Here is a 140,624-nt window from a genome sequence, read left to right on the forward strand (position 1 = left end):
ATGGATTTAACTAAGCACAGCATTGACATTTGGCTTTAGCAGGACTTTGCCAGTATGTCCAGTGTGTCTCTGTTCCCACAGTGAAAAGTATTTTCTGTATTTTAGAGCTGAAAAAGAGATATTTTGAAAAAGGACTCCTGCATTTAATTTTTCTTTCACATATCTCCAGTTTTGGCCCATTGGCAAGATTTCTTAAAAGATGAAAATTGCTGCAGAAATTATCAGAGTGGGAATACCTAGTCACACTGACAACTTATAACCATCTGTTACTGGTTACTCATGAGTGGCTGGAGTCCCCTTTGTGCTAAGCACTGCATGTATGGATAGAAAATGAGAAAGTGCCTGCCCCAAATAGCTCAGAACAGACAGAGCTAAGATTTGCCCAAGACTGCAAGATGTACACAGTAGAATTGGGAAATGAGCCCAGGTTCTCTCATTTCAAATTCAGTTCCAATTCATCTTTCTATCTGAAATAGATTAGAAACTGTCCTATGTCTATAAGGAAAAAACATCTGTATCACTGACAAATATGCACAGGGTATTCTATGGCTAAACACAGGAGGATGTACAGATGCCGTGAACAAAAAGACTGAATTATTATTTAAGCTGAATGAAGGTGGAGGCTCTGATACTGCCTGCACTGTTCCAAGTGACAGCAGCAGAAGTAATCACTTTGTTTCAAACAGACTTGTCTCCCTGTGAAGCCTCTTGTCCTAGAAGAAATAAGTGTGGATTTTACCATCCTATTTTTCCCTTCCCTAGTATACACCCCAACTTTCTATCATTCTAGCAAATTTCTGTCTTTGAGATGCCTGAACCAGATTTCTACAAATCTGATATTTACAGAAGAAAAATACCTTTGGAACCCTTTTTAGTTGTCTCGTTTGGGTTTTGGTGGGTTTTTTTGTCTAATATCTCAGGATCTGGTTAGGCAGTGGGACAATCTGAGTAGGGTGGAAGAAAGGCAGAAAAGATCCCTGCTCAAACAAACAGCCTGTTCTTGCCCCTCACTGGTCTCTTGCCCAAAAGACCTGCTAATATCACAGAGTCTATGTTGTAGACATAGATTCAGGACATCTTGAACAATTAACAGACAGCGACTGGAGTTACTACCCTCCTAATTCAGACATTCAGTTAGATGGAACAAAATCCAGCCCAGGTATATGCCTGGATTACTGTTATATATGCCCCATCCCTGGAAGTGTTCAAGGCCAGGTTGGATGGAGCTCTGAGAACCTGGTCTAGTGGAAGGTGTCCCTGCCCATGGTAGGGGGGTTGGAACTGGACGATCTGTCTTTAGGGTCTCTTCCAACCCAAACCATTCTATGATTCTATTGGAGCCTCAGAGACATGGAGGTGCAGGAAGTTCAGAGAAGCAACATGCAGGAATTGCATGTATTGGTGCAGTGATTCCTTCTGTAGCAGGCAAACAGCAAGAGCTGTTGTGTGCCTGTATTTGTCCTACTGATTTGCAATCAGGTCTGTTCCTCAAAATCCTTCCATACAGGAACATAGAGGAGGTCATAGCTACGACTGCAGGACAGGAGCCATGGCAGTGACCATGCAACTGCTCTGTGCTATGTCTGCCTTCATGTTGTACCACCACTAATTCCAGAGCACAGGAAGTACTCACACAGACCTCTTTTACCCTAACTTTGCAAGGAATTAGTTTTTGGAGTGAAATAGCACTTAATTGTAATGTAAATGAAAAACTGTGGAAGGTAGTGCCTGGGTTTTCGACAGCAGGATTGACAGTGGTTACTTTTGTCCTTTCAATGAAAGTGATGTAATTAGGGAAAGCACGGTCAGATTGAGTTTGCTTTACTGAAGGAGGCAGAACTACAGTGATGAGCACATAATAGAGCAAGGGAAAATCAGCTCCCCTCCACAGGTCATGCAGCACTCACGGTGTCGTCTTTGAACTATTTTACAAGGTATTTTGAATAACGCCTTACACATATGACTGGAATAAAACATAGGAATCTTAACACTACACTGAGTGGATTTTGTAAGTGGTTAACTCATAAATCCTCTTAGTCAAACAAATGTATCCAGGCTGAAGATTGAGATTGTTTTTAGGAATTTTTTTTAAAGTCACCACTGCCGAATTTCAACCGTAAGGGAAAGTGTTATATGTGCAGTTTCTAATGTTACTGCTTAGCCTGCAATGAGATTATGGCATTGTTAAAATGAAGGAATTCCTGTTCCGTGGTGTTGTTTTTGGCTGATCCTGTATTGTGAGTTAACTTCATGTGATGTATTTTCTTTAGAACAAATTTCCTTCAATTCAGCAGCAGAGGTTCAAGCTGCTCTGCTAAGAGTTTGTGACATTTTTTTGGAAGTAATTATGAACTCGCCAATGCAAAGTTAACAGATTGTTGAGAACACTCCCTTGGGAATGACGTTTCTAATTTTTCTTTATCCTTTATCTTTTGTTTATACTCTTTTCCCTTTCAAGACTCTATCTTTCCAGCCCAGAAAAACTGTTGTGTGGAGCTTTTGACATAATCCTAGAGAGCTGCAGAAGAACCCAGAGCAGGGAAGAAAAATCTAATTATCTGCTGAAACAGAGGCCTTGAGCAACAGAGATTCAAGAGCAAACCTGGAGTTACTGGTTACTGTAGACTCTGTTCCTGGCTCATTTGCAAACTCATTGGATAATCATAGTCAGTTGGTTACAATGGGGTATTTCAGACCCAGCCATAAAGATAATCAACAAATTGTCAGTGGTGCAATTGGTGCAGAACAACCTGCAGGTCACCTGTGGAATTATCTCTAAACAAAAATAGGTTTGTGTTCCTATGCTTCACAAAGGGCAGAAACAGCCAACACAGTGTAAAACTGGAATGAACAGAGTCATCTGGATCATGACAAGAGTATGCCATTAAGTATTTAGCCAGTGGGAAGAGATATGTTATTGTAGATAACATAGCTAAATCACCAGTCTTGGTAATTACAGGTAAGAAATCAGTATAGTCAGCCAAGCAGTGGAGAAAAATGGATTAAAATAATGCAGCATCAGTAAGAACAAGTAGTGACAAATTCTTTTGCTTTCAAGCTGTTTATTTTTCTTTGAAGTTCTTTATATTTTATAGGAATGGACCATTTTAAAAAATTCTGATTGGCTTACTTAATACAAATGCCTGTCCAAGCCTCTTCAAATTCATTGAGAAAGGCAAAGAGGATTAGTTAAATTAAAAACACCAATGGAAACAGCCAATGAATGACCTTGTCTTATAGTCCTGTTCAAACATACACCTTCCTTAACAAGTGCAGTAAACTGCAGCTTTGAATTAGATACAGAAAGAAATATCCCTCCAGAAAAGTAGGATTTAGCTCAGCTGTGAAAGCTGCTCTCTTTAATGTGGCAACAACAGGAATACAAGGGCTTCACATTCCCCTTTTATATGTTTAACCTTTGACAAAAAGGTTAAACACTTTCCTCACAACTGACTCACATCAGGAAACGCAAGAACTCTACTCTCCAGATGAAGCCTGGCTGGCTGAAAATGCAATGTCAGCGTCTAAGTGCATTAAAACAAGGATTCCTTGTGCAGTTCCTGGTACTGCTACAGGGGCAGGAAGTGGGTCAGCAAGAAGGTCTTTTACAGAGAGGAGAGAGATGAAACGGTGACAGGAACAATAAGGAAGTTCAGGGTGGAGGACGAATTGGCTCCAATTACAAACATCTCACTGAGATCTATTTTAAATACGTTGATGTATTAAAATCCCCCTAGCAACATAGCAGGAAAGTTTACAAAACATTAAATAGAATATCTATGAAAGCTTTCCGTGTTTTCCATTCTTTGTCTTACAGATATTTTAGGGCCGGATTCTCATCTGGTGTCAATATGACTAATTCCCTTCGCTTGGCTGATGAATGTAAGTTCAGGTCTGGGTAGCTGTGTTGGTTTATTCTTTGGAAGACTGGTGGCCAAACTCCTGAACCGTAGCAGCTCCAAAGTCAGCCAAATCTGCAAGTACTTAGTACATCAAAAATTTAGGGCTGGGGACCAGGTAGGGTCATTGATTCTTACTTAGTGCCCTAACTGGTGTGTTCTTCAGGATAAATACAGGCTCTGTGAGGTGGGACAGAGTTGCTTGTGGAGTGCTGAAGAACAAAGGCTGCAGGAAAAGAGGAAGTGCTGAGCACTGACATCTACTCAGGATAAAGCATAAAGAAATTATTGGAGGTGAATCCAAGGGTGACTCCTTACCTTTTCTTAATATTTGGAGAGATCACCTACACAGGTAAGAGTGCACCTCCAGGACCCAGCATAGAAAGACCCAGAAGTGCAGTTCCTCTACTTGGAGTATGTTGAAGAATGAGAAGAGTAATTGTTAAGAACATGGTAATCAGCATCTGGAAGTAAGGTCTGCCTGCATCCATGGACAGACCATGCCTGGTATGACAGCCAGGCAATAGAGATCCTGAAAAGGTGTTGGTGGAGGTAGGTGGTGCTACTCCCCTTCTGCATACTCTGTGAGGAAAAGGAGAATGGAGGATGTGAAGAATCAAGCACTGTTTTCAGGAGCAGATCCTGGAAATCCTCTCTGAGGATTGCCATCTGCCCCAACTTAATCTCTCCACTCTAGCACCCACTGCTTTGTTCAGCCTTCCTCATTCTATACCTTGATTTAACTCATTCTTCTCTGGCAGGAGAAAACCCACTATAAAAACTCATAGGGCTCCAGCACTTTTTGCTCCTCCAGGCTTCCTAGCTGCTCCACCTTTCCCTGCCATTAGCAACCAGCTCACCCCATTGCCCTGCTATCCCCCTCATGACATCATATGGCCTAACACTGCCCATGCTTTTGGTGGTGACAGCACACAGGGGAACATTTCTCCTGCCTGAAGCGTGCATTTTAGGGTAGAAGGGTGAGCTGGCACCTCCGCTTGGCCTAGGACACAAAAGCTCTTGAAAACCACAGCACAGCGTAAGGAACTTAGGAAATGGTTGTGGCCAAGTTCCCGGTTCCCTTCTGCACAGTGAGGCAATTGTGAAACTCTGCAGCTCAGCACAGCATGGGATGGTGTCCGAGTGTTGTCCAAAAGTATTCCCTTCAAGACAATGTGCAGAAAGGATGTGAGAAAGAGGCCATTCCAGGACTCTCTTGACTCAGAAGGAACAGAACTGCTTGTCACAGCAGCACAGACCCCTTCAGCCAAGCTGGTGTGGATGCAGGCTTCACAAGATATTAGGGCATGGAAATGGAGTTTTCTCTGGATTGAACCTACAAGGAGGTGATCCTAAGCCATGAAATAAAATTATAAAGTAAAATCAGACTGTAGTTGTTATCTGTCCAGCATATCTAGAGAGTGACAATGCTCTACTACCAGCTGTCCTGAAGGCCTATCTCCTGCTTCCTTCATTATGTGTGCAGTATAGCAAAGGTAAATCCCAGCTCTGGAACCCTGTGGGACTTCCCCCATGATCAAGAACAAACCCACTTTAAGGGAAGCAGAAACTGGCTCTTGATTCAATGTCCCTCCCACACCAAAGCCATATAAATGAAAAGGAGTTCTTCTGCATTAGAAGAGTGTTCAAAAAGAGTTTTCCTGGACACTGGGATGAAGAGGGTGAAAAGGTATTGTCAATACATTGATCTGCAGCTGACAGGGGACGCAGCCACCACCTCAGTGTTCCCCAGCAGACCCACCACTGCACTAAACTACAGGGTTATACTGGCTTGACTAATGCCAGTGAGGACTGTGGCAACCAGCACATTCCGGAATCATCAGGCACCCAGGCATTTTGGTATCAGCTGTGCCCATCCTGCCCTTCTCACAAGAAGCCTTTTAAGCCACGTATTTTACATCAAGCCCACAGCATCTGCTGCAGAAATTGCCATAGAAACGCAGCCTTTCCTGCAGCTTGGTATATGATGCAGCAGGCACCAGGTGGCGATGTCATTACAAGATTAGCAGCGACACTGCAAAATCACGTTGTAGTAGAAGTGTTAAAATTGTTACCTAGGCACTTTCATATATCGTTATTGATCCAAAATTAAAATTTTATCGCTCTCTAGCAACTGTCTGGTTTGTCATGTGCTGACTTTCAGATCCTCTGCAACAGGATAGATTTGACCTTTAAAAGACCAAAAAGAAGCTTACCTCAGTGTGGGATAACTGACAGCTTTCAGCAGGTGTTTCTGAGACAGATTCTGAGTGGGTTTACTCGTGTTTTCATGTGCACATGCACATGTGTGTTGCAAAGAGTCAGAATAACTTGTTATGAACTCCTGCCCTGCTCGTGGAAATGGCAGACACTGCATCCCTGTACTTTGCAACAATTTTCCACTGGGTGAGAAAGGGGGAAAAAGGAGTGGGTAGAACAGTCATGTAAGGGCTGAGTCAGTGGATAAATGCTCACTTAGTGGAACAAGCAGAAGAAAGTAATAAGACAGTAACGAACATCCCAGCCTGCTGACTGGAATAGCTGGCACCAAGTGCTCAGACCTGTACCACTAACAGGCTCTCCAATTCAGGATCAGGAGCAAACAGACCTCAGGCCTGTTTCTCCTCTCATCAGGAGTAGCAGATTAAAGTCAGAAGAGCTATTCTGACATCCATTCCCATATCTGGATGCCAGATGGGAAATAAGTAACACATTTTTAAGAGTGACAGTGACTAACCATTGGAACAGACTAGCAGGGAAAGCAGCAGATTCTCTGTTTCTGAGCCCAGAGTGGATGCCTGCTTTGTGCAGGCTGTGTTTTAGTGAGACACACAAAGCTCATTGCAAGGACACCAATCTGAAGTCTATGATTAGAGAACGTACTATTCATTCTGGCTCTTAATTTTATTAATCTGTAGCAGTCCAGAGTAAATAAAAGGAGAACTGGGCCCTGCAGTATTGTTTAGCAAGTGGTGCACAAACCAAGCTTCTGGTTTAAACACCTGCAATGCAGGATTCAAAGGGGATTTTTTGTAACTCATCTACTGGTATAACTACATCATTTGAAATTCACATTACCTCATCTAAACTGGTTATAACACAAGTGAATTATCTTCCTTTTTTTTTTTGGAATGAGTACCTTTGCTCTGCATCGTGATTTTGGATAACCGAGATCAAGACTAATATCCAGGCAAAATCCATGACCACAACACTTTGGTTTTACTATTGCACTTCTGCTGTTTACGATTCCAGCCAACTTTCAGGAGATGGACAAAAGCCATTCAGGTAGAATTTGCTTCTTTTTGCAACTTTGAAAGTTCAAAATAAATAATAGTAATAACAAAGATTAATTGGCACATCATCTCTTCCAGATGGCAAAGCCTGTGAGCTAGTTTAAAATATTTTCTTATAAAAAAAGACATATATTTCTCTCCAAGCAACTAATATAGTTTGTAAATGTTTGTCTATATGTTTTCAGACGCATACATTTACCTCTAGTGAACTGCAGCACAAAAATATCCAATGAAGATGGGCCCGTGCTCCTGTAACTGGCAGTTGACAAAACTGATTTGGAGAACTTCATTAGCTGAGTTTTGTAACAAGTGTAGATGAACGAGCTTTTGATAAATGGGCTAGATTTAACAACAATGAACATGCCACTGGCCATAAGGTTTTCTACTGGTTCAGTTAATTCTGATGGTCTGGAAGAGGTAAGATATAATATTTCTAAACTGTGACATTTTATTCTTGGTGTGTCATTATTATTCATTCAGTATTCATTGCATTGCATCTCATCTTGATTAATGCAGTGGATATTCATGTGGATTTCCCCTTACTTGAATTAAAACTGTGCTATAATTCACAATTGGCATAACTAATGCTTCCTTTTTCAACCACATAATCTATTCATTACAAAAGTATATAACAGCCTTATTGTCTGCTCATTAGGAAGTTGCATGAGAAGAATAGACCAGAACTCTGTTTCTTGAAATAAAAGAAAAGCTTACTTTCTTCTGCCATTTAAATCTGTAGAGAGCTATGAATATTTGTGAGTTTCCCATACATATATGTGCTCATCTCCATCTCCAAGCATCACTGCACATAAAAAAAAGAACTATCCTGTTCAGAAAGGAGTAGTCCAGAATAGTCCCAAGACACCTTACTGGACTGTATGCAAGAGAACACAGTGAACAAGCCCTTTGTCCATCCAAAAGCTCAATTTCCAGTCACTGTGCCATTCTGCCCCCTGTGTAAAACAACTAAAGCTATTTGGGATCTCTGCTGCCTTCCTCCTTCAGAGGTCAGCAGAAAAGAATAGTTCTTTACTGTTCCCAGGCAGAGAAGTCTGAATCCCCAAAGGACTGACTGTAGCAGAGCAGGCTAGAACACTTCCCCCTGCCATCACAGGACCCAGCCTATCAGTGCTGGTGTTCAGGTAAAGCTGACTCCTTCCAAAACCTCAGCTTTGGGTCCCAAATTATTAGTGGTTTTTTTCAAATTTTGAGATCAGACATAGATATACACAATCAATGTCATTCAGGAATGAAGTCATGTGCCATGGTCAATATGGTGAATGAGCCCACTTTTGTTCCCTATTTTACATAGTGCTGCAGAAAGTGGACTCTTCTGCTTTCATAAAGTCTAATCCTGCCTGATAACTTGCATTCTTTAGGGTCATTGCCCCTTTTCTTGAACAGTGTGTTTTGTTCTGCTTCAAACAACAAACCAAACTAAGCATTTCCTCACAGTACTCTTCTAGTTTTACCACCTCTTTTACATTGAACAGGATTTTAAAACATTGTTCCAAACCCATTTTTGACACGTTCTTGCACTGCACCAAAGTTAAATGTTATGTTCCCTGGGGTAGGCAGATACTCATTCTCTTTTCAATTAGTGGTGCACTTTGTGAAGCACAAACAACAGCCAGCTATTTCAGCAGAGCCGAGCCTAAGCTGTGTTTTCCTGGAAAAATGTATTACCAAGCAGTAACAAACACAGCTGTCTCTTTTTTGTTTTGGGTCAGGTGGTAGGAGATCTGAAATTAATTCAATCTCCAAGATTGAAATCATGAATGAACATAAATAATATGAAAATCTACCACTTGGGGAATTATAGTATATGTTCATTTTTCACTGCCTCTCTCTTAGGAACAAATTCTACTTTCTATTACACCAACATAAATTCACAGCAACAGCACTGATGGTGATCTTGCACTCAAGTATACCCTTGTATATCAGATTAGGGGATGGCCCTCCATCCAAAGGTAAAAGGCGTGGTGAGAAAAATGCTGATTACTTATTAACAGTGTAGTGTCTGCAGTGTCATTACCAGCTGAACTAATATGTATTTTCCAAGGCTTGAGGATCATTTACTAACAAAGCTTTTTAATATATTTTAAGTTTAAAAAATAGGATCCTGAAGAAAGCACACATTGTTTTTTAGTATTTCTCCTTAGTATTTCTGCTCACTAGTCTATTTCCTGAAAATCCAAGAGAAAACACTGTCCTGCTCATAGTATCCTCCCTAGCTGGATGACTATGGACTAGCCAGCTCCGTGATCTCATGGACTAACCTCTAGCCCCAGGATCCCAGCAGCCAGAGCCTACTGCCCCTCTGCCATGGCCTGCCCCTCTCCTAACCTCAGTCTCTGATCTCTCCATCCTGCTTCCTGTGCTAAACTTCAAGCTGGGAAAGTACCACTCTTTGGGGCAGTCTTGAAAATAAGTCTCATGAAGGATTGAACAAAGCCTGTGTCAAAACGCTTTACTGGGACTGATGAGTGTTTGGCCAGGGCTTGCCTCCAGGAGCAATGCCCAAGCTCTAGCTCTGCTGGCAGAGCCCCTTGCAGATACTTGTTGTGCAAAGACTAAAGGAGCTTCTCTGAAAGTATTGTTACATCAGTATTGTTACATCCCCACGCCTCCAGACAGCAACTACTCGAGCCAAACACTGTAGGGTAAACCTGTCCTCAAACCATCTGCATCTTCCCGTGAACACAACAGCACTCAGCTACAGCTTTTCCCTCCTGATGTATCAGAGATTAGCTGTGCTCAGAGCCCTAAGTAGGGGTCTGACTTCAGGAATCAGTAGACCCCCAGTACCACCAAGCAAAGGTATGTGTGGTGGGACAGGAGCACAGATAATGCACAGCTGCCCTCTCCACTGCAGCTGCTCCACTTGGGACTGAAATCTGAAATATCTGGGTGTTGCTCTTTAATTAACAACTCAATCCCTCATCTAGATTGAGTTGTTAATTAAAGAGGTTACTTTATGCTCCAAAAAATTCACCTTAACAAGCAAATCCTCCTCCTTGTTCTCTGTTACCCTCCCCACCTTGCCCTATCTTCACACCTTTGGCTCCTTATCTGAAATTGGCACCTAAGTCATTGTCTCTGAGGGTGTAAGGGGGTAATTTTCCTTCTGTACTATTTCTCTTTTCCTTTGTGGAACTGCCCTTGCCATTTTGCAGACAAGTTCCCAGCTCCAAAAGAACAGTGCATGCCTGCTGAGGGTGTTATGTGAACGGAAATGATGTGGTTTGGATTTTTACATGAGAATTACAGGAGAAGGCAAAAATGTTGCAAATAACCTTCATAAATCCTTTTAAACAAAGCTCAGGAAGTGCCATGATGATTTAGCTCTCAATATCTAAGACGAAGTTCACACTGTTCTCTGACTCCTGGTAAGTATGTTTGCTTAAGATGTAATTGAAAAAGTACTGTGTTACTGTTTACATGTTCCGTTTTGTATCTCCTGTCCAGGCACAGCTCACTGCTGGCAGCTCTTAATTTGTACTCTGCAGTATTTCATCATCCAAACAACAGTCCCTCTGGGGCTACAAAATGAATGGCTGGAGGGAGATAGGTACGAAGCAAAACGTCTGGGTAAGGCTAGAGCGAAAAGCTAGTGACATCTATGGAGCTGCAGAGTAACTGCACTTTCCTTTGCCCTTCCCTTTCCTCACTCATTCAGGGTGAGAAACCCTTTACTCGGCGTGGGATTCCACACTTAAAACACCAGTCTGCTTATTTGTTGTCCTGTACTGTCTCAAACATTTATGCCATTGCAAAATCCTGCCTAAGAAGATTATTGTTTTCTAAGGAACGCTCTTTACAGATGGACAGACAGAAAGTGAAGAACCTGGCTTGTTTCGTCCGCACTGGCGATGAGTATTGGTTGGGAAAGAGATATATTCTCTACTGTAAAACACCAGTTTTAGTAACCAAGTTTAAGGAAACAAAGTTAATATTACCAACCAGAGATGTAGTTTCAGGACAGCAGCAGATGTTGCATACAACCTTTGACACCCAAAGACATGCTGAAATGAGATTTGGAAACAAAAAGAACAACATTTGCAGAACAAGAGTAAAATTTAGGGGTTTATGACAATTCCCCTTACCAATTTACCACTGGGCTTAAAGACAGGAAAATGGATGAGCTGTTTTGAGTTGTTTTGTTAGCATTTGCAGTTATAAAATTCTCTCTTGTGTCATTAGTTTTATATGAAGAAATTAGTTTTCTACAGTCAAGTCTATTTACTTCTGTTTCTCCCAGGTAAGTTTTATACTGTTAAATAAAAGCTCACCTGTCTTCATAAATAGAGAAATTCCTCTTATTTAATATATAAAAGCCATACCAGCACATCCTACATTAATTTCAAGGTGTTAGAAATAATTTATTTTCCCTACTTACAACTATTTTTACTTCTACTTTTATTGCTTAGCTACCCCAGGAAGGCTGGGGTTCCAAGACATCTATTTAGTGAGAAATAGCCTCAGTCTGATGCTCTGATACAAGATAGAGAATAAAAAATATTATCATCCTTTTTTCTTAACAGAAGCAACTGAGGGAGATGGTAATTTTCTCATATACTCCAAAGGTCTGTGTCAGAGATGGAATTTTAATTTAGAGCTCTTGAGTCTCTGCAGTGCCATTTCTAATGTCTCAGTGAAAGCAGACTTGAATTTCTGTCACATTTCTGAAGGTAGCAGGCCTCACACAGGCCTCCATCAGCTTCCATACATGACTGCAATGCCTCAGAGAGTTGCTCTGAGTGACGGGAGGCACTTTTCTTTCCCTGCTGGCAAGATAAGTGTGTTTATTATTTTCTCAACTTGCATTTTGGAAGGTTACTTATGCAGGCTTAGAAGTTCACATGTGACTCTTCTGTGCCAGTACTGAAGAGCCATGGTCCCTGCTGCTGAATATTTGCAATGTGCTTTTGATCCACAGCTTTGAAGAGAGATCTATCGGAGAAGAGGGGTAACTGCCACAGCTGTCTTTTCTATAAGTATTTATTTATGCTTATAAAACCAGATGGGAAAGGTGCCCATCCTGTGCCCTAGGCAGTGCTGATGATTATTTAAAAGCACAGCATAACAGAAAGACAAAACCAGTAGACACACAGCAGTAACTTTTGCTTAGAACCCACATCAAAACTGAGAGAGTAATATAAAAGAGAAATATCCAGACCTCCAGGGTGAAAAAAAGCCCATGCACTAAGAAGCAGCCATGTTTCCAAAAGCCCTAGAATTTTATCAGCTCCTCTAATCACAACAGATTGGGGAATTCTGCAAAAATACAGGGTAGAAGTTCCCAGGTCAAGCAGTCTGACCAAAACTGAGCAAGTCTCGAGAACATCCCGAATGTGGTTTATCTATGCAAATTAAAATAATTAACAGTAATTTTTCTTGATGACTGAAGAGCTTCTCAAAACTTCTGACCTGGAAAGATCCAGTAATTTGCTCATCATTGGTCACACATATAGACAACTCTATATGAAAATTCTTCACCTGCTCTTCTCTCTTGCTCATGCTCCTAAAGGCACCAGGGATAAAAACACAGCAGCTTCACAGTCTCTGCTTTAGTAAAATAACATTCAAACACAGGATGCAACCATACACATTAATGTCACGGGGAAAAAACAAAACCAAAACCAAAAAACATTGACAAATGCCTTTCCACCCTTCCTCTCCTTCTGAGGCTTTTTTAATCACTCAGTGCCGTTCATGGAGGCTGTTGTTTTCACTCAGGAGGTGACAGCTGCCTTGAGAGAGTATTCCTGAATTACCTTAACTGGCTTTCAGAGGAAGATGTGATATTTAGATGCAGGCAGAACAAACCAGGAGGTTTAGAACACCCCACTGGTGGGGTCGCTTAGAGCTCAGAGTGCCTCAGTATAGAGAATTACAGCCCTACTCAGAGAGGAGGTAGGAATTGAGAACCCATTTTCAAATATATCCCAGTGAAATCCCAGGCACTCCAGTTGCAATTCTTTTCTTTCCTGAGGTTGAGTTTGCAGCTAAAAACTAAACCTTTTACTGCAAGAAAATATGCCATTATTTTCTTCAAAAATCATGTCCTAGTTCATAGTCTCCTTAGATGTTAATTTTCTAGAAGGTCTAGATTGGTTTCTGTAGGTTCTGTGTATTCTAAGCAAGCTTTTTGAAATGTCTCTGCATTTGGCATGTTGGTAAATATTTGGATAGCGTGAAGGTTCACTGAATTTACTCCCATTAGACCTATATATAAACGTCTCAACTCATGACCAAATCCACCTCAGAAGGATGGGGAGAGTTTGCTTAAGTCATTGATTTAGGTTTGGAAAGGCATTTTCCAGGTAAAAATATAGACTAGCTTCAAGTATCATGAACCACTTATGCCTGTGACAGAAATACAGGCTTCTGGAATTTTATGTTAACTATTCTTTTCCTCACAAGGTGCAACCATTTCACCCTATCCAGATTTCGAAACTCATGTTAGCACTGTTCTTGAATATCTTGCATTCTCACATTTGTCCTGTCGCATATTCTATTGGATTTCACCCTAACATCACTTGCATGAATATGGTAGATTAAGGGATTGCTTCAGTTTCCTGATGCCAAGAGCCCTGGACTTTGCTTCTTCTCACCAATAAACTTCAGGTTTTTGAGCCAAACTGGAATGGTTCCAAGTCACATCAATGTTAATTTGCGCATACGATCTTCAGTACAGCTGCCTTGTGCTTTTTTTCCCTTCAGTCCCAGCTATCTGAGTTCTCCAGTTCATACTGAAAGGGCACAAGGTAGGGCAATTACCAGTATGCCCTGGGACTCACCTGACCCTAGACAGCTTATAGAAATCCACTGGGTTTGCATGACAATCATGAATAATTCTCATGACACGCAGATAAGTCAAACACAGAGACAAATAAACTGAATTCAAATAAAAAATCAAAAGTTCAGGAAACATAATACAGCCAATTCACTTTGGGACTACAGAAATATCTGAGGCCTCCATTTCCTAATCAGGACTTATTGTAATTTTTCAGCCCACAGAAAGGAAAGCATATCAATATTATCATGTTTGGCCCCATTCCTGATAAACACAAATTTTCAAATACCAGACTTTTGTGTGGAATAAAATGCTTACATTTATTTGCTCTTTTACTGCAGAGAGTGGGAAAGAATCCTAGACATAAGTAAATGAACCTCAAGATTACTTCTGCTTTTAGATGGAAAGTTGGAGGCATAAAGAGACTGAGCTCTGACTGATTGAAGGACAAAAAAAACAGTAAATCACCCAAATCACTCTCAGGAGCCAGGAATTCTGACTTTTTGTCCACTGCTGTAATGATTAAATGATGATGCCAGCCATGAAAAACCATATAACAGGAGAAAGTGGGTGTTAGAACACCTGCAATTAACAACAACTAGACTAATCATATATAGTCTGTGTAATCTGAATACTTAAAAAAATACTTTCTCCAGCCCACAGAGGAAAATTGTATCACTCCATACTCCTACGATGCATTGTACTACATTTCTTGTTAAAACAGTTTGTGTAACACTCTTACTAAGGCATTCTTGAGTTAGAAATGGGAAGTGAGTAGTAACACAAGCAAGAGCATCTCCTGTGTTACTTCTGTGTGTGTATACAATATATTAGCGATATGTGTTACTACTCTGAATCAACAAGAGAGATACTAGATAGCTTGATTCCTGGGTGGCATTAAATTCAAATGGTCACCCTTTTGTTTCTCTCCTGCTCTCGGGGACATTGCATCAATAAATACAGACAGGACTTCCATGTTGTAAAACAGTTAATGTCCAGAGAACTGAAATTTAAATGAACGGTTTAAAATAGTGTAAATTTAACAAACAAAATGGATCTCAGATAGAATGGACTTTGAAATACGGATCTACTCATGTCTCAGTACTGCTTTAGGCAAGTGTCTCACCCTCACATTGCAATGAAAACTGGAAAGGGAGCTTTCAGTTGATACTTTAGCAAATAAACAGGAACTTATTCTTAACTCTTCTGTTTCTCAACTGTTGAACCGTTCCAGTAGCTATTTGCATTCAAACAGCTGTAGGCAGTCACGTGAAGAACATGGAAAGATTAAAATCAAACTTTAGGCCTTTTAAGACTCAGTCTACTCTGGATACAAGCGGACATAACTTGCATCAGCTTCAAAAATAATTACCCTGGCTTCTGCCATCAAGTGTGACTTTTGAGCATATTTGTTTTATATACTAAGTCAAATATATGTAGGTATGAGTTCAGAATAGCCCCTTTGAAGTTAGGCCTGGGGGCAAGAGGTTAAGGAGGCAGTAAGGCAGCTTTGTGCACAGCCATACCATTTAAATAAATTACAAAAGTTCAAAGTAAAGTAAGCTCTGAAGAATTCAAGAAACTCCAGTACTTGATAGTCTTGACCTATCATTTAGGTTTAGAAAGAATTTTCCTATTACTTCAGCTAGAGTTGCTGATGTATTTGAATCTTCAGTGACTCTAATACACAAAACAGTACTGCAGTCCCTCAGACAATGTCCTATCACAACCCTCCAGACCAGGAACAAGACAGAGTCCTCAGGCTGTGAGGCCTTTTTCTTCCCTCATATCCCATCCACCCCACTCTCAGTAAAGTCGCAGTGCGTGGGCCATCTCTGGTGAAGCCTGGGAGCACACTGAGTCATTAAGCACTCTTTGCCATTTATCTGTCTTCATAGGAATTGGGTGGCACTACAGGACAGTCAGGCTACATCTCCAGAGACAGAGTCTGCAGCTTGTCCCTTTGACAACTCCAGCCAGAGGGAGACTTTTTTCAGAAAGTAATAGTTGAGAGGTACAGTACAAAAATGAATCCTTCCCTTTTCTCCTACAGTACCAAGCTACCAGGTGGGTATGAAAAAGCCAGGTAAAATCAAAACTGTTTTCAACAGCACACTTTCAATTAACCAGACTCCATCTCCCTGACAAAGTAGCACTTGGCAATAGGCACTAATGACCAGTAGTAACAGAAACAAGCTTGTTTATTGCTTTGTTCTAATGATGTTGTTTTATATGGAAAATAGATGAAGAGATGAAGTGTAACTATTGGCATTCAAAAACAGAGCAATAGTCCAGTTTGCTCTGAATACTACCTCTGTATATGTTTTACACAGAATGTTTATAAAGACAACATGAAAGAAAGGAAAAGAAAAGAAAATCCACATTCTTACCCTCTTCAGTGCCACAGTCTTAACCACTTTCGTTTGAAAACTCTTTACCTGACCCCATGTGGTCATGTCATCACAATATCATGAAATGTGAACATCAGTATTGTGGTTCAGCTCCAGCCCTCAACTAGACACTAGTGAGCTGCTCCCTCACTGCTCCACCAGGAGGATGGCTAAAAGTAAGAAAACCCTTGGGTTGAAATAAAGACCGTTTTATAGGTAAGGCAAAAGCTGTGTGTGCAAGCAAAGCAAAGCAAGGAATTGATTCACCCCTTCCCATGGACAAGCACGTGTTCAGCCATCCCCAGGACAGCAGGGCTCCATCACATGTAATGGTCACCAGTGAAGGCAAACACTATCACTCCAGACATCCCCTCCTTCCTTCTTTTTCCCCAGCTTTGTATACTGAGCCTGATGCCATACTGTAAGGAATATCCCTCTGGTCAGGTGGGGTCAGCTGTCTTGACTATGTCCCCTCCCAGGTTCTTCTGCACTCCCAATCTCCTCACTGGTGCAGTGGGGTGAGAGGCAGAAAAGGCCTTGTCTCTGTACAAGCACTGCTGAGCAATAAAGAAAACATCCCTGTATTTTCAACACTGTTTGCAGCACAAATCCAAAACACAGCCCCAGACCAATTACTGTGAAGAAAATTAACTCCCTCCCCGCCCAAACCAGCACAACCAGCAACTGTCAGAGCTGTATAGCTTGGAGTAAGTACATTTGCTTTCTTTAATAATACCCATTTACTTCTTACTTGCTCCTCCTCCTCAGGCCTGTGACAGTCCACTCCTGCTTTATTTTAGGAAGATAAAAAAACAGAGTAGAAATATAGATAGAGGGTAGGGATATAGATGTTATATCACTCTATATAGTGATATAACAGTTGGCCACAGGTAAGTATTTTTTTTCCTTAAGATGAAGCTCGCACTGCAGTTTAAGTTTGGATGACCTTTCAATTTCTCTTGCTGAATTCTATGCTGAAATGCCATATGGATCCTATGTCATTACTCCTACTGTGAGTATCACACACACCAACTGGTGTGCTTTCCCAAGCACTAAATAATGGAAATTGCTTAGTTATTGCTCAAATGGTTATTACAGAAAATTAAAATTCTGTTTCTTGAAGTATATAAACTTTAACAGCGTTCATGTTTTGTATGTAGAGAGGTAATAAATTGCATGGTAGACAGTACTGTTAAGCAATAGCAATAAGGCTTTGCAAAGACAGCTACTCCCAATTGTTAGTTTAAGTAAAGCAGGCTCAAATCAAGTATTTCTGAAAGTGTATATTTATACTCTCCATATTATTTTTTTCAACTATAAGTAAGTTAGGCTATATTATGGTTATTTGTGCAGAAAATTTGTGTAATGGCACAAACAGGCTAAGAATTAAAGATATATGTATCTATTGAGAAGACACGACATTAACAATGGGTTCCTGCACACATTCTGTAAATAGCATTCTAGAAAAATGATTATTTTCATCTACTGAAAATGGAGTAGAAAAATGCCAGCTGAACTAGAAAACTTTTACCTGACATAGGCTATTGCTATTTAGTTGGAGTTTTTTAATTGTCATTCTTCATTATTTCAAACAGGGAAAATTTAACTCACAAGCCCCTACATGTCACAGTTTGGAGTAACTTTTGAGCACTGCCTGGTGAGCTAAGCTTTGACACAACAGGCAGAAAGAAAGGGTGCTGCTGCTGGCAGTTTGGTAATGCTAAGTGACAACGAGACTGGGAACGAATACCAACTAGAAAAATTCAAAGAAAAAGCTTGACAACAACTTCAGGTGCCAGACAAAGCAGTCTTGCAGAGCATATGTCAGCTTCTGATGACTACATACAATATGAAGGTCCTTGGTTTCTTGATCAAGTTATTTTCAGCAAAGGGATATATATCTTGTCTTTACGTTACCTGCCGTGACATACCAATTAAAATTCTTAGCTGATTATATGCCCTGAAACCTAATTAAGCCAGAGACAAATCTTGTCTTTTACCTATATATACACTAAAAAGCATTTTTAAGACATCAAGATACTATCAAAACCAAAAAAGTTAGTTTCTATTGCGGTGATCTCCTAGAAATATGATACCAATTTATCTCTGCTCAAGGCATTGATCATAAGGCCCTAATCAGTTTGATTTCCTCAGTTTAGTATTTTGGCCTGCCGTCCCTCAAGGTCACCATTATTCATATACATCATATACATATTCATATACATGTCTCTGTGCAGCCATAACTGCTGCTATATACTGGCAATGAATGAACTTCAATAGCAGAGGATATTTATTTATCACAGACACATGGAAAGCTTGAGAAGTACCACTGAAGTTACTATTTTCTCAATGAATTGTCTGAAATCCTATGTTTTCAAGTGTTTCTGACTTCAGTAGGACTATTTCAAGTCAGAAGATACTTTCTATGAAACGTTTTTCTATGGTTCTCTTGGACCAGATGTACTTGCTTGTACTTCTGCTTCCAAGGATGATTTTTTACATTAATTTTCTTCATTCTGGAGCAAGAGGACTATTAAATCAGACAGACAAACAGGTAAAAATCTTTAGCCATACTCAGCTATATAGATTTCAGCTGTCTCAAGTGTCTATCAGTGCTGCTTAGCAGCAACGCATGCTGTGAAAGGCTTGTTTACTAATATTTGCGAGACTACAACAGATGTACAAAACGAGCCAGGCTACAGTGAACATTAAGAAAGGGCAGCTGATTGTTTAATCTAGAGAGAGGGAATTTGCTAGAAACACCGCTAGCTGTTTGCTGGCATGGAAATTTTTATAGTCAAGAGGAATATTCTCTACAGCAGCAGCCTTTCCTTTTGGACTTGTGCTTTTACCCCCTCCCCCCACCCATTCCCTCTGGAATCACAGCAGCTGAAGCTAGACTATGGATTTTTATTGGTGATTTTTATATGGTGATTGCTGTTATTTTTGCCAAAACATTTGTGATTTGACTATTTGTATGCAAAATATGCAACAGCACGAAAGAAAAATGCGTGCAGAGCCAATGTTTTGAATGCTAGAAGTGGACAGAAGGGATCCTGCAAAGGTCAAATGAATCTAGGGATAAGTGGGGTACTTTAATGCTTTGGGAAGCTCGACATGCATTAAAGGTCAACATTTTAGAGTTGACTGTACACATCTCATTGATTTCTTCACAGTTAGGTTTTCATGGCAGCCACTGGTCCTTTTTCTTATTGGATAATAAAGAATATTTCATGGGCCGTGAGTAGATATACATAAATACACATATGTGACATACTGTACTTTTCAATGGATTGCATTTCTGTTTTATCATCTAAAATCCACCTCATGTAGTTTCATGCTTTAGTAAGAGTCTCACATGCTTTGTTATGAGTTGGTGTAGAAAACTACAATCCTGGCTTCAGAAATTTACTATCCAATTTAGAAAAAGATGCTTTAATCAGTGACAACAAGTATTAGGGGAAAATGGAGGAAGAACAATACAAGTGATAATATCAGGCAATTACAAAAGCTAACAAAATTGTTTTGATTTTGAAATTTCCCCATCAATTCTTAATACCTAATATTTCATTATTTTTTTTCCTACCTGATTTCAAAATCAGCCTTGCACCAACTGAGCAATCCTGAACTCACAAGAGTTCCAAAAAATGAATTTGAAATTTTAAATGCATTGTATTTGTGGATTCTGTCTGGAACTACCTGCCAGGACCTGATACTGACAATGTGCGGAATACCCAGAGATTTCCTTAAGCAGTCTCAAGTTGAACAGTTACTAATACCAAAGGTCCCACAAACACCACCTGCTTTTGAAAATATATGCATAGTCTGTTTATTTCTGTCCCTTCTCAGATTCACACATACAATGGCCTAAAGCCCTTCCACATCTCATTATCGGACCATTTTCAAAATTGTACATTCTCACAGTACCAGAGCACTTGTTCTCTCCTTTTGCAAAGGTATCTTTCATGCTGTACCTGTAGAGGTCTGGAGGCATGATCCCTTGAAAGCACTGTGCCACCAGTATACTTTTTGTCCTCAAAAAAGGAATAGCAAGCTGCTATTCTGATTTCCTCTGAGCCATATGCTTCAGCATCTTGAAAGCATCCAAGCCAAGACTTCCTTTGCTTTCCTTGAACCTCTAAAGTAAGATGACCTCACAGTCCGAATCTTATACTTTGGGATTTTTTTATTTCTGACATTTGTGTAAAATGAGGTTTATAACTAAATCCAAAATTATCCTTCCAAAGTTTTGAATCTGACCACATTAGCCTTCTGCGATGTGTGTTTATCAAAATAGCTGCTGGTGACACAAACTGAGAGAGGGGAAACCCCAGGACACGCACCATATGGTGGCAGGGACAGCAGCAGAAACAGTAAGAAACAGTAAATACTAATTAAAACAATTCTTCATGGTTTCAAGAGGGCTTTTTCATGAAGTATTAATAACTACTGGTTAATCCTTCCTTATGACTACTCAATTCTGAATAAACACATCTCTTTCTCAACTTTGGGAAAGTTTTTTTTTTTCCTCCTTCTGCCTCTTTTAACATTTGAAATATAAGGAGTATTACAGTAACCATGGTATCCTGATGACATAATGGTTACCATGAGAACAAAGCTGAAATAGTGTCATCAGAGCCCCTTCTCACTGCTGTGTGTTGAGTTTTATATTTAATAGAGATGGCCAAACTGCTGCCACCCAGCCTGGCCAATTCTATCTGGCTTCATGGTTTCAAAGCTCATAAAAGCAAAGCTGCCCTGTGCTGCTGCCTTCCACCTTAGTATAGGTAGTTTCAGAGCAGCTGTACCACCAGCTTATAAGATTAGTCTGCATAACAGGCAGGTAAAACTGTTGTAACAGACTCCCCTAAGTCAGTGGAACGTGTCATGACCGTGGGACATACTCCAGTACAGCCTTTGGCCATGTGTAAAATGGCAGTTCTTGGTCTTCATCTGCCAAGCAAACCAGATTCTAAATCATGTTTACTTATCTGTGCCAGAAGATTTCTTTGCTAACCTGTACAGGGTCTCTCAGTGTGTGATTGTCCATGGTCCTGTCCTGTAATAACCTCTGCCCAGAGAGTGCTCTGCACCCACAAAGGGATCCACTGGCCTCAGGGGGTATTAGCTAAGTGCAGAGATGTGTCACACGCAGCCTGTTATGGGACAAGAGTGCTGAAGCAGCCAGCAGGACTCAAGAAAACACTGTGACTCAGGATGCACACGATTCATCTTCCTGAGTGCTTCTGAGTGCTGCAAATTCAGAAATTGGTTCAGATTCTCTGTTACCATCAGTCTGACTGCTGTGAACACGAAGTGGTACCTTGCCCTGGGGCCAGCACACCCCAGTGCTACAGGGCAAACAGGCACTGCCAAAATGCTGTACCCAGAGGGTGGCTCCAGCTTCAGGTAAGTAAAAGCTATTCCCAGCTAGTTTGCTCAGAGAAGCTCCTCTTTCTTTTACTGCAAGAACCGCTGGACATGACTCACTGCATATTGTTTGTTCATTTTGCTATATATATTTCCTAAATGCTATTTTAGGTCGCATTTGTCCCTTATGCACCTACCAAGTTTATTGTATGAAAACAACCCTACACTTTTAATTTCATATTTAAGCCAAACAAATGTGACGTGGCTCTGTTCACTTCAATAAAGCTATCTGGATTTATATCATGCATACAGAAATAAGAAAAGTGGTCAGATAGAAAGACATGGAAGGTACTACAAATCGAAGAGGCCAATGAAGCAGGCAACGTTTTATACAAAACTCCTTGCATTCTGCCTCTTCAACAAAATGTTTCTACACCAACCCAAGTCAGTTCCTGCAGATGGTTCATATGCATTTCCTTCCTCTTCTTACCAGAATCCACTGCACAGGCTCTTCCTAGAGTTTCTGGCCATAAAGTTGGCCATAAAGTTTCTATTGTAGCCCCTTTTCAGTACTTACTAACTGACTGGTTTATTTCACTTTTTTCATACAGTTCTTCCTTTTTCTTTGCCTTCACCTTTTGGGAAAATCAGCATACATACAGAGTCATTTTCAAAGGCTAACTGCAAAGATTCCCTCTAAATCCATAGAATAATTCAGTTTGAATAAGACCACTGGAGGTCATCTGGTCCAGTTCCTACTAAAAGCAAGACCAATTTGAAAGTTAAGTGATGTTGTTCAGGGCATTGTCCAGCTGAGTTCTGAGTACCACCAAGTATGGAGATGACATAATCACTCTGGGAAGCCTGTGCCAGTTTTTAATCAGACTCACTGCAAAAGTGAAAGTAGTCACAATTTCCTTCTATCTGGTCAGAATATAGCTCTTCCTACAACTTAAGAGCACTTATTTCTCTCTGCTATGCAGAGGCCGATTCTGTCTCTGTTACTTGCTATTAGGTAGGTGAAGACAGTGCTGTGATCCTCCCTTTGCCTTCTCTTATCCAGATTTAAAAAAAAAAAACAACAAAACAAAACAACAAACCTCAGTGCTTTCAACCCCTCTGCAGCTGCACGGTCTGGTTCCTAACCATCGCAGGTGCTCCTCCAACAAGACTGTCTCCAGTTTTTTAATCTCTCTCTTGTATAGAGAAGCTCAGAACTCCTGATGCAGGCTCACAAGTATCTCACAGAATGGAGAGATGCCTTTGTCCAACATAGCAAATATGCTGTTACTAGCATAACCTAGTATGCAGCTGACCTTCATTGCTGTAAGGGCACGCTTCTGACTCAGGTTCAACTTGTCATACATTGGAATTCCCATATCCTTTTCTGCAAAGCTGCTCTGTGGCCAGACAGTCCCCATCTTGTTCTATTACATAGAATTACTCCATCAATACAAAAAGTACAGTACAAAAATACAAGAGTTTGCACAAAACTTAACATTTGCCTCAGAACATCATGAAGTTTCTGTCAGCCCGTTCCTTAGCTTCTTGACAATCTCTGAACAGCAAACAGCAGCCCTAATGTGGTTTCATTTGGAAAGGAGGGTGTAGTCTGTCCCCTTGTGTGTGTCATTGATATTAATGTTAGACAGCAACAGCCCCAGAGGAACATCATCAATAACAACTCACCAGATAAATTTTGAATTGTTGACCACTACCCCTCAAGCCCTGGGGCTCAGCAAATTTTTTACCCGCCTTGCAACTCACTTTTTTATTCCATATTTCCCCAGTTGTCTAAAAGGACGCTAAAGGAGACTAAGTCAAAAGCCTTGGTAATGTCAAGGTAAGAAACACCTATGGCATTCCTCTTGTTCCCTGAAGTAAATTTTTCATCACAGAAGATAATCACACTGGTTAGGTACGGTTTGCCTTTGGTAAGCCCATCCTGGAGCCCATTCAACCATCTCTGCACAAGATCCATCCTGTTTAAAAGAAGACATAGGCTGAAGTAACCAAGAGAGTGAAAAGAAATTTAAAAGCCTGCCAGGTTCCACTGGACTCTTCCCACTAAAAGCAGTATGAATCCTTTCCTAACACTGCAAAATGAAAAAAAAAAAAAAAAAAAGGTTGTGGCCCATATGTATCGACATAGCCAGATTAATGCAGCAGGTTTGGCTAATTCGCAAGAACTGAGCCATCCAGGATTGAGGCCCAGAGCTGTTGCATTATTTATTAACTGTCACTTTGATACTTTTCCCCAAGATCATGCAAGTCCACTAGGCACTGTGTTGCTTTATCACCTATGTTGTCTGTGAGTCCCTACTTCTCTTTTTGAAAAGAGTAACTGAATGGCAACAAGAAGCATGAGAGCTACAGCTGAACAGTTCAGTGTTTTTCTGAGGATGCCACCTTGGTGTTTGGAGAGGACTTTTGCTGCAGCAAGCTGCTCCTACTCTCTCAGCCACAGATCCTCAAAAAAACCCACAAAGATCACTTGTAATGGTACCTGTGATTCGATAAGGTTTGCTGTTATGTCTAAGGAGAACTGGGTTGGTGTAAAGTGGTGGTTGTTTATGCACGTCAGCTGTTCTGCTGCAGATGAAATGCAGGGGAAGGAAACAACCTCACTAGTCCACCTCAGGTAATATTTTGACCTCAGTATGTCTATTTTGTCATAAAACTAAAATCTTTACTGACTTTTACCTTCAGAAGGCTGATTTGGATCTAGGAACCTGAGGTTTAAAAATATATATATATATAATCTGTATCAAAGACAGTTCCAGAGAGCAGTCTCAACCCACATTCCTCATCTATTAACAGGAATTTCACCAAAAAACCCCCATGTTTTGAGGGCCTGACTGCTCTTTGCTGCAAGCATTTGGAAGTCACAGAATCACAGAATCCCAGAATGGGTCAGGTTGGAAGGGACCACAGTGGGTCACCTGGTCCCACCTCCCTGCTCAAGCAGGATCATCCTAGAGCACTTTGCACAGGATTGTGTCCAGACAGTTCTCCAGTGAGGGAGACTGCACAACCTCTCTGGACAATCTGTTACAGGATGTGGTCACCCACACAGTAAAGAAGTTCTTCCCCATACTCAGGTGAAACTTCCTGCGCATCCGTTTCTGCCTGTTGCCTCTTGTCCAATTGCTTGGCACTACTGAGAAGAGCCTGGCTCCATCCTCCTGACACCCTCCCTCCAGATACTTATACACATTCATGAGTCCCCTCTCAGTCACCTCTTCTCAAGGCTGAATAGACCCAACTCCCTCAGCCTGTCCTTGTAAGAGAGATGTGTTCCAGTCTGTTCATTATCTTTGTTGCCCTCCACTGGACCTGTTCCAAGAGCTCCGTGTTTCTCTTGTACTGAGGAACCGAGAACTGGAAACAGTACTACAGGTGAGGCCTCATCACAACTGAGTAGAGGGGCAGGATCACCCCCCATGACCTGCTGGCAATGCTCTTCCTAATGCACCCCAGGATCTCATTGGCCACAAGGGCACACTGCTGGCTCATGGGCAGCTTGTTGTCCACCAGGACCCCCAGGTTCTTCTCCATAGAGCTGCTTTCCAGCAGGTCGACCAAGGTCTAATGGGTCCCAGGCCCAGCAGGTCAAATGGGAAATAAAACCCAAAGCCATTTAGAAAACAGATGGATTAGATTTTTCAATGACTTCCTGGGCCATGAAATCAAATGGATATTGAGCATTAACAAGGACACAAACACAGCGGTGTATCAGCCTCAAATATTACACCTGTATAGCTATTCCCACCTAAACCCTTACCCAGGATCCTTAACAGCTGCCTCAGACACAGCTTAGTACAAGTGCCTCACTCTAAGCAAGATTAAACTTTTATACAAAATTCACCTATAGCCTCTGCTCCACAACCATTTCAGTGGGTGCCCAAAACTTATGTAGGTAGCACCTTCTGAACACTACTTCAAACTCAGCTCATCAGCCACGCTTCACTCAAAGTTCAACCCTGATCCCAAGTCAGCAACCTCTGCCTGCCTAGGAGAGAGCTGCTGCCACGGTCAACACTGACGTCCCTGGCATAGCCGGCAACAAACTCAGCTCACTGGTCACTGAATCTCTACCCTTCACACTCTGCCCCATGTGTGATGTTAGCCTCACCACAATCTCACACTTAAACCCTTCCTAATTGTGTCAGGGTGACAAAACACCAGAACAAACCCAGATTGCCACCAGCCTGACTCAAGCTCATCATGCCCTCGTGGCTCAGCCATATACTCAATCCCAAAATACAGCCCCTTTTCTTCTGATATAATTTTAACAGAGTAGCTGGTTGACCTATTCCGGCATGTTCTCTGCAGTGAGCGGTTGGCAGAGTACAGGGTATCCAAATTTTATTATTCAAAATCAGTTCAGGTAGATTTGGGATGCTTTTCAGCTAAAAACCTTCAGAGAACCACGTGTGGCAGCACATGTGATTTTAATGTCATACCTCCTGCACTTCTGTAAGCCCAAGAAGCAAAATGGTTTCTCAGAATAAAACAGAGAAGCCCCGCTGCCTCTCAGCTATTTGCTGCTGCTGGCCCCACACTCCTGCAAAGCTACAGTGCACTCCACAGCAACGAGCAATAGATGTCTGGTACAACAACTAGGATCATTTGGGACCAAGGAGAACTAATTCTGTGGTCCACTGCAGTCTTTCTGAACTCTAAAAGGAGGTCCCATGACAACCTCATTCCAGGTTTTTATGACACTGACTTTTGGAAGGGAAGAGGATACTAGGCTAGTCCAGTAGTAAGTGATGAGTCTAGCTTTTGTCTCTTACATCAAACTCTGACTCACCCTGCACTGATACCAGCTCGAGTTCTCTTTTAATTGGGAAAATCGCTAGGATAGTACTCACTGCCAGAATTCTGGGTCATAAAGTCATTCTCTGACTCAGAAGAAGGTTTACAACAGCTGTGGCAGTGATATATTCTGTAGGTGAGTCATGTCGAACTATTAGCACAAATATAAGAACCTTATAAAACAAATAGATAAAGAATTGAACTGACCTATCTAAATTATAACAATACATTTGTTATTTTATAGCAAAAGGCTTGACAATGTTTTATTGTGCACTCAGTTTTCAGAAATGCAAAATTTAAAAAATGAAGTTACTAAGACACTTCTCATCATATGAATCCAAAAGAGCTTTTTTAAATTCAGAGGTTAAAATTTCAGCGGATACAAATTTTCTGGCAGGCATTAAATTTGTGGAGGCATACTGATTTAAAACAGCTCAGAATCTGATTCTAGATTCATGGGATGAAATCCCATGTTTATTGATTATGTAACTGCAAATGCAGATTTGTCTCAAGTGCAGCATGCAATGTATCTAACAGCATATAACAAAATACGCCATGCATATTCAGAAGTAGAAAATGTCCTGCTCAATTTAAATTGTGTGAAATTTAAATAGATAAATACTATTGGGTTTTCTAATCAAGGATTTCAAGAGATAAAGTTAAGAAAATGCATAAAATATTAATTAACTTTAATGAATTACTGACCTTCAGTGAATGGACACTAAGGTAATTTCACTGACTTAGGAGGCCCCCATTACCTGAACATTTAATCCTTTGACTCTCCAGTAAGCTAGGCTACTACAACTAACACCACAAACCAAACTCAGCAATAATCATGCCAAAGCACTGGGAAAACCTCTGGTCTCCAGCCAGAGATTGTGAAATATGTGTTTAACAAGTCACAACCATTTGTGGGACAACTGATCCTAGGGGAAAACTACAAGGCTATCCTGCAGTACCAACTCATCACTGGGAAAACCAAGTGGTCTTAAAGCAATCTTTGAGACCACTTTCTCCCTTCTATTACTTCCGGCCAAGAGTCCTAGTCCAGCTATTAGGTGCTGTTTTTTACAGTATAAAATGGGTTGCCTTTGGTGGAGTAAAGTGAGTTTACAGATGCCTACGTATAAGGCCAGAGTCATGGCTCTGGTGTGAGAAGGCAACAACCATCCACCTGAGGGAACAAACGCCAGAGCAGGTATAGCAGTGTCTTCAAAGGGCCTGTGGGCTCCCTCTGAGAGGAGATGCTGGGGGTGCCTCTCGCAGTCTGCGGCCGCCGGCAACCCACGCTGAGGAGCGGCAGTGGGGCCGAGGGGTCCCCATCGCTGCCCACCAGCTCATCACCCACCCGGGCCGAGCGCGGAGCCCTCGCCCCCAGGGCAGCACTGCGGCAGCCGCCCTGGCCCGCCCGGGGGCTGGCCCGGCTGCTCCCGCCCGCTGCCTGCCTGTTTCATTCATGCTTTCTCCTTCGCCATCTCCCTCTCCGGCTGAGGGGAAACGGGAGCGCGCGTGGGCGGCCGCTGGAAGGCTCCCTGTCAGTCAAGCGGCCGAGCTGAAAAGAAGGCGAGCGAGGGAGAAGGAGGGAGAACAGCTTTCCCGGGGGAGGGGGCGGCTGTTGTCGCTGCCAGCCTCGCAGCCCTTCCCGGGGGCATCTGCAGAGACGGGGGGGGTGGAGGGAAGGCGGGAGCGGTTTCGCACTACAGACCTTCCTGCCTGGAGAGAGAACGGCTCTTTCCTGCCGCTCGTCACCTGTCCCCCCCCTCGGCACACACACACACTCAGCGGCGACGGGGCGGGGGGCGACAGTCGCCCTGTCTGGCGGAGGGGCCGGTGCCCCCGGCGCTGGGGGGGCTACCCGTACCTGTCTGCCGGGGGCTGCGGGGGCGGCGTGAGGGAGAAACGAGCCCAGTGGGTGTCAAAGGCGGGTGGGTACGTGGGGCGGTGTGTCCCCCTCATCTCCCCCCGGGGCTGGGGAACTTCCCGGGGCTGAAGGGCGCTCCGTAGTGCCGGCACCAACCGCAGCACTGGGGGGCTGCTGAGAGGGTTCTGAGGGGCGGCTGGGGGCAAGTGGGACGGCTCCGGGCGGGAGGCGGCCCCGCAGCAGGCTGAGGTGGGCTGGCGCTTGGTACCGGAGGGGAGGGGAGCGGAGCGGGCGGCTGCCAGCGGTGCGGTGCAGCGGGGCTGGGGGCTCAGCGCGGGAGGAAAAACCCACTGCTCCCCGCGTCGCAGCGGGCGGCGCTGCCTTTGTGCTCCCTCCGCACCTGAGCGCCGGGCTGGGAGGGACGGCGCAGGTGGGGGCGGGCACCGGAGGCAGCGGCGGCGCATCCCCGGAGCCGGGGCGGCGAGGTAAGGCAAGGCAAGGCTCTGCCGTGCTGCGGCGGCCGCTCCCGGGGCTGCGGGGGGTGGCTGCACGCCGGGGGCTGCGCCTCCGGGCGGCGGGGGCGGCGGGCGGGACAGGTCTCCCTTGCTTGGCTTTTCCTGCAGCCGCTTCCTATTTCGTCCTGCTGCACGGAGAGAGATGCAACAGCGGCAGCCCGGTCCCCCGGGGAAGGACGGGTTTTGGAGGTGGGCGAGCCGCATCAGCCCGGCCGGTGCGCGGAGGGGCTGCGGGGCGAGGGGCTGGGGCCGGGGGGAGCAGCCGGCGGTGCGTTCACGTTCGCGTTCCCGCGGGCAGGGCTGGGGGGGCCGCACACCCGAGGCGCCCGCTCCGCTCTCCCGCTGCCCGCCGGGCGCAGGGCCCGGGGGGCGGTGGCGGCGTGCGCAGGGCCGGGGGTTTTCTCCCGTTTTCCCCCACCAAAGAACGCCAAGATACGCGGGGCAGACGCCGGTGTACGCGCTTAGCGGATCTTGCTTGCGAAGGGGTGGGAGATTCGGGGGAGGCTGCTTTCGAACCGGCACAGTCGGTAGTTAACTACCGGCTGCAGTTGAAATTTTAGCAGCAGCAACAGCTTTGCGATGCTTTCCGGGAATACTGCTGTCTGAGAGCTGATGTTCCAGGCAGCCCGTGGTACGCTGCCGCTTTCTACTAGATGGCAGTGCTGAGAGCGGGATAGTTGCCGTGGTAGGTAATAAAGTGCTGGGAAGCTGGAGACTTGTGTGCAGCTGGATTTTGGTGGAGTTATGTGTGGAACAGAAGACAATTCACATGTGCCCTGTGAGCTCATTTGCAATTAAGACGAGTTTTTTCAAACCTTACATATGGTTATCTTGTTATTCAATTACGGTTTGGTGAGACTGTGATTATTACATTATGTTAGAAAGGAAAAAAGAAATTTGGTAGGTTAAGCTCTTTTTACAAAGTTGCCAAGGTTCGGATCCAGCTCTGTGGCTGCCACCTGATCGACAAAGATTTGCAGCTGATGATCAGATTCTGTGCTTGTGTCAGAGCAATACATTACAGAGTCAGAAGAAACGTGGCTGTATTACCCTCTTTTTTTTTAATTTAATGTCGTATATACTGAGGAAGCAAATTTTTTTTATTTGATCACAATGTTAGTCAGTTTGATATGATAAATTCTTTGTTTTATGAATTATACAGTTAGTGGCTCAGGTTCCAATCTTGGACAGACCCAGGGTTCACATTGGTTTCAGAAGTTGTGTGGTACATGACAGAGTGCTGAATTTTACTGTGTAGAATATCTGAAGTAAATTTTCTCACTGCCCTACATTTCCAGTTTGTTCCTTTGGAGTAGCAGAATGTAATGATTTTTGCCAATGTTTTTATTGATATATTTGAATTAGGGTTGTATGTGGAAAGCCAAGGATTGTTCAGGGGCTCAATATGTGCCTACTGAGAGAGAAAATTTAGCTCGTTGACTTCAATGTGAATAAAATGGACACTAGAACTCTTACTTTACATTTGCATATAATGAGTCCAAACATTTTCAGTAGGTATGTGCAGAAAGGTAAGCACATCACATTCGTTTTATTCATTTTGTTATAATTGAACAGACATTATTCTTTGTAGTATTTTGTCATTGGTTTGTAGGGGTTTTTTTACTGCTTATTTAGCATTGTTATGGTTAAAGGGATAAGCTTTAAAATATTTGTTACTCCACTGCAGAAAGAGTTGCCAACTGGATGTCATGCGTGTAAAACTAGAACAGGAGCCTTTAAATAGCAAAACTATCAATTCAGTAACAATTTAGTGTGCTAAATGGCAGACTACACTTAAAAGAATGCAAATCTGAACAATTATAACATGCATCTTTTGGTATTGATATTGTTAATGTACAAAGCACAAAAGGAAATAAGCACATACAACTTCTAAGTACCTAAACTGCTTTGAAATGGAAGGGCTGTTTTCTATTGTGCAGTTTATGCTTAAAAAAAAAAAAAAAAAAGGCAGAGTGGGGAAAAGATGAGAAGTTTTTACAAGCATCTATTTTGTTTTCTGGATCTCAAAATTCCATTATGTAGCAGGACGCTTTCCAGTATCTGCTTTCTCAGTATCTGGAAAGGCAGATGTTGCTGCAGCACTAGCAATTACACTGATTTGCAGCACAGCAGAATAAAACCCTCTGTTCTGACTTTCTGCCTCTGTCTAAAACAGTCAGCCATATAGCTCTGTTTTGGGCTTGTCAACAGAAGAGATGAGATAGGGAAGTTAGGTTTGTTCAATAAAGGGAGTGAATGTAATGTACAATTAGGAAATCTCTGTTCCAAGAATAAAATGATTAAATTTGCCTAACAAACTGCATTGAAGAATTCCATTTGCTCGGATTTACCTTGCAGTTGTCCACAAACCAATTCTTGCCAGAAGTCAGGTAGTTTTGCCAGGTTTGGTTGCTTGTTAGTTGCCTCACCAAATCACTCTGTCCTGTGGGATGTTGAGTCAAAAGGCAGAAGAGGCAACAGAGACTAGAGCCCTGCAGGCTTTTGTAGAACAGCATTTCTGACTTGTAGCTTTTTAAAAGGTGCATAACAGAATCCCAGCTTCACTAAAATGACTGAGAATTTTGCTCTCACAGTTTCACAGTTCTTTTTCAGTTTGCTTCTTATCCTGTGTGGGCCACAGCAAAATGTGACTGATGTGACCCGAGATTCAACCTACGATAAGGAATGGATTCTTGGTTTAAACTGATGATTATAGAGTTTATCTTTAGTTTTCAGAGATAAAGTGTTTCTACTTTAGAGAATATTTGAGACTTCCTGCAAACAAAACGTGCAAGTGAAATTTAAGAACTGAAGGGTTGATTTGTACTAAAGCATCTTTAGCAGAATAAGACCAGAAGAGATGCAAAGTATGTGTGTGCTATATGTATGTGTGCTGCCATATAACAAGTGAGCCCTGATATTTAAGAAAGGCAATGGTTTTGAATATCTCTGGAAGGTGACAGGATTTTTTATCTCACAATCGAGCTCATGCTCTTTTCAGACTCCTCCCTTAATCCTATGGAACCAACTTGTCCTGTGATTTTGAGCAACATTTTAAAGAGCTAGTATAGTAATAATCTGCTTGTTAGAAATCAAATTCAAGCTCCTGTGTTGTAAGAGTCCTCATTTGTGACCATCTAGAATGACAGTAGTGGTATGTTATTGGTTTGTGTCTTTTTTCCTTTTTACCCTTCCTTGTTTGGTGACCTGCTACATGTAACCTGACTCCTAACCTGTTTGGAGCAGGAGAAGCCTTTCCTACCTTGTTTCAGTAGGGCTCAAATCCCTGTTTGCAGCTCCAAGAGATGGGTGTAATAGAAAGTAAAGTCTGACCCTGGTTTAAGGTCATGGGGAGCTGCCCAAAATATTTAATATTTTTAAGAGTTGGACCTCTAGCATAAAAAAATTGCTTCTTGTTTCTTTGTGATTCAGTATCATAACTGCTTCATACTGTGTTTCACTTCAATATTTATGCGTATAACATTGAGATAGTGCAACCTTCTGTATTCTTATAGTAATTCTGACCTGTGGACACCTGTATGTGCTAATGGGAACTTTTGTGTTTGATGCAAACTCACCTTTTTGGTATAAGCAACTCGATTAAGTTACAGAGAGATTGTGACCTCCCTTATCTATCATCAGATAAACACCTTCAGACTAGCCTTGACAACCACCTGACAATATAATAAAGCCATTTAGGCCATCTTTTAGAAAAGAATATCTGAGGCTGAGCTCAAATAGCAGTGAGTGCTAGAATGAGTGAAAACTGCATGCAATATCTTTTATGTGCATGCATGTGTTTAGCATGGAAACTGTCTTCATAATACTATGTGTGCAAACTTGGTACTTCTAGATGAGGCATAGTTTCAGACAGGTTTTGAAAGCTTCAGTGAGAAGGTACTAATCCCTGCAGTGTGCAGAGCCTGCTCCTTGCTAGTTATGCCCTCTATCACACCCACAGCTAACATGTCACTCTCCAAACTGATGTCTGTGTGCATCCACTGCTTCATCAACCTGCATAAGCTATGACACAGCTAGTCTTAATCACATTGCTTTTAAAAAATCATTCAAATGTAATTCATGTATCACTAGAATTGTTCTACCACTCGTTTGTCCACAGCTCATGTTTCATTAAAAGTGCTGAGGAGCACTCAGGACTCTGAAGACAGCAGTTTTGTGCAAGATAAGAATGTTCCTTAAAGAAGCTGATGGAGGATAGAACTCCAGAGTTCCTGGCAGACACTGACAGCATAAGATGGCACCATAGTCTAGTCTGAAATTGTAAGTCTTAAGGAGGACTAGATGCCCTTGACTTTACCAGGAGTTATTTCACTGAAGAAAATTAATAGTGGGCTAGAGATCACTAGAGTGGACTAGGAGTCTTGGATGCTAACACTGTATATGACGCCTTGAAATACATTGCACAGTTGTAGCCCCAGTGTTAAATACAAAAACCACCACCATCCTTGGCAGATAAGTGCCCTCGGGGGGAAAAAATCAGTGGATATATAGTGGGCAAGTCCAGTGGACTTAGATTTTTCCCTTTCAAAAAGTGGAAGAACCTTATCTCTGTCTTCCGTTTCCTTTCACCTTCATTGCACAGTACTTGTAAGAAACAGTAAATGCAGAAAGAATCTTGCAAAGTGTGTTTCTATTTGTAAGTAGGCCGTTATCAAATGCCAGCTTGCATTCCTACAGTACCCTGAGAGATGAAGGAGATGGATGTATGTCATTGAGAGATGGAGGGCTAATTTACATATGGAAATTTGCTAACAGTAGTGCACCAAGCTTATTTTCCATGCATGCATGCCTGCCTCTTACTGAAACAGGCTGTGAATGTATATATGCCTCAATATTCAGAGTGGCTATTCTGTGTAGACAGATCCTTAGATTAAAATTACTCTTCCAGGAGTCGGTGAAATCAAGTCTAAACTTAAAGGAGAATAAAACAACAAAAGGAGCCCAATAACAATGCAAGTAGAGGTATAACAAGAGCCCAAATATCTTCAAAGTACATGTACTTTGGCAAAGCTATGCATTTTCATCTGTGAACCCAATATGAGAATTTAAGGTTAAATATCCTCTTACGTATGCACTGCTTTGTTTATTCAGTATATGTGTAGTGAACAGAATACTTTCTATTTAGGAGAACAGACACTAATCTCTTCTCTGTGGTGACCAGTGACAGGACCCAAGCAAATGGCCTGAAGTTGTGTCAGGGGAGGTTTAAGTTGGACATTAGGAAAAGAGTCTTCACCCAGAGGGTGGTTGGGCACTGGAACAGGCTCCTCAGGGAAGTGATCACAGCACCAAGCCTGACAGAGTTCAAGAAGTGTTTGGATGATACTCTCGGGCACATGGTGTGACTCTTGGGGATGGTCCTGTGCAGGGCCAGGAGTTGAACTCGATGATCCTTATGGGTACCTTCCAACCCAGCATATCCTGTGATTCTGTGAATGCTTTGTATTTACAGCTGTTTCTTCAGGTAATGATGTATCATTTGTTACTACTGCAGCAGAAAATGACAGACATTTGTTACTTCTTGAAATGTATGTTTATGAAATCAGAATTATACCTAGAAATCACCATGGCCCTAGACCCCGTGAGTTCTGTGTGTCTGGAGATGTATATACATTTACTCAATGCAAGGGATACAGGTAAAGATAACTTTCATTATGTGCTCTTAAGAATTAGATGTTGAAAATTGGTATAAGAATAGCACTAGTCTGTAAACTTAAGTGAGTAAAGTATAAAATTGTTTTAAATAAATGGCAGAGGAGGAGCAGATGTGGAATGGTGGGGACTATTGATGCAAAACAACAAACAAGATGCTTGTAGGAAATAGTCCTTTCAGAATTGTAGAAGTTTTGCTAAAAATCAGTGAACAGTTTAGATTTACTTTGTAATACACAAGGTATAAGTTATGTTTCTGATATCAAGCTCTGAAGTAATTGACAGTTATTTGCACTCTGGGACAACATCAGCCTATGAAGTCATTATAAAGGAGAGTCAAAAGACATATTATTACAAATTCAATGCTAGTAAGATAAAATATATTCTAAAATTGTGATTGAACCTAGATATAAATAGAAAATCTTTTCTAAAAGAATATTTTTATTGAGTAGATATAATTTGTGATATTTTGGTCACCTTCAGTTATTTAATTATTTGTTTTTTAATAACCTACCTCTGTTGTTTCTGACATTCTTAGAAGCAGAAACTCAAAACTTTCACATCCTTGAAGACTGAACAGGACCATTTATATTTAGTAATATTAAGGTTTTACATATCTTATTTCATTATTGAAACTACAGTATACTACTTATTGTTTCATGCATAGCTTAATTCCCTTCTGATTTCACCTCTTAGCAGGGGCCACTTAGATGAATTTAGATATTGAATTCATTTGGACCAATGTATACCTCACTTTCAAAATGAGGTTGTATCTCTTTTTTTCCTTAATTCCACACTCCAGAAAATAATGGTCCTTGTGGTTCATACCCTTAGAGAAATGTTTCCTTTTTTCCTGTAGATAGTTGCTACTCTCCTTCAGTGGGAGACCATATTCTGTTTGTAACACCAGAGATGTAATCCTCTAATACTATCTTAGAGTTTGTTAGAAAAAAAATGCTGCCATTTTGTTAAGACGCAGATAACATTTTCAGATATCATTGAATAACCAAAACTTCCGGGGGGAAAAAGCTCAGAATTTTGCACAGTGAGGGTATTTGTTCTGAATTGTATCTCCCAGTTGCTATAAATAATAACCATTTTCATAATAGATGACTTGCAGTCTGTAAAAGCAGGTCATTCCTATTACTACCTTCTTTCTCTTCCTGCTGTTTCAATGGCAGGAGACTTGTAGCAACCAACAGTATTGCAGACTTTTTTAGGTGGAGGTGACTGCAAGTTAAGGGGAAGGCTCCACTAGTATAACAAGCTTTGTGTCTTTTTGGGAGGTAGGGTTAAAAAAGCTAAACAAACAGTTACCTTGCTTTTTGTAGTCCCATTCGTGCCACCCACCAGCTTGCCCAGACCACAGCTTTACTTTGCTTGTGTAGAACGACAGTTGTTAAATGAACATTAAGGGGATGGGGAGAAGAGGACTTGAGAAGTTTCTTCTTTGGTTGAGAAGGGACGAGAACAGTCTATTGAACCTGCTCACTGATCCTGGCTGGTTTCTGAAAATAGGGTTGTGACAAGCAGTCCATGGGTTGTAGGTCAACAGTTCTCCTGTGCAGCTCTGGTGACAACACAAACAGCAGATTTTCCATGCAGTCACTCTGGAGAACTGTTCTTACAATTCTCTGTTGAGTAGCTGCCTGTTCAAAAGGCAGGTCACTGGATCTCCCTGGATGCATTCCATGTTTCTCAATCAGTAATAAAATTTTGCAGCTCATACTGGTGTCCTGGGCTTGAACAAAGTTTGGGCTATTTAAAATTTAGGCCTGTACTCTCATAAAACAGTACGGAAGACAAACCACTGCAGGCCTTCTAATGATAGTGAGAATCCATATGGGCTTGAGATTTCATTTTTCTGTGCTCTTGCAAGATGTAGGTCATAATGTTTAGGTTAGGACACTAGAAGAAAGCTAAGCATCTTGATTCAGCCTCCGTCAGAGAGTACTTGTTTTACCAGAGATATTATTTGAAGCATTCCCCTGGATATGTGATACCACTTTTGAATTTACTGAATTACACTTGCTGTTTGTTTTCTGGGGGTTGGTTTGTTTGTTTGTGTTTGTTTTTTATAATATAGGTAAATAAATTATGCTTACTATGTGTTTTTTTCAGCATCATCCAGAGATTCTGGGAGTGAGAATACATTTTATTCATCAGGCAGTACATTTTTTTCTGATAGTTCTGCATAGCCCTTTTTACTTCTGGAAACAGAGACTTCCTGCTTCCTTCCTGTACTTTAACTGGTTGAGTACGGCTAGATTTGGTTTATTTCTTTCCCAGAATGTCTTCCATTTGGTACTTCAACAGCATCTGTTCCCTCATTTTCAGTATCAGTTGCAGTGTGTATTACCAGCCTGGGGCTTGGCTGTAGTTGTCTCCTTTAGGAGCAGAGCCTCCCTTGCCAGTGGAGATCACTGCCACCATTCCATTACACTGACTGAAGCCTTTGCTCCCTAAGTCTGAGAATAGCAAGCCAGAGAGGTGGAATAATTTAAGTAGTTGACTTGTTTCAGTCCTCTTCCAAACATGGAAATCACAGCCTGCAAACATTTGTGAGATGAAATGTTGGCACAGACATGATAATTTCTGTGAAACTGCAGATGTGACTACTTTGTTATGAAACTGCTGGGAGCTTCAAGAATTACTGTAACAAATACTATGACTAAAAAACATATAATGGCTATTTTATTCTGCTGGTGATTGCTTTTGCATCTTCAGAGCCTGTTTAGAATGGTCACATAATTAAAAAAGTTAATATTTTCTTTTGAATTAGAGGAGGACTTCTTTTATACTTAAATGATGCCTGACTTGTCCTGACATACACAAGGAGTGGAGTGCCCAAATGCTATGTGTATTTAGCCCATTACTTATTGTCTTAAACCATGTTTTCAGATGCTTCTCTGTTCTTTGTGGTAAATTACTTACAAGCATGTGTAATATTCCCCATGCTATGTACATTTGCTAACATCCCAAATTTCTTAGTTATGTATTTTGTCCCCGAAACAGGCACTGCCATTTGCTCTTTTAACTTTTTTGAGCTTTATGCATCATGTACAACAGTGTATAACCTGAATTTTTTAGGGGAAAAAAATCATCCCTTTGAATTTCCTGTGTGCTCTCTGGCACCCTAACCCCTCAGACTCCTGACTGGAAACACTGTAGATCTTGGATGTAGTTTTGACCACTTGCCACAGTTCTCTGTGTTGCCAGTGGGCAGCAGATCACAAATGGAGATTCAGTGGTCTAAAGTTATGTAGTGATGAGAGAACCAGCAATTAAAGCAACAGAGTTTTATTTGCAGTGTAGTCTGTGCAGCTCAGAACATCAATTTTCAATCTGTCATCCTTGAGTGAATTAGATTACATTAGATTAGTTTGCATTAGTTTAAATTGAGAACTGTTGCTTTGTTATAGTCCTGGGCATGACTTTAAAGTTACACTTATTAACTTTAATAAAGGGGATTTTTAACCCAAAAAATTGTGCCAGTTGTAAGATACTGATTCAGTCATGATGCTGGTTCCAGTGTTTGGACAGAAGAGCCCACTGTCTGTGCATTCAAGATTTAGAAAAAGATTCTATTCTGCTTGGCAAGCTTGCTTAAAAGTTCTGTTCATGCTAACTCTGGCTTCACTGTGTTCTCTCACAGTTGGTGTTTGTCTGGTGGCCTGGGATTTGTAAAGCTGTGCCTATGCGATTGCTGATTACGCTGGGAAGAGAAGGCAGTCCAAAGCTAGCTGGAATAGCATCTGCTGTCATTTGGGAATTTGCTTTATTAAGGCATCCAGCTTACTCCCTTGGTTGTTGATGCTGAACAGAAGTAAAAACTGAGAGTAAATCTCTGAGCTAATTCACTGTCTGTCCTTGAAGCCGGATGTTTATTCCAGTTTGGAATACAGAGTTTCCTATCTGTGTCTGCAAGCTTTTCTTCCTTATTTTTTTTTCCAGGTGATACCAATCTCTGCTACTCTCTGCATGGCTTTTGCCCTGTCCATCTGTGTCCATCAGCTCTCCAGTCCAAGTGTCAGCTCCTCTAACTGTGTATTTCCCTTCCTCTCAGAAAGAGCTGAGTAACCTTCTGCCACAAAGGCTTCAAACCAGGGAAGTAGAAACCTCCCTCTCCACTACATCCTGTCAGATTAGCAGCTACTGATTTATATTGGTATTGTCCAATTATGAAAGAAGCAGCTTCTTCCCAGCAGCTATAGAATCCCTTGTTTGTGAGGGACTTTATCATGGGCCAAAATGAGCTGATGACCACCACTACAGGATACATGAAAGTAATTTGCTTCTGGTTTCTTATTCTTTTGCAACTGATTGCTGTGGACATCATTCTGATTCTGAGAACACAGCAGGTATTTGGAAATATCATCTTGATGTACTGGTCCTGGAAAATGCCACATTAATCCATCCAGCCATTTTTAGGCCAATTTCCTTGAATATTGAACTTAAGAATTGCATTTACCTGGTTGTGATTGCCAGTTTTCTTTTTTTTTAGGAGCTGATGCTTCCTAAGTTACCAGAGGTAAAGATGAGCAGAAATCTGAGATCCTGCTAACATGTCAGGCTAGATAAAGCCTTGCTTGCTAATCAGAGTGATTTGCGTGGTATTGGTCCTTTGTCCTAGAGAAGTATTTTTTTTCCTGTAGCTCAAAAATTGGTCTCAGACCTTAGATCAGTGTAAATTTCAAAGCTCCTCTGCTGTGCTAATCCCTCGTGCGTTGTTCTGGAGCTGTTAATTGATGATAATTCTGAATGCTTAATGCATTTTGTTTGAGGATTTCTAAACCTTTTTCTGGCAGACTGTTCTCAGTGACACTGGTTAATGTGTGGAGTGGTTTGGGGGAAGCAAAGGGATTGGAAAGCAAAAGAAGCTGTTTCTCTTTTGTGTCTTTTGTGTGCACTGGTGCCATGAAAAGCAGGAGTTGGAAAGGGTGAGAGACTGATTGTTCCTTTCCCCCTCTGCACCTGCCAGGCTTTCGCATTTGAAGAGTGTGATGGAGTAGCAGGGCCCCATCTGCTGATGTTCCCTTTTATGTGAGATGTTTCCTTAAAGAAGGGGTCTTACATAAACGACTTTGCTGACCTGTGTTTCTGTGTATATGCCATATCATATCTGTGGGTGTGTTGTTAACTACTGCACAGAAAAGCGAGAAACCAAGTCAGTGCTAGAGCTGGAAAAAGTAAGCACCCCTTTTAGTTGTATGCAGGTCATAACTTCTAAGCAAGGTTTAGCATCTTCATAAAACTTGGACCAAGATAACTTCAGAAGTTACCCCAAAATGAAGCTTAGTTTCTCTTCATGTTTAACTTTGATAGCAGAAATCCCACAGGTGGCAGAGGGAACAAGGTCAGACTGGGTGGTGTTGGCTGGCAAGTTGGGAAATTTCAAGGCCTGTCCACACAGACCATAGGTATTTTTTTTCTGTCTGAAAGGATCCTGATACTCAGCTAGGAGGCAAAAGCTGTTCTTCTGTTTTGATTTGAAGTGGTGTCTGGGGAAGAGGAAAACAGTATTGGCAGCAGCTTCTTTTGCTTTGAGCATTATGTCTGTATATTCCCTGAAGAACTCATTAATTTTTAAGGCTGTGGCAGCAATAGGCTAAATGGATACAGGAGTGATACACTGATGGTTTGATATGGTGCATTCATCCTTTTGGCATAACCTGTTCTGCTCCCTTCAGATATGTGCGGCACCCCAAGATCAGTGGGTCAGTTTAACCTGAGAAGGCAGCTGTTTAGCAAACAGGAAGGTACCATTTGGAAACAAGAAACCTGTTCTTTCTGGTGCATTGTCTGCCTTCTGTTTGAATCCTCCATAAGATTCATTTACTATGTCAGTAAACTCTGCCTATTTGTAGAAAGAGGGAAATTTTTCATGAAGGTCAGGCTCACCATGGTTTATGCTGGTGAGACAACAGTGTGTGAAACACACAGGTTCTGAGTTACGTTGTGATTTCTCATCAGTAATTGCTAGTCAGGATAAGTGTCAATTGTTGACTTACAGAGTCTTAATGTTAGTATGTTGTGAATGGATAAGTTTTTCAAATGCGATGTGCTTTTCAAAAGTGGTAATGTTTCATGTGCGTGTTTACATGGCCCTTTGGTAGCTTGTAATATCCAAATACTTAATACAATTTAGTAAAATGTAGAAAATACTGTCCTAATGTGGGAAGTCTTACATTGGACAGGGTGGGGAGCTACTGAGTCCTGACCTAGGACTTGAGCTGTTATATCTAACTTCCTTTCCAAGAAAAGTCATAGGAGGTTGCCACTGCCTCCTGAGCTACAACCTGGACTCTACGAGAGCCATACTGCTTTTTTTTCAAGAGGTAGGTGCTTTGAAGGGGTAGTAGTCAATGCTGAGCTGCGAGTCAAAAAAAACAAAACAAAACAAAAAAAAAAACACCGCCAAAAAAACCCAACAACAAGCAGGGGAGGCTGTGGCATGGCCCTGAAGCCCTGGTACCAGTGTGCTGTCACCTGTCACACAGCCACAATGCATGAAGCAGGATAAAAGGGGGATCCTTTTATCCTTTTACCCAACCCCCACTGTGGGTTGGCTGGGGTTCACAGGTGGGATAGACCTGGCTGCAGCCAAGGCCTGAGGCACTGAAGGTCATTCTTGGGATATGTGCACCCTTGTGAAGGTAACAGGAGTATTGAAGGATACAAAGTGGTGTATCACAAGACATTTAGAGGCACTCAGGACAGCAAAGGATGCAAGCAGTCAACCAATGCGCCTCCATTTGGTACTGGGAACACTTACTGGCTTTACTATGAGCTTACCATCCTTATTTTCAACCTTACTGGCCTTACTTGAGTTCTGAGACCATTTAATGGTGTCTAATGCTGCTTCCTCTCCCCGCTACTGCAATCCATTTCCAAGAACTAGAATTCAGAAGCATGCACTCTGCTCCAGCTGGTGGGGTTGGAAGCGGTAGGAATCCCAAATTGGATACAGTATGTTTTGTAGTTATAAAAACAATGCCCATATCATGAAATACACCTCATACAAACATCCAGGGGAAAGTAATCGTCCATCTAATGCAAAATATATTCTGTTCATAAAGCTCTTTTATGTACTGTATATTTCATCATGTTTGCAAGTTTATAGTGCTTATCTTCCAGACCCTGAAGTGTAGATATCTTCAGTCTTGTGATGAAAGAAGGATCACACTCTCTAAACACAGAATAACAGAGAAAGTATAGACGGGCTGTGATCCAGACCACAGAAACAGCTACGAGCTGTAATGCCCATCAACATGTCCGCAGGCACTGGTGATCCCTCATTCTTTGGGGGGATGCTGGCGACTCATATGTCCACTGAGATTAGAGTCAAGGGCTCTTACCACCTCCAGGATTCAACCTTAAATGCCTGCCAAAATGTTCTCTGCCTTTGGAACTTGAAATGGTTCAAAGCTTCTCTTATTTTGTATTTTTAAATTAAAACATGAAATCCAATCTACTGTGGTACTAACATTTTCTCACTACCTCCCTTCCAGACTGGAATCCTGTATATCATGTTTCAGTAAGCTTCAGGAATGTTTTGCTAACATATAATGAGGGATTTATAACCTAAATGCTGACACAACCTTAACTAGCCTATTGCAAATGTGACAGTATTCATTAAAGACTCTCTAGGGTGCAGTATGCTCCTTGGTGGACTGGGTTCCTGGAAATTTAATGGCAGTTTGTGAATTGGCATCAAATTTTGGTTTTAGTCTGTCTCTTGTTACTATAGAAAACAATTTTGGTTCTGACAATGTGAGAGATTCTGTTTTACTTTGCTTTCATGCTGTACTTTAGGAATGAGGATGAGTCAGCTGGTGAAACAGTACAAAGAAAGATTGCTTTGTGTCCACTTACTCTTCCTGAGCTTATGCAGGATGTTCGTGCCCAGCTGTCAGTAACCAGTTGAATTCCTGTCTCACCTGTTGGTGAAGCTCAGTTAAATTCAGAAAAGGCGTCTGAGATTTGTGTGTAATTCTATCTTTGTTTCTGTTCAGTAACTTCATGGAGGTTGAGATAAGCATTATAGGTTGTTGTGGGATTTACTTAGTTCTTGGTACATCTGGAGACTAGATTATTTTGCTTCATCACAGAAAAGTGTTGCTTGTTTTTATTGTAATATGATACAATATTCTACACTACTTTCACATTATCCATACAGCATCATTGTGCAATAACTTTCTAAATAACTTCATGTACTGACATAGTCATTCTGGAATAGTTATTCTTAAAATACTCATCCTTCTATACTGTGACATAATTTGTATCTGTAGACAAATTCACAAATGGTAAATAGTTCTGGAGATTTCTACCTGTAAGACCCTGGCCTTCATAGATAAAATATCATCTGAGATCAGCCACCCTAAATTTGTTGCTTGCCAAATACCTTCCAGCCGCTTCATTTAAATAGTTAAGTGAGAACCAATATTTCTTATAAAAATCTAGCTCTTTTTTCCTTTTCTGTTCTTTTTTTTTTTTTAAGAGAGAGTAAATGAGTTAGTGGGTCATTTAAAATGCTTCACTCTAAAAACAACTGTCCCTTTTCAAGCAATTTTATAGATTGAAAATATGCTGCCCTCCCCCCCTCCAAGTTAACATTAGCCTCCAAAATAGCTTAATTTTTTTTTTTAATTGTAGATTACTACTGAAAACCAAAGGTTATTTAGTGATGATATTTTTCTTTTGTGTTTTCTGCTGTGGGTTGACTGACTTGTGGATGTACTTACACCTTTTGAACTGAATGAATGCTGGGAACTACAACAGTTTTGGCTACCTTTACTCAGTTCCTGCAAAGGATAAAATTAGGTGAGGCAGTCAGGATCTGCAGTGCAAACATTGTGGCACAGGGGTAGGAATGTGCCCAGTTCTTTCAAAGTAAGGCTGGTATAGAGAAATTTATGTTTGTTTAATAAAATCCTCACGTGACTGAGTTTGATACAAGTTCTTAATGTGGTCTTAAACCATCTAGCGAAAGTGACTCTAAGTATTTGTTCATGTTTCCACAAACCATTTCACAAGCTCTCTGGACATATTTTGAATTCAAACTTAAGTACTTGCATTTGTATATTACCCATTATATGTTTTTGCTCTTTGTTACTTATGACCTGTACTTTGGATCACCCAGAAGCACGCAGACCAACATGCACCTTACCTGATTAGCTTAGAATTCCATGGCCAGGGCTGCACCACTTGTATTTAAATTCATGTGGGTGGGAATGGACATTACATCATTTTATCCAGTGGTTAGTTTAGAGAAAAAGAAAGGGGAAATTGATGGCTGTGCAGAGAGGTGGATGCAGAGCTGAATAAAATTGGTAAAAGGGTGAAGGGCCATGTGGCAGAACAATAACTCCTTTTTTCATATCAAATTTCTTTGATGCAGCTGCAGTGTATATCACGTGTCAGTGTTAATGGCCAGAAGGTGTCTACCCCTCTTTAGCCTCCTAGAAAGATGACCTTGAAAGATTATGTGGATTTTGCTAGGGTTGTAAGACTGGACTCCAAACTGTGCACTCTGTGGATCAGATATTCTTAATACTCTTAAGAGTCCTAGGCAAAAGATTGTAGTAATTTCAATACTTGCTGTTGTGCTTTGTGAAATCCAGGGAGAGGGAATTATCCTTACTGCGTGAAGACTGAGAACTAAGGGGGATATTGTGACCACTGGTAGTGGCAGGCTCTGTAGCAGAGCTTTTGTCTGTTATGTGGGAGGCTTAGGTTTCATCAGAGTGGGGAATTTAATTTCCCCATTTCACTGAGGTTGGATTTTTACAGAAATGTAACTCTATGTACCTTGCAGAATCTGCAGGAGAGCAGAGCTGATTTGTGTTGAGACAGATCTCCCACACGGCTGTGAAAACAAGTGCACAAATTCAGAATAGCTGGATATAAATCTCAAGTAACTGTCATGGAGATTGATGTTCTCTCTAGGAGTTAATCTAGATTTACATCAGGGTAACTGTGACCAGAATCTCTCAGGATTCATCTTTGCTAGACTTTAGTACCTCACTAAATTAATTGCTAATTAACTTGAGATGGTTGATTATTGTGGATGCTTCCCACATATTTCTTCTGCCTTACCGTCATAGAATTTAAAGACAGAGCTCCACTATATCAAACCAGATCTTACCTATTCTGAATTCCTGCTTGTCAAAGACTATTTTCTTCACCTAGATATGAACACTCTGAGTGCAGTCAGCAGACATTACATGAAAGCGCTGCAGTCCTCAGAAATCTAACCTTGTGCACATTTGGGTCTAAACCAGCAGACATGGCAGCCCATATTGCCAAAGGCACTTAGAATAAGGAAGGGGTTTAAAGAGGTCCTGCAAGGTAGTTCCAGATTGCCCTTGAAGGCTGGCCTTGCCAGTTTCTGCAGTGGAGAGGGCAGTATGAGACTTCTTCTTGACATAAGTACAGCAGTCAGCTTGAAGTGGTTTCACCACCGAGACATCTAAGAATCATCATGAGCTACCTCCACTCCAAACACGCCTTCCCTTGTGTGTCATGTGCTCTGGTGCTTTAATTCTATACAAAGCAGGTTGCACCGTGAAATACCTCATGGTAAAATACTAATTTGCAGCATCCAAGGCCACTGGGAGGGGAAATGCCCAGACTGATTCCTTCAAAGTCTGACATTGAGGCACCTGAAAATTCTGCTTCCTTTCCTCTTCAGATTTCACTATCAACATTACACTAACAAGGCACACCTCTCTTGTATGTGTTTCATATGGTTTTTATGGGATGCCAGAATGATGGGGTATGTCTGATCCTGCTGTAGTTGGGGCAAAGAGGTTTTATGACAGCCTTACTTGAAAACTAAATCCAGGTTCTGCTCCAAGTCCTTCCAAAATAGAAGCAGAGCAGAACAGTTAAAGCAAGTCAACTTGAGAACCTCTAATGTCCTTGAAAATAGTAAAAGGATCTCCACTAGGGTTGAAAGCAAAACTAAATTCGGCCTCTACTACATAAAAGGTCCTTATTCTTAAATAAACATGTTGTTGGGTCCCACCAGAAAACGTGTCTAAACAACATGAATATAAATGTCACCCTTATCTTTACAGATGTGCTTAACAACCTCCCTGGCCTTGGGCTTCACTTTGAGCTGGTCTGACTCCTAACACCCTGTAGTTTGAGTTGGGAGGGCCTGGTCATGCTGATTGATGAAATGCAACAAAGATGTAAGGATACAATAAACTGGTGATCATCTTCCTTGCCTGCATATGAAAGTAAAGGCATCGTGCCAAGCAAATATGCGCATTAGATGACTAACAGCTCCCACACTGTCAGTGTAGGCAGGGAATATGCAATGCAGCCACATATGTGTCTCAGAACCATACTGAGTGCTTTTTATTCTTAATGTTTGGTTTTGTTTTTAAATAGGAGTTCAGATCTTTGAGCAGGATGTTTATCTCTATGCACAGAAAACAATATTGGTCATAGTTTTTAATATACAATCAAGTTTTTAAAACTACCAGCTGATATATCTATTGTGAGTGACATCAGAATTTCAAGCAATTGCTATAAATGTTCACTAAGATAGCTGTGCATATAATGTGTAATTATCTGAGTTTACTTTTTTTTAATGGCTGGAAAACAGTTTTTTAGAAGAGTGAAAATTTTTTTCCAGTGGAAGTGCTGTTGGAAAGTTTTGTATTCAACTGTCCTGGTTGAGATGTGATCTCACTTTCTTCGATAAAATTGGTGTGAGGTACTCACAAAAATTAGTATACTGTAACAAATGAGTTGAATTTCATTTGGTACTTGCTTAGCTATAGTTTTAAAATGTACATGTAGATACTATTGAGCTGAACACAGGGATGTCCTGTAAATCCCCGTAAGCAGAGTGCAGTTTACCTTAGCATTTAATCTAACAGTGAGCTTCCACTGAAGAGCATCTCCTTTTCGTTCCTCCAGTGATGTCTAATCCACCCCCCAAATTAATTAGTTTTCTGTCAGTTCTTAAGCTGAAGCAGCAGCCTTTTTGCTGCATAGATAGGGGAGACAGAGGGATATGATGCAGTAGAGGAAAGTGAACAGGATGAAACAAACCCCTCTCTTTCTGCTGAAGTGTAAGGTTAGATCATCTTAAACTCAGTATGAGGCGAACCTTAAGTGTTGATGGTTTGGACAGTGGACTCATTTAAATTCTCCAAGAAATATTAAGGACCTACTGAGCTAAGAACTCTATATATGCAGAATTTAGACAGTGTCTTGATCTGAATCTTAAGAAAATGGAGAAACAGTAAACCAAAAACAGACTCTCAAACTGCTACATTACAGTTCTGTGGCCTGACAACCAGATGATCAAGAATTCGATGAACAGACCTCTGTTGTTCCCAGAACTAAAAATTCTCCAAGTTCATCATGCTTTTCATTAACATCTCACAAACATACAATATTACAGAAAGCAGAGTCTCAGAATGCAGATAGAGAAAGACCAAAGTCCTCAGATGTTTTCCAGGACACTCTCTCATTGACAGTGGCAGAATCCATCAGCATCCATTTAGCACTGAGTAAGTCTGATGACAAGCTAATTTTTATGAGTTCAAGAAGTAACAAAGCCGTATTTCCCTTACAGAGCTATTTAACACCCTGTGTAATGTGAATTAGTCTCTATTTACTCTATTTTAAGCACCTGTTTCTTCTTTCTTGATCTCTCTGTAAGTTGGCATCTAGATCTCTCATCCTGGTTACAATATTTTTGCCAGTAAAAATTGCTATTTTGTGGACTAGCAGTTAGAAGGGGTTGTGTGGAATGACTGGGGTGACAGTCCACAGATAGTCTGCATTACATAAACTGTGCTTTCCACTAAGGTGGTTAATTAAACTTGGTCTTCAGATCCCAAGACAGAAACTACTAATGTGCGCATTTTATTTTAATAACATGTTTCTGCTCCTCTGCCCCAGGAGACTTGGCCCAGTCTTCCAGCTTGTCTGTTCCCAAGAGAGAGAAAAGGGAATGTAAGGACTAAAGGAGAGTGTGTGGCTCCATGTAGTCTCTTTTCAAGCAAATAGTCTTGTCTGACTGGGGGTTGTAGATGGAGTGAGGGAACATCTTATGACATCACTACAGATTGCCTGAATGTGTTATGTTCTTTGGGAGAGATTCTGTGACCTTCCCAGAACAGGGAAAAAGTGGACAGTAGCAATAAACTATTTAATGGTTTTGTGTTCCACCCTCTGGATTTGCATTACTCTTCTGTGATGATGCTCCTGTACATTAACCCACTGTGCCACTCTTGTCAGTGCCGAGTATATATCCAGATGACTGTGTGTACAGTTTTTTGCCTGGATCTGGGAAGATCATGTCATTGTTTTCAGCAAAAATTAGCTCAGTAGCTTAAAAACACGGGATTTTCCTCATTCAAAGCACAAGGTAAAGTTCCTGTTGCTTCCATGAAATAGTCTGAATGTGCTTCGGAGTACTTTCTACTAGAAGTTTTGTAATTGCTTTTCAGTCCTCTGTGGCACATCCTCTAGAGTCTTCACACAGTGCAAAATTAGGTGCTGAAATCTTCCCTTAACTTGAAGCCTGATTTTGCTGGCACTTATGCACATGAGTAAGTGCTCCTGTAACTAGTTTTAGCTGCTCATGTCAGAATAACAAAGGGCACACAGGAGTTTTAAAAGGAAGGTCGTGCCAGTTGTATTGCCTTTACTGTTTAAGGTGAGTAAAACTACTTGGCCTTCACAGTTTTCCTTGTAGTCATGGGCAGATGGAAGTATGACTTTGACATCACTGTAAAGTAGGTGTAAAATGCTGCCAAATCTGAATATTGTTTTCACATCAGTTTTACATTGATAATAACTGCAAGGCATAGGTTAATTGAGAATAAACCTTTATGCATTTTCAGAGGCAGGAGTTATTTCTAACTGTCCTTGCTTTAGTGGTATTTTCTTTTGATCATTCACATGGTGTTGGAGAGACAGAAATTGAGTCATGGTAGGCAATAGATGGGCTTATTTCCTTCAACAGTGTAAAACCACACTTCTCCCTAAGTTATATGATGGGGAAAGAGGAAGTAGAAGAGAAATGTTTGACTTTGGAGTCAGTGTAGAGAAAAGAATTCTCTAGCAAGGCACCTATACTGAATGCAGACTACAACAGTAGCATATATCTTACAAAGAGATAACTCTCTAGAAGAGTACAGAGCTCCAACAGTTGATCATATTCATTTGGCCTCTCTGGAAATGACGTGATACCAAGTTCTTTGCACACTGGGTTTAAAGAAAACAGTTTTATACTAGCATTTGTATGTTGTGGTGAACCACAGGCACTACGGAAGGTCAAAGAACAGCATTTGGGGCTATTGTAATTGCAAACAGCTTTATGTTAAAAACTGAGAGTGTGGTCAAGTTACCTTGTGTTAGCTGAACCACAGCACCTGTGTGTACACATTCTTAATCTGCTTTTGTGAAAGCACTAAGCACTTCTGGCTTGTATTTTAACTATCTTGTCTTCTATTCACATTGGACTTGAGAGTATGCAGAGTTAATTACATTTCCACTTAACAGAAGTAATAACGTTTTATGCTGGGGCAACCTGTTCAGATATCAGAGCCCTTCGTGTCACAAAATGGTGGCATAAGGAGAGCTGTATAAGGAGGTGTAGCATCCTTTATTAGATCACTTGATGTAGTTTCGGGATACAATTTGGCCTTCAGTAGTGAGCCAAGAGGCATCAATTCCTTTTATCCAGTGGCAGTCCCTTATGAACTCCAGTTACTTCTTGGTTCCACACCTCATGGCCATTCTGCTGGAGTGAAGTGAGTGCGCTGCAAAGCCTGTTTCTCGGGAGCTGTTGCACAGAACTGGTGATTATGTCATCAACAAGTTTGAAGAGCAGTGGGGGTGCTGATGGTATACTCAGAACTATCCACACCATCTTTTTATGGTGCTTGTTAGTTGTTTTTAATGGCACTTGCTCTGTAAAAGAAGGGTGACTCCCTTTGGGTCTTTCCTGCAAGACATCTTTTCTGGTTTTGAGCTTTGACTGAAGAAGTCACATCAGAAAACAAACTTAATAAAAACATCTAGCTGAAAATAATTGGTTGTCATATTTTCCTGTGGAGGAGGGAGAGGTGTTTCTAAGTGACTATAAAAGTATAAATACCATCTGTGTGCTTTATGCTTATTTTTTCTGGTTTTAAGAATAACTTCTGGATTACATTTTGACACACATTGTGTACACAGACAGTAATTCTTATTCTTGGACCTACATAGTTCCTCCATACTATGTTTGTATTGCAAGTGAAAGAGACAGCATGGATCCAGGCCTTTACAGCCAGTTTCATCCTTTTACTTAGTAATCCCTTGTCCTGGTTACCAGAGGATGGCTTAGTGCTAAGATGGGCTATATAGGATGAGGTGCTTTTTTTCAAAGAGTTGTATCAGATCTGTGGACTTCAGATGAGACTGTGAATGAACTTGCCTGATGTTTGCAGTGTGAGGTCTTTTAGAAGTAGATGACAAATCACATAAGCCTTGAAGGCAGAGCACTTCATAATCTGGACAAAAAAATGCATCTCTGGCCCCTCCCTGAGCTGAATGAGTGAAGAAGGAAAAGGTCCTTGCAGTTTGCTAGAGGTCAGTTTCTCTCTACATGCCTGCATGACCTCTTTACCCATGTCTTTGCCATGCTTTGAGTGGCGTGTTGGACACACGGTCTCTGAGGCTGTGATGGACTGTTTCCAAATTATGTATTCAGTTAGCCCCGCTGCTTAGTGAGTATGACACATTCAACAGTCCTTCACAAATAAGCAGTAAGGTGTTTTTCTTGTACTCACAAACCTTTAAGCCCTCTCTGAGATTTTAGTGAAATGGGGTGTTATGATTTCAGGTGAAGGCTTTTTCCATATGGTGCAGGCGGCTCCTAAGAGAGCTTATCTTATGGATTGCTTCGTTTTCCTTAAACACTAAAAGATTTTATGGCACATACCCTTTGGATACCTGGAAGGTTTCAGGCAGATTCCAGTTGCTGTAAGCAGGGAATAAGCAAAAGCAATGGTATCAGTAACAATATAGGAATACATTTCATCTCCCTTCTGTATTTGACCTCACCCCACATCTCAGTGGCTTGACATTTTCTTTATGGATGAACATCACATCATGGTCTTTTAGAATTTATTGTCATGACAAATTGTGTGTAAAAGCCCTGAATGGTTCTTAGACATCTGATAGTGTTAAAGCTTCAATTTTTCACTTATTCTTCAGGATTCTAGTGCATGAAGGACGTAAATGATAATCCCAGAGGACCATCTGTCCTGGAGCAGACATTGGAACCAAGCTACTATGTGACTGAAAGAACTGAGTGCAAGTCAGATGGTAAGTAAGACAAGGAAGATGAGATAATCATATTATACCTTCAGTACAGATGAAAAATACATCCATACACTGTTTCAGAACTTGTCCTAATTTTCTTGGAGAAAGAAAGGAACAAGGGAAAAAAAAAAGGAAAGGAAAATTCATTGCAAGTTTTAAGTGTTTTTCAATGCCCAGTTAGTGTGAAACATCGCTTTTGCTAGATCTTTTCATAGTGGAGCATATATTCTAGTTTAACTGTGGTTCTCATGTCATTCAAGGGTCCATTTTACCTCCATTGCCTACTTGATGTGTAGGAAATTCTTTCTAGCTCAGATTTCTAAGAAAACCTAGAGGATTGAGCCTTTGTCTCCTAAAAGGTCTTTAGAAAGTCCTTTTAAATGCAGTCCATAGCTGTCTCAAACACTTTTAAAAAATTTATTTATTTGTGGTAAGCAGTAAGTAAATTAGTTTTCTTTAGTCATCAAGGAAGTGGGTGTTTCCAATTCTGGAGTTTTTTCTAAATATACTGTCTCTTACAGGAAAGTGTTTCCTGTCTGCACAGTGAGGGCTCTTGGAGCAACTGGGCTTTGTACTTTGAATCATGTATCCAGTGTATATAAACCTTTTTTCTTTTTATTGGTTAGTGGATTTATTTACTGGTTACAGTTAATGCTGCCCTGGACCAGCCTTTCATACCATCTTGCAGACTGTTGCAGTTTGTGGTTGTTTTTATGGTAGAGAAGCCTGTTCAGCTGGATGTGAGTGGGCCTTTGGTGTCAACTCCACACTGTGAGGGAGGCCTAGTTTATGAAAAAAGGATGCTGAAAACCTTTATTAGGGCGCATTTGGAGGGCGGAAAATGTTCTGTATGCAAATAAGCTGTAAGGTGAATGGGTTTATTCCACATACTGTATGCTTTACTTCTTAAAAACCCTTTATGAACTGTGATCTTTTATTATTTATGTAAGAATCCTGAAACCTATAGATATTTCTCCTGGAAATTTATATTCTCTTTACAAATTTAGATATAAGCAGTCAGCTTTGGCCAAACTAATAGTCAATGTTTGCTGTTCATTTGATGGCAGGAAGGATGCACTTTGTTTTCTATAAGCTAAGAGAGTCATGTTAGTAATTTACACTTTTTGGTGTTTTTTACACCTTATCCAGACCCCTTGAGGCCACTGTTAAACCTAGACCATAAAACATCAGTGTTATTTAAGTTTTTCTTGAGGTGGTGTGTAAGTGTGCCAAATGATTGGAAGATTCATTGTGGTAGAACATGTACAAATATACAGTAAATGACAACCACACACTTTTTGCCTCACAGCACTTATCCTTGATAGTTTGACAGAAGTAAAACCACAATGTTTTATGTTACCTGACCCTTGTAGTCATAGACTATATTGATTTCAAAGCAAGATGTAAACACAGTTCTGCTGGTTATACAAAATAATGAATTCAGAAATCACTTTGCAGAGTTTATCAAATTTATCCCTGCACTGAAATTCGTAGTAAAATTAAGTTAAAAGTGTGGAGTTAAACCATGAGTGAATTTGTTCCATCCATTTACATAGAAACCACACACAGGTCCTATTTTGGAACTGGATAGTTAGGAAAAAGTAATTTATGTGCTATAAATCCAGTATATGATCCTTATGGATAATGAGGATATTCAGAGGTCTTTCATGTTTCACTCCCTATGAACCATGTGTTCATGCACAGACCCTGAAGGTTGTTCATGGAAAGGATGTTTAATCCAGCAGTGATACTGGCTTAGTCTTTATATGTGGGCAATACAAAGGGAAGTTTTTCAAACAGTTTTGTTTTTATTGCAGAAGAAGGCGTGGGTAGTTCTGCCTTGCAGAATAGCTTAGCCTGGAACAACCCTTATGTGGGAGGGCAGAAAGAAAAGATCGACGATCATTTATCATGTGACACTGAAGTGGAATAGTTCCAACAAAAAGACTTTTGCTGAAACTTTCCAGCTGAATGTGAACTGAAGGTCATGCACTTGCCTTCTTGTTAACATGATAGCACCAGCATGGAAGCACTGGTAACGTGCTGTGTGTGTAGGCTGCCCCTGGCAAGTGCGCTTGTTGAAAACGTACCCTGTAAAGGCCTCAGTCTGAGGTGGCTGAACAGGCTGGTTTTGGCAAAGATGCTTAGAAAGTATCACTGACACTAATTTGAGGGAACGCTCAGGTGTATAAAATGCAAATCTATGTCTTTAGAGCTGATGGAAGATGCTCTAATAAATGTTTGAAGTAAAAGTCGTTGTCCAGGCATTGTCACAGGACTGTAGACTGCTCCTTGTTTCAAATCTAAGAAAATGGTATCAGTCACTTGAGCTGTCACAAACACACTAATAAACTTGGCTATTGTATAAAATGTTATATATAATGTGGCCAAAGGTTTTTTTGTAGTTCCTAAGTTGAGTAATCAATAAAAATCATACAAAGAAAATCTTGTTGTTTTCATGGCAGGGCATGGGAGCTAATGAGAAGCTTCTAAGGCACGGCTTGATTAGGGTAGGTTGGAGGGCAACTTCAAATTCTGAAAGATACCTTGAAAAATTGTTAAGATGTGTTTATACCAGCCAACAAATAGGGGTAGTGAAACCATAAAATGATTTACTAGATTGGAAAACAGTCATTTTAAGTAACTGAAAGGCTATTTATTTCACAGAACTGCCTCATGTTCACATGCTCAAATCCAACACAGTGTATGAAGCAAAAAGTATGCAGAGTGAAATTAAAACTAGATGCTGTTCCTGAGGATTGAAAAGTTTTGCTGTAGCTGCACAACATAGTAATGAGCTGCTCTTGTGCGGGTGGAAAACAGGATACAGATAAAAGAGGTCACATGAGTCTGTGGGGATGAGCAAAATTAACATGCTATTTTTGAAGGAGTGTGCACTCGGGTTGGCATTTTGAAACGAAATTCTTTCAGTTAAAGCTTTATTAAAGCAAGTTTATTCTGCAGTGTGTACACAAAACACTAAAGAAAATAAAACTGGTGGAAATCTGTTTGTCTCTTAGCAGCATTTAAGAATCAGAGAGATGAAGAGGACGTGGCAGTTTGCAGCACCAAGGTACACTGTATCTACAGTGTACAACTGTACATTCACAGGGACCCTGATTTCAAAAGAGTTAAATTAAAAATCAGTCTATTCTTTTTTACAAGTATCTATTTGCTGAATTATCATGTGCCACTTTTAGTTCTATGGTCCTTATTGATTTAGTACAGTTTTAGTACAGTTTTTTTCAGTATTGTCATAGCTTAATGAAGTGCTGGACAAGTTCTTAGGTAGTTTTTTGTTGGTTTTGGGTTTTTTTTGTTATTTCTTCTTGCACTTGATCCTTTCTCAGGCTGGACAGGTGGCAAATGACTTGACTTGATGCTGCATAAAATGGTTATCTTGCTTCACATTAAATAGGAGGTATAACTTTGGTAAACATGCATTTGTAATTTAAGGACTTGAACCTGTTGATGCTGTCCCCTGCTGTATGTTTATTCCTCTGCCAGCTCCATTAGTCCAGCACAGCAGTCACAATATCAAGGATATCTTATCGTTGAATAGCAAAGATAAGACTCTGTTATTCAGATTGGGATTTTATGAGGCATTTAAGAGAACTGATTATTTGCTTTCTGCTGAAGTTCCAGTGAAAGTTGAAATTTTTGGTCACCTTTCAGGCATCCTGCATGAAAAGACAACAGAATCCATTTGCTGATACGTCCTGGATCTCTGTGTCGCTAAGTACCTTTCTAGGTCACCATGGAGAGATTGCCATTCATCATGTCACTGTAAATAGAAAACAGTGAATCCAGCTGGTCTCTGGCAATGCTGACAGCTTAGTATTGGTGAAGTATGCATTGTCAAATTATAAACTGTTGCAGAGATTTACCTGGAACTTCAGAAGTCTTAACAGGTCACATCAACCAGGTTAGAGCATGCAGGTTTCTGAAGACAGCAGATTGTAATGGTGTGCTATGAAGTGCTGTCTGCTGTCTACAATCTAACAGCCCAAGTAAAAGACATACACAAGCTGATCTACCACAGTGTTTTGGTGCAAAGCTCCAGCTTGTGATTTGGGTTTCCCCTGCACAGTTATTCTAACCACTGTGCTGCTGCTTCTCCAGCAGCTGCAAGTCTTTCGTTGCTTTCCAAGAGGATGTACATCTGTTTTCCTCCAGGTGCATTCCATCGTGCCTCTTTCTTTCCCAGATATGCACTGCATTTTGAGTTGGAGTGACAGAATGATTTGGGGTTTTTTTCCAAATTGATAAGATGGAGCTGCCTCTTATTTGCTTGATGAGTCAGTACCGTGCTTGCAATGATAAAATAACCAACTGAAGTGGAACGCACCTGAGTTTGGCCTCACATGCACATTCATTTGATCACACCAATTATTTGTTTTGGTTTCAGTCTTTGAACCTTAATACAAGAATGTTACTTGAAAACTTTAAAGATTTATTGACAATCGTAGTGATTGTCACATAGTGACATGGGGCATACTTAATAAGGTATGATTCAGGAGTCCTAGCAGAAGTGGGCAGCTGTATTTCAAAAGTAGATCACGGAGTTTGGTTTTTTTACAGCTTCTGTCATTCCCAGGAGGATTGGGGTCCTAAATCCAAGGTAAAAGTACATTCTACTGTGTCTCTGCTACTACACAGGTAGCAAAATAGTATTTCTGGTCTGTCAGTCTCCTCCAATGATTATTCAGGACTCTTCTGTCAGTCCTCCTTTCACCATTCATATTAGGACAGTTTGCTCTGCTCTTGCCTCTCTGTGTAGCTCCTGCCTTTTAAGCTTGATCTTCAGGAACAGGGACTGTGACAGCAGATAAATCTAATCACATGCTCTTTGTTAGAGTGAGGTCTGGAGGGCATCGTCTTTGTCTTTTTATTTCTTGGTTTCTGCTGAAGGAAATATAGACATATGGACTTCAGGAGCGCAACATCAAACTCAGGTACAACCCTGCTCCGGATGGTCATAGAGGTGAAGAACTGTGGTTTGTTCCTGCTGTGCAGTCAGATGTGGCAACCTATGCACACGCACCATGTCAAAAAACAGGTGGGACATGGTGGCATATTCCCTGAAATGGCATTGCTTGGCTTGGCATGTCTACCTGTAAGGTCATGTTCTGCCCCTGTGAGAGCTGACAGAACTATTCTATCAAGTTCTATTAGGCCCTGGCCAGCACTGTGATACTCCCCCATGTGGGACTTTCTCGGCTTTTGTGCAGGTACAAATATCATAAACGTCACTGCAGTTTAAAGTTTGGAATGATGAGCTGTTCTCACACTGCCCAGTATGTAGTGTTTGATGTTCTCACAACTGCACCTGTGTTTTCTTAATTGTGAGTGACAATAGGCACATTTATGTGCTGTATCCACAGACATGCAATTAAAGGAAGCAACAGCACATGGTAGACAGCAGTTTGAAAACTGTGTCAGTCTCAATTTCAAAAGCAACTCTGCAGTATTGTGTCCCTGTCTTTCAGTGTGAAAGGGATTCTGTATGTTAGGCTGCTTTTGAAAATGAAACTTAGGCCCATCTTTTGAAGAACAATTAAAGTTGTTTCAACAGAACCACAGTCTTATCTGGCTGGATTGGGACTTTTGAAAATTTGGCCTCTTGATGCCCTAAATGAGCTAGGGAGAAGATATCCACCATCATGTTTCCCACTAGAAAAATGAATCAAAATCAATATCTGATTTCTGCAGTTTTACCTTTGAAATGTTCCATTAAGAGCTCACAGTTGAAATTGGGAAGTTTAACTAGACATTTTTTCTGTTTCAAAGTTTAGAGCAAGATATTCCCGAGGAGAGGGAGGGTAGACTGTCTGCCCTAACTCTGAGGTTATTTAATCCCCAAGAGGGAGGAAGTTTTCAGTGTACTGTACTTCTTGCATATGCTACCTTGTTTCATTTGAGCTATTGCCAGATGCTGTTTTTAGTCTCCACTCAGTGCTTCTGTCAGGCTTTCACACTCCTCCTCCTCCTCCTGTGGGCTTCTCTTCTATGGCCTTGTATTTATTTTCCTTCTTTCATCTCTTATTAGATATTCTTATTTCCATTATTCTCAAGCATAGTCAGACCTTCTTTTGTCACCTGTATTTTGTCTTCTCCTTTCTCTGTTACCGTGAGTCCATTATGGATCTTAACTGGCAAGAGTGGTTTTATAGGACCTGGTTTAATGCATTAGAGCAGATATTTCATAAGTCTAAAATACCAGAGCCTGTTTCATGGATGTGAGATCCAGAACAGTGCAATATTTTGAATTGGGCATGTTGTCACATACTAAATTTTAGGAATGCCTCATGGTCAGTGTTTGGATTGGTGGACTAACTGATTAATTAATGGACAAATTAATTGCATAACTACAAGCTAAAATAAGCTGAAAATCGGCCTGGTAAAACAACTAGTCATTTTTGAGAACAGAACCTTGATGATAAGTGTGTGTCTGTGGCAGTTTTATAAACTTATTTTAGTTGAAGCAAACCACCCTTTGGAAGTCTAATGTCATCACAGCATTTCAAACTTCTACTGTTTCATGCCTTCTTGACCTCTGCCTTACCAGTTTGTGAATTGTGGTTTCATGCTTTCCTTACATCTGCTGGTGACATCCCCATGGGGAAATGCAAGAAACCTCAATAAGCAAAGTAGCTCAATATGGATAACATAAGGAGCTGAATTGTTGGGGAATACCATCCTCAAGAATTAGAGGGTTTAATGATGGAACATTTTCTTCATTCTATCACTGTTCTGTCTTGGAAAAGAAGTCTTGGGAACCTGAGACCTGCTTTATATTTGTGCATCTTCTTGTCTCTTTCCACCTATACATGATCTCTGATCTTTGGTAATCTGGGCCTGTTCTGTGTCTTCACAAGGTAGAGTTCTTAGGGGAGGGACTGCAAGGATTGGCAAGGTAACAAAGCTGATGGAGGGCAAGCACTGACTCATGCTCAACTGTCCAAAAGCAGTGAGGAGCAGTCTCCCAACCTTTCTACTTGAAAAGAGTTGTCAGAGATGATCATGGCATGGTCTCACCTGTTAGATTTGTTAGATTTTTCAAATGCGGTGTGTTACACCAGGAAATATCGTTGAATGCAACTTGGGAGTTCCCCATGGCTCTTTCACCACAAAATGCACCTTCCAATTGAGATCTGGCCATGTTGCCAAAAAAGAGCCATATTCAAGCGTGTTATTGAAGGAAAGAACAGAAAGGGGAGTCTGCCTTGGTGAGCCTTCCTTAGGAGCACTCAGAGTGTAACTGAGGATCTTAAACTCTCAGATTAAGCAGAGAAAGGGGAGATTCGGGTACTTCATGAGAAGAGCTTTTTGGGAGGACAGAAGAGGAGCTGAGTAAATACTGACATGTTTATTGTTTAATGGTGCATTTTCACAACATCTGTCAAGCTTCCTTTAAAAATACTCAGCCAGCTATGGCTTAACTGTAGATATTTTTCATACTTACTTCCCAATGCATGGAATTGGCATTTTAATTTCACAAATAAATCTACCAGCTCATTAAACTTATCCACCTGCTCATGCAAATGGAAGCCCAGCAAATTCAGTTTGTTCTCATGTGCTTTTTTCATCATAGCTTTCTGGTTGTCTTCAAAGTTCTTCATAGTCTATTCTGTTCAGATTCTGCGTTGCACTGTATTCTATATAATTTCATCCCTTAAATTGCACCCACCACCATGATATGTGGTAGCACTGGGTTGTCAGACTGTTCTCCCCATGGGATCTGAATGCCTCTTCACTGTAGGCTGCTGGCTTTCTGTGTGCTACACCCCATGCTGTGGTAGCAAGCAGCCTGGATAGTAGTGTATTGTGGTTCTTTGCACCTACCAAAGAGCATGAACGCTTATCCGTGTCGTTAATGACATGGATCTGGTATTGCTTTATTTTAAACTCAGCTGTTTAGCTAAAAGAATGTGTTATTTAAAAGAAAAATGCAATTTCACCCGAAAGTAACTGGCCAAGTGAAATTTTATTTAGTCCCAACAATAGATGCCATTTGCTGTTGATGATTGCCATCATGGCACGCTTTAAGTGAGAACAAACATACTACCCCCCTCCAATACACACAAGCCTTTTTTCCTAACAGATTTATTCATTAAGCATATGTTCAAAGACTACAGCTATTACCACTTTTAAATAGAACCATTTTTTCATTGCTTTTCATGGATAAAATGCCACAGTGTTTTGAAAAACCTGTTAATGTTCCAGATTTAATGAACTAACATGTTCTATTAAAAGTCCTTTCTACTCAAGTTGTTGGACAATAGACTTTGCTGCCTTGCAAAGTCTTTAGCAGTTTGTATGCCTTTAGCTTCCCTCTGTGTATGTTAATATGGTCTCTTACTTCTGAGCACAGAAATAGAAGGTGGTTAGACTGCAAGGCTTGGTCCCAACTTCCTTGCGCAGGCAACATTTCTGCTGAAATAGGTAAAAGTTTCATCTGACCAATTTTGCAGCCTTTTGAGAAGAGGGATGGCACTCTTGAGAGACACTAAATGCCTTCCATTTTGTATGCCTTCAGTGGGAGACAAAGAAAAATACAGAAAGCTTTTTCAGAATAGGTCATTTTTCTTTCTGTCATGTCTGTTCAGGGGCTCTCAAAATGGCCCCTTTTAGCATCCTTTGTGCTCACTGGTACTGACAGATTCTGAATGTCGTTTGCCAGGACATTGAAGAGCCTGTGTTATTTTCTGTAGGGAAAAAGGCTTTTGCAACAGCTCTAAGGTGAAGCTTCCTTTGTTCTTGAGATTTTTCTGCATGCCACTAAAGTGCTATTTGTGTTGGATGCACATATAGGTTCGATGATGCTACGTCCATTCAGCTGGTAAGATCATTTCAAGATCTGTAGAGATGAAAGAATGAACTATGTTATAGGTATCCCTCAAAAATAGGACTTGGTACTGCCTTGCTTCATCTTTTGTCTTTTGTGCCTCTGTTCAGCATATCTGAAATAGATCACAGGGCTTCTACCTGGGCCATGCATAAAATGCTCTTGTCCCTTCTTCTTATGATCTTCCCAACATAATTAAGGCTACTGTGGTGGTTTGACCCTACCTGGAGGCCAGGTCCCCACCAAAGCTACTCTGTCACGCCCCTCCGCGACAGGATAGGGGAGAGAAAACATAACAAAAGGCTCATGAGCTGAGACAAGGACAGGGAAAGATCACTCACCAGTTACTGTCACAGGCAAAACAGGCTTGACTTGTGGAAATTTATTACCAATCAAAATCATTAGGATAATGAGTAGTAAATCAAATATTAAAAACTCTTTCCCCTCACCCTGCCCTCCAGCCTGGTCTTAACTTCATTTCTGATTCTCTACCTCCTTCCCTACAGCAATTCAGGGAGATAGGGAATGGGGGTTACAGTCAGTTTATCACATGCTGTTTCTGCCACTGCTTCCTCCTGAGGGAGAGGAGTCCTTGCCCTCTTCCAGCATGGGGTTCCTCCCATGGGAGACAGTCCTCCATGAACTTCTCCAATGCAGTTCTTCCACAGCCTACAGTTCTTCACTAACTGCTCCAGTGTGGGTCCCTTCCAGTGAATGTGGTCCTTCAGGAACAGGCTCAAGTGTGCAAGGTCACAAGTCCTGCCAGCAAACCTGCTTCAGCGTGGGCTCCTCTCTCCATGCATCTGCAGGTCTCTGCCAGGAGCCTGCTCCAGCACAGGCTTCTCACAGAGTCACAACCTTCTTCTGGGCATCTACCTGCTCTGGTGTGAGGTCCTTCCAAGGCTATCTACACCCCTCTGGACCTCCATGGGCTGCAGGGGCACAGTTCCTTCACCATGGTCTGCACCGTGGGCTGGAGGGGAATCTCTGCTCCAGCACCTGGAGCACTTCCTCCCCCTCCTTCTGGACTGACCTTGGTGTCTACAAGGCTGTTCCTTTCACATATTCTCACTCCTCTCTTCCCTGGCCACATTTACTTCTGTGCCATAACTTCTTTTCCTTCTTAAATGTATTATCACAGAGGTGCTACTACCGTGTGATTGGCCCAGCAGTGGGTCTGTTTTGGAGCTGGCTGGCATTGGCTCTGTTGAACATGGGGATGCTTCTGGCAGCTTCTCAAAGAAGCCACCCCTGTCGCATCCCCACACCCTGCTACCAAAACCTTGCCACACAAACCTTTCTGGAAGGGACCAAGCAAATTTGTTGTACGCAATCGTCAATGGGAGTTGAGGGGTGCAAGGAAAAAAATCTCTAGTAGAATTTTCAAGTAATGTGGAGGAAGACAGAGGTGGGGTGGTTTGAAAGCGCTGCACTGGTCCTTAGAAGCTAAGAGATTTACAAGATTACTCAGTACTTTGTTCTTCATATGAAGTAAAGTGTGGGAGGAGACTTGGTATGAGCCACTTGGCATCTCCTGTTAATGCAGATGAAGTGTTCTGCGTAGCATAGGAGAAATATAGCTCTGTGGATGAAATCTTGCTTCCCATTGACACATACTGTCACCCACCCTTCATAAAGAGCATGCTATGGAAAGCAATTGACTACTCATATTTGAAAATATATTACATACCCAGCATGCTTCAACATGGAGACAAAACAGTGGGGCAACTAGGATTCATAAGGATATGTTTGGTGCCTTTGTCGTGACCTGAATTATAAATGTTATGAGATCAGGAGCTTCTGAAAAGAAAGAAATGCTTCAATCAAGATCAGAGACAGCAATGTTTTTAAAATTTGTGTTGCATAGTCGAGGAGGTAAAGTAATTTGTTGTGTTTTCATCCTCAGAATAGGAGATACTGTGACACCTTTTATACCTCTAGCAATGGGAGGTTTGAAGTGTACCTCCTTGTCAGCTGTACCTCCCACAGATGCAGCATACCTGCCTTGTGCTTCCATGCAACATCAGATCATATTCAAATCTTCTCCAGAAAGGTCTAGGATTAAGGTATAAAAAGCATTTCTGCAATATTTGCTGGAGTACAGAATAAAAACCCCCTAGGCTAACTGTGATCTCAGTCTTACTGTGGCGATAGAAGTAGAAAAGCTGTGCTGATGCAGGATCCAAAATGATGCTTGCTTCCCACCTTGGAGACCTGTTGATTAATGTCAGCTCTTGCTAAGGTAACTCAGCATGAGGCTCTGTGGTATAAGAGTCACCTCAGGTCAAGCAGAGCCTTGGGATATGTATGTCCATTAGAGGTTTGTTTCTTTGGATTGTTTTGTAGAGTGAAGCTCAGGACTGCAGGCAAGTCATGCAAAATCCTCCCAGAATAATTGCGAAGTTCATCACCAGCGTGTGCCTTTTTGTCTCACCTTCTCTGACAGAGATCCGTAACAACTTGTGCATGTCTGCTTCTCTATCTAGACAAAACATTGCTCAGTGCATGTTTCCTCCCCAGGAAGAGGATGAGAAGACAAGCTGTTGCTTTCTTTTTTTTTTTTTAGTTTACTATTTAAGGCTGTGTATCCATGTTGAGAAGCAGAGTATAGGAACCCAGATAGACTAGGCACAGGTAAACGAAGTGGACTGTTCCCACCTCCTACATGCACTGTTCCCACCTCCTACATGCACTGTTCCCACCTCCTACATGCACTGTTCCCTTTTTGTGCTCCTATATGGATAGCTAGGGAGAAGGAGAGGTTGAAACTGTTATGCTTACCACATTTTATTAACCTAAGAATGCCCCTAATGTGAAGGCACTGCAGTTACAATGGATGCAGAGTACTGAACTGGAAGCAATGATATTTAATTGTGCAGGGTTTGCATTAATGGAGTAGCCCTGGATGGAAATAGGGCTCTAATAAGGAGATAAAATTGAGTGTGGACGTCCTGTTTCTGGATGTCCATGCCCTAGCTGTACAAGTGCTTATTCTGAAGCCTAAGTTATAGCATCTGAGTGAGACTGCTGCTTTCTGAGGAAGCAAAGCAATGCAAGCATAGCCTTTTTAAATGCATGAAAGAAAGTTAAATGCTTATACTTGGCATAGTACCCTAGGGGCGTGTATCAGGTTTGTGACTGAAGATGATTGTTGAGACTGGTCTTGATGTAATTTACTTTGCTCAGGAAAGAGAATGTCTTTGAAATAAACATGGAATGCGATAGTGGCTTTCCTGAATGTTTTTGGTGAAGGCTCCAGGGCGTAAGATTTGAGTCACTTAGTAAAGCAGGCTATCCCCAAATGAATGACATCAAAATGTTCACATTTGAACCTGGCAGGAAGCCAGCGTATCACCCATCTGCTTCGAGGTGCAAACCTTCTCATTCATCAGAGCAAAAAGCGGATCTAATACCTACAGAATGCCAGGCTAGTAAGTCACTGAGGTGAAATTAGAAACACACAGTGGTATTAGCATTACAACTGTAGAAGTTATTAATTTATCAGGAGAAATATGCTTTTTTTTTTTCCAACGGTACCAATGTGCTAACACCAATTTAGATTATGGTAGTATGAGTAGTAAACACTTTCAAAAGTGTATGATACCAGAATGTGCTCATTTCTTTAAATTTTCAGAGTCACTCTTGTATTGCAGAGGCCATTTGACTGTGTTTAAATTATTGCTATTTTTTGATTAGGCATTCAGGTATGTTTAAGTATATCCTGCAGTTAAAGACTAAAGGCACAAAAATTATATTTAGGGTTTGGAAGAGGAGAGTTGGTTATCCTGTTTCAGAGAGTTCAAACCTGTACATTTCAATCTGCATTGTTGTGCTGCTGACAGTTGTCCCTGGCTGTGTTGCCTGTGCAAGGCTGATTCATGAGCAGTCAAAGCCTTACCTCTTCAACTGTGGAATTATAGAGCTGCTTTTTGGGTTTCTATTTTCAGTGTTAAAAGGAAGTTTTCAGCCTGGAATTAATTTGGGACAACCAACTCCACTGAAACTCAACTAGTATTCTGTTTACAAAGGCTCAAGTCACCTCCAAGTTATCACCAGGCACTTGAAAATGTTCACTGAAGAAAACAATATAACAAAGAAATGTATTCTTTATTTAAAAATACCAGTTTTTAAAAATTGAATCTAATTGTTAAGTGGTAACCAGACGTACCTTCTGTAAGGGGGTTAGTAGGAAGGGAGGAAAGAGCCTTACAAAAAAAAAAAAATAAAAGCAAAACCAAACTAAAACCAAACCAAAGAAGCTTTGAACAGAGCCCTGATTGAAAGGTGGCAAATGCTAATATGTGTGGGTGTGATACAAGTTAATATTCACTGTCTCTGCCCGTTGAGGGTCTGTGCTCACTTAAGAGCCGTACTTTGACACCGTATTTAATATTTTGTTTCAAAGCAAACACTGCTCGAGGGGCCCTAGCTGCCATGAGAAATGGCATATCCTTTAACTTGACGTTTCACAGGAGAAAAGGAAAGAGGACACTACTTAACAACACATCTTGTGTTTAAGACCTGTAAGCATTAGGGAAGCCATTAAGAATAAACCTCTTGTGTATTTGATTTAGTAGTGGGAGTGTGATTTAGATGTGGATAAGGGCATAACTAGCCTTGCATCAGAAATTAAGAGCAACTCCCCCCTTATTAGTAGAAACACAGCAGTTTATAATGAGTGTTGGACACCAGCAGTCAGACCCTACAGATGGTACAGTAGCTCCCATATACTTCCCGTATGGTTGCTTTATCTGACAGTCCCTTACTGCTTCTGATGGCTCCTAGCAGTTCATCTTTGCTGTTTTTCTAGAGCAGAGAGCCTGAGGATTTTGTTTCTTCTCACTCCCAATCCAAGTGAGGCTTACCCCTGATTTGGAGTGGTGTCAGTTGGGTGTATCCCCAGCTGCTTCTCCCTTGCAGCTCTGTTTCGTATGAGTTATTATGGACTAGAGATTTGGTGAGATGATTAGGTAAGTTACTTTACTAACCCACTAAAGTGGCTTAGGTATATTTTAAAGCAGTCTATAACACTGTGTGGGACTCCAGGTCTGGGAGGGTGCTGTCTGGAACACCTTGTATCTTCCAGACAGGAAGAGTTAGATGACAGCTCAAATGAAGTGTCCCATACACAAACTTCAGTGAAACTAAGTCTCTGGTGTCAGGCTGCATCCTTCCCCCTTCAGAAATGACTTCATATACCAGGGTCCTGTCTTATAAAATTGTCTTTTGCAAGTTCTTTTGATTATTTGGGGAAAAAAAAGAAGACTGTATGGAGGCAAGGAAATTTTAGAAGATTTTGAATTTTTCTTTTTTCTTTCCCATATTTCTTTTCCTCTGCAGTTATCATTTTTTCATGAATTATTTCTTGAGCAAGACCACTCACTCACTGGGGGGGGGGGGAGTGGAAGTTGATATAGAAAGGCATGTTAATGCTATGCCATTAAACTCTCTGAGACTGGGTTTTGTCTTTGCATTTCAGGTTTATAGAGCACAAGCACATTTTCAAGCAAACAGATTTGCACCAGAATCACTAAGAAGCAAAACTGAACATTACCTAAGAACAGATTGTTTCTCACAGGGCTTACTTTTTGAATCACTAATTCTGCTTAATAAAACAAATCCTTATTTAGCTCCTAACAAGCCCTCGGTTTTTCTAGTGAATGCTAAGACTAGCAGTAGGTAAAAAATTAGTCTGAAAGTTAATCACAGTTGTCCTGGTTTAGTATGAAAGTTAGTTTCAGAAGTGTTTTTTCAGACATTGATTTAATAAATTAGGAACCTCCTGGACATTTTTTTCATGGCTTATAAACTGTACTGTCCAGAAATCTAATCACAGAAAAAAATACTACCTTGGTAATTTAGTTAAATGTATGTTTCTATATGTACAGTCCAACCTAAGAGTAATCTGGACCCTCTGTAACCATGATAAATATATTTCTTGCCATTGATAGCAGAGTCCCTTTTCTGTGCAGGAATTTAATAGGTATTAGGATATGTTGATTCCTGTTATGCTTGAGTTTTATGGATCCTGCAAGAAAATGGCTGAAATTTTTTTCTTCATCTTCTCAAATGATGAAGGTTGGAGCTGGTGGACATTTCCACTGCAGCAACTCAGCTGAAGATGCCCTTAGGAACTGGAATCTATCCAGGTGGTATTTTCACTTATCATTGTGGCAGCCAGACTATTACTACACAGTACCTGTTGGACTTTTGAAAAAATCATAACAACTTGAAAGCTCTTATAAATCACAGAAAAGAGGGAAAACCTCAAGGCCTCATCTGTACCCTAAATTCTCAGAACATATCAGCAAGCACATAACATCAGTGACTGATTGGGAATCAGATGAGGTTTGCAACTTGTTTGCTGGCCAGTCTTCTCTTGTTGAAGAATAGGGGGAGGCAGTTTGTCTTGCAATCTGATATTTCTCTTCTCCATTCCTCTCTAGCAGCTTGCAGGCTTGCTTTTATATGTGACCCTGCGGTATCATAATAATGGTCCTGGGTGAACATGAACATTTTTTTTGACTTCACCTCTTTCTCTCCTCCCACCCACCCCAGATGAAGTGGCAGGTGGACTGAGTGGGAGCAGTGTGAAATGAATGCAGAGAAAATGTGTGACTCAGCAGTTCATCAGGGAGCTGCTGAGTGGAAAGGCAACTATTCTCCTCGCACACTGGCATCAGGTTCCTGTTCCCTCAGAGATGAGAACAGGCCACTTATAGATGGAGCTATGTGTCCCACCAGCACGGTGAACTTTTTTCAGGAGAACTTATTTCAAGTAGAGAGGAAAGTTTCTTCTTTGAGTTTGTTGCCAGGGAAAGGGGAGAAGCATTAGGCTAGAAGTACATAGACCTCCACTGCCTGTCTTGCTCACAGGTTTTATACGTGATTTTATTCCTTGCTTTCTTTTTCTCTTGATATGTTTTTCCCTTTTGGTAATCAAAGTTTGGCTTAAGCAGCAGCCAGATTCTACCGCTTGAGCTTTAAAAGTGCAAGCCTCCAGTAGTTTTCCTGGCTAGTAGATGACACCCCTTTTCCTCTCTGCAGTGTTGTTCAAAGAACTCCACAGAGAACGTTTGTCTTCCTCAGAAGGAGGCTGCTGGATTTAGGTATGCTAGCAGCCACTCATGGACAAACCAAGTGAGAAGGAGAATTATTATTTGTGTGTTATCCTCAGTTGCACAAGGGTGAATTAACCTTCTCTCTTCAGTGTGAGGGAAAGACCATTTCTAAGCAGTTTTGTAATGGTACAAGAAGTTGTTTTATTAGCAGTTTCAGTGACTGTCGTTCAGAAAGGAGAATTGAAGTAGATTTTTTTCTGACTAATCAACAGCAGGTAGACATTTTATATCAGTGATTGTACTTACTAAAAATTGAGTTTTAAAGCTGTAATGTGCATCATTGTCACAGAGTTTTCCCAACACACACTTGCAAAAAAAGCAAGAATGAGGTGGTGTTCTCTCAAATCTTCAGAGAGCCTGAAACAATGTCACTTGAGAGCTGTTGAGCAGCTGAATTCCTCTTGATGGGCATATCAATCCAGGAATTGGAGTGAATGAATACAAATATTCTTGGCTATTTCCAGTGTGATCATTTTAGCGAAAATATTCAGCTTTCCCAAATGTTATAAATTTCAGTTGTTCTCCACGTAGCTATAAATACCTCTAGCTTGGCCCAGCTTGTTCTTACAGTCCAGGGTAGATACACTTAGTGCAAACTGAAAGCATTGTAAGCTGAAATTCATTTCAGATTAAGTAACATAGGAGACTGATAACTAGGTTGCTGGTCATGTAGACTGAAGAAGCTTCCATTCCTCTGTAATGTGTCAGAGAGGGTAATTCCAGTTTCTTGGACCTCTTACTTAAATTGATGGTGTGCCAGGCTTATTTCTTCTTTAAATTCTGTTACACAAGGGTGACTGAAATCTGCAGTTACAGTTTGCGGTCCTACAAAGGACCACTGGTTTGATCTAAGTGGCTTCCAGTTAGATATCAAACTGATTTTAGAATTGCTTTGGTGCCTGGCAGTGTTTAGTGGTAATTGTAGTGAGATACGTGGATCTCTCGGGGTTGTTGCTAGTGTTTGAATTAAGCTGTCTGATACCTCCTGAAGTAGCTCTCTATGTGGTTTTGCATTACAAATGCAAGATCTACCAAACACAGGTTCTTGGCAGCTAAAACTTGGGCTTTATCCAGAGTGAAATTGGAAGTATTGAGGCTATTACATTGTTGTAAATCCCTTCTATCTCCAGTCAGCCAGTAGTAGGTAGCTGTAGGGTGCATCTGTGAATATTTTTCTTTGCAGCTCTTAATCTGGATACTTTTAAGGACTAGATGCTCTCCTCCTGAGCAGTATTCTATTCAGCCATTTGGAAAACATAATTGTATTGAACTCTTGTAAACAGAGCAGGTCAGGGATTAAGCACAGTAACAGTTGTCATGATCAGAAAGGTCAAAAAAATTAATAATGGAGGAGATGCATTCTTAGGATAACAGGAAAAACATTCCCCGCTTTCAACACAGATCATGAAGTCTTCAGTGTAATTTTTGACATAACTTATCAGATGAGTTATGAATGAAGAGAGCATCAAGAAGAAACAAACTTAGCTTGGTAGTGAATTTTGTCTGTCTGTAAACAGTAATGATGCAGCCTCTGTCATGTTTACTACTTAATATATTAGATTGCAGATTATAAAGAAGTTCAATAGAAGTTTCAGAATTATAAAATAGTGATCCATGAGTTGGTTTCCTGCAGAATGAGGAAAAAATACACAAGTTGTGTTTGCTATGCAAGTATGAAAGGTCCTCTTCCTCTTACCCACTTCTTCCCATACCACTGCAGTGCAAAAGAAAGCTAATTATTTGGTTTCCATCCTTATCATTCTGCAGTGGCAAGCATAAAAAAGAACGTTTTCTTAGACATTACCTTTCTTCTAAAGCTTTATTCTTTGGATAGACGGGCTGTCTTTTTACCCTCCAGCACAAGCTGCCTTTTGTTCATGTGCACTCTGAGGTAACTCATTCAGCTTTGGTGTGTCTTGCCAGCACCTGGACTTGCCTGCAATCAGGATGTCTTATGATGTGTGTTTTTAACAAGATATGTGAACTGCAATGCCAAGGGCTGTGTCCTGCTTATGCAGTTCAGGTGCATGTCAAAAGAAGCACTTGCAGTCCCATATCAGTAGTGTACATTCATCTGCTGTTCTGTCATCAATAGCAGGTCTCCCTAGCAGTTAGATGGAAATCGGAGACAGTGATTTCAGTGGGCAGTTGTCTTTTGATATCTGAAGATCTAAAAGCTATACATGTATTTATGATTCTGGTGTGAAGTGTTGGTAATCTTGACGGATGTGAAGTTTGGCTGGTGTGTTCATGCTTTGTGATGCTTTTGTGCTGTGATCCATTCCTATAAATTCTTGCCACTCACAGCCATCATGAAGATAGGTTCAGAGGGATATGTATCTCTATACACCCTAAACGATCATGGGACAATGCAGCTGAGCATCTGTGGTGTGTTGGCTGCTACGGCTTTAGAGTTGGCAGAACAGGTGAGGCCTGTTTTTCTCTTTGTTTTGTGAGTTTGGCAGGTAATTCACAAAGCCTGGGGTTTCCACTCCCAGAGAAGAAGCAGCCACCATTGACAAAATTTATATTCTCAGTGAAGAAGCAGTACCATCCAGTCCTTCACAGGGACAGTGTGATGGATGTACATAAATGTCTAATAACTGTAGAGCACTATATTGTCATTGCTGGGGTATATTTTATTTCTGTTATAAAAACCATTTTGATGAGAAACAAGTCTGTTGCTCAAAAATACATTATTAAATTAAGTCTGCCAATGGAGCTGTGTCAATTCCGTGAGCATTAGCACAAAAGAGGACACAAGTTCCTTTAAAAGTGTTAATTTCATCAGGAAATAACAGCCACGATGTGCGGTTCTGGGGACTTGTTTTTTGTTTTGTTTTGTTTTTCACTGAAGGCTTTAAGTATGAATCAGTTGAGTTCCAGAGCTGCTGATGCCTCACCCACAGCAGGATTTGATGGGATCGTGGCATGTTTGTTACTGTGAGGTTTGTTGACATTGCTACAGTGCCTTTTAACATTTCAGTTAAGCCTGGTACTCTAAGCACTTGTTTTTCTGAGAGTGCATATAGGTGTTGTTTCATTCTTCTGCCTTTTATGTACCCACATATAAAGTCAGAAAATTAAAGATATAGAGACACAGGGGTTTTAAAATGGCCATTTTCAGAGTTACAGAAGCCAGCTTTTACCTCCTGAATGGAGAAAGATGTTTCCCTATGTATTATTCCATAGCAAAGTGTTGTGCCATGTATTTTTGGCAGCTTGTATTGGTGGCAACATTTAAGGAAGGAATACAGGATGATCCAGAAAGTTCCTTACCCTGAACAGCAAGGATGAGGTTAAGTTTATGGTGCTGTTTTGAAATGTCTGGTTGCTTTAACAAGCCATATGGCTGCTACAGATGTCAGAGACCTTTTTAATTCTTCTGCCAAAGGTTTTTTTTTTCTAGCAACCATAGTCCTGCACCAAAGCAGAAGTATTTGTGGAACCTGAATCCCAATCTTCATGATGCAGGAATAGAAGAGGATATCACATGGATGTTACATTTAACTGTCAGTCAGATCACTAAGAGAGGAGAGGCACGATTCACTCCTGGATGTAGTCATCCTTGCCAGCTCTCTCCAGACCTTCACATTCACCTTGAGACAAGAAAGCTTTACTGATGTCTCACTCATTTATTACCTCTTCTGGGCACTGAAAGAATCCAAACCCCATTAGGGCAAATAATACAGGAATATAGGATTGCAAGATGAAGTGTGAGTGGTAATTGCAGTATTGTTTAAATCTGGCATAGTTAAATCAATACAGAACCCTAGGTGGGAATCATTATGTTTGTTAGAATCTAATCTTTTAGGATTTGGAAGAACAAATGTTTGAGTGAACTCTAATTAATATAGGCCTTTTTCTTCATATATCCAAGGCATGTATCTTACTAAATTCCTTTATACATATGGATACAGGCAGTTCTCCAGTATTTTAGTTCTTGTCCCTCTTGTCTTTTCTTGTATTAGTGCAAATACCTGTTCATAACAGTTTCAATTCAGCAGAGCTGGAATCCTGGGCTCCCAGGTCCATAGACCAGGACCTTATGCAGTGAAAATAATTGAAAGTAGAAGTAATTATTGTCTTTCATATAGGGCAGTCATAAGAAGGAGAATTTGACTCCTCCAATTGTACAGATGATACTGAACAACAATGGAATTCCAGGAATTGGACTTCTGGGCTGTGGAGAGGCATAGATCCCCATGGTTGCAGACACAGAGCAGTCCCCTAACTTTGACATCTTTGTTCCAGAAGGCATGTGGTTAAGTGGCCTTCACATTGTCATGTTAGAGTCAGGATTTTGTTTCCAGTCTAGACACAGATGACCTTGTAAAATCTCAGGCTGTTACAGATATGAAACAAAGAAATTCTGTTTACCTACTACATAAGGCAGGTGAACAAACCTTTGGTCAGTTAAAAGAAATCTTCTGAAATATGAAATATTATGACTTATAAAAAACAATTGAAAGCTGAGCTTGAAATCTGCATTCCCTGACTCCTTGTTGTGTTGTCTTCCCAATGATATTTTAGTTCTGCACTGTGTATATTTTATCTTGAGCTTTGGGGAGGAGTATCCAAGAAGGAAAGTCATCGGAATTTGGAAAAACAGTAAATATGTTCATTAACCATTCTTAGGGACAGAGATGTATCATATCATGTAAATAAAGGAAAAGTAGAACTTAAAATATGTTCAGTGAAAATAGAAGGCTAGAGACTTTAGGAGCAAACAATAATAAACTGTATGTAAACAGATATTTCTGAAGGTTTAGTTCTCAGCCACAGGTGCATGTCTCTCTGCAGGGATGACAAAAATAATTTCTGACATCAAGATTCTGTCCCTGCTAAATTTCAAATTCCTGTTCCAAAACACGGAGCATAAACATCCCACAAAAATATCAGGAAAAAAAATTGGCAATCATTAACAACTGTTTTCACCTCAATTCTTATTCAAATCCAGTGAGACGTGAAGCATTTTAGAAGCTTGAAAATTTGCAACTTTAACTGTTAAGATTTAGCACATTATAGAAATTAAAACAAAGGTCAGCATTTAAAGTATTTAGGCAGCCTTAACTGTGGCTGCTTAATGTGGCTGCTGTGTTGTCCTCCTGGAGAACTTCTGAGTCCAGCTCCATGTGGTGTGGTATCAGAAGTCGGGTGTTAAACGTAAATATGTCCCTGGACACCAAGGACTGTGTCTGTCCTCTCTGAGTTTCTTGGAGATGTTTGTCAAGGACTGTAGATCACTGGCTGGAAGCCCGAAGGACTGAGAGGTAGAGCTCCCATGATCTCTTGAGCGGTATTCCAGAAACTTTCTCCTTTTCCTTTGAAAAGCATTGTTTTCAAGTGATTGTCTTCCAGCATTAAAAGATACATTGGTGAAAGTGAAAGGTGGGATTGTTGACACTTATGATTTTACCTCTTTAGTTCTGTATTTTTCCCTGTTTTATTGACCTATATTTAATATAAAATTTTGGTAGTGTTTAAAAAAATTAATGAGTCCTTCATAGAATAGGCTGAAAGGGACCTGAAAGGTTGTCTAGTCCCAACTGCCCTGCCATGAGTAGGGACACTTTCCACTAGACCAGGTTGCTCAGGGCCCCATTCAACCTGACCTTGGCAAATGGGTGATTTCAGCATGTACCTGTGGTATGAGATACATGGGGTTATGTCTATTTAGGTGCACATTCTCCATGTTTCCTGAGAAATATCTGTGTAAAGACAATGAAATAGTTACATACAGCTGGTTATACCCAGCATGCCTTGCTGAGGCCATTACTCATCATGAACTGACATGAACATTTTGAAAATGAGAAACCAGTAACCTTGAGCTCCTGGGGAAACACCTGACAGTACACTGCAGATGCGCCTTCTTGTGTCTCTGGGTCTCCCCAGTCATTACCCGGTGATGACCCTCTTGTTACTGGGCAGCTGTGGGAATGGAGAACCTTGTAGATGAAGCCATCAGTGTTTTCTAAGCACCTTTTTCTCATGTGCAGGCATGGATGTCCTAAGGTTTGTTTCAGTGAGGGGAGGGAGAACAGTAGCAGAGTGGGAATAAACATCTCATGTTCCTGCCTGCTCTCACATTTTTCTATTATAGAAATCAGAATGAGATATTTTCATGAATTCTTACTGTGGTGAGACCCTCAGCTGATACACAGGTCCTTATGTTTCATTTGTCTGATTAGAACTGTGGGTACTTTATGGGTCCTTATCTGACCTAGAGTTACTGTTGTGAGACATTTAGAGAACTGTATGTTGAAAAGAACTTTTTTTAGAAACTTGACCTCAACAAATGGTTTAGGTTGGATATTAGGAAAAGGTTCTTTACCCAGAGGGTGGTTGGGCACTGGAACAGGCTCCCCAGGGAAGTGGTTGCAGCACCAAGCCTGATAGAGTTCAAGAAGTGTTTGGATGGAGCCCTCAGGCACATGGTGTGACTCTGGGAGGGTCCTGCAGTGGGCCAGGAGTTGGACTCAATGATCTTTATGGGTCCCTTCCAACCCAGCATATTCTGTGATTCTCTGAAACCACGGAAGGACCAATGATGTGGCCTTTCCCTGGGACACAGGTAGCTGTCTTAGGCTTAAGGCTGCAGTGCTGTACACAGGGCAGCCTTGGGGCTATCCTCATGTAGAAAAATGTGAATCAGTAATACTTACATCAAGTGGGTCTGATCTTTCACTCCTTTTAGCTTACAAATTAATTTATATCTACACAGACTGTTCAAAATACTGTTACTGAGGGACTAGCCACTCCAGCAGTTATTTCCACCAAACAATAGCATTACAACATTATTAAATAGCTCTTGAGTATGAATTCATCCAAGAAGTAGGTTATTAGAATAAAGTCTATTTTATTAGTGCCTTAGGATGCTCAGCCAAAACCTAGAGCCCTTGAGCACTATTCAGACTCATAACATGAAACAATCTCTACCTCAGAAATTTATAATCAAATTAGACAAAGCAGACAAATAAGGGCAAAGAGAGAAATTGAGGCAGGAAGGGACAAAATGGGTTCTGTGCTACCATTTAGCTGGGAAGTGTGTAGCTAGGCAATAGCACAGATAGTTTCTTTTAAAAAGTAAAAATGAAAAGGTACAGCAATGTAGATGAGAATTTATTAACAACAAAGCCCAGAATCTGCACCTCCGGAAAGAAAGGGAAAATAATTTATCCGCCCACACTCACTTTTTTCTGACGAAGGCAGGTGAATAAAGCTGCACTAATCGAGTGTGACGCTCACAATCCTGAGCTGCACTTACTGATGCGGAACTGAGAGGTAACCATCGTCTCCAGGAAAACAATAGCCCTCGCAGCCCCCGCGGTGCCTGCAGGGTCACACACTATTCATCCCCTGCACATGTCATTCTCACGTGAAGGTTGTTCCAGTCCAGCTGTTATGGAGTCAATGGATGAAGCTGAAGGACAGCAAGAAGAGCTGAACAGAAAGGAGCAGTCCCTGAAAACCTCTCAGAAAACAGCAGTGCTTGGTTGGCCGCCCCGATGGAATGGATTAATGCCTGGAGACAGCATGTATCTGTTTGTCCTCTCACAGATACTGGTAAGGCAGTTTGCCATAGCTTTGAAATACTGGGACCCTCCTTCTAAGCTGTGTTGGCTTGGGAGGTCTCCTCCTCATTTGTTGTAGATGTAGCAGTGGACATAGGTGTAGTCCTCTCATTTCTGCAGCCACCTCTTTGCCTTGCGAACAGCCCCTGCGTTTTGATGTCCCAGACTCCCATCCCATTTACTGCCTCACTGCAAATGCCTCCTTTGCCCAATGACTGATCTGATCTCCCACAAAATCCATTTTCTGTAGCTGGTATGTATGGGGGTAAATACCCATCTTGTTATCAAGTGGATCGGGAGGTGTATCCCAGTAAAGTTGTGGTGTGCCCTTCACAGTCGGAGATGAGATTATACCTCTCTGTGAGTACATTAAGTATAGCATCATTGCTTTTGTAGTTTTATGTTACCTCTGGTGTGTGCAGCACCCAAAAGTGGTTCAAATGAAAAGTTCCCATGTGGGTATGTTTGTGTGTGTGTGTCTATTTATAGTGATGTCTATGCGAACGTTGCTTATTTGTGAGAGATTTCAGAGAGGCCTTAATAGTCTTTTAATAACATAGTAATTTCATTGAATTACCAGTTCTGATCTAGAAGAGTTCAGAAGTCAGAGGAATCTGTTGCTCTTTCAGTGTACACCTGGGCAGTCCTTTTTCTAGTGTGGATCAGAGTAAGCCTGCATAACTCAATGATGCATATCTAGTTAATAGTGGCTGAGCATGTAGCCTTCAGTCTTCTTATTCTTGTTAAGCTACAGCCTAGAAAATACCTGACTTTTAAAAGCAAAAATGATGATCAAGATGAAATCAATGCTAACTAAATTAGTTAATTATGCAGTCTTGAAATGAAAATGTATAATGAGAGGTGCTCATTATGTCTTTTCTGATTGATTGCACAGCTTCTCTGCATGATGCTGTGGTACAGCACTTATGGGACCATCCCAGCAGCTCAGAATGCCTTTGACCTGCTCTCGTACTTGCTTACCCCATTTAAACAGGTTTTGTCAGATCAAGGGGAGGTAAGTCCCTGTACTCTCTGATTATGTAGTTGATGTCAGTAGCCTTATGGTGCTTCTAATATCTCTTCTAATATCTCTTCTGATTAAAAGTGTAATACACATGCATTTCATATATCACAGTGATTGCTGCATTGTGTGTCTGTCCTGAGAAGGTTAAAAGAGTTTTCTGAAAACATATCAATATTTTATCTTTGAGATATAGTGCTGAATTTTTGGCTATGATGTTAGGTCAGCACAGCAGATTTTTTTAATGTGCTAATAATTGCAAATGAAACAAGAAATAAGAAGCCAGCCACTAAGGTTTAGTTCACAGTAAAGGGAGAGCTGGAACTTCATTTATTAGGATGAATAGAAGCTTAAATTCTGGAAGAATGGATCAACTCACATAAAAGGTGCAAATCACAACATACTCAGTCACAAAAATCTATTTTTGTTGAGTGTTTAGAACATACCTATGTGCAGTAAATGTATTTCAAGTGTACTAGGTGTACAGGTTCAATTATATCTACAAAGCTATACCAGTAAAACTGCTTGGTTTCTCACCATGACATAATGACACATATACCAGAATGATTCATCTGATAAATTACTGGTAATTATACCCATTGCAGATTTTTCTAGTGTGGACAGAACCTTAATTAAATAGTGAACAGCTACTTTCAAAAATCAGATGAAATATATTTGCTATCAGAATGCTTAGATTCATTGTACATAATCTTTGTAGCAGAGGCTATGCAGTACAAATAAAAAATCTGATTCTGTGCCTCTCGTGACTGAAGTAAAGTGACGACTGTTTTCTGTTTCCTCTTAGCAATGTTTATGAGCTGCATGTCGCCTGCTCTTTTGTGATTTTTTTTCGAAAGAAGCACTTTTTCTTTGCCCTTTTGCTGTTGGATTTATTATGCACAGAGCTCTTCATGGACTACTGCCTGTGTCTTATTTGTAGTGGCTGAATCATTAACAAATTGCTGTTCCTTACAGAAAATCACTGATTTGTGTGATTTTGACTAAAAATAATTGTTCAGCATGGAGGAAACTGATTCCTAGAACACACTACAAGAACATCCCAAGTATGACTGTGCAGATGTTCATGCATATTTTTGAGGACTGTTTATTATAGCACTGTTTATCATGCAAATTTAGACTTGAAAACAGTAAAGGCAAAGAAATCTTCTGTCATTAAAATAAGCAAATGGAAGCTAACTCCACCTTTTTCTTTAGCTGTACTAGTGGGACAGAAACAGAGTAGAGTTCCTTGACTACTGAAGCCCATTAGAACTGAATTTTGCACCTACTACTGAGAATAGGCCAAACTATAAACTACTTAAATATGGCTAAGACACTGGAATTAATTTCACCTCCAGTGGTGTGAATTAACCTGATGGTATTTCACAGAATGTGTATAAAACAGAGAAAAGTCTTCTGTGGCTGGATTTTATGTAAGGACCTCTAAACATGGGAACAGTACTAAACTTTGTTCAAAGCCCTTTGCCAAAGTATAAAATTGCACTGACTACAGCAATGAAGCGTTGGGTCCAGGCTGCAAAACTGAATTGTGGATCCAGATCTCAGTTTTGGCAATGCATGAGGGTAGGAAGCAGAATTCTTTTTTGCCTTCACAGCAAAACCTGGGATTTAGACTTTCTGAGTTGATGGGGCTTGGAGATGGTTTCAGTTTCAGTCTTCTCCAAAGCCTGGCATTTTTTCTGGTGGTGGTGGCTTTTCCACAGGTGAGTATGGTATGGTTAAATATTCATGGGAAATAATACACAGTTTGCCAAGACCATGCATGCAAGACACTATACTGTGTCCCTACATATTTCATGAGTCGTTGTCTATTCTGTTGTTTCACAGAACCTGACTACAATTGGGAGCATTGTGGTATCATACATCCTGCTGTCTTTAGCTTCTCTAGGACTGCTATTTGTAGGATCTTTGGTAAGTTATGATACTATGCCAACTATATTCATGCCCTTTTTCAATAAGTTCTTATAAGATGTTTTACCTGATAAATTTACCTGATAAATTCAGATAATTTACCTGAAGTTGTTGGTGTTACACCCAAGTTGATTGTAAAGCAACATTTTTGGGGCTGTTTCTATATAATTATCTGCTTGCTTTATGTAGAGGAACCACTTAACCTTACTCAGTTGCTTGATTAATTGAGGATCACACTGATGGTTTTTATTCTTTCCATCCACAGATGGGCAAAAAATTTGCACTTAAATAGAAGGGATGTGGTCCAGTAATAGGACCTTAATCCATTGACTTCAGTGGCAGAAAGAGCTGTTCCAGAACATCAGTGTAATACTGAATGTAAAGCACTTGTAGATGTAGGCCAAGACCCCAGCTGCAGAACAAGCTTAGTGGCATGACTACAATTAATCTAGTTAGCTGTCAGATGTTTGGGAACAGGAGGAGAATATCATGTTTCTCCACTGATTGTGTAACTGGCACAAATCTGTATGGTAGATGGGGAAAACTATGAAAAATTCTCTCTTCTTAGGGAGCTCTAATTGAATGTGGCTTTCCATACCCCTGTATGCTATTCTCTTAGAGTGGGAATGCAGTTACTGAAGATACAGGTGGAGCATCACCTCCTGTCCTTACAGAGGTGCACCCTCGGGTAGCTCAGGAAGCTGAAGCTGTACTACTGATATGCTGTTTGAGTGATGCACAGTACAATGACGTACATTATAGAATCATGGGACTGTTGGTGGGAAGGGACCTCTTGATCTTGCTAGTCTAACATCCTGCTTGAAGCAGGGCTGTTGCCAACACTCAATTAGGTGCATATTTCTACACAGGTTTTGAAAACCTTCATGGAAGGAGTTGTACAGCACTTTTGGGGAAGAATTTTTCCCTAGTGTCTGATGTGAATTTCACAAAGTTAAATGTCTGAGCTGAATTTCTGCAGTTTGTGGCCATTGTCCCTTGTGGTATCAGCTGCCACTATGAAAAAGAGCCTCCTCTTTGCCAGGCTGAACAAGCCCAATTCCCTCCACCTTCTTCAAAGGTGCTGTACTCTGTACCCCTGACCTCTTTTGCAACCTTCTACTGGCCCCACTCCAGTTTTTCTATATCTGTCTCAAACTGGAGGACCAAAATTTGTAAACAGCATTCAAGGTGCAGCTGCATCAGTGCCAAGAAAAGGGGAACACCTCCTTTGATTTGCTGGCCACACTCCCTGCTAGAAAGTATGTCATATTATATACCGTGGTTAAGTTCACTCAGAGGCAGCACACTGGCAAAATCTTCCGTTTAATGCGTCAGCTGAATATACTTTCTAAAAACCATTCACAAGACAAAGTAATTATAGTTAATTTCTCCATTATTGTGATCATTGATGCAGGGAAGGAAGTTAGGAGGGTTTATGCAATTTTCTGCTTTTTTGATGCTGCTATTCCTTATTCAGATTGATTTTGTCCTCAAAAATAAACTTCTGATGACTCTGTAATTGCAAATATTAAACTTAAAAAGATGGAGCTATCTAAGAATTCTCGAACTTTATGAGTTCCAGGTAATTTTGCAGCAAAACATTCTGATCTGAAAATCTGAATAGGAGGGGTGTGATTTTCTGCAGATTCAGCTGTTTCTCAGTGGATGGAAACATTTATTGCTGACCCCTTCTTAACATAAAAGGTAACAAAGTGAAAGCTCTGTGTGCCCAAAAATTCTGATCTCAGTTTTAGCTGCTTTGCATTTGAATTCCTTGCAGATGAACGCGAATACTAGTGTAGATGAGAGCAGATTTTGGCTCATTTTTAAGTGTTGGCTAAAACTTTTGTAAAGCAAAAACTTTATAACAGTTTCCATGTAGTCAAGTTTGCACTGGTTTGTGTTCCTGTGGTCTGTGCTAACAGTCTTCTGGCTGGAGTAGAGGCACGAATGTCACACGCTATGTCACCTGGCTCTCTGAATAAGTCACGAGGCAGCAGGGTATAAGAAACGTCCTGTGAGTTCAGACCAATGGTCCATCTTGCCCAGTTTTTTCTCTCTAATGTGGACATTAGGAAGGAGAGTTTGTTTAGAGAGAGCACATGAGCCTTGTCCATTCCTGCTTTACTCTCAGACATCTCAGGTCATGCTGCTTTGCAATTTGCAAACATCTGCTTCTAAGAAGGGAATAAGGTATAAAATCGTCATTGGCAGAACATTGAAAATAATGATTGAACCAGGAAGAGTTTCTATAATCCCAGTGTGGTGAACAACAGATAGTTGCATGAAGATAGTTTTCTTTATCTTTCCCTTTGTTTTCTTTATTTTTCCTATGACTCTCAGCTGAGTCATATCTCTCTCCTTCTCTCTCCTTCCTCCTTTAAAATGGATTTTAAGCAATATGCTGCCTAGAAGGCACCTTGGAGGGGTCTTTTACTTTGAGGAGTGCCTTTATAATCAAATCTTTTTTTCCCAAATGTACCCTTCTCTCTTTATAGATGGACCTGATACGCCAGTCCCACTCTGGTATACATGGAATTATAGAATGGTTTGGGTTGTAAACGACCTCAAGGACCATCTTGTTCCAACTCCCCAACCATGGGAAGGGACATCTTCCACAGGACCAGGTTGCTCGGAGCCTCATCCAACCTGATCTTGAACATTTCCAGGGATGGTGCATCCACACCTTCTCTGGGCAACCTGTTTCAATGCCTCGCCACCCTCATAGTAAAGAATTTCTTCCTAATATCTGATCTAAACCTGCTTTCTTTCAGTCTGAAGCCATTGCCCCTTGTCCTGTAATTACATACCCTTGTAAAATGTCCATCTCCAGCTTTCTTGTAAGCCCCCTTTAGCTACTGGAAGGCTGCTCTGAGGTCTCCCTGGAGCCTTGTCTTCTCAAGGCTGAATAGTCCCAACTTTCTCAGCCTGCTTTTGTAGGAGTGGTGCTCCAGCCCTTTGATCAACTTCATGACCTCCTCTGGAATTGTTCCAACAGATCCATGTCTTTCTTATGCTGGGGACCCCAGAGCTGGACACGGTACTTCAGATGGGATCTCATGAGAGTGGAGGACAGAGAACCACCTCCCCCAGCCTGCTGGTCATGCTATTTTTGATGCAACCCACAATAAGGTTGATTTTTTTTCTGGGGTAAAGGGCACATTGCTGGGTTATGTTGAACTTCTCATCAACCGCACCCCCATGTCCTTCTTGGCAGAGCTACTATCAGTCTGTTCATCCTCTGGGCTGTGTTTTTGCTTGGGATTGTCCTGACACACATGCAGAACCTTGCACTTGGCCTTGCTGAACTTGATGAGGTTCACATGGGCCCATCTCTAAAGTCTGTCCAGGTCCCTCTGGATGGCATCCCTTCCCTCCAGTGTGTCGACTGCACCACACAACTTGGTGTCGTCTTCAACCTTGCTGAGGGTGCACTCAATCCCACTGTCCGTGTCAACAACAAATATGTTAAACGATGCTGGTCTCAGTACTGACCCTGAGAAACGCCACTCATCACTGGTCTCCACCTGGATATGAAGTCATTGACCACAACTCTTTGAGTGCGACTATCCAGCCACTTCCTTATCCACCGAGTGGGTTATTCATCAAATCCATGTGTCTCCAATTTAGAGGCAAGGATGTCATGCAGGACAGTGCTTTGCACAAGTCCAGGTAGATGATGTCAGTCGCTCTTCCCTTACCCACCACCACCGTAATCCTACTCTGGAAGGCTGCCGGATTTGTCAGACACAATTTGCACTCAGTGAAGCCCTGTTGGCTGTCACCAATTACCTCCTCATTTTCCATATGCTTTAACATAGTTTCCAGGATGCTCCTCAATGTTCCATCGGGCACTGAGGTGAAACTGATTGGCCTGTAACCCCCCGGGATATGTACTAAATGGCAAACCTGTGAAAAGCAGCTTATGCATTTTTGGTTTTATTCAGCAACTATGGTAATCTACAGTACTACTTTAGCCCTTCCCTAGGAAAGGGAGAAAATGTGCCTGTTTATATGGGTATTTTGGTGCTTTAATGCAGAGCAGTAACTGTTGGGCCATGTAGCAAGGGTGAGAAATGTGGTTAAGCAGATTCTCAGAAGTGATACCTGTCTGGTCTGCGCACGTGCTGAAGTCCAGTTCATTCCTGTATTGGGGAATTTGTAACTCTAATACATGTAGAGCAAATGTTTCAGGAGAGCAGACATCAGTTAACGTTTGAAGCACCCAGGTACCAGAATGTGTTGGGTAGTTGAGTAATCACAGTGAAAACAAAAGGCTGGATAGAGTGCTTGAGGCTTGTATTAGTGATGATGTCTGTCTTCTGTCTCATAAAATAGTGTTTTAACACTCAGGCACCTGCAGAGAACCAGCATTGAATTGTTTTTCTGAGTAGGTTTTCAGAGTGAACTAGTTTTCCATTATTTCTTGTAACCTCATCACTTTTAAGTATAGCTTAATTTCTTCCAGTGTCTTGGACAGCTCCTTATCTGCCACACACTTCTTTCAATGTAAAGAAAAGATGTTTTGTTTCTAGGGGGAACTTTCTGTTCCTTTGGATTTATAGTGGGTTGAATCACCAGTAGAATCAGCCCTGTGTCACCGTACCAGTCCTAGAATCTGTAACAGAGAATTGGTACCTAGACTTTACTTTACTCTTAGCCCTCAACACGAGCATTGATTTTGGTACAGCAGCACTCTCCAGCAGTACAGAGTTATTGATCCCTGCTCAGCTATCATAGTCTTACAGTATGGGTAAGAATCATGGATAGTGCCATGTGGGATTGCCAAACTCTAGTAGTCGAGGAATGAAAATAGGTCCTCCAGGTTCTTGGTTGTCATGTAACAGGCCAAGAATGTAGGACAGGCCCAGTTCAGACTTGGCCTCGAGTTTGTGTAAAATGAAAGTCTAGTAATGGTGTTCCTATGTTTGCTTTTGTAGTTCCTGTGTACTCTGATTAATTGAAACAAAAAAAGCATTTTGTAACTTTCAAATACTGCTACTTTGTGAGAGTCTAACATTGGCTAAAGCTAGATATGGACAGAAATTAAAACTTGCTTCACTTCCTTTCATTCTTTAGGCTCAGAGAAATGAAAGTACATGAAAATAAGACAGGCACAAGAAAACTGTTTTTTCAAATCCCATACAGGCTAATATTCTTTACCAGCCTAGGAAGAGAAGGAAATTTGACCTTTAGTGGCACATTTTCCAAATTCAACTGTTCGTTTAAAAGCCATGTAAGAAAAGGACAGAAGAGGCTTTACTTTGGAAAAATAAGACCTGTTCTTAGCCTCAAAAGGATTCATGACAGTACAGTTACAGTTTGTATGACATATATTCTGAGTGACGTTACTCCAAGTTCAGTGCTAGATGGATGAAACTGGCCTAAGGTTGCAGATCCTGGAGTCCACAGCTGGGCTTGAAATTTTTAAACTGAGACCTATGTGAAGTATTTAAACAATCTACTAATCTGATTTCCAAATCATATAGCCTGCCACAGCATTTATGCAAACCAATATGATGGAGAAATTTCTTAGCTTCATGCCATTTCAAGCCTTGCATTTATTTGTAACATAACCTTTAATATTACATTTATTTTCCTTCATAAGATTTATTATTTAATGTTTATACCATGTTCAAATCAGATAATTAGATTATAAAACAGTCTTTGCCAAAAACTGATAAGGGTATTCTGAGCCTCGGAAGCAGGTACATCAGAACTGAAGCCTTTTTAAAAAATGATGGATTTATATATAAATTTTGGGTATAGTGCCAAGTTATCAAAGTTGTTCAGTCCAATTATATTTACTTTTCTTAACTCAGTCACCTGTAAATTTTAGATGGAAACCCATTAAGTCAGGAGAGGTATGATTTGTAGAGTATTACAATGAATTTTTATTTTGTAAACAAGCCTAGGAAGGATAAGAAACTGAACAAAAGGACAGTGATATCACGTTGGCTTGCATATGATGGTCACAAGCACATTCCACTTCTACTGTATCCCCGAGTTAAGCCTGGCCAGCTCTGTGGAAACCTCTGTGGCTGAAAGCAGGTTTGAATGGGTAGATGTGAATCCTTATAGCATGCACCACAAAGCTACTCCTGCATGGAACATTCCTGTCCTCTTCAGTACTCTCCGATTCTAATACATTATAGTGAACTGGGATAGTACCCTGAAGACCCATCCTCTGGGCTGTATGGAAGGGCTGGCAACAAGCAGAAGGCTTTTTTAAATGTTTGTTTCCTTTAGTTTTGGCATCTACTCAGAGCCCGACCAGACCCCCCCTTCCCGCTACAAGAGGACAGACGCCAATCTGTGAGCCGGCAGCCTTCATTCACGTACTCAGAGTGGACAGAGGATAAAAATGAGGATGACTTCCTAGATTTGGACCCCGTACCGGAGACTCCGGTCTTTGACTGCGTAATGGACATTAAAGCGGAGACAGATCCAGCTACTCTAACGGTTAAATCCGTGGGCTTGCAAGAAAGGTAGGGTAGACGTGGCTAAGAGGGGAAAGTCCGGTCCCAGAATTTGTGGATTTAGGAGTTCTATGCAAAGCAGGAAGCTTTATTTCCTTTGTGAATGTCACTTTAAAATGGGGTTTAAAGTCAAGTGTCTGCTTTATTACATATATATATATATATATATATATATATATACATAGTTGTTTCCTGTCTTGTTTTCAGTCCAGTCATAAATATAAGCATATTAGCTAAAAAAACATACAGTTTCTAGGCAGCTGTCAACAAGTGCTATTCTAAAGCATCATTTCTTTCCTTTGAATATTTCTATTTGTGTTTCATCAGGCTTTTGCCATCCCTCATGATGGCAACTGTGTAGAATGAAATCCACCATAGGGCAGTGAAAGCTTCTACCTCTGAAAGAGGAGGATCTTGTAGATTTTTTTTTTTCTGTCACTCAGGCTGGAGGACAGTTCTCCAAAAGAACACCATAGGATGAGTGGTCATCTGCAATAATTCTTGTATAAATGAGTTAGTCCAAAAGTAAATGAATTTGTTTCAAATTAACCCAGTAATGAAATGTCAAGGTGAGCTGGTGTTCACTGCTTGAACCGTCAGGGCAATGGAGCTTCTCAGAGATTCACAGCTGGTAAAAGGCAGTTTCAAGATAAAAGGAAGATTTTTTTTTTCTGGTTTGTGTTCTTTCCATTTTATTAGTGAAATCAGAAAAAGGTCTTGATGAAAGAATTCCTGTGAAGAAATTCTACAAAGGTGATGATGTTATAAATAAGGACGAGGCTACTGAAAGGCCCAGCATGGCAGAGTTCTTTATTTCTAGGTTTTCAGGCTTAATTGGATTGCTAACCATAGTTAATTCTCATACCTAAAACTTAAAACAAAGGGCAGAACTTGGATTTTAAGGAGTATGATGCTGAGTTTCCAAATCTCCACAGGACACAGTAAAAGGAATGTTACAGAAGAGGCTTTCAATTTGCACTCCATGAGCTTAGAATGTTTTTTCTCACTTTATATGTTGTTATAACATTTGTCCTAAAATTTCCTATCTTTTATTGCTATATTCTATCTTTAACATGAGATTGCAGTAGCCTCTGGGGCTTGTCCCTGAACCTGCTGCTATCAGTGAGTTTTGTTGTTTCTTTCATTATAGCAAGATTGGGCTTGAAAAGCATGAATCATTTGTGTTCTTCACTATCCTTGATTCATTCCATTTCAGTCATTGTAAAGATGCTGACATTTCTTCTCAGGTGACTGCTAACCTGCAGGGAAGATACTCACTGTATTGAGAGTTAGGGAATATCAATTGGGGAGTATCAGTTGGGGAGTAAACGACTGGTTAAAGTAAAGAATTACAATTAAAAACCTGTCAAAGAACTAGAGGTGGGAAGAATAAAGCATTTGCTTGAAATTCTCACACTAGGTAGAATGTGTACTATGTGTACACTTAAGATGTAAAATAAACTTGTTTTCAACATACACGTATGCTTGAGAAGACAGACATCATTTCAGGTTTAAGCTGTGCCCTGGCAAATTTCATTTACATTAAGCATTGGACACTTTACCTTTGTTTGGTGTTGTGTTAAATTAGCTACCTGTCCCTCTTTGGAATCCATTCCACTTCTGTATCTTACTGTATCTTCTGTATCTTACTGTATCCACTTCTGTATCTTACTTCCTTCTCATTCTTTGACTCCATCAGAGGTGTAGTCAGTAGTTAAATTCAAACACCACTGAATGTTGTTAAAGAAGAAATCTCATTTCCTCATGCTGAAGAGCTATTCATGTATGTAACCTCTTCTACCTTGGAAGAACTAAAAGCATTCAGTATCAAATGCATCTTTTTCTGAGGAGAAATGTGGTAACTGTTTAATAACACAGGGAGGTAAGGTCAAAATCCTTTGAAAGATATCACTAAAGATTTGATGTCTGCCATTAGTGGTCATGTTTCATTCCAAATAATTTCCCCATGACTGTGAATCATAGCAAGAGGCTGGCTGCACATTCTTTTGGAAAAACTCCTGAATCCAGGAAAGGACTGTGACCCAAGTAACAACTTCCGTGATCTTCTCCGTGAGCTGGTAATGTGATTTTTCAACAGCTCCTGCACACATCTCCTAACTAGATTTTGCCAGCTGAGATTCATCAAAAATAGGTTTACTGTGTGGATGTATAGAACACTTATCTCGTAGTCATCATATTGTGTGACTTTATTTTTATGTTAAAGATATTTAAATATAGATTCACTGATGCCTTTTGAATCTTACTTTTGTCTATGATATGTGAGATTGGCAGAAGCTCAGAAATATATTAAAACTGTACTCAATAAACAATGTAGGCATTTTGAGGTTTTTTTTTTGTTGTGTGGCTAACTTACAATAAAGCCACTAAAAATTCTAAACTCGACAGTATCTCTGTTTTCAATGTAACTGTTAAAATGTCAGGACCTTCATTTTAACCTTCTCATTATGTAAATTCATGGAAAGAAAATTTTTCAGACATAGAAATTGTTTGCTGCAGTGGTTGGCTTTTCACATCTTCATTGATGTTGAACTGGTAGTTTATCCCAGGATCTTACTCCACCAATGAAAGTGTCGGCCTTCATGTTTCAGTGCACAAAATCATCTTCTGGTCTTGTCTACACAAGAAGCATCACCCATTTTTTACAGTTAGTGACGAAACCGTACCCATGAGAACCAGCTGGGTGCTTTTCTGAAGTTGTTAATCTGTTATTGGGACTGCGTCCATTGCTGACAGTGGTGGGTCACTCTGTTCTCTTGTAAGCAAACTTTGACCGCTCTGTTTTTGCAGGAGAGGTTCAAATGTTTCACTCACACTGGATATGTGTACCCCAGGCTGTTCTGAGCAAGGCTTTGGCTATGTCATGTCACCACGAGAACAGTCAGCCCGAGAATACCTCCAGACGGCATCAAACATTCTTACTGAAGAGGAACTGCACAAGAAAGCACTGGATTCTTTCATACTCCAGGCAGAGTTCTTTGTGAGTATCTGACTTCTCTCTTTTAGGAGCATCAATACAAATTAGATGATGTCTCTCTCCTATGAACCTTGCTATTATTTTATGCAAGTCTAAAAGTAGTGCATACAAACTCCACTTCCACCAGTGAAGCATTTAATGCAATTCCGAAATTTGTCATCCCTTGGAATGACAATATCTGAAAACTTTCATTGATATTGTCACTTAAAAACTAGAGAATTAGTTCTGGCAATGACAACAGCAAATCTTATTTTTCACAAGTTTTTGGGTTTTTGCTGCTGGCATGCTACTTTTTTATTAAAAAAAAAATCAAAGTTTTCACTAGAGTACAGAAGAAAAGCCATGTTTTCTGTAGGCATAACTTTTTGAAATGTGTCTGGAATTGCTCTAGAGATGAAATTACAGAATCACAGAGTGAGCTGAGTTAGAAGGGACCCACAAGGATCATTGATTCCAACGCTTAGCCCTGCACAGAACCAACCCCAAGAATCACACCATGTGCCCGAGAGTATTGTCCAAATGCTTCTTGAACTCTGTCAGGCTTGGTGCTGTGACCACTTCTCTAGTGTGCCTGTTCCAGTGCTCAACCCTCCTAATCCAACCTCTTTGGTGCTTAATGCTTGATGTGGAGCTACTCAATGTTCTCTGGTTAACACAGGGCTATTATTTACTAGTTTTAAGCTTGTCCGTCAGTTGCTTTTAGGATTTTGAAATATGTTTTCTTGGCTCACTGTATCCATTGATGCTTTGAAAGAAAGATTCTTTGCCTCATTTTGGGAAAATATATTTACACAGATGAAGCAAGCAGTTGAAAATTGAATTTCTGAGTAGTTTAGGACAAAGGTCAGATACATTTTGGTGTAGCGAGTACTCTAGCTTTTTAGATCTTTAAATGCTATTGAGTCTGTTCCCTACTTACTTGGATGTCCATGTGATAGGGATTGTCATGTTTGTCATGTTTATTATACCTGACAAAAATAGTAGTATGCAAAATGCTCCAGTGGCTGTATTAGGTCTACTAGGCAGGGTTGTAAATTCCTGCTCAAGATGGGAGGTAACCAGGGCACAGACTTTGCGTGCTGAGGTGTTGCAGGGCATGTGATCAAGAGCTACTGAAGTTAATACTGCAAAGTCAAATATTCTCTTAAGCATGGAATCTCAGCAGAGCAGGAGGAAGATTGTCTGGCAACATAACAGCCCTTTCACCCTGTCCTCTTCATGACCTCTAAGTGTCTGAAAGGGAAGGAGTAACGCTCTGAGTATCACCTGCTGTCCTCCCTCCTTGTGGGATTTCAGGGGTTTTTTCTCTTTACAAGAAAGGGGTATGGTCAGGGCTTCTGTTTTAAAATAGAACACCGGATATCTGTGGTCCTTAATTCACTTAGTGCTGTCCAAGTTGAAGAAAAGCAGCTTTTTTGTAGGTATGCCCTGATTCTTTCAAGGTAAAACATCTATTCCTGTTTTAGGGAGGAAATGTTCACTTAGAGTGTGAACTGACTGCTGAACTAGTCCACATACGGTTTCATCAGTCTCTGAGGTACACTGGAGCTTTCAAGCAAAGAAAATAATGTTAGAAGGAGGAAAAAATATGCTTCATTTCTCTAAGAGATTTGGAATTAGTTTTTTCATGTTCATAGAATCCTAACTGTCCAAAATTATTTTCATTCTTTAATGAAAACTGAAAAAGCACAGATAAAAATGCAATGTAATCAAAATTCCATTTCTGTAATTAAATACTGTAAACTAGGTTTTTTTTTTTAATGAAACAGTTATCACCAGCCAGCTCTGCATTGTGTATTTTCAATCTGTCTAACCCACTTGGTTTTCAAAGTCCAGATCCATGATGAAGCAAGCGGCTCTGTTTCACTTTGGAAGAAAAGTCAGAGGGGACATTTGCAGGGCTAAATCCTGAAATTCTTACAAGATTTAGAATTTTTACTCAGGTAGAAGTCCTGTTGATTTCACCAAGAATTGGCTTGAGCAGTGAATGACTTAAGACTCAAAAACAAGATCATGGGGCTTGGCTCAGGAAGAGTTTGGAGTGACTAAATACCAAGTAACAATTGAGAAAATATGAAGGTTTTGTTCCCATGCAGGTCTCCAAATTGATACAAAAGTGCTTCGACAAAATGTTTTTATCATTAATTGCCTCTAGTTAAACCCAACAGTATTCTCAGTACTGTGTGAGAGAGAGAGAACAGATAGTCTTCTAAGGTTCCAGAATTGGCCTCAAGCTGCACCAGGGCAGGTTTAGATTGAATATTAGGAAAAATTTACTCACTGAAAGGTGCTCAGGCACTGTAACAGGCTGCCCAAGGAAGCAGTGGAATCACCATCCCTGAAAGTGTTCAAAGACATGAGGATGTGAGGCTTAAGGGCATAGCTTAGCAGGGACCATGCAGGTGCTAGGTGAACAGTTGGATTCAATAATCTTAGAGGTCATTTCCAGTCTTAACGATTCCATGTTTCTGTAGTCCATAGCTCTGCTCATCTTAATTTTTTTTCCCAGAGTGAGGCTTGTCTTACTCAACCCTGATTCCTGTTACCACTGTGTCCAGCAGTGGTGTCTCAAATGCAGTGTGCAGCAGGTGGGAGGACCAGCTCATCCAAGTTCCCATGAGCCATATCTCTGCTGAGTCTGGTTGACACATCTCTTCCCATCCCACACCTACTGACTACAATTGGTGGAAGGTTCTCATTTGTTTCTACCTGGCATTGCCTGCTTATTGCAGTAGATGTGCAGTGGAGACTACAAAACCCCTCCACCTTTGTGTGTTCTTTGCACCAGCAGTGTAGAGAGCAGGTAATCCCTGAATACCCATTTGCTGTCCTTCTCCATGGAGCTTGACAGCATGATGAGCAAAACCAGTCACGCTCCCCCAGCTCCATAGAGACAGGTCAGTATGCCAACATGCCATAACGTGTGTCATACTTTGTTGCTGGTGTAAGTCCCTAGCAAATTATTGACTTCCACTCTCTGAGAGGAAGCAATGTGAGTCAGAAAGGATAGTGTCTGAGGTCCATCGCTCTTGGAGCAGTGTCTTGAGTAGCACCGTTTGCTTAGTTCTGTGCCTACACTTGCAATGCAATTCTAATAGTATTAGGAGTGAACATAATGCTGTCGCACGTTAGTCAATGAATTAGGCACTATAAGTGTTTTCATATTAAAGATTTCAGAAAAAAAAGCCAGTGACAGTAAAAGGAAACATCAATCATATTTTGGTGATAAATTGCTAGAAGTACTGTACCGTATGTCTCAGTTAACTTCATCATTTTGCCTCCCTCACAGTGAGGACATAATGGGCTTGGGATTTTTATTCCTCTTGTGAATCTAATAATACCACCTACTGTCTTTTATGTTTTTGTGATTTTTGTTGTTTGTTTGTTTGTTTGTTTTTTTAACAGGAAATTCCAATGAACTTTGTTGACCCAAAGGAATATGATATTCCAGGCTTAGTGCGTAAGAATCGCTACAAAACAATTCTCCCGAGTAAGTTTGTGCTTTTAAGTCACTCAGGTAGGGTGGTTTATTCCACATGCTGGAGGGCTTTTCATGATGTGTACTGTCACCACAATGTATCATCCAAAGGTCATGTTTATGAAGCAGGAACATGGCTTCAAAGTATAAATCAAATTTGCAAAGAGGTACAGAGCATGAAGAATCTAAGTGCTGCTGATTTTCCGTGAATCTTTGGCTCTTAAGTTATTAGAATTGCATCATTTGGCGCTGCTTAAAAATTCTATCTAAGATCTTGGTGTTCATTCAGATGTTACTTAGTGGTTTCTTTGAAAGTCCTTTAGAAGGACTAAACTCTAGCAATGTTATTTTTCCTTGCCAACGTTTTCTCAGAATCATGCCTCAAATGCAGACTGAGAATATAGGGAACTAGCCTGATGGCATTAAGATGACACAGAAAATAATAATATTTTTCTTTTCTATTACACTAATTTTATTTGTAGCTAGGAAAAGGAATTTTGAGAAGCATTTTGGTACGAAGTTTTACAAGTGTCATCATTTTCCCCTCTCTCATACTTAAAGTTATTTTGAAAAGTGAAACGATTGGATGTCATGCCTCTTTTTTTGCTTTAAGTCATTGCTGGAAGATGCCACCAGTAGCCATGGTAACTGGATTTGCAAAGTCCAAAAGGTTCGATGCCAGGTTAACAAAGATAAGTGCAGAGAAGTCAAAAATACCTAACATTTCAGTCGATGAACCTGGACTGGAAATGGTTTCAAAAGATATTTTTTTAATCTGTCTTTAAACTCCAGTAGCTGCAGCTCAGTGTGTGCAATGCTTCTGATGACTTTACTCATACCTTAGACAAGAAGTATAAAAACATTCAACCACCTTTCACTGTTGCTGTGCTAATGACTGAGGTGAATTTTTCAAGTATTAATTCACTGTTTTTGCTGGAAAGGGAAGATTGCAAAAATAGCTGATGATTTAAGATGTCCCAGGTGCCAGATTTCTAAGTAATCTGTGTATTCTGAATTTGGTATCTAATGTGTACTTTGAGAGCAGGATCCATTTTAAATGTGTAATATTGGATGTTTAAACTGAACCATCAGAATTGCTGCCATTTTGAAAACGCTGTTCCAGAATTGTAATCAAATGACTAAGTATGGCCCACTACCATATTTTATTAAAAGTGATCACTCAGTGGGCTAATTATTTGCTGCAATCTTCATCTCAGTGACATGGATATCTGCTAGCAGCCAATGTTGTCACTTTGATCTCGCCATCTCAGCTAACTGGTTTCTACCCTACCATCTCTCTAAGGGTGAACAACCTTATCCCAGGGTTATTATGATCTGAGTATTTTTTTCTGAATGAATTCGAAAACTTGTAACCTCTGTGCAACTTTGCCCCTGACTGGGGCCAAAGGATGGCTTGATATTGCTGAGGAAGGAAGAGAGCAGAGTGTTTGCTCTTATCCTACTACCTCTATTTCGAAGGGCTTAGCGCTGGCAGTAAAAGCGGGTAGCAAGGAGAGCTAAACATTCACTTTATGCTTCAAAACCAAGGATTCCAATAAACATGAATCTAGTCCCTCTGAGGACAGTGTTTCATGCTGACTGTGTGTTTGTAGTACTGTAGAAATTACTATGTGATCGGTCCTTAATGTGATATTGGGTAAAGCACAATTTTTGCATATTTTTTTATCTAGTTTCTAAGCAGGCTGAATTTTCTTATGAAAAAGTAATCTTTGGTTTGGTTTTAATATTATCCTGGTGATATACTCTGTTGCTCTTTGCTGAGGCCTCTGTCAGCAGTAGGCTGTTTCTTATCAATTGTAACACACTGTGTAGCACTGGTGAAAGAGCATAAACGTGGGCCTGTGTCAGTTTGCATTGAAATCATTGCAACAGCCATTGACTTCAGCAGGAATTGGACTGAGCTTCTCAAGTGAAATAATGTTTTCTTTTGTCATCTTATTAGAACAAGAATAGTGCTTCATAAACAGTCTCAATGAAGGAGACTCTGGAAAGATTTAGAGTACAAGAGACTGTTAATATTCTTTAATTTCTCTTTAACCGTTATATTTGTTAGTAGCACATCTTGGAGTTTGGTTCATTGCAAGATGAAACAGGAAAAGAGGTATTGTCGTCTGTCTTGCCTGGGCACAAGAAATGCGTGCTTATGGTTTGGGAGAAAAGCTGTTTGCTGTCATTTCACAAACAATATTTCAAAAGTCTTTCAAGCCAGAATGAGTCTGTTGACCTAGCATACTAAGAAATAATTTCCTGGAGGAGAAGACTGCTTTTCCAGGGTCACACTGAGACACTGACTGTGCTACAGGACCAATTAAGCGGGCTTCAGAGAGCGGGTGAAACTATCAGAAGAAGGCATATTACCCCGACCATCCTTTGTTTTTTTTTTTATGGTAACTTTTTAACATGGGAATTTTGCAAGGCCACTGACATCTGTTGTGATGGCCATGAGTGCGTGTGAATTTCTCACTGTACAAAATAATCTTGTGTGTCTCTTTCCTCTGAGGAACTGATAAATTCTTACTTATCTCTTTACACCTTTCAGATCCTCACAGCAGAGTGTGCCTTACCTCAGCTGATCAGGACGATCCCCTCAGCTCTTACATCAATGCTAACTACATCAGGGTAAGAGCTCAGTAGTCCGATGTGTCTGTCTAGCCTCTGTCAGCTGCTGTTAATGTAAACAGAATTGCAACATTCACTGGCTTTTAAAGGCATCCTAGCTGATCTGATTGCTCTTCTCTCCTGCTTACATTAGCTGAAAACCCAATCTCAAAGTGCACCTGTACAGATTCAGACCAGACAGAAACATACTTCTGCAGTTCTTGATGCAAATTCCTTGTCAGCTGGCCTAACCAAGGCGCTGGATAATCAGCCTGAATAAGGCTTTGACCTAGCCAGAGTCACCTCAAGGCCGTTGGACACTCTTTGCTGGAATTACGTGAGTCCATACTGTGCCTTCACTCCATGTACACGTGTTCAGGAGAGAGATGGAGAGGAGAACTGATGCCGCAAAGTCACCATTTCAACCAGTATAGCTCTCTATTTTAAAGACCAAACCTTCAAGGTTGTGGTGGACATCTCTGTTAAAATTGATCTCTTGTTGTTTTGTTGGCAGGGCTATGGAGGAGAGGAAAAGGTATATATTGCTACTCAGGGACCGATAGTTAATACTGTCACTGACTTCTGGAGAATGGTGTGGCAGGAGCGTTCTCCCATCATTGTCATGATTACCAATATAGAAGAGATGAATGAGGTAATGGTGTTACATTTAGTCTGATTTTTAACCGTACTCTAGTAGATATTTTCGACATAGACACTAAGCCAGCAAATAGAAGTTAGTTCAATGGCCTGTGCAATCAGAGACAGCATTAAATTCTTCGGGCTCAAAGAAGATGTGGGCTTCTCTTTCAGTTCCATTTAATGTAAGTCCTGTTTTGCTGTCTGACTCAACCTACTGCTGGTTTTGCCATTTTCATCTCTCAGCTGACCTGAAACCTCTCCTAACCCAGCTCTATTTGCAGGCAGTCTTTGAAATTCTCTCTAAAGGAATCAAAAACAGTAGTAGCCCATAACTACTAAGGTTGAATATCTTCAATCAGTAGAGGTGCTGCTGCTTTATCTTGCATTTATTATGATTTGGCATCTATATGCACATTTCATTGAAGCTGTACCTGATTTCTGAAAAAATGCTAGTTATGACAATCAACAATTAGAACTGACTTGGATGTGAAGGACCTTTTCCTGGGTGCATGTAGGAAATGTTTTTAAAATACTGAAATGCTGAAATTGTCTATTTGCCACCTACTTCCAGAAATTAAATTGTTATTGTGTTTCTGCTAATCCACCTAAAGCAATTTATTTTTTTTTCAGTTTAAAATACTGCTGCCCTCCAGCTGTTCATTACTTACCTGCTGAAATATTTGCCCCGTGGCAGAGTTGCAAGAACTATGTACATGGGCTTCAGCTGACAGACGTGTAGCTGAGCTTACATCTGCCTTTACTGCCAATGTAAGATGGGAGAAAGTGGTCTGGGCATGTGTTGTGCTCTGCATCCTCCCTCACCACTAGCAGCAATATGTAGTGGAGATATCCAAATGTTGTTTCTTAAACTGCAGCAGCAGTATATGTCAAGCTTGTCCTTGAGAACCCATTACTATTTAGGTGAGAGAGTTTCCTTTGGAAAAGAGGCTTTAGATATTTAGAAGCCCAAGAATATGGGCATACATCCAGCATACACACAGAGTTATAATGACTTGCCTGCTTGCTGGATGCTTAGTGCCCATAACCAGGCACGTGCACAAACCTTTAGCTTTTCACAGTTATAAAGTAAATAAATTTAACCTTGAACTGCACTGAAAAAAAACACGAACAAGACGGACACAAAATTATCATGCTTTGCAAGTGAAAAATGTTCAGTTATTACAGCTGGCTGATTAGACATGTACTGTCAAGGCATTGCTGATGCAAAATATAGTATGCTGCTGATCTAAAAGTTTTGTTTTCACTAACATTTTTAAGCTTGCATATGCCTGTGTCTGAGCAGCAGCACTGAAGTAATAACTTGCTTGTTGATCTAAGTTGCTGGTTTCTGGCACGTAAGATGTTAAAATGTCATGACAAAGTGTACTAGAATCTTTTGAGGACTTTCAGGTTTGAAGAGGAAATACTGATCCTGAATGACATACCTGGTGATAAGTTCTTCCACTGTAGTTTTCATGGCAAGATTGTATACCATGAATGCAAAATAATCTTTATGTCTGAACTGCCTCTTAACCATACTGGCCAAGTATTTTACCCCTCCTGTCAGTCTTGGGAAGCAGTGTGCTGCAGTACTGATGCACTACATAACTGGAGCTTGTTACAGCCTATCTGTCACAACAGAGCTGCTGAGTCTTTTCTGATACCTTTTGTGTCAAAAATTAAATGGTGTCAGGAATCTCACCCATAAATACAGGGTCTTGTCATGTAAATGACTTCTATATTAATTTCCTTTTTCTGTAACATATATATTAAAATATGAATAGCGGGACTCAGAAGTACCTAGATTCAAAACCAAAACCTTTGTTCAGCAATGATGCTCGTAAGAGGGGCTTTGCGTTCCTCCTCAGTGCAATGACTTCACTAATGTGAGTATTAAAAGCTCTGTACCTCAGCCCTCTGTCACTTCTAATCTGAACTGACAGACAGCCCACAGAAATGAGTGGGCCATCTTACTCCACTCCTTTAAGCAGAGCAATGTCTGTGCTATTGATAGCTGCTGGAGCTCTTGACAATTTTTACAGTGGATTCTGCAGTTTATGAGAAAAAACACAATCTGCGTAAATAACTTTGCAGAGACACAGTGGGCCACACTCCCAGTGGGTTATTAACTGAGGCACCGTGCAGATGGAACAACACTGATTCTCCCACACAAAAATTTTTACTCAATAACTTTGCAAGGTACTTTTGTCTTGTTAGTCTTTCTCCTGAAGCACAATTATTTTTGGTGGGGGAGAGCAAAATGATTCAACTTGCTTCCTTCAAGATTGTGTGCAGCTATGTGAGAGAGGAATCTTACAGGCATCATCTTTACCAAAGTTTGTTGAATAGTAGATACCTACTCTCCTGTGATAACAAGATTACCTCTTGCATTATCACAAGGGAGCCTTTTTCTCAGATTCTGCCTTGTTCACGTCATTCCTTGTCCACGAAGTAATTTGTGCACCATCTTGAAATGCCTGTCTCTGCCTTTGCATATGGATCAGTTCTAGGAAGCTGCATACAAAAAAAGTCTTTTTTAGTCCTCCTTACGGGATGGGAGTGCTTACAAATTTTTAGCTTATCTTTAGTATATTGGTACCACAAAGTGGATTTGCAACTGGACTATAGTTTCTGAATCTCTAATTGTCAGATTGTGCTGGCTGCATCTCTGACTGGTTTGGGGCAAAATCAGTCTAATATCTCTCACTGCTATTGCTTCCTTTTAGTTCCTTAGCTTTGAAAGATTCTCACTGACAATTTTAAGTGGATTTTGATATGCAATCTGTTTCCCAAAACATTCCTAGTCATATTATTTTATACAAAAACTTATGCAAATGATCATTTTATATTCAGAGAGCACTGAGTCTTTATAAAAAAATAGGAAAGCTGTATTTTGTGTTTCCATATTGGTAACTAGTGTGTATTATACTAATCATTATTATCTTAAGAAAGGATTAATCTAAAAACACAAGCACATTGCCACTGGTCTCCCTAATGAACCTTCAAAATGCACATCAGCTGCACAAAGATAAATAAGGATGTGTGTACTTAAAAGATTTGGTTAGTAATTACTTGATTTGTGCATTTTTAATCAAGCAATCAGGCTATTATGAGTGCAGCAAAAATCAGCTGAAATGTGGTCCCTGTTTAGAAAGTGAAAACTTGTACTTGTTATAGAAACAAAGTTTATTCATATTCATCTATGCATGTGCTATATCCAGTTTCAGAGGAGCAAAAATGAACCTCCCTTGATACCTGCTTAACTAGATTTATTTTATATTGCACACAGAAATGCACAGAATATTGGCCAGAGGAACAGGTCACCTATGAAGGCATAGAAATCACAGTTAACAGAGTCATACAAGCAGACGATTACCGTTTAAGGCTCATCACCCTCAAGGTAAATCACTCCAATGTACTTACAGTAGTTTAGAAGTCTAAACCTATACATTGAGATGTTCATGGAGAGTCATGTAGAAATCTTCTGTGAGGTGTACTGCTGTACAAATACCACTTTTCATTACTGAAGTCGTCGCAGCTTTGCTCGGCTCGTTGATATGAAGACTACAGTAAAATAAGCAGTCAGAGATTTAGGCTGCATGTGTACAGTCTGAAAGCCACCAGGCCAGTTGTAGTAGGATGGCGTTCACTTGGTAAGAAACCAGTGACTCATTCTGTGCCTGTGTCCTCTGAGTTCACTGATCATTTAGAATGACGTGGTAGCTCACAGAGAGCTTCTTACTAGCCTTTCCAAGTCATACTACAGACAGCATTTGTGGACTAACACACCATCCTCTGTGGTGATGTTCCATAGAATTCAAAGGCTTGTTTATTCATAGGGCCATGGACTTGGGCAAAGGGCTACTAATTACTAACAGGGAATTTTTAACCTGCATGGCATCTTACATAATTTGTAGTATGTATGGGTAGACCCCTAAGAAATATTCTTGTCTTTTTATGGTCATTATTAGGATGCTGTCAGACTGAGCTGTTTATACTTAAGATGACTTGTGCTACTAGCAAGAAGTGGAGGAGTTGAGAACGCAGCAAAAGATGTTTTAATTTTGCTTACCTATTTTCAGTTTCTCTCAGCACTGGGACTACTGGTCTGCTTGGCACTTGTCAGTAGTATGGTAGCACCACTTCTGTTCCCCAAGTCTAAACCCCTTTCAATAGGTACTATACTAATTTATTCTTTGAGTAATTTGTCTGACTTGACTTCAAAGATACTTTAAGGGATCATTCTGCTCCAAGACACTAAAACTGTTGATGATTCTTAAAAATATTTTCTCCACAACATTCTTCATGCTTACATTTCTAAATATTAGTGTCTTTCCAGCTAACTGTATATGTATTTTTATATACCAGTAACCATTCTATCATCTTGTTGATAGAAACTTAAACATGGATTTGATTTTCTAAGTACTTAGATACTACTTGATCTAAACTACCAGGGTCCTATTTTACAACTGTTTTCATTGCTAGGTTCTAGAATATCAAGCTACATGTTTCAATAAGAACAGTCTATTTACATAAACTTCATACATCTTTCATGTACCAGATCTATCCCTGACCTCAGTATAACACCACAGTTTCTTTCCAAGCTGGAAAAACTCTTCTTTTATCCAACCAGTTTCAAGTCTCTTCAGCCATATGCTAATAGGCAGAAAGCCAGCATATGATATCCCATGTCTGGGATGTTCAGAGTGTGGAAAGTCTGTCACTCAGGCTTTTGGCTAAGGCAGCAAGGAGAAAATCACACTCCCTGACAAGTGGGAAGTGACATGTTGCAGAGTTGCAGCTTCATCCGAGTTAAACAATGTTTTTTGTTTTCGGTACTAGTGTGGCAATGTCTCTTTCTCCCCACCCCAAGCATCAGGATGTGAACTGTTGAATTCTAAAGCTGAAATAAAGATTCCGTTTGTTAAGTTACCATTGCCTAGAGCTGTACATTTATCATTTAATAGCAGTAGTGGAGTAGGAGCTCCAAACCATGCGTACATTAAGTGACTTGGTAGTGAAAACTGGAGAAACCATGAATAGACTTCTGTTTTCCCTTAAACAGGAGTGGTCAGAAATATATGACACCACCAGCAGCAATATATGATTACTGCATGTTTTACAGAGTGGACTGTCATACTTCTCTCAGTATAGAGGACAGGATTTGACAAGCTTCAGGAATTTATAGAAAGCTCAGGCAATAGGCAAGGTTTGTTTTCCCTTCTCAGAGAAACCTACCAGTGCCTAGTCACTGATTCATGACCTCAGCTACAGCATACGTGATAGTAGACTTCAAACCATCACTTAAATTTTGCTTCCTCCTAAGTGTTCCTATGTCTTCTCAGTCTCAAGGAACCACCAAGAGAGAATATTTTGTTAAAGTCAAAGCAGAAGTGTACAGAACCACGAAAGTTAGAATTCTCTAAGCAGAAGCATAAAACTTTTATCACCGTAGACAAAACTAAAGACATCCAGAGTTCATCATTAGAACTTTGGCTGTTTTCCATTGCTGTCAACTAAGCGACTTTATGTAGTGATTCATGTTTTTCTTCGGATGACTTTCATCTTTTACTTTTTTCTCTGTGTTATTGGCAACATTTGTATTATCATTTTTCACAACTGAGCTAAGAATCAGGTGTTCATAACTTCTGTGGCTCACACATAGTCACATTCAAATGCAACTGTCTATGTTCCTGTTTCAGAGGAGTGTTGATTGGATTTACTGAAGTGAGCTCAAGTACTATTCATGACAACTGATAATGCTCTCTTAAACAAAATATTTTCTCATTAGGGTAAATAACCTAAGGCCAGGCTCTGTGCTACAATAGTAAGATTCTCTTTTCCTAAAGTGAGTTATATGTAGCTTTAAGGTTCCTATGACTGTTCTTCAGTGAGCATTTTAAACCCACTGTAAGATGGAACAGCATCTCAATGAAGCCGAGCCTCCTGTTGCCCAGCTCCCTTGTTCCTACCTTTGTGCCATCTCTCCCATATTCCCTCACAAGCATTTATATGACTGTGTGGTAAGCCAAAGGGGGAAACCAATAAATCCATCTGAAAATTAATCAATCTCAAGAAAGTAAAAAGATTTAACTTGATCACTTTCCCAGTCTAAGTCACTGTGAAGCTGTGCAAAAGCTCTGTCAACCAAAGAGAAGGATGGAAAATGGCACAGTCACAGAGCACTCTTAACATTCAGTCTCTGACAGTCATAGGGAGGGACTTGGGAATATAGATGACAGAAACTATTTTCAGATTTTTGTGCCTTGTTCTTTAGAAGAGCCAAATTCGTCTTTTTTTTTTCCCCCTCCCCTCTTCAACTCAGACAGCGCTGTGTTGAAGGAAGGGTTGTGGAAGATAACATTTCTGTTCCTGGACCTTTTGAAAACATTTATTTAGCCCTGTGCCAGCTGGCTTATGTAATGGCTGTAGGCTAAGGCCAGTTGCCTGATCACCATGTTACTATTTTGCACCTTTAGAAATCAGACAGAAGGATCACTTTGAACACACAAAATCAGAAGCGCACAGTGCTACTTGGCACTCGGAAAAGGAAATGGCATATTTGCTATTTCATAGCCATGCTGAGACAGAGAATCAGAATTTGTGTCTCTCAAAAAGCCATGGACTGCAGCTAGAGACAATTCCAACCTTCCATAGAGTCTCTGAATTTCTCACAGTGTCTAAGAGAAGAGTAGAATTGACAGGAAACTGATGTAAGTCTGTCTGTCAGAAGAGATAGAAAAATAAGCTCCCATCTCTCTCCCTCATCTATTTATCTAGCTATCAGAGACAGAGATATGGCTCCTGGCTCTCTGTCTGTCAAATACATTATGAAAGCAATTATGTCACAAGCACAGCTCTGGCTTTGCTGAATGAATCTGTCAAAAGGGAACAGACTGCCTGGAGTGTTTTGCACATGGCTCTTGGCACTAAAAGAGCAGAATACTTTAGGAGGGAGGATATTTTTTTTTTTAAAGAAGTACACTGAAGTGCAGACATGATATTTGAAGTCCAGACTTCTATGTTGTGTGGCTTCCAATATGGATCTCTCCATTAACATTCACATAATGGTTGGGTTGGAAGGGACCACTAAAGATCATCTGGTTCAAGCCCCCTGCTAAAGCAGGTTCACCTAGAGCAGATTGCATGGGATTTTGTCCAGGTGAGTTCTGAATATCTTTCGAGAAAGAGACTCCACAACTTCTCTGGGCAGCTTGTTTCAGTGCTCTGTCACCCAAAAAAGGTTTTCCTCATGTTCAGATGGAACTTCCTGTGTTTCAGATTGTGCCTGTTGCCCCTTATCCTGTTGTTGGGCACTACTGAAAAGAGTCTGGCTCCACCCTTCTAACACCCTCCCTTCAGATATTTATAGACATCAATAAGGTCCCCTCTCAGTCATCTCTTCTCTAGGCTAAACAGGCCCAGCTCCCTCAGCCTTTCCTTAGCAGTGGGGTGCTCCAGCGCCCTAATCATCTTTGTGACCTTCCACTGGACCCTCTCCAGTAGTGTCTTGTCTCCCTTGAACTGAGGAGCCCAGAACTGGACACAGCACTCCAGGTGAGACTTCACTGAGGCTGAATAGAGGGGCAGGGTCAACCCCCATGACCCTCTGTCAATGCTCTTCCTAATCCACCTTAGGATACCCTTGGCCTTCTTGGTCCCAAGGGCACACTGCTGGCTCATCAACACATTGTCGTCCACCAGGACCCCCAGGTCCTTCCCCACAGAGCTGCTTCCCAGCAGGTCAGTCCCCAGCCTGTGCTGGTGCAAGGGATTATTCCTCCCCAGGTGAAGGACCCTGTACTTGCCTGTGTTGAACTTCATCAAGTTTCTCTCCACCCAACTCTCCAGCCTGTCCAGGTGTCACAGAATGGCAGCACAGCCTTCTGGTGTATCAGCCACTCCTCTCGGTTTTGTATCACCAGCAAACATGCTGAGGGTACACTCTGTCCCTTCATCCAGGTCATTGAGGAGTAAAATGAACACTACTGGACCCAGTGCTGACCTTTGGGGAACAATGCTAGCTGCAGGCCTCCAGCTGAATCTTCAACACTGTTCACAACCCTCTGAGCTCTGCTGTTCAGTCAGTTCTCAATCCACATCAGTGTCGACTCATCTAACCCGTGCTTCCTGAGCTTACCTATGGGAATGTTATGGGAGAAAGTGTCAAAAGTCACTGTCCCCTCATCTGTCCACTGCTGTCCTTTCATCTACCCAGACAGTCACACCATCACAGAAAGCTGTCAGATTGGTCAAGCATGATTACCCCTCAGTAAATCGATGTTGGATACTCCAGATAACCTTCTTTTCCTCCTCATGTTTAGAGGTGACATCCAGGGTGAACTATTCAATCACCTTTCTGGGGATGGAGCTGAGGCTGACTGGCCTGTAGCTCCCTGGGTCCTCTTTGCCCTTTTTTAAGATTGGGGTGACACCCCTTTTGCTTTATTTCTTACCCAGAAGGATGCACCGATCTTGAGCTTTGAGGAAGTGATCCTTGAATATTAACCAGCTGTATTGGACCTCCCATCTTCTAGGGCTCTAACCCAGGGGATTCCTCCAGTTAATTTCTTGAAGAAAGCAAAGTTAGCTCTCCTAAAGTTCAGTCTTGTAATCCTACTTACTACCCTTGCTTCTTCCGAGCAGGATCCTGAATTCTATCCTATCTTGGTCACTGCAACCAAGGCTGCCCCCAACCTTCATGTGCCCAACCAGTCCCTCTCTGCTAATACAAGGTCCAGCAGCACACCTCTCCTCTTTGACTCTTCCACCACCTGTATCAAAAAGTGCTCTGCAGCAATCTCCTGGATTGCGTGCATCCAGCTGTGTTGTCTTTCCAGCAGATTGATTCAGTCATCTCACTCTGAAACGGAAGGCCATGTTTCAGTATCAATTTACAACGAGAAGTTCTTTTAAAACTTTGTGGTGTTTGTCTTAACTGGATTGCAGAAAGGAGAAGAAGTCAGAAACCTGAAACATTACTGGTACACATCTTGGCCAGACCAGAAGACACCAGATCAAGCCCCTCCTCTGTTACAGCTAGTACTGGAAGTGGAAGAGGCCATGCAGAGTGCAGAGGAGAAGAATGCCCCAGTGATTGTTCACTGCAGGTAAATAAATGTTGTACATAAATTTAAGGGCTTCTTTTCATGGCATAGTGCAGATACTATCATGTAGGCCATAAGTCAGACATTGGAGATCTTGTCCAACTGCTTCTGAAATATGCTTGGAACTTCAAATACTTAATGACAATAGTTGTCTATTACCCAATGTCGCGTTCAGATACAGATTGAGATGAACACAGAAGCTGGTGGAGGCTCAGTTACCTGTAAGAATGCCTTCATTTCATTTTCCTTACCAGTATTACATGCTTTTAATGATCTTTAAAGGGCCAAGTTTGCAAAGATTGACATAGTTTTGATGAAATTGAGTAGGAAGACACATGCAAGCAGAAAAATAAAAATATTAAACTTTAAACTTCAAACCCCCTTTTTGTAGATTCCTCCTTTGCTTAAAAAAAAAAAAAAAATCATTATTAGGCCAAAGACAATAATTTAAGTATAGCACATAAATGAAACAGTGACAAATCAGCAAAGCTGATTGCAGCAAGTACTAACCAACAGTCAGGAAATTTATGCAATTGATAGTAAAACTGAAGTATCAGTAAAAAGCCCTGGCAAAGATGAAAACTTCTTGTATGGAAGGAACAAAATCCTTACAGTGGTTTGAAGCCTGATGAGAAAATTGTAATTATCAATCAGAGCAGAATAAAAATAGATGAAGATAGATACTTCTGTCTTCAGAAAGAAGTAGGATGATGTACTTAGCACTTGTGATGAAGTATGTTCTTCTGCACTGCTAACTAGGGAGTGTGTTAAGCAACGACTGCTGACCATCATTAAATCAGCTATGCTGAATGATTTCCATCCAAGGTTATTTAAAAAAGTTGGTTCACAGACTCTAAACCATTAAAGTTTAGTATAGTTGAATGTAGTTCTCGGAAAATTTGAGAAGTTCCAGAAGTCTAAAAGCAAGTCCTGTTTTGCCAGTGCTTAGAAAGGTTAAATGTGATTACTTGGAAACTGCAAGTCAATTGTCAAAGCAGTTATTTCAGGTAAATAGCAGAAAGACTGATAAGAGGTGCAGTTATCTTGCCAGGGTAATCTTCCATAATTTCAATAAAATATATTTTGCCAAATAGATTTTTTTAACGAATTTTACTTCATTTTGCATAACGTTTTCTAGGAAACAGCAGATGGTTGCTCTCCAAAATCCATAGTAAATGGGTATTATACAATGAGAATGTTTTTAAAGAGCCTGTTGACATGAATTATTGGTTAGCCTGGTGTCATCAAAAATCCTTCTATAGGCTAATATGGAGTAAACACTAGTAAAAAGTTTGTATGATACCACATGTGCAGTTTTTCTGCCTATGTTTTTAAACAGATGTTAACAAATTGGGAAGAGTTCAGACAAAAATAAGAAATGTTTTTTAAGAACATTCCCCTTTGCCCTTGGAAATCTGTGACTGTATAAGAGCTCCTTGAAGCATTATGGTATTTGCTGCAGGTGAAGCTGCTGGTCACCATGTCACTCTTTCTGTGCGTATTTTTTTGTCCTCTTGTAAGGTTCATCCTCAGGACAAAGTAATAATATGGAGAGAAATGGGGTACTTTTATTTGAAAAAAACTACTAGGAGGCATGGTGAAAGAATTATAAAGTATTTTATGTGGATAATGTGCCACTCTTGTGCAGTCTTGGAGGGATTATGACCTTGTCTGGGCCACTGAGAGACCTGCAGCTTCCCCTGGGACAAGTGCTGTCCCAGTGCTGTTTGCTTTATCTAAAAATGGGTGTTTTTTTCTTTCTTTGCAAAACGCTCTGGAATCTGTATGTCAGGAGCTCTGGCTCTGTGCTGTGGTCTGTTTGGTTACGGGCAACTAGAAGATGAAGGACTTTGTGAGCAGCAGTGAACCATGAATTCCACTGTTTCTTGTACATTTGTTGCCAGTGGTTTTGCATTATGACTTTCTCACAATGTAAATGAAAGCAGGATTTCTTGTAGTTGTGTCAAGTAATTATTCCTGAGTGTGCTCACTTAATTATTTCACGGATAAGAAGGGCTTCCAGCATTTGCTGCTAGTTTATTAGGTGATAAGAAGAATTCACAGCTTCTGTAGCACTGTGCCTTTGAGAATAAATTCAATTCTGGTCATTAACCAAGGACTGAATCAGATACAAAGCAGTTCAGGAAAGACAAACACATTTCTTTATTAGCGAATTTGTTGTATCCTGCTCTAATTCAGATAATTACTAGATTGTAGATCTGATCAGCAAATGGCATCACACTTACTATATTGCTGCTAGCTCTAATAATTTAACCAAGGGTTACATTTTTTTATGCACTTGTGAATGAAAATAACTTTCAAAGAACCTTTAGAATTAAGAATGTCAAAGCAAAATTTACCTTCAAAGTAAGGGTTGCTGTCAAACCAAATCTAACTAAGAAATACAGTTTAATTGCTTTTTTTCAATGGTTCAATGGCAGGTTCAACAACATATTGGGTCAAGTGATATCTAATAGTCCATTTTTAGCACTGTATGTGCAATGTTCACCCTTTTGCTATGAGTGGCTCACACTTAATCGTGTTATCCCACTGAAGTTAGTATGTTTTCCTAGTTTGGGCTTTCTGTCTGGTAGCGCTCACCTGGCAAAGGTCGGAGGGGCAAAAAAGATAATGGGGTTTGTACTGGTTTAATGGTACTTGTTTAGCAAGGAAGTTCCAAAGTCATTCTGACATCTCCACCACCTCTCTTTGCTTTTCCCTTCCTCAGTGCAGGCATCGGGAGGACTGGCTGCTTTATTGCAACCAGTGTGTGCTGTAAACAGCTGAAGAATGAGGGCATAGTTGACATATTGCGAACAGCCTGCCAGTTACGGTTAGACAGGTAAGAAAGCCTGTTTCCTTTCCAGAAAAATAAGAAGAAAAATGGTAACATTTCCCTCTATTTAAAGAGAAACAAACGGGAAGAGGAGAAAAACAAAGGCAAGTGGAGGTCAAGAGAGAATGTCCTTGAAGGAAGTTTTCATGTTCTAAACTGTTCTGACTTGTAATCTTTGCCTATTTTATGAACAGTAAACCTAATGAACACCCATAGAACTGAGCTAGACTCACAGCTGGCATCAAAATCTACATAGCTGCCCATCTCCATGCAGCAAGGGATGGCCTTTTACTAGCTGAGAAGTTAGCCCCATATTCATACAGAAACAAAGGCTCAAAGATCTGCTGTACAGATCTGCTGTACAGATCTCTGCTACTCTGTTCAGAGCCATGGATCACGACTTTCCTCCCAGGTAGAGTAAATAAAACTGGTCTCACATACTGGGAGCTGTGAGCCATGTTGGGAGAGACATTGCTTGGAGAGGGAGACAATCTGGAGTGTTTGGAGACATATGAAAGGAGCTGTGAAAATTTCCACAAATTCAATGGTTTCCAGTTAAGCATTTCTTAACACACCACCTTGAGTTTGATTATGAAGTAAACAGACTTGAATTTTGCACCAGAGATGTTATTTTTCCTCTCCCACTGGTTTCAAGTGCCATCAAAACATGTCTCAGTGCTCTCTCTAATGATAATGATAAATGTAGTCGGGGGAAGAGATGTCACGAAAAACATACCAAAGATTTTTCTGAGGGGAAAAAAAGAACCTCAACCCCACGCTGAACTTTATTTCAGAGGAGAAATTATGCTCAGTGGGAGGGAGAAAATGAAATGCTTGCTGCCCTGCTGAGGCTCTGATAGACAAGGACCTGCAGGGGCTTAGAGATTTGGCTATTTCAATGGATTTCAGACCAGACAAGGAAAGGCTTCTTGAGAAAAAGAAAACCAGAATATGAATAGTGAATGCTGATCATCCACAGACCAATGAAATATCTGTCTGGATGTGAAATATCTTGTGTCTGTGACTAATGTTACAGAGGAAAATAGCCATACAAATGAAGGTTGAAGATGCCTGCTTACAAATGAGTGTGATACAGAAAGCCAATTAAAAATACAAGGGGGAGGCAGAGGGGAACTGGCAGTCATTTTTAGAGGCTGAAGAAGGGAAATAACACTTACAGGACACCACCGAGGGAAAGAAAGACTGCAGGAACCTCTGTAGCTGTCACATACCTCTCAGGAGTGGGATGGGATGGGATGGGATGGGATGGGATGGGATGGGATGGGATGGGATGGGATGGGATGGGATGGGATGGGATGGGATAGGAAAAAGCTGTTTAAATGTTATGGGCTAAAATACTCCAGACAGAAAGCATATCACCATCCTTCCTACTGAATAGCATGATTTCTTCAAGGACTGAAAAATGGGGCTCGTAGTCTCTTGGAAGTCATGATGCCATCCACTCTCATTTTAACTAAACCCCCGCAAAAACTCCATGTGACTTCAAAAGTAGCATGAGATGATGAGACAGTGTCTAAGCAGCTACAGGAAGGAAGACTGCCTGTGTCTCCTTCTCTTGCCTGGTCATTGCTGGCTAGAGAAAACAGGGTGAATGGGAAGGAGTCACCAGGTACACAGGGAAAGAGGATTGCATGCAGGCCTGAGTAGATGTGTAAAGGAAATGCCCCTCACTGCTTCACACACGAGTACAGAGGTTGACATTAGCCCTAAGAATCTCCTCTGACGTTGCCATGGGTGGGAAGAGAACAAATGTTTCTTTCCCTTCATTCTCTCACAGATCCCTCGTAAAAATCCTGTGCACTGGACTTTGTATCAGTGGCCAACAGCTGATCCTAAAATAACCTATTATGACTAAGGAGAGGAAGTAATCATTCCTGCATCCTTCCCACAGTGCTGAGAGACATTTGCTGTCATTGCCCACAAAGCAACTCAGATTTGAAAGGTTTCTGTGGCAAAAAGGGGTGAAAATATAATTTGTCTATTCTGTGCCAAAGCCTGGACAGCAAGCACATGTCATGGCATGCATATGTGTGGGAAGGGAGGAAGCCATCACATAGCAGGGAATCAGATAAAAAGGAAAATAATTTCCTGTGGTCTGAAATTCAATGACCACCTTAGTGCCTGTGTTGCTACAACTTCAGGGTGCAACCCCACTGTTAATGGAATTGCTTGGGAATTAATTGTCAGATATGACTAACGTTCCTCGTGTGTCACAGACTGACGTAGATGTATTTCAGTTCTCTGTGCAGCACAGAGGGACTCGGAAATAGATCAACTGTGAGCTTGTATTAAGTAGAGCAGGTGGGGGGGAGATGCTCAGCTAGGAAATATATTTTTTGGAAACACAGTGGGTGTTTTTCACCTTTGCTAATTGATGAGAGTTGGAGTGTGAGTCCCTGCCCTTCCCTGCTCATTGTTATTTCAAGGAGTGGCTTAACAAAATAAGTGCAAGAGGCTGGAGGAGAATGTTGTCTTGCCCACTCAGCTCCCCCTTACTTCTATGGTTACTGTGTAACCCATAATTGTGAAGCTGGACCCCATAGAAAACGCAGTTCCCAAGGAGAGTGTCTGCTATCCATTTGGCTCAGAGGAAGGAACTTTCATTAATTTCCTCTGGTGAAGGTTTCTAAGGGAATGCACCACTTAGGCACTTCCTCAGACTGACACTGACACGGTGTGGTTGGCTCTGCTCACCCGCAGGTTCCCATGTTGCTCCACCCCACTGGTCATTTCAGCCTCCTTTTGGCACAGTGCCCCCAGGATCTGTGCTACAGCACCAGTGCTGGCACAATTCTGCATACACTTTTTGTGAGTTTGAACCATGGGTTTCAATTGTTTTCTAATGCATTACCAAGAGGTCATATCACCTTTGATGGGATATTCTTGGCAGAATTTTAAATGTTTATTAAATCTGCTTAAAATTAACAACTTCATCCTGATTATTTTTGTTCATTTCTTTCTCCCCCTGTAGTGCCCATGTGTTGCTTAATACGCTATTTGCAGAAACACACAGGTTAATGATACATGGAAAATCATACTGGTTTTGCTTCTGCTTGCACTTCCTTTCAGGTTTGCAGTTTTAAACAGTAAAAGCTGAAAAACAAACTGAACCAAAATAGATTACTGTGCTGGGAGTCTTTTCCTATCAAGGTGTGCACCAACAGTCAACTCAGCTACAAATCTGAGTAACTTTTCTAAAGTTACATTGTCTGTTCCAAAATCCTGCTAGCCATCCCTAGGGCTCCCTGGTGAACTTGCCAAAAACATGATGTGGGATGGCACAGAGGGAAGAATCCTCGTTGCAGAATGAGAAATTTGTATCAGTTGTCTGGGCTGGGCTGGCCTGGCCTAGCTCTCTATAGTCCCAAATTCAGTCCCTAGTACAGCTGTGAAGTCTTGGATAAGCTACTTCCCCTCTTTATTTCCCCTGCTCCCATCTATCTCTCTAGAGCTTTAGGATGGGGATTGCTTTTCACGGTGTTTAAAGTGGTTATTGGAGTACAGGTGCTCAGGTAATATGAATGTAAATGACGATGATGTTGCCTTATGGGATGAAGGCCTCTGACAAGGAAAATGAACATAAAGCCCATTCCTGTTCTCTCTGCCTTGTGTTCCTAGCTTAACAGAGACTTTTAAAATGGAGCTCCAGGTCAGACTGCAAGCTGGTTGCAAGCAAGGGGCACTCCTCACTCATTTCAGGAAGCGTTGGAATAGACCTTTGATTTGGTGCACAAGCTTTATGTTAGCTGTGCTATTTCCTCGTGTGCTTGCATGTAATAGGACTGCTATTTCCCTCCCCTTTTTTTCTTTCCTTTTCAGGGGAGGAATGATCCAGACTTGTGAACAGTATCAATTTGTCCATCATGTCATGAGCTTGTATGGAAAACAGCTTTCTAGAACAGCAGAAGAATAAGTATCCATTATATTCCTAAAGGCTAAAGCCAAGAGAACTTTTGACTGCATTCAGATATATTTCAGATCTGATACAAGACACATGGTAACCTGGCTGTCTTAGCTGGAAAGATATATTATTTTACTTTGATATTGCTTTTATGCTCTTGTTTGCATTGACATTTAAGAGCTGAGGTACACCTTGTCTTAAACTATGTGACAGGACATAATCTTCACCAAAAAAGGCTTATTTATACTGTAAATAACAATAGTAGCTTCATTTGTTACAAAAGCAAGAAAAAAAATCAGAAAAAAATCCACTGTCTTCAGTTTGCTACTTTTTAAAAGATCATTGCTAATATATCCAAATACAGTGTGAAACTTTTCAAATTGTCATGCTGAAATGTGCCGTATGTTGACTAAGCTTGAAAGTAACTTTTTGCCTCTTTCTGATTGTTTTTACATATAAAATTACCGAATACTGTGTATATCGTAAACTTTCTGAGCCTCTGCATTGAAAGATTCAAGTAGATTCACATTGAAATGATGTTTCGCACATCATGTTTGCTTGTTTATTTTTTCTAAAGCAGTCCACCACCAGTGTTATCAGTACTAAAGGGGAAAAAATATTTCAGTTATGCGAGTCAAATTCTTACCTTGAATTCTTACCAGCACTGTACCCCAGTACCATGACAGTTGGCTGAATATGAGACAAATAGTAGAAATAAATCTGAACATAAATTCTTCACGCTTTACCTTTTCTTTGTCAATATTTTGGCATTTCAGTCATCTGGCAAACAGATTTGATTTTTACAAATAGTTTCTATTTTTACACTGTCAGACCACAATCCGAATACAATTTCCCCTGAAATCTGAGATTCAGAATCAGGTGAGGAGTTTTGTGAGTTCGTATTTATTAAAAATCTAATAATAAAATCACTTGTAATCTATGAATTTAAACTTCTTTCAAAGCTTTGAAGGTGACTAGGTGCCCAGTGCTTATTAAAATTAATGCAAATTCTATAGGCACCTTTAAAAAAAAAATCAGTCTGAACTTGTTGGCTGCTTTTTTGATAAATTTGCCCTCAAACCAAATTCAGACAATCATTAGCCCATTCTAACCACTAGTCCAGCAGTGTTTCCTTTTCAGTAATACAGCCTGCTGCCCAGGTTTTTCATTCTAGAACTCAATCAGGCTGTGAAGACTGTATTTTGTGTTTAATGCTTACAGGTAAGCACGTGTTTAAGTGCTTCATTAAGAGCAGAGAAAAATGGAGGTATGCAGGATCCTTGACATGAAAGATGAGTGTTTTATGAATAGAAGCTGTAATGACCTACTAAAAATATTTTTGTTTCTCTTTATTGTAACAATAACCAAAACCCACTGCTCATATTAGTGCAGGAGATTCTGCGAATTTACTGCACTTCCTAATCAGGAGAAGGTAAAGCAGCTTTCAGAACAATAAGGGCTGATCCTGCTCCCACTGATGTTTTGCCATTGACGTCAGCAGGTGCAGGGTAGGGCCCGAAATGTTATGCCTACAACTTCTTCACTGTGGGGAAAGTTTCCCATTGTTTCAGTACACATCTTTGTGTTTATTCTGTATCCATGAACCTGTAAAAATCCTGTCTGCAGGGTTTGCATGAACGTGTGGCAAAATGTGTTATCTTTAAACCTCTTGATTTTATTGCTGTATTTAAAATATTTCCTTCAGTGAGAAGCTAGCAGGAAGAACTGGCATTCTTTTTTAAAATACTGGTGGTAGTCATTAAATAGAGCAATAAACTTAAGCTTTTGAGCATAACATGACTGTTAGTTTTATGTAAATCTTGATAGCTATATTCTCCCCACTGCTACTGATTTCTTCAAAGGGGTAACACTATTCCATCTAAGCGCTCCTTAGAAACAACAAAATCACCACTGATGTTCTAAATAACGTTGTAAGTGGAACTCCTTATAAATGTTTTCAACTGTTCAGTGCCCTTCAGTGTCAAAACTGGCTCAATGAATAAAATTACTTGTTCTGTCATCAGCTTCCCATGCATCTGCTAAAGAATATTTGTGGATGATTTATAGGAGTGTGCATATAGGAGCTAAGTTCAATGTGTAAGTTGCCTCCTGCACAAGGAGACTTTCTAGAGGAGAATAGCTTTATGGCAAATGAGGTATGAAGAGCTCTAAGACACTGACCTTGAGATCCTTGCACAGATCCTCAGCAGGTGTTAGTTGGCAGTGCTTCACTGACTTAAGTAGAAGCGAACAATTTATACTGATGAAGGAAATCCAGCCTGATGTCCACTCCCATTCTACATGTGTGGAATGCCCCGAGAGAGTGTTAATTGATAAAATTGGGCTGTTTTGCATCAATTCACTGCTACAAAGCACATGTCAGCCTAGTTGCACAGTCTGGTTAGGAGGGTTGCACTGCTGCCATCTTGTACCAGGCAAGAGCATACCACTTGTCAGGATCAAAATATTCAAATGCCTCTTGAAACGTTATTTTGTCTGATAGATTTGGAGCTAATCCTCCTATTTGCTCTTCGGCCTTATTATAATTAACATATTTCCATCTCTTTTTTTCTTTACTGTTTTTTAAATAGAATTTGAGGTCTGAAGGACCTTTTATCAGCTGTTCTGATATCTTCTGACAGCAGAGGTAGTCTTAAGAAGCGCTTAAGATTAGCAGAAAGGAGCTCTGGCCGTGCACAAGCACTTGAGATGAGTGGGGCTGCTGCTTCTGTAATCAGTATGTTTGAAACCGAGCTGACAATAGGAACTGAGCTAAGCTATGTCTCCTGCTAGACTTGTCTTTTTACTGGACATTCTTTCTCTGTTAAATGAAAATTCCAAGCATACATCATCCATCCTCTCCAGCTCACTGTCCAGGCCTCTGTGAACTGAAGACTACAGCACTAATACCTACAACACAGTTGTTTCCCAGAGAACTGAATTCCTCTCTGCAGGTAGGTAAGCATATAACAAACATGAGATGGTTTTATTTAGAACCAACTGTGATGTCTTCTGTTTCATAAGCTTTTTCACACTTTGTGAACTGGGCAGACCCCAGCTCAATGCCCTGCTTTTTTGCTGTTCATTTGGTCATTGGTCATCACACTTAAGCAGTTTTATTGTCTTGTTTATACTTCTGTCATGGTAACAGACTAATGGCACATTCCATGCTTTTGTAGGTAGTCTGAGATCAGCAGATAGCAAAGTTATGTAAAAACAAAAACTTAGATGCACTTGAGCATAAGACCTGTCCCCAGATGAAGTACATTTCACTCTCTGAAGGATCAAGATAAAGATGACTTGGTCAAATTATTCTGAAATGTGAACTACCCAGCAGTCATATAGAGTAGAGAGCTGCATTCCTTGCAAGAGTTTCAAAAGTATCTGTTTATTCTGGACTTTTCCTCTGTAATTAATCTACTTTGAAAAATCTTAACCTGTGAATTTGCAGTTGCAAAATGAGCTTGAGAATGAAGACATCACCAAACAGGACCTTGCTTCCTGTCACTTCCCTGCTGTCTCTTCAGTGGAGAAATCGTGCAGCTTGCACATCGGTGGCCTTAGAAAGTGTATGTCTGTTGGTTGTGAGTTGGCAGGTTTTAGAAGTGGACCTGAACTATTATGTTTTCATGTGCTCTTTCTCTGAAAGCCAGTTTAAACAAAGGGGTATGATAAATCTACAGTTTGTTAATCATAACCATGTCACTCTATTTTTGACATGAAGTATGCTTTATAGATTTGCTATGGAGAAAAAGCAAAGCACTTTTTCTGAGATATGTGGGGAATAACTTTGTTTCTTCTGCCAAGTCTGTAGATGTACATTTGCTGTGTCTGCAAGAGTGATTATCAACTTAGGATAATGTACGGCAGCTCAGGAGTCCTGCAAGGAAAAAAAATGCTCCATTCAAAAGCACAGAAGAAATATGTGAATGAAAGCAGCATTTGCAGCTTTGTGCATAAGGTACAGGCAGTTGCATGCTCCAGGCAACACAAATGTTATTTTCAAATGTCTCAAAGTGAATTTCACATATTCAAAGAGATTAATTCCTTTGGTTACATGCAAGGAAAGAGAAAAGTCCACTCTCCTTTGAGCACTGACACAGATCAGGCTCCAGCACCTGAACACAGCAGATGCTACATTCTCTTGGCCTGGTGTGAAAGTCACAGAAGGGGTTACAATCAGATCTGCCCAAGCTTGTGTGCCATATAGTCCCCAGCAGGGCAGCAGTGTCAGGTTTACTCAGTTGATAGCAAAGCTGAATGAAGAGAAAGACTGAATTATTTACTCAGAATTAAAAGCCGTGTTGGCACCAGGGCTGGCAATATGGCTTAGAGCATTTGAGAAGATAAAGCTTAAACAGTCTGGCAAAGGACTCAGGCATTGCAGTTCCTGACCATTTCTCTCTGCTGGACCATGCTACTCAACTTCAGTGTTCCCTATTGCTGCTTTATCTCTTATCTGCCTGTTGCTGCTTAAGCTTAAAATAGAATTAAATGTGCTACTGTATTGCACTAGTTTTAATCCAATATGTTGATAGCCTGTGTTTTCCAGAAATCATCTCTTCCCTTGGAGAGAGCCTGTCTTGCTAGACTGTCTTCAGAGGGCTCAGCTTGTTCTGCCTACTTTGTCATCCCAGAATTCTGGGGACAGAAGTCTGCAGTTATTAGCACCTTACTAAAGGAGTTTCTTCTTTGAGAAACAGTAGCATCTGACTGAGTCAAAGTTTTCTTATTATGTCTGACCTTAACTGTCCTAGTCCCAATAGCAGCTGCAAGGTGTCTGCTTTCCTTTGGAAAGGCAAAGGCAATACTTCTCTCCAGGGACCAGAGGGGAAAAATCCTGCATAGATCCTTTTGCTCTTTCTCCTTTGCATGTTTAGCTTGTTTGCCTCTGAAATGGACGCAAGGAAGACTGTCAGGAATAAAGTCAAAACTAATAAAACAAAACAGAAACCTCCTCTTGTAAATTAGTTTTGACTCCTTCTATCTCAAAAGAAGGAAAAGCAGATACAATTAATTTCACTACATCCACTCTTGCCTTCTTGGTCTTTAGGCTGTTGTGAGGAATACAGAAAGCAAACACTCAAGCAGTGCAAAGGTAATGAAGAGATCATTCAGAGTCACTCCTCCCCTTTTGGAGGCCTGTGTGTGGCAGTGTGGCCAAAACTGAAAGATCTTCTCATTCATGTGCATTGGTTTTTCCCCACAGTGGTGTGTGTGCATAAGCAGACACCTGCTCAACGTACCACGGTAGCTGGTGTAAGAACAGATGCATGAAGGAGGATTCACGAGCACTGTGAAGTGAACATAGAAGGGCAGTGCCTGGTTTTTGAGTCAGTTTGAATAGGTAGGAGGAACTGAATTGGGTTGGCAGTGTTTTGTTTTTGTTGGAGAAAATACAACTTTCAGCCCAGATACTAGGTTTCTCTGTATCTAAGTCAGGCTCTTTTGGCTGAATAGAATACTGAAGAGGTAAATGCAGATTGGTTTCTTGATACGTTTATTAGACAAGCAATTAATAATACTTTATCCACTTTACAACATGACCAATCCCATTTCCACGCACTTCTGATTTGGTCTGTGTTAAAAAGAACACAAGCTTCTAGGCAAGGGAGCAGCGTGTCTGTCTTGCTGGATTCCTTCTTTAGCCTGTGAACTACAGCATGTGTTTATTTTGGCTGTCTGTATGTAGTATTTTTTGCTCACTGGAAAAGTTGACAATGTTTCAAACTCTGGATGTTTTTCCTTGTTTTTTGTGAAACTTTTCAGCTTCCTCTTTCTTTTGTAGACTAGTATAAATCTCCTTAAAATCATCCGAAAAAGGTGGTATATTCCTGGAGGGGGTGGAAGGGTGGGGTGACCATTGCTTTTTCCAGAATTCCCTGTAATCATTCCCATCAGCCTATGGAAGTTGGCTAGATTTTTATGTTCTTTGGTTTTATAAGTTCCTGTGTTTTGCAAAGCATAACCCAAGTACCTGCTGCACTAGACTCCCTTTTCAAATGAATTTAACATAAATATGGAATAGATAACAGCATTCTGTTCCAAAAAGAAATCAAATGTGGGCAGTTAAGCAGTTAATTGCCACTATATTTTTGAGCCTTTGTGGCAAACAAGATATGTGGTTTGTGTCCTTCAGAATGGATAGGCCTGTGTACATGAAAAACAATCTCCTGTACCTGCACTATGTCAGCACTGCTGTGATTAACACTAGTAAAGTGAAAGAGATCTAAATACATGGGCTGAGATCTGTAATTCATTCCCTCCTGGAGAAAGTACCTTACTCATTGGGAATGAAGTCCTTCTCCATAGGAAGGGTGACAGAATCTCAGACTTATTAAGGAATGGAAGAGAACCAATTAAAAAATGACCTCTGTAATCTAAAGTTATGAACTGATTTTCTAAAACACCTAATCTCTGCTTCAGTAACTGAATGAACTGGCTGGACTTGGAAATGATAAAAATTGCTGCATGTACAGCTATAAAATAAAAAAAACTAAAGCCTGGAGGTATGAAAGGAGCATTGGGGAATGACTTGAACACCACAGCAGGATTTCTTGGATGTTTAACTGTTTGAAACCTGGACCCACATGTTTTGATTTTAACATGAAAAACAAGACTGGTAAATTGTTCAGTAGTCTGCTTTTGAACAAAGTTTAGAAATTGTGTCAAAATTAATCACAAGAAAATCTAGGAGGTAATGTTCATTTTTAAATAAAAAGGTATCCTTTTGACCTACAGAAGGTTTATTCCTATTAGCCTCATGCTTGAAGTTTTATTGTCTTGTTATTCTAAAAATGGCAGACTGCTGAGGCCATTGTAAAGGATGTAACAACATAGCCCACAAGAGGCCAGTATGTATTTAAATTTTGCACTACACAAAGCCATATTTGTCCAGTGTAAAGGGATCCAGGAATCTTCCTAGGAATGTGACAATCTACAGGACTTCATGTGAGCTGAGGGACACAAGAAGGGTCTTGAAAGCTCCTTCCCCTGAGGATGAATGATCAGAAACTTAGCAGCTGGGATAAACAGGTAAAACAGATATTCTCAAGAACGTATTATATACATAAACAGATATTTTCAAGAATGTTGTAATACTTTGTGTCCTCTGGCTGTGGGCAGGCAGGGTGGAATGGGCTATGTGAGTTCAATGCCTTTAGACTCATATATGCTTTGCTTTTCCTTTCCTTACCTTTCCAAGAAAGGAACCTTGTAAAGTACCACTCTGAAGTGTAGCTCCTTGAGACACTTAAAACCAGGAGTAAAACGGCCGTGACAAGTATGGTGGACGGAAGACTCAGTTACCTACAAAAGAGTTAGTCAAGCTTGTTCAACTCTGTTTTCCGTAACTAAAACTAAAATTATAACTTGCTTGTACCATTTCTTTGCTGTGTGTACTTCAGTGGTACTGACAGGTCTTTTCTTGACATCTGTTTCTCCTGGCACACGTCAGCTGATGCTGTTAATGTTGATGTTACAGCCGTGTGAATTGTGCGATAGCCTCACTTACACTATGAGTGAATTAATCTCTCTGCAGAGTGCCCATGGGTGGACTCGCATTCCTGAGACCAGAGGCCTATCTACATTATCATTTTGTTTTCTTTCTTGCACACAGTCGAGGTATGTGCAAGTTGAGTCTTGGTGATAAGCAGTAACAGACAGTGTCACATCCTTCAAGTGCAACCTTTCAGGCTCTGGAAGTTGGTTCCAGTCTCGTCAAGAAACAGGAAATCTTGTGATCTGAGGAGGCTTTCAAAAGTTCATTGCTTACTATTATAGGCAGTTTTTCTTATACAGTGGTTCCTCCCCCAGCAGAGTGTATTCAGAGCCTACTCCTTGCTGGTCAGTCTGACTGGAAAAAAAATAGCTTTACCTGAACTCAAGAACTAGTTAATAAAACACAAACTAAATGGATTCATTCTGATAGAAAAATGAAGCTCTTTGAAGCCTCCTGAAACAAAACAGTTTCAAGAAGGAGGATTTGTCTTAAACTACGGGCATTTGTCTAGACATAGGACATGAGCAGCACTGAAGTGCTTAGTGCAGCTTGTGCAGAACAGAGTAAGTTCTAATAGGATACATCCAGTTTTGATGCCTTTCTTGAATGACATCTAACATCAAAGCACCTTGCAGCACTCCTGCGCAGCAAGGCAGTCCAATTTTCTCATTGTGTAGATGACAAGATAGATACAGAGAGAGCAAGTCACTTGCCCAAAATCCTGCAGAAAGTCAGGGAAAAAAAGCAGGGAATTGATCAGCAGCCTCCTACAGACACTCTTCCTACTGCACAAAACTTTCTCTCTCAGAAGTTTTAGGTGATGAGCAGTTCCCTGTGTAACTTTATGTTTTGTGACTTCTTATTGTATCCACTCTTTCCCACTCCTTGTAAATAAATCCTGCAAACTTTTACCTCACTGTTCTGCTTAAGTAACATAATTTTTCCCCAACTAAACAAGTTGTTTCTAGGAAGTCTTCTGGCTTACTGGAGTCTTTCAGCATGCTGACGTGCTCCTTTGAGATGCTTGCTGGAGAAAGCATTCCTGAATTTGTGGGAAAACCTTGTCCATTGACAACACACAAGGGTGAGTAACAATTATTTCTGGGGAAAGACCTTTAGCTAGTACTTGCCAATAACTGACTGTATTTTCAGGTGCTCTTAGATATATTCATTCATCTCATGCAAGGAAATACAATCTGTCATCCTCTGTAACAGAAGAGTGGTAAACAAAACCAGGTACAAACTGCAGTTACTTATCTCCATCCTCACTGTTTTTAGAGATTTTTTATGGATCAGTCAGATCAGTAGGAGTGTTCATTTTAGCTGCTGAAAACTTGTCCTTATTGATCTAAATACAGCAATTCTTATTTATGCAAAACTCATGATCAAATTATTTGGCTGGGGCTGGAAGAATGTGACCTTTAATGCATAAGTAAATAGGCCTTTCCATCATGTATAATCTCTCCCATATGACAGATCTGTGACTGTCTAAAGTGACAGAAAGATCATATGAGTCTTTATTTTTTGTAGTATGTTATCAGAAAAAGTCACAAATCATTCCTGCCAGTATGCAGAGAGCTGCTAATGAAAAAATTTCATTCCAGAGTGATATCTGTGATGGATGTAAAGTTGCAAGAAGTACAGTAAGTAAAACAAAGCAAGGTTAATCTAATCTCTTCTATAAAGCAGACAGGAAAGGAAAACATGATTTAAAATAAACTCAAACAGAGAAAGTAGGTAACAGGCCCCTGTTCCATTTCACTCATTCATTCATTAATTTAAATGTTTCTTCTTTAATTTTAGGAGACAAAGCAATATTCCGAGCTAAACCGTAATGTAACATGGAGTAGAGAGAGTGGGTACCAATATAAGAAGGATCCAGAATGTTTTTGACAGTATTTTTAAGAAGCTTGTGCCATAGGATTATTTTTTTATTCCCACACTAAAAAACGTAAAAAAAGAAAAATTTAGGCACTATAGTATTCCTCAGCAAAAATAATAAGGTCCCTGTTCACAGTCAGCCTACTGCAGAAGTGCCACTTTCAAATACTGCTGTGTGTGTATAGGGTGGTGTTTCTGAGCAGAAAAAGAGCATCAGAGCAGGAACCATTATTTTTGTTACATAGTTTTGTGCTTAGCGTAGTGAGGCCTGATGCATTTTGTGTGTTATAGAGTCGTAGGATGGTTTGGGTTGGAAGGGACCTTGAAAATCATTTAATTCCAATCCCCCTGCTGTGGGCAGAAACACCTTTCACTAGATCACGTTGCTCAGAGCCCTATCCAACATGGCCTTAAACATTTCCAGGGATGGGGCAGCCACAGCTTCTCTGGGCAAGCTGTTCCAGTGTCTCACCACCCTCACAGTAAAGAATTTTTTTCTAATCTAAATCTACTCTCAGTTTGAAGCCATTCCCCCTTGTACTGTCACTACATGCCCTTGTAAATAGTCTCTCTCCCTCTTTCATGTAAGTTCCTTTCAGATACTGGAATTGTACAGATTGCTGCAATTAGGTCATCCTGAAGCCGTGTCTTTTCTAGGCTGAACAATCCCAATTCTCTCAGACTTTCTTCACAGGAGAGGTGCTCTGTCCCTCTGATCAACTTAGTGGCCCTCCTCTGGACTTGCTCCAACAGGTCAGTGTCTTCCCTTCAAGTGCCATTCAGGCAAAACCAATGCTAAATCTTAGTAATTCATTATATTTCTCAGGGCACATGCCCCAGTTCAGCCCTGTTTGATTTGTGTTGTCCTGTGGCTGAAAAAATTCTGTCCTTCTATTCTTTTTCTTCCCTTTCTCTGTCCCTTCCTCTCCTCTTTCCTTAATTCTTAGTTCACCCTAATTCACCTCTTCTCTCAGGCAGTCCTTTGTTTACAAATCTTCCAGCTAGGGCAGATCAAACTCTCTTTTTCTTTTCCTACAGTAGTCTGGACTTCTAAGTCCAACAACTTCCATCAGCTCTCCTCTGGTCTCTGTATTCCTTAAGCAGTGCAGGAGGAATGCTTTCTTCCAGTGCAGAGCATCAGAATAAAAGGATGTCTCTGAGAAGAAGTATGGCTTCCTTCTGCTGCCTTAGGCCAAGAAGGTATCTGATCCAAAATACTATCCCTGTGAGTGGGAAGACTTCTGTCTGTTTCTGGGGCTTTGGGAAGGCTCTGGAGGATCTTTAGGGAAGAGGGGGAATTGGATTTGGTCCCAGAATTTCTGCTCTCAGACATTCTGGATTTTCAACAGGTCAGTTTTGTTAGTGATTAAAAAACCACTTATGTAAACACAAATAAAAAGAGGAATTCACTAACAGCTTTGCCGTATCCATTCCCTAGCACCCCAGCCTACCTGGAGGTTTTGCTTATTGCTTTCTCTGTTTGTGTTTTTCTTTCCTGTCAGAATGTTTCTCCAGAGATGATACAGATAACTACAGTTCTGTAGTGACTGATGCCATCTACACAGTATCCTTGATCATGGCTAAAGGTAAGCTCTACAGGACTGGCTTAACTATTGCTAGACCGGTTACTAACAACCATGCTTGTAAGAATTTTGAAGTTAGACGAAGTGGAGAGTCTTTGCAGGGCACATTTGCTGCAAGTAGGGTGGGGTGAAGCAGGGTCTACACCCTGAAGAATCTACCCCCTTCTGACTTTGAACTCTGTGGTTCTTGCTCTCTGAGACCACTGCACAAAAAGAACGTATTTCCAAGAGTGCAAGAGTTGTGCTTATTATGGGGGAGATTCTTTGTGTTCTCTGTATTCCCTGAGAAAAAATAATATGAAGCATATAGATTTGAAATACACGCTCTCCATCTCCACTGTGAAGGGGGCAGATCAGGCACCTACAGTCCTCTGTGGCTGACAGGAAACTGTCGTGCAGAGAATGATAGACAATGTTTGTTCTCAGATCCTGTACACTGGTTCTGTGTACAATGTTAACATCTGCAGACAAAATTTGAGGGTCAAAATAGGTAGGCCAAATTGACTTACTTTTCTCTTCTTACATGTCTTTGCAACATTTGTGATTCACTGGTCTTTTTAGGCTCAAATAGAAATCTAACTTGTACAAGTCATAAACCAGCCCACAATTAACAGAGCACCCATATGAAAACACCTTTCAAGAGATAGCAGATTTCAGTTTGAAGCCTAGTTATTACACATAATAAGCCAAATTCTCCACTGACGTCAGTGTGGCAGGGCTGTGAGTCACTACTGAATTTGGACTACTTTTAGCGGAAAAGATGGGAATGATAAAATGCACCTTAGCACTGTCCTTTTAGTGAAAGTGAACTTTGCTCAAGCAAACACTTTGGAGTTATAACACTTTGGAGTGACTGGACAGGCCTGGGCATAATAAGAATGATCTCTTTTCATCCTCATGTTCTTCCTATGACCAGCCAAAAGTGTTTCTGTTGTTTGAAGGAAAACCAACCACATTATATACAGCAGACTTGCTTTTAATCAATGTTGATTAGAAGTGATGCTGCCTACCTGCCTTATCTTTCATTGCAGCAGGACCATCTCCTAAAGATGAGCTTTACCATAAGTACCATTTTTTTAACTATAATAGTTATCTTTTTGGTTAAGCCCTAGGCAGGGCTTGGGCACAGGCTATTTGGTAGTGTGGTTGGTTACCTCACTTAACCAAATAGTAATCCTATGCCAGGCACTGCAGCTTTCTTGACAGATAAAGCAGTATATGCCAGTCATCCTTCAACCTGTCATATGGTTGCAGGTGTGCTTGCAGATGTCATCTGCATTTGTCTGACACCCTTTACTTTACAAAGACCTACAGTAAAGGAGAGAAAAAAGAGCAGAGCTAAGACAGAAGAACTGAACAGAAAGTGGTATGTCTGTTGGTAACCAGCTTTATAGGATTATGTGCAACTTTTACTGAGCATTTTGAGCTATAGTTAGGTAAATTTGCACTGAAATTAAAGGAATGAATTGATATTTATGCTGCTACTCAAGAGATCAAAAGTACTTCACTGACATCTTGCTGTTTAGTGTAGAAATCTGGATATCAAGAACTGAATAACAGAATAAATGTTTGTCTTTTTGGTATTTTAATAGGTAAGCACTGAACTCCTGACAAAACTGGAACCACTGAAAATGACTGAAAGACAGACAGCAGTGCTTGAAATCCACCTGGCAAAAAAAGTGTAAAGCTTCACCTAGAAGTTCAATGGGAAATAGTTCAAGTATGAAATTATCACAACTGACAGTGGATGGCCCCACACTGTGAAAATTAAGGGTGTTCAGTCCAATGACTTTAAAGAACTCAGATGTTAATGCTGGAGATCTAGTGCAGAATGCTCTGCTCTTCATTGATCATAAGTGATGCAAAATAATCATCTTTGAACAGTGGATGGATCAAATGCGAGATAGCAGGGTCTGAGCTGCAAAATACATAAAGAAAAAACACAAAACCCCAGAGCTTGGGCTGACAAAATTGAAAGCTGCAGTCTCATAAAGCCTGCAGGCAAGCAAAAAGACCTCCTTTTCACACGTAAAGTCCCAGGCCTAGTGTCTCTCCTGCACAGGAGACCATATTATATCCTGCAAAGGCAAACCCCTCTGTTTTGATGTATAAGGTGCTTGCTGGTATGTGCCATTTTTTCTTGCCAATCCCTTTCCCTTCCTGAAGGGGAAGAAGAATGGACAAATGATTGAGAGGTCTCCTGAGTACACCATGAGGCAAGAAGGGAAGAGAGGAGTTTATTTTAATGCTGCTGAGCTGAGTGACTCAGGACATTGCATAGTGACCATAGGATATGCAAGACAATGACCCTAATGGGCAGTAGAGCAGTTCCAGTGTAACTGTGGAAGGTAAGCATGAATGACTCAAGAGAGGAAGAGAAGGAGGAATAGTTGTCTTTACACTGTTGTTCAGTGAACTCTGCAGTGGAGCAGTACTGCTTTGCTGTAACATATAGGGAACTAATGTAAAATTATGCTGCTCTGCAGTCTTTTTATTGTTTTACACAGAATAGGACACTAGTCTGTACCTCCTCTTGGTAGTATGAAGGTAATAATGAGGGACTTCTCTTTGCTGTATGAAGTGGTAGAAGCATAAAGCAGTAAATCTTCCATTTAAGTCCTTACACCTGTCACCTAAACCAGCTTAGTAAAGTGTATCATGTTTTTTATTTTTATCAGGGTTTCTCTAAGGTATTCTCATCCTGGTTCTTCAAAGTGACCCATGGGACATTTGACTGCAGTCTGCTGAGGACCAAGAACAAAACATAAGACTGGTAAATATTTAATATCACATTTATTTTGTGAATTAATTTTGCAGTAGCATTATTGATGCTGTAAACTTAAGTCTGTGGTCTTTACAGAAATACACAAGGCTGTTAAGAAAGCCAGTAAGAAAAGTTGGAAAGCTTAGCTTCATGCTGTCAGCACAGCTTCCACTGGGATTTTTTCCAGAGACACAATACCAAACCTGTCAGAGTTTAAGGAGAGTCTGGTCGACACTTAGTCATATGATTTAGTTTTGGGTAGTCTTGTGACGAGCAGAGAATTGAACTCGATGATCCTTATGGGTCCCTTCCAACTTGAGATATTCTACGACATTTTCAACCATGAAGCGTGTGACATTCATACTCTTAATTGGGATCCTGACAAGCTCTGTGTTGTCCTGAATGATGCGAAGGTGGAAGGAATATTGATCAAGAAGGCAAATAGGTAAAAATGCCCATGGGATCATCAGTATAATGAAAGGCTGCAAAACCCTAGTGGGACTTGGCCTGGTACTGATAAAGAGCTTCTAAGTAGGGATGAAGAGATGAACAGATCAGACAAGAATAGACCTAACCTTTCCCAGTCTACTCCACTCTCAGTCTTACTAAGTTTTGGCTTTGGATCTTGGCGTTTTCAAAATTTTCCTTTACAGTCTCCTGCAGAGATGCTTTCACATTTGCTAACCCATTTTCTCAGCCTATAGGCTCTCACTTTTTCCCACAAGGTTGGCTTCTCACCACCCACCCTTCTCCCTCTTCCAGTCTCTGATTTTCAGAGTAATTAGTAGATGTATCCTCTGCATACTGAAGCACACCCTTTGGTACGTGCCATGAGGCTCATCTAGGCAGATGCACAGATCCATGTAAAGCTCAATTCATTTTGTCCATAGATCACAGAGCATTTTACCAGAGTAGGAATAAGAAATCCTGACCACTTACACATCTTAGAGCAGGGAACTCTGATCAGAGGGTTCAGGGACAGGATTGGAAAATTATGTTTGTTGCAGTGTGGGTTGTTTCCTGCCTCGACCTTTTTGTCAGATTACAGGCTTGAAAAGGATTTGAATAGTGAAGCAGGGAGCCATCCATGAATTCATCACTGACAAACTGGGAAAGGAGCATAAAGGGAGGTAGGCATTCAAAGCCATGGGGGCAGAGTTGCCAATGGAGGTAGCCACCCCATCTCCTTACTGTTCTTAACCAGGTGTACACAAACACCTATAGAATCAATGCTTCCTCAGGTCTTCTTACCTGGGCCAGTAATATTTTACAGTCTTATCTGTGTGCATGAGCAAAACCTCTCTTTCTGCTTCTTTGTTCCCTGAGGAGAGAAAATTGAACAGTCGCACTGGTTGATTTTAAGTCACTAACATAGATTCTATGTTTATAAATCAGTAATCGAGAATTTTGGGCTGAGCCTTTACTTCAAACGTTGTTGTCATGAGCAACAAGAAAAACACCTTTTCTGAAATTATAAATAGAAACAGATAAATGTGCTTATTGCTCAGCTCTTGGCAGGCAGATGGCGCCAGATGGGCTTTCAGAGTGGCAATGAGCCTCTTCCTGCCTGCTGGATCAAGGCAGCGGGACAAACTGCAGTAAGGGTGCTGTGTCTGCAACACTGAATATTTATCATACTTACATTGCATAAAAATCTATCCACAGTAAAGCTTTGGTATAGGAAGGGTTGATTTTCCTGCATTCAAAACTATTTTTGAAAGCCTTCTTATGACTTTCAGCAGCGAATTGCAATTTCTAAAAATACACGTTGTGTGACAAAAGTAAAAGAAAAAACGACAAAAATGTTTACAATCAGAGTGGCTTGGGTTGGAAGGAACCTTAAAAGATCATCCAGTTCCAACCTTGTGCTAGATCAGATTGCTCAGAGCCTCATCCAATCTGAACTTGAACACTTCCAGGGATTGGGCATCCACAATTTCTGTGGGCAACCTGTTCCAGTGGCTCACCACCCTCACAGTAAAGAAATTCTTCCCAGTATCTAATCTAAACCCACCCTCTTTCAGTTGGAAGCTATTCCCCCTTGTCCTGTCACTACATGCCCTTGTAAATAGTCTCTCTCCATCTCTCTTGTAGGCTCCCTTCAGGTATTGGGAACCTGTTGGATTTGGGTTTTTTATTGTGTGCAGGACACCCTTATCATTTTTCCATATTACTTTGTCATGAAAGAGGGACCATTTTCTTTACAAGCAAGTGAAGAAGTACCTAACAAACCACTGTGGCTGCAGAGGGATGTAGTGACAGGACAAGGAGGAATGGCTTCAAACTGAATGAGGGTAGGTTTAGATTAGATGTTAGAAATTCCTTACCGTGACGGTGGTGAGGCACTGGAACAGGTTGCCCAGAGAAGTTGTGGATACCCCATCCCTGGAAGTTTTCAAGGCCAGGTTGGATGGCACCCTGAGTAACCCAGTCTAGTGAAAGGTTTCCCTGCCCATAGCACAGAGGTTGGAACTGGGTGATCTTTAAGGTTCCTTCCATCCCAAACCATTCTATGGAAAACTAACTGGGTTAGAAAATACTGCTGATCTTTATCTGAACTACAGTTCAGATACGTGATCTAGTTGAAACTGTCCCTGCTTATTGCATGGGGGCTGAACTAGATGACCTTTAAAAGTCCCAACCCAAACTATTCTCTTGTTCCTATATTCGCTTTATGGACTGGAATCTTCAATGAAACGAGTTTTGTAGTCCACTTTCTCCTAGACCAGAGGGTATCACAGAAGATGCAAGTCTGGCCTATTGACACATTTCAGAAAGAAAATCACAAACTCGAAGGATATATGTCATCTTTCGCCTAAAGCTTTTTGTTTTTGTCCAAACTTCCTATGGATTAGGGAAGGCATTTCTGAGCTGCTCTGTAATGCATCACAGAAAGAGCTCATTTTTAGAATAAGTGCAAGAATTAAAATGTTTCAGTATTTGAAATGATGAAGGGAAATAGGTGGCAAAGAAAGAGTCTTTAGAAAAAGACTTTTTATTCATGTTGTGACCATGAATAAACCTAAAAATACAAGTTACCCTCCTTGACTTCTTGCTATACATACATACATACATTTATACACACAAATATAACACATGCACACAACTTGGAGGCAATGAATTCTGATTGTACTGTGCTAATTTGATTTTCTTCTGTGTAGATCCTCTGAGACAGGTGTCTCATAAAAGTTACTTAAGGGGTTTTTTACCCACAAGCAACAATGAGATGCCAGAACACTCAGCACCTCTGAAAGTCACACCAATGGATTTGGGTGCCTAATTTCAAGAATCTATATTTTATATTTCTCCCTACCTAGTTTTGACTGCTTTTTCCTGACTTAGACCAGAACTGAATTAAATAAGTGACTGATTTTGTTGTATCCATCAGATAGAAACCATATGATCCATGCTTAGCACAGCTTGTATAACACATGGGAGTGTTCCTGTCAGGACCAGCATCTGACTAACGAGACTATTGCTTTTCTTTTTCTGTTAATATTTTGGTTCTTTCTTGGATGCTTTCCTCTGTCTCATTCAAAATGTTGGCATTTCATATTAATTAAGTTGTAATCAGTCACACTATTGTCCTGATTTCAGCTGGGATGGAGTTAATTTTCTTCTTTAGTAGGTAGTACAATGCTGTGTTTTGGATTTTGTAGAACGATGTTGACAGCACACTGATGATTTAGGTGTTGCTAAGTAGTGCTTTCTCTTACTAAAGGATTTTTGAGTTTCCCATGCTCTGCCAGTAAGCAGGTGCACAGGAAGTTGGGAGGGAGCGTGGCCAGGCCAGCTGACCTGAACTGGCCAAAAGGATATTCTTTTGGCACAGACCATCACGCTCAGTGTACAGGCTGGGGGGAGTTGCCTGGGGGGGGCTGCCCATCACTGCTCAGGGACAGGCTGGGCCTCAGTCCAGGTCAGGAACTTTAACCTTGCTTGCAGCTTAGATTGAGGAAGGCCTGGCCACTCTGTTGAGTTCATTACGTCGTGGAAAATCCCACCATAGTCAGTGGAGCAAGACAGGAAGATATTTTTCCCTGGCATGAATGACTAAACCATGGACCCTAATCTAGTGGAAAGCAAATTATGCATTTTTCTTATTGTTATAGGTATCAAAATTCCATCTCCTCCCTTGGGAGAGAGAGATAAAAATGGAGCAGACCACTGGAGAAGTGAAGTAGACCTAATGAAGTGGATTTCTGAACCCTTGAAATTTATATTTTTCTCCAGCAGTCTGTGAGCTGAAATTTCTTCTTAGTTTATCTCAGTCCAAAAGCAATTAAAAAAAAATCACATTAGTGACCACTTGGGAACACTTTTATAAGTGATTAGAGAGTTGTATAATTGCAACATGTGTGTCTCTAGGTACCAGATTCCAAGGGGATGATTTTCTGGAGGATACAGAACAAGTTCTGTGTGATAGCTGTGAACCCTGCAGACCCTGGACTTCCTAGCATGCCCTAGACCTCTTGTTGCAAAGGTTCCCATCAGTATGTTTCTTTCACTGTTAAATGCCTAGTTTTCCTAAACATGTATGCAATGTCTAGATCTGTGCATTTAGGACTGAAGTGTGAGGGAATGTGAGCTCAATACAATGGACTGTGTTGTATTAATAGCTCAAGTAAAGACTAAGGAAGGCCTTGGTACTGTTGGCTGTAAATGTAATTTTAAGTGCCTGGAACTGTAGTATTATTTACTTAAAATATGTAACTATTAAAACAAGGACACAGTCAGAGATTCTCACCTGGGGGCGACTGAATGTATACAAACAGCATAGATCAGTGTGATGAAGGTGTTCTGAGGTGTAGATAGCTTTAATACTTAATGCTGACATATTGGTTGCCACAGGCCCTAATGTATGACAAAGAATATAATTTGTCATGCATATTACTATGCTCTTCTGTCCCCCATCAACCTTTTTAAAAGAAGAGAAAGCTCTTCAGGGATTCATGGAAGTTGCTTAGTTCTGAACTGATCAAAATCACAGACTCCAAAGGATTATAGTAGCCTCAGAACTGCTGGGCAGTTATTATGGGCAGATATCATTTTGTGCTAGTTACAAAGCATTCTTTCTCTATATGGCTATGTAACTAAAGCATTTTACAAGCAAAAGACTGTCAGATGCCATCAATAAATAGCTTAAACTATTGATGGAATCCTGTAATAGATAATTAAGTGGGCCTCAGTAGCTGCCCATAATTTAGAAAAAAACCTGGCCAAGAGTGGAAGCCAGTATGGCTAAAAAATCAGAGAATTCTACAGAGCAGACAAGAGCCTTGAGGTTAAATAGTTACTCAGGTGGGAAAGCATTCAGGGTCCTTTACATCAGAAGACAACACAAAACCAATTTAAAGCCTGAAGCTATGATTCTTCTCCTGTTTGAAGACTTGCATTATCTCACATTAGGCTTAGGAGAATCCATTCCTTCCATATGCACCATATTCCTTATGTCCCTGTGTGCTCATGTGAGAGTTCTGTACAAAAACCATTAGCATCAAGTTTGTTATGTCATGCTGCATTGGCTGACTCTTTTGGTGCCAGGTGCATTTTAGCAGAGACTTTCAGAGCAGAATATGGATTTGGACACACAACTCCCTACTCATTTGATTAAAAACATACAGATTTTTTAATAGTCCATCTTTTGCTCTTTGTGTGTATTATGGAGGCTGCTGCAAGGAGGACTAAAGAGCAAAAAGCAAGATTTATATTTTTTTAAATTACTATTAATTAGGGGTACTGTAATCTTTGGCAAATAAACTTGAAGAACATTAATAGGATCTTGCAGTCAGTAAGGACATTCAATAATCTAAGCAGTCCAGATAGCACCTGACCACTTTATACAGAACTGTAAGAGGGATTTATTAAACAAGAAGAGACACAAGGCACTCAAAGTCATAGAAAACAGGTTATAGGAAATGTACTGCAGAGCTCACCAGCCAGCTAGAAAGAGATAGAACAAAATTTACGCTTTAATGCTAGACACCTCTTCCAAACACGTGTGGAAAATGAGTGGTGGGCAGTGCTCATAGAAGGTTCCCTTTCCAGATGGTCCCATGCCAAATGGTGTTTTTTTCTTAAATGAGCAACCTTGAAACAGGGTCTGAATGTGTGTGCTATGTTGGGAACTGCATTCTTTTGTTGGACAGAATTTGCTCTCTGTTTATTAAGGCTCCTTTTACCCCAAAACACTGCAGGTTCATTGTCTTGAAACGGAACCCGTTCTGTTCTCACATCCGCAAGCAAAGGCCTATGGGTACAGTAGTGTGTCACAGCTCTCCTGCTGTCACAGAGCCTCCAGAACTGGAGATGAATTTTTCAACTCCAGCATTTGTTTAGCCTGGCAGGAACCAGACCAAGGGAGATCTGCTGTCAGGACACATACTGGAGACATGAGCTGAGGACACCAAAAAGTGGAGAAAATGAACGAAGATTCCTATCTCTAGTACCCCTTACAGGATGGGAAGCTTGCAGGAGAGACAAATACTACTTCTGAACCCAAGGCATGAAATGGAGCTCGTGTGGGAGAAGCATTGGAGTTACAGGAAGGAATTCTAGCAATGCCACCTTCAGGTAAGAACTGCAGCATTCATACAGCTGGAACTCCTATCTGTCAGCTGTTACTTTTTTTTGTTTTTAACATATACCACATTTTGGAAAGTTTTATGATATTTATCTTGCACAAAAGAACACTTAGCATCACAGCTCTGTTGGGTTTTGTTCAGTTTTCAAAAGGGCTGAGAGGAGATGGAGAGCAGCACAAGCTGTGCAGTCTTTGAGCCAAACTAAAATAATTCTGCCATCCTTGCTTAGCTGTCCCCAGAATGAGTGTGTCAGGTATAATGGCAGTTGTTTTTTCCACCATATAACTTCTCACATCATATTTCACGTGTTGTTACAGAGATCACTTTTGGAAGATTTCTGTGATTCCTGAGGTGGATTCTGTAATCTGAGCATGGGTTAAGACAGCAGGTACTACAGCAAGTAAACCATCATGTCTGAAACAGCCATTTGCTGTAAATAGAGTGGTATGGAGACAGAATTATAATTCTTTCAAACCTCAGTTGGAATGAGATGAGCAGTCAGATGCCAGAATGCAAAAGTTGAAATAACATTATCAGAGGTCATGCTTCAAGTACGCTAATTATGTCTTGAGAATGAAGATATCATGACCTGCCATGAAATCCCTAGATAGCTTACTATTTGAGGCAGCAAAGTATTTAAATCTTTATTGTTTAGGACTTAAATCTGATGTTATACAAAACTGATTGTGGCAGAAGTTGGACAGTAACATCATCAAATGAGGCATTAAAGCTGCCTCTTCTTTTATTTTGTTCTCAGCCACATTTTACATGTAAATTACATTTCTTTATTCTACATTTTTTACATTATTTTTAAATATTCCTATTCCACCAGCCTCACCTGAAGTTGTCCTGAATAGGTGTTCATCAGCAAGCACTTGATTGCCGAGGCATTAATGTTTCTCTTCTGGTTGCACAGATATTAAGAGAAGAGCTGGCAACATTGCAACTCTTATACTAACTGCCTTCTGCTGAAACAGTCTGAAGGTTTCTTCTTCCAGTCTTCAGGCATGACTCAACAGACTGAAGAATGGCTTTAGTTTTCTGTGCAATCCCTCACTCTTAATTTTTTATTTTTTTCTCTCTTGGTCTGTTTTTCTTTTATTCCCACCTCCCTAGGTCTGATCTCATTGTGAGGCTGAAGAGCCACATGGTGGTTTGTGCTGGGACAGCACTACACATTCATACATCCTTTCTGTAAGATTCTGGGTTGTGTCCTGCCAGAGGAGAAATCCTGCAATTAGTGTTTTCTTGGGCATCTGGTGAAATAGAGTATCAGCAGGGCTACAGAGGCTGGTAGTTGTCCTTTGGTCTTTATCACATGAGCTGTCACTTTAGTTCAAAAGTTGACTGTTGGAGAAAAATCATACAGTGCTTTAGGTTCATCAAGTCCTGCATAACTGCTCACTATGTTTATGGCAACTCTTTCTATAAACCTCCCTGTGGTGGTAAGATAGAGGGACTTCTGTGCACATGTTTGTCAGCTGCACAACCCAGCCCTTTACAGTTGGAGCAGCACTGTTCAACAAACCATAACACATTGGGGAAGCTCTCTGATTCATCATGAGAAGCAGAACTTTTCAAGCATGCAACTACCCTTCATGTTAACTGAAGTGAAATTATTCTTGATTAAACCTTGAGTGACCTAAGGGAGTCATTGGGTTGTAAAGACAATGCTTGAAGTCCCAAAAATGTCCTGTCTGAGGTACAACTTCTATTACATGGATGTTGGGCTCATTTCTATAGAGGCTACTGGCAGTTTATGTGCTTTCTTTTCTTTTAAGCCTGGACTACTACATGAGCTGAAGCTCCACAGGACCCTGGAGAATCAGCCCCACTGTAAGAAAGTATTTCTCAGTCCAAATTGTACAAGCTGTGTTCCCTCAGCTTTAATGATGATCAAACTAATGAACTATAGCATGAGGTTTTGTGGCATCTCCCAAGCCAAGCCAGCTTTGTGCACTTTCCTGGGGACAAAGCCTGCTGTTGCCTCTACAGCTTGAAAAAATCTCCCAGATTGGTGTCCTTGAAACATTTTTGTATTAGGCTGATCAAGTACAAGTAGCTCTTGTAGACACAGATATCCCTTTTGTGCTCAAAGATGGTGCTTGTTTCTTTTGCTGCCCAAGCCAGGAAGCAGAACATTACAGTTGCAGTTGTCTTGGCCAGTGCTCCCCACCAGCACCACTGATGTGGCAAAAACAAGGCATATCAACAAAAGGGAGGATAAGAACCATACCCACTCCTTGTCCACAGCACCAGTGATTTGTTTCTGACCTGTACCAGGTTATCCTCAAGAACATTGATGGAGACATCTTTTACAACATTCAAATGCAAGTTGCAGGTACAGGATAGAGAAAACTTGGGCACCTCCATCACCTCTGGGTCATGACAAGGAGGTATTTTTCTGCTTATGGAAATTTCACGCAATTTTTGCACCAACACTAGGGTTGGGAAGGTTGTTTTTTTCTTGGAAAAAAAAACCAGAAACAAAAACAAAACCTGAATGCTTCCAATGATACAGCCCTTTATCCAAAAAATGCCACAGGAACAATCCAAATTTTGCTTCCACTCAAGGGGAGAAAGACTCCCTGCCCAGTGAGGATTTTCCTACCTCTTGTCATTGTGTTTCCCAAGTCCTTCCTTCACACTAGCTCAGAGCCTGTTAGCTGAGCCAAACCTGGAAGCAACATGGTTCAGAGCCCAGGAATAAGGATGGTACTGCTGGGGCTTTGCTCACTCTGTCCAAAGTGGAGGGAAAGAGTGAAGCAGTTACTGCTCCAGACATCCCCAAATGCTACCTTGTTTTTCATGCCATTATTTGAACAGGCAAATTCCCATAACAGCACTAACACTACAGTGTCTGTCACCTCAGCAGCCTGGTGACATCATTTCCATTGCAAGTGGTTCTTTGCCAGCAAAGTGGAGTCAGGCTGGCTTGGCTACTTAGAGTAGGGGGTTAGAGACCTTTGCAGTATATTTTGTGCTTGTCATCTCTTCAGAGCGCTTTCTAAAACTAACAGCCTTATTTCTTCATCAAAAGGTAACTACATGCACAGGGCAAATTGGTCCTCAGGTTGCTCAGGGTAGAAGTACTTTCCTAGACACACAGGGACTTTGGAAGGGAGAGGCTGAAGTGAAAAATTTTTGGGAGAGTGCCGAACAGAATAAACTAATACTTGAATGGGCTCTTTAATTTATAGCTTTCCCCTGACCACCCACTAATCTGATGCTGGCTGAACATCATGACCCTAAATCACAGCTCAGATGTAGAAGACAACTAGAGGACTTATGGTGTCCTGCAATGTGATGTCAGTACTGCCATGAGGTTCACAGACACAGAGAAGGTCTACAGCAATAAGTGTGTCACAGGCCTGCTCCCAGGGACGAAATACTTCTTCTGAGTCATTGTCTGCAGAATTTGCAGCAGGGATACTTTCCCTCTGGATTCACAGGAGCAATGGTACATCTCCACAGACAGAGGTAAACCTAAAAATTCATGACAGTACTGGAGGGAACATGGGTGCTCTTGTACACAAGGCTCTGGGTTAAGCTCAGGCTCCCTCTGTGGCCTTGGGTATATCACTAACCTGCTTTGTACCTCGGGTGCCCACCTGGACGTTAGACATAAGAATACTTCCTGTCCTATCCCATCCATTTGTTGGCAATCACTTCAGGATCAGGCTTCCTTTTGCTGCATGTGTATATAGCACATTACGTAGCAGTTCATACAGATGCTGTTTAAATTAAAATTCAGCACAATCGAGGCCATCCATGTGCAGGGTGGGTAATATTATCATGTCTTGACATAACAGAAGATCGGTGTTACAAGTCATTTGTCTTGTAGCACATTTCCAGTCTGACTAGGATTTGTTCCCTAAATAAAAAGCAAACAAATCAGTTACTTGTAGGAGACTCTGTGACAGTCTTTCAGGGCCAGAAACTATAAGAAGTCCCTAGAATAACATTAAATTAAACATTCAGAGCTCATCCTGTCAGGCAAATGCCTTCTCCATTGTTCTGTTTCTCCCTGCTCATGCCTGATCAGTAATAAAGATGTCTCATCAGCGCTGCTCCCAAGCAAAACTGAACATGGCCCAGCTCAAGTCAAAATGGTAAGTCATCCTTCTGCCCAGTCTGGGGCAATGCAGAATGCAGTGACTTTAAATAGTGAGATCCAAGGCAAATTTTTTTGCTCGGCCTATTCCTAGTGTAATGATCAATATAGTAATATCAACCAGATATATATTAATATATATTGCTAAATTAAGCATATATTTATTCAGAAGCCTATCGACGTGCTGCTACAAGTCTTCTAATCCCACTAAGAGTAATGGGCAATATATTAAAATAACACAATGAATAGTACACTGAAAGGAGTAATGAGATGTCAAATTGTGAATTTGTATTTAACAGTCAGCCTTTCCTGATTGGCATCACTAGACCATAGCTATGTTACTTGGGCTGTGTGTGTAGCTGAGAAAGAGCAGCTCTAGTTATGTGGCCATATTTGTGTTCTTGTGTGGAAGTGCTCTAGACCTGGATTTTACAGAGTCTAGTATAACCTCAGTAATTTTTGTGCATGAAGGCAAGTGTAGGAGAACAGTGAATGGAGGAAAGTTAGGTTGGCTGTGCCTTGCAGTCCATTCCCTCAACGTTCCTTTGATAACAGCCTACCTATCTTCAGGCAGGACCAGCAGGACACAAGCAGATGTGAACTAATTTCCTCTTCTTCATTAAAAATGGCGAGTCATAAGGTTTATTTGCATAAACATGAGATGGAAGAAAAACTCTGAAAGAAAAGGAGGAAATAAGCTGTTTTCTCTCATAAAAGAATTTTGCCCTACGGTGATACATTTAGAATCCAAGGGACCTACTTGATGGGATCCCATACCAATGCAAAAGGCAGTAATAAAGACTTCAAGAAGTGTGTTTAAATACAGTCTGAAAATGTGAGATTTGCAGTGGACACTGGAAATTAAATTGTACATGCAGTTCCCCATGATTTCCCCCAAGCATTCTGTAGACTATTAATGACTCCGAGCAACACCAGCAGGGCAATACCCCTTCCATTACAAGATCACCTGCTTTGGTTTATAATTGGGTGTAATTTAATCATGCATTTCTAAAGTGCCTTGAGAGCCAGATATCCAAAAAGCACTTTACAATTTAATGGCATTAATGAGAGAAGGCATTGATATATCCCTGTGGAGCAAAAATCTGACACCTTAGTTACAGATCAAGAAACAAAGAAATTAATTGCTTGCTTACAGTTGCATAGCAGATTAATGGGAGAATGAGATTTCCGATTCCTTCCTCTCTTGCTTTGCAATTTGTATTTGTTTACATTTTGAAATGGGTATGCTGGTCAGATGCCAAGATTAATGTTGTGTGTTGTTCATTCTTCCTCCTCCCTGGGTTTTCCTTGGTGGGAAAGAAGATCCTTGTCATGAAATGTCATACCCAAGCTTTTTAAGGTTTGTGCTTGTGCAGGAGAAGACTCTGTCTTGATGGTGCTGGCTCTATGTTTGCATGTGGGACAGAAAGTGCAGTGCAGAGCAGCCCATAGTGACTCCGTCCTTAGCAATTTTTTGACCTCAAGATGGAGTATCCTGGGAAGGACTGTGCTTCCTGTTTCATTGCCCCACTGAAGAACCACAACATGAGTCATAGCAACAACTGCGCCCTGAGCTGTGTTTTCATCAGCAACCCCCACCTAACAGTGACCCTCTACAAGGGCAACATTAGCATCACATCCAAGTCTAAGTTGTGGTTCACCTCAACATGTAGCATCTGTCTGTTTATGATCCCTACAACTTGCAGCTGCAAGGTGATCCTCTGTGGTACGTCAGATTTGCAGCCACTGTGATTTATTTGGGTTGATTCCCTCCAGGCTGAATAACCATAGATTTCATGTCTGAGTATAGTTTACACCCTGCTATTTTACCAGGGCAAGTGCACTTACTGGGACTGGCACTGTGGATCACACTGCTCTGGGCCAGTGTGGCTCTCATCCTTGTCCACAGAGGAAGAGATTGCTCAATCTGTAGGTCCTGGAGCTGAGGCTGCAAGGGCCACATTGTAAGAACTTACCTTCGTATCCAAAAAAAACAGCCTCACTCTCTGACTTTGTCTTCCTCTGAGGTCACCAAGATTTGTCTTCAGTTGCTTGAAGGCAGTATCACATCCCTTAAAATGGCATATTTTGGCTATCAGGCCTCATGAATTCCCTAGACAGTTCAAAGGTAAATATGGCTGTTTCTCAGTCCCTAACCAGGCTTGCCCTGCACCTGTGGCATACTTAGCATTTCTAAGCAGTCCACTGATGCACTCTGACAACAGCTTTATGCTTCTTTTGTGGGTACTACAGATACCACACTGGGTAAATCTATTCTCTTCCTTTGTAAAATCACAGGATTTTGCTAACATTGTATGACAGCTAGTTAAATTTCCAAGACATAAAATGAAAGAAAAACAGATCCCCTCTCCTTTCCCTGTTTTGTTAAAGCTCCCACCCAGTGAAGCTTAAATCCAGTTGTAACACAGAGCTTGGTTCCAGCTGGCTCAAATTGATTGTGTGAGCCTGAACACTGCCAGGTGCATGGGGTGAGGTTTTACTAACACTAACCCATGACCCACACATGGCTTCCCCATGTCACCATGCCCAAACTTAGAGCTTGCAGAGTGGTCTTACAGTGTGTGCAGCAGTGCCTGGGAACAGCTGTGTCCTGCGAGTGTCATCGGCCCCTGGCAAGCTCACCCTGCTTAGGGCTGATTAACTATAGAGCCTCTGAGGTTAAACATTTGAGAGCAAGGATTCTTTTATCTGATGTCGCTGAAGTATGTTTCCTCTGTTCTCCCTTTTTAGAGAAAGGCCCTAGTGCCTCAGGCCTGTTAGTGTCCTCTGAAAGGGAACAAGAGAGAGGCTGCCAGGCACAGCTTGAAATGAAACTGATACAGCACCAATAATGAGGGACTATATTTGGAAAGATCTTTTGGAGTTATTTTTGCCTGAGATCATTGCTTCTGGACAGCCTGCTGGCAACTGCTGAGCACACACACCCCCCCCACCCAGGATTAGGTTCTCTCTGCTAATGTGGAAGTAGCTCGCAGGGGGTCAGCAGAGGGAAAGGATGCACATGCTGGGTTTCCTGCTCTGATTTTCAAGCAAACTGATCAGTCTTTGTGCATAGAACACATGCAACACTTCTTCACTGAAGCCAGACAGTGCTCACCCAAAAGACTGAAATCAATTCTTAACCATTCTTTTTAAGAATTCCTGGTGTTACCATGTTTCCCACTTCCCATTCTCCCTGATACACTCCTCCCTGAAGCCACAGTTTCCTTGTTCCTCTAATCAGTGGGAGCCTTCTCAGGCTGCCAGCCAGGATAACGCAAGGAACCCTGGCAGCACCGCTCACCCTCTTCAGGGAGGACAGGCAGGCCTGTGGGGCACAAGAGCAGCTCCCTATCCCCTCAGAGATCTGATTGTTGGGTAGCAAGAACCTGCTGCCTTCCCATACAGAGCTTGTCAACATGAGGACTGTTACAAAAGGAACACACCTCTTCAAAACTATTCAAATCAGCCTGTTTACAGCAGAGCTGGCTAAGGAATGAGGCTTGCAAAAGCACTGTATGGGTGAGGTGCTGATTTATAGTCACATACCTTAAATGGGAGCCTATGTCTGAGAGCTCTGAGGGCTCCTCCTTACCTTGACCTGGGCAATCTCTGGGGAGGGTTTCTCTCCTGGCATCTGTTTGCAACTGAGTGAAGTGGGAAAGCAGGAGTCAGAATAAGAGACTGCAAAAACCGACTTTAGCAGATAAGGCATTTATATCAAATTGAGCTTAATTGCAGATTTATTTTAGCTCTCAGGAACTATATTCTTGATGATTTTTAGTTCTGGAAGAGTGGTAGTTACTGCTTAGAGAGGTAGTTACTGCCTGGAGTCAGACACTGTAGGCTGGAGGGCATCATGCCTCATGTAAAAGCAAGCCCTCTTTATTAGGCCAGAATCCCCTTCAGAGCAAGACTTGAAAGACTTTCTTTAGGAATTCTTTCAATGGTCTTTACCTGATGACAGGTTATTCTAAGGGGAAGGAGTAAGGAGGGATCTTAAGGGCTGAGCAAATCTGCTGATTTGAATAGCACTGTAGGAGTTGCTGGCTTCTATGCTGATTCGATGGAGGTTAAAGTTCTGTCTCAATTCCTCTTATTCTGTTGTGGTGGGTTGACCCTGGCTGGACACCATGTGTGCACCAAAGCCACCCTATCCCTACCCTCCACAGCCAAACAGGAGAGAGAAAATTTAACAAAAGGCTAGCGGGGCAAGATAAGGACAGGGAGATCATTCACTAATTACTGTCACAGGCAAAACACACTCGACTTAGGGAAATTTAATTTATTTAATTTATAATCAAATCAGAGTAGATTAATGAGAAATAAAAACTAAATCTTACCTTCCTCCCATCCTTCCCTTCTTCCTGGGTTTAACTTTATTCCAGAATTCTTTACCTCCTTCTCCCAGTGGCTCAGGTGGACGGGGAATGCGGGCTGTGGTCAGTTCATCACATGTTAGTTTGGCACCTCCTTCCTCTGCTCTAACACGTTCTCACATTTCTCTTCAGCTGCAATTGCTGTTGCACAGTTTCTTTTTCCCCTTCTTAGATGTGTCAACACAGAGGTGCCACCACCATTGTTGTTGGGCTCAGCCTTGGCCAGCAATGGGTCCATCTTGGACCCATTGGCTCTGCTGGGCACAGGGGAAGCTTCTTGCAGCTTCTCACAGAAGCCACCCCTGCAGCCCCCACACGCCCAAAACCCAATACATATGTATTCTTCTGTTTCTCTCCTTTAAGGAAGGACACTTGCATTCTTCCGCTTATTCATGTTTTTCAGTTTTAGCCCCTTTCTTAATATTTGCAAAAACAAATGGGGCATTGCACCACTTTTATGAAACACAGCAGCAGCTTTGCTGCTATTGGAGCTCAGAAGGGGTTAATATAATTTTCCTGAGGCTGGGAGGTGGCAGGTTGCAGAGAACACAAAGCCTGTTAGACCCAAAGCAAATTATTCATAATAGTGCTGAACTGAACAAGGGGAAATAGGAGTGAAAATGAGAACTCCCTGAATTTGAACTGTCACTTCCTATGAAAACTGTGACCAGACAACTTTTTCCTTTACACAGTGAAAAGCCTTACAGAGCTTTATAAGATTTAAAATTTTTATAAAGCTTTTAATCCATAACTTTGTGAAACTTGCTCTCAAAACATAGGGTTGGTTGCACTAATTATGGCAATTTTCTTTTCCTTAAGAAAAAGATGGACACAGCAACAGGAAGTTAGCAGAAGTCAAAACACAAGAGCTAATTAGTGGAACTAGCTGTGCCTAGTCCAGCATGCAGAACAGCATTGCTGTGGCTGTGTAGTTTGTCTTCATGTGGCTCAAAACACAGCTGTAATGGTCAGTTAAACCAGGTGGTGGAGTGTGGTTTCTGCTCAGCAGGGACACTTCCCATATTTCTATCTTCCTTCCCTCTAAATGGTTTTAGACCGCAGGGTGCATGTTAAATGTGATATTTCTAACACTATCTGCTAATGTATTTTAATGGTAATAGAAGGAGCCAAAGATTGCAGTTCTCTCTTCTATATATGTTTGCTTCCACGCTGGTCAGTGACAATCCTGCTTTATAGTTCAAGAGGAGACTTGGCTTCTGTCTCCATGTCCCCAGATAGCCCAGCAGGACCTCCATGATGTTTTCAGCTTCCTTATGTCAGACTGTATACAAAGAAAGAATAAACCATAAATCTGAAGTACGTGAATCCTCGCAATACCAAGAAAGTAAACACAGCCTTGCAAATGAGGGAGTCACTTTGTGGAAGAGCTGGCCACAGAAGGTCCAGGAACTCCACTGCCAGTGGCCAGGACTAGAATAAATGAACCACTGAACAATTGGCAGACTGACAGGTAGATCAATACAAATATATATATATACGTTGGTGCTGGTTCTTTTAATTTAGACTGAAATCTTCCAGGAGCCAATTGTGGAATAAAAGCATAGCAGTGGCCAGCCACAGACATACACTCAGTCTGAGAGTATTTTGTCACTTTTGTTCCATCTGGAGCTAGGAAGGAGGTATGAGGAAACAGGATGCTCCTCCCAGCAGGCCTCTAAGTTCTTGAAAGGAATTGTAAAAGATCAAATTAAAGAAAGAGGAAAGACTCACCTGCTTTTGCCTGCTGTTGACACCTTTAGGCTGCTTTGAAAATAATTTGGTAGTATTTCTACCTGGTACTGATTAATTCTTATATCAGGAATCACTCCATTTCAGAAGGGGAGTATTAAGGAGTCTCCATTCAGCCTGCAAGCAGATCCATTTAACTTACTGGGAGCAGTTACACTGTGTTTCTGTGCTATAAATCCTTGAAACCTGTTCTACTGGTGACAGATGGCCTAGTTCAGGATTAATGATACAAAATATCTGTGCCACTGCATCAAACAGCTGAAGAATCTGGCATCAGATCCCCAAACAGAATAAAATGTGCAGACTACCCTACTTTCTTCCTCCCGGAAATTTTTCTGGGGCAGGGCAGGGAGAGAGATTTGGCCATTTGTCTGAGACGTCTTGGCAGAAAAGAGCCTTCCCAGAGCAATCCTGTGCAGCAAGATGCTCTCTCCCTGGAATTGTGGACAAATGGCCATTGTATGTGGGACTGGCTGGAGCAGCAAGGGGCAGGATAGCTTCAGGGCTTTGCATCCCAGGGCACACAGGACTCATAA

General features: G+C 40.9%; 1 protein-coding gene across 5 annotated transcripts; it reads left to right on the forward strand.

Annotated features, from left to right (window-relative positions):
• Positions 1–28,662: 28,662 nt before the first annotated feature.
• On the forward strand, positions 28,663–111,551 carry PTPN5 (protein tyrosine phosphatase, non-receptor type 5). 5 transcript variants are annotated; one of them, XM_017813526.1, is made up of 15 exons: positions 28,773–28,918; positions 29,057–29,137; positions 50,855–50,965; positions 74,316–74,497; positions 75,401–75,520; positions 77,375–77,458; positions 83,708–83,946; positions 86,746–86,935; positions 90,338–90,422; positions 92,971–93,050; positions 93,544–93,681; positions 96,958–97,068; positions 102,618–102,778; positions 105,504–105,617; positions 109,452–111,551. In XM_017813526.1, the coding sequence occupies exons 3-15, from the start codon at positions 50,866–50,868 to the stop codon at positions 109,543–109,545; spliced, it is 1,698 nt and encodes a 565-aa protein (XP_017669015.1). In that variant the 5' UTR covers positions 28,773–28,918; positions 29,057–29,137; positions 50,855–50,865; the 3' UTR covers positions 109,546–111,551. The 5 variants fall into 5 exon arrangements, with proteins under 5 accessions (XP_017669046.1, XP_017669015.1, XP_017669020.1 ...); XM_017813557.1 differs by lacking the exons at positions 28,773–28,918; positions 29,057–29,137 and adding an exon at positions 28,663–28,682; XM_017813531.1 differs by lacking the exon at positions 29,057–29,137.
• The last annotated feature ends 29,073 nt before the right edge of the window (positions 111,552–140,624 follow it).

This window comes from Lepidothrix coronata, unplaced genomic scaffold (assembly GCF_001604755.1).
Source record: "Lepidothrix coronata isolate B3197 unplaced genomic scaffold, Lepidothrix_coronata-1.0 Scaffold1, whole genome shotgun sequence".
NCBI lineage: Eukaryota > Metazoa > Chordata > Aves > Passeriformes > Pipridae > Lepidothrix > Lepidothrix coronata.

Bases quoted from the DNA above. Each gene is read 5' to 3' on its own strand.
- PTPN5 (XM_017813557.1), top strand. From the start codon at position 50,866: ATGAAGGACGTAAATGATAATCCCAGAGGACCATCTGTCCTGGAGCAG. The intron at 50,966-74,315 runs GTAAGTAAGACA...TCTCACGTGAAG, and splicing joins AACTGAGTGCAAGTCAGATG to GTTGTTCCAGTCCAGCTGTT. The intron at 86,936-90,337 runs GTGAGTATCTGA...TTTTTTTAACAG, and splicing joins TACTCCAGGCAGAGTTCTTT to GAAATTCCAATGAACTTTGT.